The sequence below is a fragment of the Pollachius pollachius genome (assembly GCF_949987615.1).
Source record: "Pollachius pollachius genome assembly, chromosome: 3".
Taxonomy (NCBI): domain Eukaryota; kingdom Metazoa; phylum Chordata; class Actinopteri; order Gadiformes; family Gadidae; genus Pollachius; species Pollachius pollachius.
In genome coordinates, this window is record NC_136936.1 from 1,051,078 (window position 1) to 1,182,624 (window position 131,547).

At 46.8% G+C, this 131,547-nt stretch overlaps 12 protein-coding genes across 14 annotated transcripts; 4 read left to right on the forward strand and 8 right to left on the reverse strand.

Moving 5' to 3' along the window:
- Positions 1-2,139: 2,139 nt before the first annotated feature.
- LOC307073967 (olfactory receptor 4B13-like) lies at positions 2,140-3,081 on the reverse strand (the record flags this gene model as incomplete). The annotated part of the gene is made up of 1 exon (XM_079733936.1): positions 2,140-3,081. The coding sequence occupies exon 1, from the start codon at positions 3,067-3,069 to the stop codon at positions 2,140-2,142; it is 930 nt and encodes a 309-aa protein (XP_079590062.1). The 5' UTR covers positions 3,070-3,081.
- Positions 3,082-17,931: 14,850 nt separating this feature from the next.
- On the forward strand, positions 17,932-18,894 carry LOC307073127 (olfactory receptor 11A1-like; the record flags this gene model as incomplete). Its single annotated transcript, XM_079732830.1, has 1 exon — positions 17,932-18,894. Exon 1 carries the CDS (start codon positions 17,965-17,967, stop codon positions 18,892-18,894), a length of 930 nt encoding a protein of 309 aa, XP_079588956.1. The 5' UTR covers positions 17,932-17,964.
- A 3,006-nt stretch (positions 18,895-21,900) lies between these two features.
- LOC307073128 (olfactory receptor 11A1-like) lies at positions 21,901-22,827 on the reverse strand (the record flags this gene model as incomplete). The annotated part of the gene is made up of 1 exon (XM_079732831.1): positions 21,901-22,827. One exon carries the CDS (start codon positions 22,825-22,827, stop codon positions 21,901-21,903), a length of 927 nt encoding a protein of 308 aa, XP_079588957.1.
- Positions 22,828-24,426: 1,599 nt separating this feature from the next.
- Positions 24,427-25,389, reverse strand: LOC307072475 (olfactory receptor 11A1-like; the record flags this gene model as incomplete). Its single annotated transcript, XM_079731782.1, has 1 exon — positions 24,427-25,389. The coding sequence occupies exon 1, from the start codon at positions 25,354-25,356 to the stop codon at positions 24,427-24,429; it is 930 nt and encodes a 309-aa protein (XP_079587908.1). The 5' UTR covers positions 25,357-25,389.
- Positions 25,390-30,626: 5,237 nt separating this feature from the next.
- LOC307073129 (olfactory receptor 4E1-like) lies at positions 30,627-31,571 on the forward strand (the record flags this gene model as incomplete). Its single annotated transcript, XM_079732832.1, has 1 exon — positions 30,627-31,571. One exon carries the CDS (start codon positions 30,627-30,629, stop codon positions 31,569-31,571), a length of 945 nt encoding a protein of 314 aa, XP_079588958.1.
- A 745-nt stretch (positions 31,572-32,316) lies between these two features.
- Positions 32,317-46,989, reverse strand: pgm2l1 (phosphoglucomutase 2-like 1). Its single transcript, XM_079732668.1, has 14 exons — positions 46,742-46,989; positions 46,254-46,421; positions 43,234-43,340; positions 41,182-41,266; positions 40,597-40,680; positions 40,091-40,287; positions 39,088-39,277; positions 38,393-38,490; positions 37,117-37,297; positions 36,470-36,563; positions 35,532-35,661; positions 35,005-35,191; positions 33,626-33,759; positions 32,317-33,072 (listed from the first exon to the last, which is right to left on the reverse strand). The coding sequence occupies exons 1-14, from the start codon at positions 46,856-46,858 to the stop codon at positions 32,970-32,972; spliced, it is 1,875 nt and encodes a 624-aa protein (XP_079588794.1). The 5' UTR covers positions 46,859-46,989; the 3' UTR covers positions 32,317-32,969.
- Positions 46,990-48,800: 1,811 nt separating this feature from the next.
- LOC307073130 (olfactory receptor 52K2-like) lies at positions 48,801-52,695 on the forward strand (the record flags this gene model as incomplete). Its single annotated transcript, XM_079732833.1, has 6 exons — positions 48,801-48,899; positions 49,307-49,524; positions 51,335-51,358; positions 51,479-51,504; positions 51,617-51,624; positions 51,709-52,695. 6 exons carry the CDS (start codon positions 48,801-48,803, stop codon positions 52,693-52,695), a joined length of 1,362 nt encoding a protein of 453 aa, XP_079588959.1.
- Positions 52,696-54,191: 1,496 nt separating this feature from the next.
- On the reverse strand, positions 54,192-63,229 carry arrb1 (arrestin, beta 1; the record flags this gene model as incomplete). Its single annotated transcript, XM_079731416.1, has 16 exons — positions 63,067-63,229; positions 60,718-60,748; positions 60,524-60,584; positions 60,349-60,393; positions 59,392-59,588; positions 58,691-58,750; positions 58,291-58,358; positions 57,830-57,965; positions 57,642-57,726; positions 57,415-57,487; positions 56,823-56,960; positions 55,875-55,958; positions 55,762-55,785; positions 55,268-55,338; positions 54,876-54,924; positions 54,192-54,294 (listed from the first exon to the last, which is right to left on the reverse strand). The coding sequence occupies exons 1-16, from the start codon at positions 63,084-63,086 to the stop codon at positions 54,192-54,194; spliced, it is 1,245 nt and encodes a 414-aa protein (XP_079587542.1). The 5' UTR covers positions 63,087-63,229.
- Positions 63,230-64,289: 1,060 nt separating this feature from the next.
- On the reverse strand, positions 64,290-73,592 carry atg16l2 (ATG16 autophagy related 16-like 2). Of its 2 annotated transcripts, XM_079731355.1 has the most exons (18): positions 73,377-73,592; positions 72,674-72,728; positions 72,346-72,406; positions 71,709-71,782; positions 70,958-71,209; positions 70,443-70,508; positions 69,915-69,980; positions 69,416-69,469; positions 69,143-69,248; positions 68,391-68,496; positions 68,193-68,263; positions 67,996-68,067; positions 67,618-67,738; positions 66,973-67,078; positions 65,624-65,770; positions 65,301-65,348; positions 64,794-64,895; positions 64,290-64,684 (listed from the first exon to the last, which is right to left on the reverse strand). In XM_079731355.1, the coding sequence occupies exons 1-18, from the start codon at positions 73,492-73,494 to the stop codon at positions 64,591-64,593; spliced, it is 1,719 nt and encodes a 572-aa protein (XP_079587481.1). In that variant the 5' UTR covers positions 73,495-73,592; the 3' UTR covers positions 64,290-64,590. The 2 variants fall into 2 exon arrangements, with proteins under 2 accessions (XP_079587481.1, XP_079587482.1); XM_079731356.1 differs by lacking the exon at positions 69,416-69,469.
- Positions 73,593-73,991: 399 nt separating this feature from the next.
- wdr62 (WD repeat domain 62) lies at positions 73,992-91,485 on the reverse strand. Its single transcript, XM_079731763.1, is given in 32 exon segments — positions 73,992-74,560; positions 74,638-74,789; positions 74,910-75,223; positions 75,225-75,288; positions 77,436-77,490; positions 77,583-77,637; positions 77,757-77,865; positions 78,265-78,381; positions 78,455-78,558; positions 78,681-78,772; positions 78,944-79,201; positions 79,617-79,669; positions 79,748-79,857; positions 79,986-80,111; positions 80,190-80,253; positions 80,702-80,813; positions 81,171-81,246; positions 81,685-81,806; positions 81,957-82,042; positions 82,289-82,414; positions 82,531-82,622; positions 83,395-83,540; positions 85,041-85,193; positions 85,517-85,709; positions 87,917-88,068; positions 88,547-88,729; positions 88,822-88,959; positions 89,144-89,314; positions 89,400-89,457; positions 90,203-90,265; positions 90,869-90,960; positions 91,191-91,485. Coding segments are annotated over 32 exon segments (4,029 nt in total). The 5' UTR covers positions 91,320-91,485; the 3' UTR covers positions 73,992-74,296.
- Positions 91,486-92,013: 528 nt separating this feature from the next.
- Positions 92,014-95,326, forward strand: polr2d (RNA polymerase II subunit D). 2 transcript variants are annotated; one of them, XM_079732403.1, is made up of 4 exons: positions 92,014-92,272; positions 93,842-94,022; positions 94,776-94,871; positions 94,956-95,326. In XM_079732403.1, exons 1-4 carry the CDS (start codon positions 92,197-92,199, stop codon positions 95,032-95,034), a joined length of 432 nt encoding a protein of 143 aa, XP_079588529.1. In that variant the 5' UTR covers positions 92,014-92,196; the 3' UTR covers positions 95,035-95,326. The 2 variants fall into 2 exon arrangements, with proteins under 2 accessions (XP_079588529.1, XP_079588528.1); XM_079732402.1 differs by having other exon boundaries at positions 94,776-95,326.
- A 9,727-nt stretch (positions 95,327-105,053) lies between these two features.
- On the reverse strand, positions 105,054-119,346 carry LOC307072175 (uncharacterized protein). The gene is made up of 9 exons (XM_079731384.1): positions 119,206-119,346; positions 114,269-114,615; positions 112,867-112,958; positions 111,786-111,999; positions 110,712-110,842; positions 109,945-110,056; positions 108,388-108,589; positions 107,912-108,238; positions 105,054-106,942 (listed from the first exon to the last, which is right to left on the reverse strand). Exons 1-9 carry the CDS (start codon positions 119,286-119,288, stop codon positions 106,789-106,791), a joined length of 1,662 nt encoding a protein of 553 aa, XP_079587510.1. The 5' UTR covers positions 119,289-119,346; the 3' UTR covers positions 105,054-106,788.
- Between the last annotated feature and the right edge of the window lie 12,201 nt (positions 119,347-131,547).

Consider the following 131,547-nt stretch of genomic DNA (forward strand, 5'->3'; position numbering starts at 1 on the left):
AATGTATGCAGCGCTCAACTTTTGATCTTCTTAAGTTGTATTCTTTCTTTCTTTCTTATCTCTTCGAACTTCTGACCTTTCTCCTTCCACAAAGTTTCACAGAGAGACCCCATACCAATTTTAAAATGATCAGATAAGCTTGGAATTGCGCACTGGAAGTCAATAGGAGGACAGCAAAGTCCATTATCTGACACTTTAACTTCTTAGTCTACAAACGCTAAAATTGTTAGCCTTCGTTCAAACATTTAACAAATGAACAAACTTGTATCTTCAAGATTGCTATAGGTCCATGACCTGTTGTTGAACATGCTATAGGTCCGTGACCTGGTTTTGAACATGCTATAGGTCCCTGACTTGTTGTTGAACATGCTAAAGGACTATGGCCTGCTTTTGAACATGCTATAGGTCCATGGGAATCATCATGTGATTTAAATGGTAGTATGTCAGCTTGAACTCAACATTTTAGGCGTATAATTGTTGATTTAAGACCCAGTGTAAACATGTTCAGCCGATGGGACCCCCAATGAAGCACTAAACCATATCGAATTACACACCAAGCTCTTCAGAGATTAATTTGTTGACCAGAGGAACATGTAAAAATGTTTTGTGTTCAGTTCAACGTTTATCAATGAGAAATTGTAAATTAAACAAGTTTACGCAATAATGTCCCATTTCCAAATTGCAAATCAGGAATTTGAAGTTCTAAACATACCACTTTAAAACCAGGGAATATTTTGTCAATCAAGGTAACTGGATGAAATCAGGTAACATAAAAGATTTGTGTTTCTAAACCAATGACCACAGAAGGGTCTATACAATTTGGAGTAGATCCTAAGTTAGTTAGACTTGTGTCTACAGCTGTGGAAACTACTGGTTTGGTAGGAGAAAAAAGCTAACATAAGACGACATAAACAATATTGTATTTATTTTATTGTTGCATGGATAAATATGCTGTAGTTTAGATTCAAAAGCTACAATTTGAGCATGATTTGGTAATAAATGTCATAGCTGTCCGTTAGCTCTTAGTGGGCGGAAAGGGAGAATATCTGTTTCTTATTGACAACAAAGGCCTCTGTATGAGACCATTACTATTTTAGAATGATCCTGGCTAATTTCTGACCAATCAGGGCATCTCTTTCCTGACTGGCGAGAGGAATCCATCTTGCCTGTCCATCACATTCTCTTTACAAGTCTTAAATTGAACCTACTACCCCTTTCAAGTGGAAAACATAGACATAAAGTTACGTGCGACTAGTTGCAAATAATAAAAGAAAAAAATGACCTATCCTACAAAGATATGTAGGATTCACATTAAGTATAATTCATATCAATATATGTGAAGTAGGGCTGGGCGATATGGGCCAAAATGAATATCTCGATATTTTTTTACTATATCTCGATACACGATATATATCTCGATAGATTTTGAATCTCCTTTAGAGCACATCATAAATGCTCGATTCAACCATGTCTGGCATAATGTTACTACATGTTATAATAATTTGAGTATTCCTGAAACATAAGTCTGCATGTAGATTACATGAAACAACTTATTGTTTAAACTCATTAGTGCTTTCTATTGGAAGAATTTAGAACTTGCACATAAGAAAAGGAAAATCACAGCAAGTTAGATTTACCAACACAGCATTTATTCAAACCGTTAATTATTTTTGAGCAAAAACAGAGCTCAAAGCCGTTTTTTGTTCCACATCTTCCTTTCGGTAGCCAAACCACTGCCAGACGACGGATCCTGTACTATTCTTTTTTGAAACCAAATCCTCCGTTTCCACCATCTTTTCTCTCTCTCTCGCTGTTCTCACTCAACGGTAGGAGATGAGTGACCGGTCGCTGTTGTCACACACGCGACCGTCACAAACGCGCGTAGAATCCTAGAATCTCGCGGGGGGAGTGAGTGTGTTTAATGCATATGAGTCTGTGAGGCAGAGAGCCACAGGAAAGAGCGAGAGAAGGGAACACAACGAGTATGCCGGCGGCGGCAAAAAGAAACATTACGTGCCAATTTGTATTCGATGTTCGCGACAGGGGCATTTTATACATCGCCTGGAGAACATCTTGCGATACATCGCATATATTCGATATATCGCCCAGCCCTAATGTGAAGTTATTAAAGAGTTATAACTATAACTTCTTAGAGCAAAACTGATTTCTACACATCTGTCTTATTTTAGATAACCTCAGCCCATAAATGATAGGGTTAAAGAGTGGTTGGATGGTGAGAAAGTACAGCGATAAAACAATACGTATTATCCTGGGAACACCGGTCATATTGAATCTACTCTGAAATATTTCAAAACAACACCCAAAAGAGAAATTGATCAGGGAGGCGATGTGGGGGGTGCAGGTACTGACTGCTTTCTGTCTGGTCTCTTTAGAACCAACAACACAAACCCTGAGGATCTTGGTGTAGGAGAACAGGATGGGGAACAATGGAACAAAAACGGTCAGAAATGTTGCAAAAAGTCCGTAGATATTGTTAACTTTGGTAACAGAACATGCCAGTTTGACAACATGGTAATTATGACAGTACAGCCGGTCTGTGACGTTCCCACACAGTGTTAAACGAAGAGTCAGACAAAGGGGTATTATGAACTTGATAAGAGAGTACAGCCATATGAGGGCGATCAACAGAGCCACCTTGTAAGAGGTCAGTCGAGCCTTATAATGCAGAGGACAGCAGATAGCAAGGTACCTATCATAGGACATCACAGCCAGGTTACAAAACTCTACAGATGCATAAGTATACAAGCAGTAGATCTGTAGGAAACACATGGATCTCGATATGGTGTGAGTGTCAAAGGTGATCTGCAGCAGGAGGAATGGAAATAGACCAGCGCTACCATACAGTTGATTAACCAACAGGCTACACAGAAACACATACATAGGCTCATGTAGGCTCCTCGTCATACAAATAGTTACAATGAGAAAACCATTCGCAAACACAATCACAATGTACATCATCAAAACAATCACAAAATATAAGTACTTCAGATAGCCCATGTCAAGGTAGGCGGTCAGTATGAAATATGGAAACTGGCTTGAATTGACCATGATAACTTTCACTCTCAGAAGATATTTCACAGGAGATTAGTCTTTGTTCCTGTTTCAGGAATATTATTCGTCTTATTGTCCTTTAGAAGAATGTCCCTAAATAATTTACTTTAAACTAAAAATAAGTCTCATATCTGATAACATTTCTCATCTTGGACATCAGAAGACACTTTCCATCAGAACATTTAGTGTGATCCCGACACATTCACATTTACATTTAGGCCATTTAGCAGACGCTTTCATCCAATGCGACTTACAATAATTACATTTGTCATAAGAAGTGAAACAATATATCACTGTCGGTACAGTAAAGATGTTCATAGAACCAATTGCAAGTCATAACAGTTGCTAGGCTAACCCATTCCCCGTATACAGCAGTGATAGCAGCAACTGCAGATGCTACACAATTAAGTACTATGAATAAGTACAACGTACAATAAGTGCGTACATTAAGTAACCGCCACACACTCACCACTCCCTTTCTGAGCCTAGAACATGACCTCACATCTTTAAAACTGTTTCAACTGTTTCTGCTTTAACCAGGACCTCCAGTCATTAGACTGAGCTAAGCTCTCCTCTGCTCCTATAAAGCTTCTCTCAACACCAGAAACCATGGGAGCAGGACCTCTGACATCATCAACAAAGGACCCAATGGAACCTGCTACATTTTTTAGACGTACACATTGACACATATTTTCTTCATTAGAGGTCCGAGCACACCCTTACACCCAAACTTGTCGTACTGCACCCAAAGGTGGCGCTATTGTAAAAAATCTCAAGGACTCAAAATCCATTCAGAACATGAATCTCTAGAATCAGATGCATTTATAAAACCGGGGTCTTATGCCTTAACATTTTTTACTTTTTTTTTTTTTACATACATCTGTATGTCATTGCAGGCCGCCAGGGCCGCCATTGGCCCGCGGGCCGCACTTTGAGAAGCAATGCTTTAGACCAAGCCTCACAAAAATCATCAAACAGAATTTGTTTTATTTAGTTCCATTTGAGAAATAAATATAATATAATAACAATAAACATTTGCCTTTGTGTTTTTTTTAATCATCATTTACGTATGATTGTAATGACGTTTGATATTAGGACTAGCAGTAAGCCTAAATCATTTTTCAGTTCGGCTATCATTTTTTGCAACAGGCTAGCTAGCTAGTAGGCTAGTTAGTTAGCAGGCTAGTTAGCTGAGAGGCGATTATCATGTCAGTCTGTAGCCTATTTGATTTAAAATGGAATAGCAATTTAGGCAGAATATGTTATGGAGCTGAGAGGCGATTATCATGTCAGTCTGTAGCCTATTTGATTTAAAATGGAATAGCAATTTAGGCAGAATATGTTATGGTAGTTAAGTTATCCTTCATTGTCCCTTTTTGGGGGAAATTCTTTCGCTGCTTTTGACTCAGCCGGGAGCCGGTGAACACACACACACACACACACACTCAGATTAAAAAAACACACATTTTTATTTGGTCTGGCCTGGTCTGTTTTAATGTGTCACTGTTATGTAAGGAATAATGTATAAAACGCCGGTCATAATCGGGAAAATAAACCCGACAGGGCGAACCGGACACCAACGCGAAGCGGAGGTGTCTTGCTTCGCCCTGAAGGGGCTTATTTTCGATAATGACCGGCGACGTTCTATACATAATCCCGTTTATTACATGGCTACTTGCCAAAACGAAAAAAATAACTTCACACGGTGTGTCTTTTTACAATCTGTTACCAGCATTCGTAGTGTTGATCAGCAGAGAAATAGTCCGCCAAAGACGTTGGTCTTTGGTCGCCTAGCAACCGAGTACGCGGGGGTTGATAAGCTACCGGTACTTGCGGAGTGATACGAAAGACAGCAAAAGATCCCCTGTCCTTGACAGCGGTCAATTATACTAATGATGTAAGCGTTCGAAAAATGATCAACAAATAGTTTTTTTTTGAATAAAATAGCTTTTGAGTAGATTAGCTCTTTTATTGACCAAGTAATTCGGTATCTCCACATTTTCTCAAGCATTTCTGAAGTTCAAGCGCAGCAGAGTTTTTTGCTGCACAAATAAAACTGCTTAGGATCAAAGTGTCCGCCAGTGTTGCTAGATTGCGCCGGAATCTTGCAACACTGGCAACCCCCATGACGGCAGAGGGAGGGTTGTTATCATTTTGAAATAATCTTAATTATAATGTGTAATTAAAAAAGATATATTACTTATGGCAAATTCTAATCCTATAGACAATAATACAGTTTTAACATTTAACAAAATTCCACAAATTCACTCAACTCTTTTTCCTTTTGAAAAAGATTTGAAGAATTATCGCAAAAGGGCTCTTCAAGATGCAGAAGTGTTACAGTGTTTATTAACAAGGCGTTAATGCTCTGAGAAATGCATTTGTCTATTTAAGTGAAATCAAAATCATGTTATGGCCTTGATGCCCTGGCATGTGGCCTTTGTGCCCTCAAAAAAATTGCCCCGATACAGGCCAAGTGGCCTTGCCCCTCATATCACGAAATTCCAGGCATGTGTACCATACAAATAGATTGCAGCAAGTTAACATTTTGGCAAGTTTGGTCTCATGTGTAGTAGGGTGGAGCTTAAACTAATACATTTTTTTTCCTTTTTTTTTTTTTAAGTCTTACCCCCCCTAATCTGTGCGGCATAATAAAAAAACACTCTATGCAAAGTTTGAACAATAAATTATTATGTTTAGGGATAGCTCAAGTGCCTCAAAGATTACGAAATTTATAAAAATGCAACGAATTACACAACTTTTAGGAGTATTTCTACAAATTTATTTTAAACAACACTATTTATTTTGAACACAGTAATAGTGAATTCTTGTTCAGTTTCTGACAACTAATATCAGTGTCCAGCAAACTCTAGAATTATTGTTTTCATGGCAGCCCGGACAGAGTCTGTTTCCTGCTATCAGGATACAATCTGCGATGGTCCTCAACAACTTGCAGCAGGAATTGCAGCTGCGTTTCATCACAGGTTAGTAATCCACTGTACTCCTGAATGAGTGCCACTCCACGTTCAGCTTGGTCATTGACAACATTAAGAGACTTGACTGCTTCTGTAGCCTGCTTGTAATCATCTCTGTCCTGCCACAAGTCCGGATCAACCGCGAGAAATCGATCTGGAAGTTTCATGATTCTGATCAGTTTCATTGACTTTGCTGTGACAAAGTCTTCTAAGTTCTTGTCATTGAATGAATCCAGATGAAGAGTGATTGGCTTGGAATGATCGTGCTCTTGGTTTTCTTCATTCTGCATGGCACTAACCATCCGTCTCTTGGTTGACGAACTGACCCGACTGTCGAAGAAAGCCAAGCCAACAAGTTCCTGTGACAAGTACCATAAGTGTTTGGAAAACTTGCGTGATGTTGACTTTGAAATGGCTGAATGGATTGATGAGTATTCAAGCAGTGACTTAAGTAGCAGCAGGTCATTGGAAGGATCACCTGATGCCTGAGGAGCAGAGATCCAGGCTTTCAGGTAGACACGTACTGCGAACACACACACATCACGTAACCCTCTCTCTTCTGCGGGAGTCAGTTTGAACTGAGCCTTGAACATCCAGATCTTGAGACTGTATAGAACTTTGGACATCCAACGGGCGTGGTGCATTGCACCAGGTGACATGAATCGCACTCCTCGTGCAGGAGCAGCACCGAGAAACACAACCACGAGTTCCAAGAATTCTTTATAGTCATCTCTTTGTAGACTCTGTTCAAGATGCTTGTTGGCGTAATCAATGGTGCTTTGCTTAATGTCTTCCACAAGACCTGCCACATCATCGGCTGCAATCCCCGGTTAATACTTTGCTGTGTCAATAAATTCCCAGTATTCCTGGAACCGTTTGAAGAGTGGAAACCCGGGAGAAGATGTGGCTCCCATACATACTTGGAACACTGCACCAATTATCAGTTCCATAATGTGGTGCCAACAAGCCAGTGACAAGAGCTCTTTCTTAAGCTTCTGCTCTAGAAGGACACAGGTACCAGCAATCCGACCAGTGTTTGAGCTGGTGGTGTCAAAGCACATAGCTCGGATGCTGTCTGCTAAGCCCCAGTCTTGAATGGCTCCGAAGACAGCAGCAGCCTGAGCCTCGCCTGTTCCGGATGGAAGCTTGGCAACTGTAAGTAGCTGAGAAATTCCTTTCCCTGAAACCAATACTGGCAGACGATCAACCTTCTTTTTTCCAATTAGATCCGGAATCAGTTTGCCATCCCAATGAACAACAAGGGGAACGTTACCCTGAAACTTGGCCTTTACGTTTGCAGCTCTCTGGCCTCTGTGTTGTACTCTGTTTCGGCGAATTGAGTCTGTTTAGAGCAAGTTCATCAATGTTCTGCCCCAAGCTTTTGGCAGTTTGTGCTATGATAAAAGCAGCCTTGCGGTCTGACACTTTTGTGCAATCTAGAGCAGCTGCGAGTTCTGGAGTAATGACAGTTTTTCGCCCCCTCTTTTTTTTTGGTGTATGCATTGTGATGTCCATCTCTTCACCATATTCTGCTAAGCTGGTTTCAGAATCAGATGAATTCAGCTCAGCGGTAGATGCTGCTGACTGTTTTATTTGTTCCATTTGATGACGCCTGGCAAGCATTTGCTCTTCTCTTTCGAACCTTTTTTCCTCTTTAGCAGCAAGCTTTTTATCTAATCCAGCCATCGACCCCCTTCTTCCTTTCTCTCGCTGGGCTAACAAGAAATCCTTGTCTTCTTGCAATACTGACGTCTTGGTCAGAGCATCAGCATGAGCGACATCAAAAAGATCTTCGAGCCTGGAAACAAAAGCTGAATCTCTCGCGAGTTGAGTTGGTGATGTTCGCGCTTTGTTCTTTTTCAGAAGTCGCCACTCTTCAAAAGTCAACTCAAGCTTAGTTTGGCAGTTTTGATGATCTCTCATTGGGATTCTAGCTTTGCGCCACAACTTTGCTATTTCCATGATGGTAACAGCTGATGATTGTCTTATAGTCTCCTTTAGTTCGAGATGGTGATGTAGGAAGAATCCCAGAGCCATACGCAATGACGGCAACTTGCTGCCATTTAACTCGGTCAGAGTCACCAAGGAGATACAGTTCGGTCTGAGATCTTGTTGGTTTTGCCACAGTTGACATTTTCAATGATGAATGAATCTGAAAGAGATATTTATAAATGGCATTGGTTAGACCACTTGGAATAATAAATTTTAATACTGTTAAAATTTAGTTACTATTTTGTCCCATCTATACAGGTCCTTGCAGCGCTTAAAAAATTAATTGTATACTGTCCTGGCAGATACGTCACTTGTATTGTATTGTGAGACAGAAAGCTAACAGAAAGACTTAGTTGACTTGACTCAAGGTTGAGTATGTCTACTGAAATCTTGTTTTTTTGTAAAACTGCAACTAAACAATATGTTACAGTCAAATAAAATATACAACAACATGGTTTGTATTTCTCTTTCTAATATTTTCTTCTTTACAGGTTATCAACAAAAGGTACTAACTCTGTTTACAGGTTTGTAGTTAAGGTAGGTATCCAAGGTAACCATACAACATATTTCAGTAGTATTAAATTACAGATAAGTAGAGTAAATTAGGTATTTAAATGCAGCAATGGCAACAAACCCACCAAATAATTCACTATCTAACATAAGTTAGGCTTCACAATGTGCTAACTTAGCCTTTATAATCATAGCTAAACAGTTAGCTTCCCGATTAGCATTTAGCATAGTTAGTTCGTTTTTCACTACTGAACATAAATGCTTTGAACCCTATTTTAATGCACAAAACATTATAAACAACTTAGAACAAGTTATGAACAACCATACTCACTGATAGAGCTTCTCCAAGGATTGGACAAACATCTCTGTGGTGGAGTAAAGAAACGAGAAAAAAAAAAAGGCGGCTGCAGCTTTTGGGTATGAGAAACTTCACGGTCATTGAGCTACCTCTAAATATTGTTCAATTGTGCTCATATTTTGCCAGATTTATTTTTTTATATATAGGAACAAAATGAGAGGGTAAGAAGATCATATTTCAAGAGTTCATAAATAAGCTCCACCCTAATGTGTAGTGGTTATCTGCCATCCTCTTTATAATGAAAATTTGCCATTTTAATCACTGTTTAAGTCGGTTCACACAACTAATGGGTATTCGCGCCTGTTTCTGATTTCCTATGCTACTGTATGGAACTTGTTCCCCATCTTCTATTTTGTGTCTTATGCAGCATCTGGATTTGACTGTTGCCCATTGACTGTTCGCTTAATCAAGTAAGATACTTTCTGGTTTCGTAAAATGTAATGTCCCTTACACATTTTCTAGCGGTTGGAGCATTTCCTGCAGAAAATGCAGTTAAATGGCTTAAATCAAGTGAAGAGATTCGGTTCATAGAACTAATGGGTATTCGCGCCTGTTTCTGATTTCCTATGCTACTGTATGGAACTTGTTCCCCATCTTCTATTTTGTGTCTTATGCAGCATCTGTTAACATAATTTAAATTCTAGACAACTACAAAGATGCCTTGAGGATCTTAAAACAGTACCAGAATGGCTGCAACACCTCAGATCTGCAATCTGAGGCAGAGCGTGAGCATGAGGTTGAACTGCCAGATAAAAGGAACAGGAAGCCAGTGTAAGTGTGTTCTGTCTTGTTTTTGTCATGTTTCTACAGTAATAAATAGGTTATTTCCCGTAGCATTCAAAAATAGACCAGAGATGCTTGTACTATATGTATATTTGGCAATTTTGAGATTGCAATAACCATAATGATACGGTAACTTAACAGCCATCGTTTCAGAGACTCTGACCAGAGCGAAGAAGATGCAGAAAATGGTGACTTAGTGTCTCAGTTGGAAGCACTTCCAGTTGGAAGCCCAAGCCAATTGCCCTGGCAGAGTTAGGAATAATCTCTTAACATCTAAATAACAAAATCATAACATTAATATTAGAGATATGGTTAACATTCGTAGTACTAAAGATATTCCCCTCACCGTGTATCCATTCCTCCAGCTCCACCATCTCGCCGAGTGCCAGGCAGTAGATTCACTGCTCCTCAACCTGGAGAAAACTGTCTAGGTAAATACTGATAATAATTTTGAATACAGTGGCCCCATCTATCGTAACACAGCAATGGTCACTCATCTCAGATTTTCTGCATAGTCTACTGAAATTGTAACTTTAAAAATCTCAGCCAAATATTTTGTCAGCTAAAAACATCTGCATTCATGCAATATTGCCTGAAAAGTCTTAGCATCCAGCATGTAATATTAAATTAATCATTTATCATTATCAAATTGTATTGAAACACATTGTCAATCCATTTATGGGGTTGAAATAGGTAGTGCATACCAAAATGAAACATTCAAATTAATGTTCAGCATGACCAGAGATTTTTTGTTTGCCATTGTTTGGCCCTGTAGCTCGCAGCCTACCATGGTTAACAGATCACAAACATTTAATACCAATTTATCTCCCTTAGCACCTCACCTTGGGGCAGGACTGCATCACCCTTTATCCTTCCAACTCCCTGCACCCGCATTTAACATGCAGAGAGTTACTCAAGGTAGGGACTGATATATTGAAATCTGAAATATTAGTGAATAGAAAGGCCCCATGGGTATTATCAGTCTTGGTTAACAGATGACTCTCACACACCGCCCACCTCACTATGGGCCAGGAACGGCAGTCCCTCCTCAACTCCCTCCACCCCCGCACCAGCCCTCAACATGCAGCCTTCTTCAAGCCTGGCCTACAGACCAACATGGCGAGGGGGAAGAATGGCCGATACCATTCCCTGCTCTGGTAGAGCAATAACCGACAAATACTGGAGGGTCATTCTGTGCCACAGATTTTGGAAAAAATTCTGACAACTATCACATATTTTCCTCAAACTTGGTCAATAACTTTAGTCATTAACTAATGTCAATAGCTAATGTCAGTATTATGAGTAATGAGGATAAACACTGAAACGTGATATATTTGATACACTACATTTTAGCTATATTTCCTGTTTGTCAACAGCGGCAGAGTTTCAAATACTTAGCCTGCTGGAAACAATCAAACAGCAACACGACCAGCTTGTGGCTAAGGTGAACCTGCTCACCAGTAGGATGAACAGCACCCCGGGGCCAGATGTGGAGATGCCAGACAGCATTCAGTTTCCCCTGGAACAATTGGAGGCAGTGGAGGCATTTGAAATGTTTTTAAAGGAACCGTCAAATGGCCCAGCTCGACAGAGTGGTGAGTTTTCTTACTTAATTTGAATGGTGCCATTAGGTTTATTGATTGCCCATGATTATTGCAAATATTCTATTCAAGCAGCCCTGAACAGGCCTGTCCTGAACCGCCTCTTCCGAGTGGACAGTCAGACAATCTCCCTGGTTTGACATTGTGTGTAAAGGTGGCACAGGTCCATGAGGGTGTGAGCCAAGTACATGTTTAGATTTTTTTTTCTTTCAGTTTTTCTACATTTCTGGACGCTTTCAACAGGAACAAAAACATTTTAAATGCAACTAAGCTTAGGAATGTTTACCTACCTGTCTATTTAAAAAAGATGTCTTTGCCTTTTAGATTTCTTCTTTGGCCACCATTGGAGGCCAGGATGTGAAGAGGGTGACCTGGAACATCCTGGGCATGCTGTTCTCTGATGAGGTGTCCCATCAGATAAATTGGAAGGGTGTCCACAGCAAAAAGCCTTTCAGTAGGATGGCAACAAAGACCTTGCTTTTCAGTAAGTATATAATTCATTGTAATATTAAATACGTTCAAAGTCAATAGTTTGTTCAGAATCAGATGGGGCAGCCTTAAAAATCGTAGCAACCGTAATACCAATATGAATGTGTAGCCTTTTTTAGACTGTAGGCTACTATACCATAGACCTTTTTTTGACGTTTGATGTCTTTTTTTTTACTCAAAATCAAACATAGTATGACCATGACACCCTGAGCAGCTGTTGGCTACTTTGCCTACGCAAATTACGTCAGGTAGGCCTATGCCTGATGTTATGTTTAACACAATGCAATAGCTAGCGCGTCAGTGAAAACCTGACACGGTCACTTATTTAGTAGGGACAATATGCTAGTGAAAATGTTCCTGTTTACTATCAGACTGCAATAATGATAACAAAAATCCTACCTTTCTGACATGCATTCTGCTGTGAGACTTCCTCTTTTTGATTCCTTCAGTTTCCTTCGGCGTTGACCATGGGTGCGATTCTAGAAAGTGGATATGCCAATTTACGGCAGAATCCTGGGCAAAACAGTGGCGTACCTGCACTTGTGCACTGCGAAATAGAGCGCGTCAAAGTTTGGTGATTGGAATCACAGTGGATTATCTTGTCAAGAGAAACGCCCCCCAGGTGTGGGCAACAGGCCCATCATGTTATCGAAGTAAACGCACGCAAACGTATTGGCAGCCTGGTGGTTGCGATAGCTTTCAATAGTAATTCTCTGCCGTATCGATACACAAATACCAGCTGCGCTATCTCGCTCTCTTCTCTCCGACAGCGAGTGAACAGACACACATCAGCCGCCTCCCCTCACTCCCGGTGTCTGGCAGTAATTCGTCACTAGTCTCAATGCTGTGGTAGCTAAAGGTTAGCCAACAGAGCTAGCATGTCAGTGCAGTGCCTCCGCGACCAGTTTAGGTAGAGAAGGAAAACGGCAGGAGTGTTGTTTAGAAATACTTTGGATTTGAGGCAAATTACCAAAAGACGCATGGGGGTGGTGGCTAAGGATCACCCTCTACATTAGCGCTCGTCTTATACAGTTTTAATTTATCAAATAATACCGGCTGCGGTTGTTCAGCTGGTTCTATTTGCCGTTTATTGCTTCATTTTCGAAATGTTTCAAGGTGCTTGCTCCAGTAGTCTTCTCCTTGCTGCTACAGTAGGCCCAAAACAAAAGACTTGGTTTATCGAAGCACTTTGCATGTTTGCATGCCTAACAGTTGACATTATTGCACCCTGTTCACCAAATGTGTGCATTCTTCTTAAAGTTAGTAAAAACCTATTACATAAAATCTGTCTGTTTGATTACAGGTGCTGTGAGGAAAAACTTGGCGACACGGTCAGCCACGGACGCGGAGGTCACCAAAAACGCCATCAGGTGGTTCAACCTGGCGGCGGATCGGGCGGCGAGGAGACGTGTCCCTACTCCATCCACTCCTCCACCAATTAATAATTAAACAATCTTTTGATTGAACTTCTTGTCGTTCACCAGTTATTCATTTCCTGATATTTTAGCTGTATATAGCGCAGCATTTCATGTTGTAGCCTAATAGATAATATTTTATGTCTGCACCGACCTATGCCTATAAAGCACTAAATTAGGCTTTGACCACAAAATGAATGTAAAGTAGCCTAGCCAACGTAGACTACTTAACAACAGAATAGGCTATAACCTATAATTTTCCATGAATGTAAAGGTCAATTTTATATTTCTATTGAGTAGTGATTACTTTTGTACAGTAAATTGATGTCTTGACTTGAACCATTTCTGTTATTATGCCTATTGACAATATTGTTAGGTTAAAAATACAAGGCAATGCATATTTAAACTTATGCCTATATTGCTGTAGTAGCCTAGGCTAGGCCTAGTGATAGTTTTTAGTTTTATCCTATAGTTTAGTTTATCCTATTTTATCCTACAGCAAGAACAGAAGGGATTTTGAAAATAAGAAACGGGTCCAAAACGGACCCGGGCCAGATGAGCCAGGATATTTATGAGTCCGTTGCGGATCCGCGGCGGATGTCTGTATACATTTGCGGGGCCAAAACGGACCCGCAAATGTATACAGACATTCCGTTCCGGACGCCGCCAATACCTCCGCGGCGGAGTCCTTTTGCTGTGTGGGTCAGTTACTGGTACCAGTGCTGGCGCGCTTGTTGGAGCTCATACAGAAATCCTCTTCAAAAGAAAAGTCTATACTCACACCCGAATCAGGACAAAAAGACACGGTAAACTCGTTGAAAAACAACCTCTTCCAAGAAGCAGCAACACGATCAGGAACCCGTCTCGATGCTCGGTCGAACCCCAACTCCTCGGCAGCAGCACGTGGCAGAGTCCGTCCTTGTCCTGGCCTCTCCCGCACGCAGTTGGTTATGCTAACCGCTAGCAAAACAGTCCCGTCCTGCGTCAGCCCCTTAGCAAAAAGCCGCACTTCTAAAGCACGCTCGTTTATTTTAAAAAAAATGAACAAAAACTCGCGCAAACCCCCGGTTGCAAACGGTAAATAGTATAACTGCTCTTCAAGTTAACTTTAAGCTTTCTCCGACATAACGTAGTCTCTTCAACTTCTTCTCCCAGCTTCTTTTTCTCCCATTCCCGGACTTTTTGTTATACCCTGCCCCTCCGACAATCCGAAAGATTAATCCCCAATGACATAAAATGATTGACACCTGCCTAAACAAATCCAAACCCATAAAAATAAACTGAGGGGTCCAAGGGCTCTTTAAAACATAGGACGTTTTTTATATTTATCACAAACTTCCCCATATTAACCAGATACATGTCAACAGTATCAGTACAACTTCAGGCCCACATTAGTGACTATTTAGCATAAATTGTACATGTAGGAAAACCCCATTTAATCAAATTAGAAGGGCGCTACATATAAAAAAACATACGACTATTATAGGGTGGATACCAATATCCCCCACTACCATGAACCCAAATTGTGGTACTGCACCCAAAGGTCGTGCTATTTAAAAAAAATATGAACTAGCCTTATTACTCCTTACTAGATTGACCTGGACTCAAAACTCTTTCATCATATTAATCTCTAAAATCAGATGCATCTTTTTCACCCTGGTCTTCTGCTCTAAAAATGTTTACTTTTCCCACAATTTCATAGAAAAGCCAAACGTCCACAGTCCCAACCCATTTTGCCTATATGACCATTTTGTTATTGTATAACTACCATACGACTATCATTAGGTGGATACCATTAGCAGTGGAAATTTTCAGATCTGTACTATTTTAAAAAAGCCCTTACTTGTGAAATGTGTGCTTGGAGTTTTCTTGATGTTGTGTGCTTATCAATCGACATTTTCACCATGTGAATGAGGCTTTATGCAGTACAGGCAGGGTGCGATTTGTGAAAAAACCAGAGGGGGGGGATAATTTTGAGAAACATTTTAAAATGTTTCAAAATGAAGACGGACCCTGTGTATTTTGGTTGTTAATTATTACGATGTAATGGTGAAAATACTTTGGGTGGGGGGGATAATTTTTATCCCCACCGAGGATAAAAATAATTCAGCAGAGGGTAGGACGTGTAAACCAGAGGGGGGGATAATCCCCACCATCCCCACCGGCAAATCGCACCCTGACTATTGTTGTTCTTAGCCTTCCTTCTTTCATTCTTTCTTTAATATTCTTACACAATTCTTCACCTAGAGACTCCATTCCACTTTCAAAATGCTCATATTAGTTTGGAATCGCATGATACCATTCAAATTTCAATATTTTAAACTTTTTAGAATATTCTACCTTTAAAATATTATTTTTTATAATGGAAATCAATGGGAGGACAGTGGAGCCGCCCGCTAATTAATTTAATTAATTTAATTAATTTAAATTTTTCTAGTTAGGTGAGTGCTGAATGCAGCGCTCAATTATTGTTGTTCTTAAATTGTATTCTTTCTTTCTTTCTTTATTATTCTGTACAAATTTCGGGACCTTATTCCTTCCAAAGTTTTTCACCTAGAGACTCTATTACAATTTTCAAATGTTCAGACTAGCTTGGAATCACTGGCTTCTATTTACATTTTTTTTATATTTTAAACTTTTTAAGATATTCTACTTTCAAATATTATTTTTTACAAAGGAAGTCCTTGGGAGGATGGCAAAGCCCATTCTCTGAAACTTCAATTACTTCAGACTTCACTACTTGGTACATTTTTAACCGTTAACCTTCACTCAAACATTTAACAAATCAACACATTTTGATCTTCAAATATATATAAACTGATTTTCTATATATATATATATATATATATATATATATATATATATATATATATATATATATATATACTTTTTCCCAAATCAACAGTTTACTTTACCCGCCTCTTATATTTTCAGTTGGTCTCATTGACCTCGGTTGAGGCTAAAGCGTGATGAGATCACCAGCTCTAGCCCACGGCGGCTATCACAAAAGCTAACCATTTCGGACGTTGAGGAGCCTTACAACGTCAATAACTAACCTTCTTGCTACCCTGGCGCTAAAATGTTTACTTATTGGAAATATAATTGTTCTATATCGGGCATTTAAACCATATAAAGCCATATAAACCCCTGTTTTAAATGGCTAGATGCTAGGTGCTTTTACATATGTGGTTTACTTCCGGTAGAAGCTAAATGCTAACAACAATGTTTAAACTATATTTTCCCCATCATGCTATCTACACAAAGTGTCAGATGAAAGCTGAGACTAAAAGATTATTTAGATGAACTAGTTGTTTTTAGGAATAAGGGCAATAACAGCTACTTTACATTTGATCTCAAATTTATTCAAACTTTATCACATTAGCAATTTGTTTACCTCTTCACTTTATTTGTTTCCAACCATTTAAAAGTTTTGAAATGGTTTGCATACATTGTTTACTCCATTTATTTTACTTCCATTTGTTCAATTCTGTTTACTTTGGTATTAAACCTCACTTTGTGCTACAGCACACACACACACACACCACATTTTCTGCAGGAAATGCATTTTCTGGTTACTTATTAATATAATTAATATTAACTACTTCATGAAGTACTTATTAACTACTTAATAAAGTACATATTAACTACTTCACAAAGTAGATCAATTACATTATATAGTCCTAATAAATGCATCATATAGTATACATTAATTAAGTCATATAGCACATATTAACTACTTAATTAAGTACATATGGTCTATGTAATAGGCCTTAGTTATTATTTAATAAGACCTTATTATATGCTTATTAACATTAAATTGTGTTAATAAGACTATCAATAAGTGTTAGATATAACATAATAAACTTTTCTTGTTTATTGTGAGATTATAATACTTTTATAAGCACTTATCAGAAACTTGTTACCTATTTATTGATTGGTTAGTACCATTAATAATGGTCTTATGAGTTTCTTATAGTTGAAGAGGAGGGTTCCACAGAGGTTGGGACTGTAAACGAGGAAGAGGAGGGTTCCACAGACAGAGCCCTGGGGAACGCCTCCATTGTTTCCTCCAAGAGCACATCTAGAAGAACAACAAATGATGTATATCTTTATATGTTCAATATGAAGAAATATGAAGTCCATATGTACAATAAGAAATAGTTTTTAGTACTATCAAAAGTTATTATTATAGTCTTTGGTAAAGTAGTTAAGAATTTACAAAGACTAGGATCAAATAGTACAACAACAATATTTCATCTTTTGATTATTACCCAGGCGTCAGATGTAGGTCATACTGATTCATCACAACAAGCCACCAATGTGCACGTGAAAAAGATGTAGCAGTTTCCAGTTGGTCCTTGCTGATGATGTCAGAGGTCCTGCTCCCATGGCTTCTGGTGTTGAGAGAAGCTTTATAGCAGCAGAGGAGAGCCCTAGCTCACTCTAACGTACTGGAGGTCCTGGTTAAACCAGAGGCCACAATGTCTAGTACATCTTCCCTCTGTCATTTGAAACAGTTTTAAAGATGTGAGGTCATGTTCTAGGCTCAGAGAAGGAGTGGTAAGTGTGTGGCAGTCAGGTGTGGGGATCACACCAAATGTTCTGATGGAAAGTGTCTTCAGAAATAAGATATGGGTCTTGTTTGTAGTTTGAAGTGATCAATGTAGGGATATTCTTCTAAAAGGCAACAAGGCGAAGAATATTCCTATTAAAGGAACGGATGCTCAATAATCTCCTGTAATGAACTTCTTCTGAGAGTGAAAGTTATCATGGTCAATTCAAGCCAGTTTCCATATTTCATACTGACTGAATACCTGGACATGGGCTATCTAAAGTACTTATATTTTGTGATTGTTTTGTTTTTGTACATTGTGATTGTTGTTGCGAATGCTTTTCTAATTGTAACTATTTGTATGAAAAGGAGCCTACATGAGCCTATGTATGTGTTTCTGTGTAGCCTGTTGGTTAATGAACTGTATGGTAGTGCTGGTCTATTTCCATTCCTCCTTCTGCAGATCACCTCTGACACTCACACCATATCTAGATCCATATGTTTCCTTCAGATCTACTGCTTGTACACGTATGCCACTGTGGAGTTTAGTAACCTGGCTGTGATGTCCTATGATAGGTACCTTGCTATCTGCTGTCCTCTGCATTATAAGGCTCGGCTGACCTCTAACAAGGTGGCTCTTTTCATCGCTCTCACATGGCTGTACTCTCTTATCAAGTTCCTAGTTTCTACTTTTCTGACTTTCCGTTTAAAACTCTGTGGGAACATCATAGACCGGCTGTACTGTCAAATCTACTATGTGACCAAACTTGCGTGTTCTGATACCACAGTAAACAATGTCTGGGGCCTTTTTGCATCATTTCTGACCATTGGGGTTCCATTGTTCCCCATCCTGTTCTCCTACACCAAGATCCTCAGGGTTTGTGTCAATGGTTCTAAAGAGACCAGACAGAAAGCAGTCAGTACCTGCACCCCCCACATCGCCTCCCTACTGATCTTCACCTTTGGGTGTGGCTTTGAAATATTTCAGAGTAGATATAATATGACCAGTGTTCCCAGGATATTGCGTATTGTTTTTTCGCTGTACTTTGTAACCATCCAAGGACTCTTTAACCCTATAATTTATGGACTCAGGTTATCTAAAATAAGACAGATTTGTAGAAATCTGTTTTTCCGAAAGAAGATATAGATATCACTTTTCAATGTCTTCAAATATATTTGATGTATAATACCTAATGTGAATCCTACATAATTGTGTAGGATAGGTCACTTTTTTACATTTATTCTTTGCAACTATTCGCACATAACTTTTTGTCCATGATTTCCCGTTAAAAGGTGTAGTAGGTTCGATTTAAGAGTTGTAAAGAGAATGTGATAGACAGGCAAGATGAAGAGATGCCTTGATTGGTCAAAAATGAGCCAGGATCATTCTAAAACCGTAATGGTCTCATACAGAGGCCTTTGTGGTCAACTAGGAACAGATATTCACACGTTCACCCACTAAGAGCTAATGGATAGCTATGGCATTCCTTAAATAGTCATGCTCAAACTGTATCATTTGAATCTGAACTACAACAACTTTAACCATGCATTAATAAAATATATACAATATTGTTCATGTTGTCTTATATTTGCCCTTTTTTCCAGTAAACCAGTGGTTTCCACAGCTGTAGACACAAGTCAAACATACTAAAGATCCACTTCAACTAGTACTGACCCTTCTGTGGTCACTGGTTTAGAAACACAAACAGTGATGTAAACTGATTTCATCTAGTTGCCTGGATACATAAATATTCCCTGGTTTATTTTGAAGACGTTCAAAATCCTGATTTGCAATTTTAGAAATGGGACATTATTGCATAAACGAGTTTAATTCTTATTGATAAAGGTTGAACTGACCACAAAACATTTTTAAATATTCCTCTGATCAACAAATGAATCTCTTTCAAGCTTGGCTTGTCATTCAAAATGGCTTAGTGTTCACTGGCTTCATTAACAATATCTTATTGATAAAGGTTGAACTGAAAACAAAACATTTTGAAATCTATCTGTGGTTCATGCTGCCCTAAAACCATTTAAATCGCAAGGTTATTCCAATGGACCTATAGCATGTTCAACACCATGTCATGGACCTATAACATGTTCAACACCAGCTCATGGACCTATAGCATGATCAACAACAGGTCATGGACCTATAGCATGTTCAACACCAGGTCATGGACCTATAGCATGTTCAAAAACAGGTCATGGACCTATAGCATGTTCAACACCATGTCATGGACCTATAGCATGTTCAACACCAGGTCACGACCCTATAGCATGATCAACACCGGATCTGAAGTATTATTAGCCTTAGCATAGGCGTGGGGTAAGGGTTAATGTTAGGGTTAGTTGGTTAGGGTGAATAGAATGATGTAAAATAATGTATTAATGAATGCCTTAGTTAACATGAACACCAGTGCCTCAGTTGACATGTACACTAAGAGTAAACATGAACACCATTAGTAAATGATTACTGGACCATTTGTTAATTGTTAGTGATTGCTTCTTAACTGCATAATGTTATTTGATGGTTCAATGTACAATAAGTAACATATGTACTGTACTGAATCATAAAATTAGCATAATATGTCATCAAAGATTTAGAAAACATGCATGAATGGAAATACTGGCTTCTCTGACATAAACACTACAGCCTGTAACTCCTGCTTTGAGTTTCTGCTCTCGGTCAGAACGCTTTTTTTAGTTGTGGCCTGTGTGCTATGATCCACTATTCTCAGAGTCACCCTGTGGGTTATCATCCACTATTCTCAGAGTCACCCTGTGGGTTATCATCCACTATTCTCAGAGTCACCTTGTGGGTTATCATCCACTATTCTCAGAGTCACCTTGTGGGTTATCATCCACTATTCTCAGAGTCACCCTGTGGGTTATCATCCACTATTCTCAGAGTCACCTTGTCTGGTATGATCCACTATTCTCAGTCACCCGGGTTGCCAGATGTGAAACTATTTAGCAGACAAACACAGTGTGCTGCAGCCATGGAAGCAAGCAAACCAACCGGATCCACTGAGATCGGACCAGATTGGATCTTACCTAAAAAGCCTTGTCCTTTTTCTAAAGCTCTGTGATCAATCCGTGCTGAAACACAAATCTTGGAGTTCCATTAGAAAGATGGAGACAACTCAGCACCCAGAAGAGTTTCAACATTGATGCAACATGAGCTGGTTTATGATACACAAACAATAAATTAATGAGTAATGTATATATGAGCTGATTGACTTACAGTGTAGGACTCTCAAAGATGTGCTCTACTTGCCTTAGCACCCATGGAAAGCTTTTTTTTTCACATTGTGCACCAATATCTTGTAGCATTGAATGATTTGGTTTAAACAAAGCCTGTTGAAATTCATGTAATTACTCCAATCAAATTTTTTTTATAATCACTGTGTATCACTGATGATCTACTGATGATATGTCAACAATTTGCTGTAAATAGGTCAAACAACTACTCAAAAGTCAAATTCAAAATGGGTGAAAATCTGGTCCGGGCGTAAAGGGGGTTGAACACCTAACTGCTGAAGGCCCATTTCAACTCCTTTCCCTTGGGACTTCATGAGGAGCGTAAGGACAGAACAACTCCCTCATAGGGGAGCAGAAGTGTGGATCTATATTCGAGAGAGAGAGAGTTCACCGACCCAACAGCCAATACGACCAGAAGCTGGTCAGAGACCTCTTTGCATGCATTCAACTGGAAGAAACAAACATTTAATTCATATTCTTGCAATAAACTTTTTCTTATTTTATTTAACCTTTATACTACCATCCTTAAATCAGCAACATAGGGGGATTAAAAAGATAATCAGAATGATGAATGGCTTTGTAAAGGGGCAGGTTAGCTTATGTGCATCATAATAATCAACGTCTGATCTAGCACTGAACATAACCCTGCCACCATGACTCGACTCCTATTAACCCTGACTCTACCAAACTTATCCACGCTCAAAACCCCTACTGACCCTGAACCAGAACCCTGTCTTAACCAGAGGGCTAGGGAGTCGTATAATGTGGTCTGTGGAGCACTTGAAGACTGAAACTGGGATTAAGGACAATACTTAACCTTACAATAAGCATTTTAAAAGGTCACACTGACAATCGTTATTTTAGGGATCAGTAAACAATAATCTACTTTGCTTTACTTTTTGCAGACAAGAACATTTCTACACATCTGTCTTATTTTAGATAACCTGAGTCCATAAATGATAGGGTTAAAGAGTGGTTGGATGGTGAGAAAGTACAGTGATAAAACTATGCGCATTATCCTGGGAGCACCGGTCATATTGAATCTACTCTGAAATATTTCAAAACAACACCCAAAAGAGAAATTGATCAGGGAGGCGATGTGGGGGGTGCAGGTACTGACTGCTTTCTGTCTGGTCTCTTTAGAACCAACAACACAAACCCTGAGGATCTTGGTGTAGGAGAACAGGATGGGGATCAATGGAACAAAAACAGTCAGAAATGTTCCAAAAAGTCCGTAGATATTGTTAACTGTGGTATCAGAACACGCAAGTCTGGTCACATAGTAGTTATGACAGTACAGCCGGTCTATGATGTTCCCACACAGTGTTAATCGAAGATTCAGACAAAGAGTTATTAGGACCTTGATAAAAGAGTACAGCCATATGAGAGCGATGAACAGAGCCACCTTGTTAGAGGTCAGCCGAGCCTTATAATGCAGAGGACAGCAGATAGCAAGGTACCTATCATAGGACATCACAGCCAGGTTACAAAACTCCACAGTTGCATAAGTGTACAAGCAGTAGATCTGTAGGAAACACATGGATCTAGATATGGTATGACTGTCAGAGGTTATCTCCAGCAGGAGGAATGGAAATAGACCAGCGCTACCATACAGTTGATTAACCAACAGGCTACACAGAAACACATACATAGGCTCATGTAGGCTCCTCTTCAGACAAATAGTTACAATGAGCAAAGCATTCGCAACCACAATCAGAATGTACAGCAACAAAACAAACACAGAATATAAGTACTTCAGATGGCCCATGTCCAAGTAGGCAGTCAGTATGAAATATGGATTCTGGCTTGAATTGACCATGATAACTTTCATTCTCAGAAAAAGGTCATCACAGGAGATTGTTGAGCCTTCGTTCCTTTTTTAGGAATGTTATTTGTCTTCGTCTCTTGAATATCAGAAGACATTTAGTGTCCAGCACATATTGACATCCATGTACTTCTCCCTCTGAACCTAAAATGTGTCCATCACAGCTTTAAACTGTTTAAAAGAGAGAAGATGTAGCAGACATTGTGGCCTCTGGTTTAACCAGGACCTCCAGTCTGTTAGACTGAGCTAAGCTCTCCTCTGCTCCTATAAAGCTTCTCTCAACACCAGAAACCATGGGAGCAGGACCTCTGACATCATCAACAAAGGACCATCTCTTCATTATGACAACAGTATAAGGCCTCAAACGGAGCCCTGGGGGACACCAAGGGTGGTGTTCTGTCTGTGTGCTTGTGCCTGTCTTTGTGTCTGTCTGTGTATATGTGTGTGTGTGTGTGTTTGTGTGTGTGTGTGTGTGTGTGTGTGTGTGTGTATGTATGTGTTTGTGTTTGTGTGTTTGAATGTCTTTTTGTGTGTGTTTGTGCCTGTCTTTGTGTCCGTCTATGAGGGTGTGTGTGTGTGTGTGTGTGTGTGTGTGTGTGTGTGTATATGTGAACATTCTATAGATCCATGACCTCGTGTTGAACATGCTATAGGTTCATGACCTGGTGTTGAACATGCTATAGGTCCATGGGAATCATCATGTGATTTAAATGGTATTAGATCAGCCTCAAATCAACATATTGAGCGTATCATTTTGCATTATACAAACCAGTGAAAACATGTTTAGACAGAGGAGATCATTCAGAGATTCATTTGTTGACGAGTAAAACATGTAAAAATGTTTTGTGTTCAGTTCAACCTTTATCAATTAAAATATAGATATGAAACAAGTTTATGCAATTATGTCCCATTTCCAAATTGCAATTCAAGATTTTGAAGTTCTTCAAAATATACAGATTTGAAACCAGGGAATAGTTTTGGATCCATGCAACTAGATGAAATCAGCTAACATCAAGGTTTGTGTTTGTAAACCAGTGACCACGGAAGGGTCAGTACAATTTGAAGTGGATCTTTAGATAGTTTGAATAGTATCTACAGCTGTGAAAACCACTGGTTTAATAGGAAAAATGGGCAAATATAAGACAACATGGACAATATTGTATTTCTTTTATTAATGCATGGTTAAAGATGTTGTAGTTCAGATTCAAAAGCTACAATTTGTTTGTGATTTGTTAAGGAATTCCATAGCCGTCCATTAGCTATAAGTGGGTGAAAGTGTGAATATCTGTTCCTAGTTGACCACAATGGTCCCTGTATCAGGCCATTACGATTTAAAACTTATCCTGGCTAATTTCTGACCAATCAGGGCATCTCTTTCCTGATTGGCTAGAGGAATTCATCTTGCCAATGTATCACATTCTCTTTACAACTCTTAAATCTGACCTATTACAGCTTTTAAGGCAAAATCATGGACATACCGTGCAACTAATTGCAAATAATAAAAGTAAAAAATTACCTATCCTACACAAATATAGGGGAATCACATTAAGTATCATTCTTATCAATGTATGTTAAGTTATTACAAAGTAATAACTATAACTTCTTGCAGCAAAACAGATTTCTACACATCTGTCTTATTTTAGATAACCTGAGTCCATAAATGATAGGGTTAAAGATTGGTTGGATGGTGAGAAAGTACAGTGATAAAACTATGCGCAATAACCTGGGAACACCGTTCATATTGAATCTGCTCTGAAATATTTCAAAACAACACCCAAAAGAGAAATTGATCAGGGAGGCGATGTGGGGGGTGCAGGTACTGACTGCTTTCTGTCTGGTCTCTTTAGAACCAACAACACAAACCCTGAGGATCTTGGTGTAGGAGAACAGGATTAAGATCAATGGAACAAAAACGGACAGAAATGTTGCAACAATTCCCCAAATATTATTTACTGTGGTGTCAGAACATGCAAGTTTGGTCACATAGTAGTTCTGACAGTACAGCCGGTCCATGACATTCCCACAGAGTTTTAAACGGAAAGTCAGAAATAGAGAAATTAGGAATTTGGTAAGAGAGTACAGCCATATGAGAGCGATGAACAGAGCCACCTTGTTAGAGGTCAGCCGAGCCTTATAATGCAGAGGACAGCAGATAGCAAGGTACCTATCATAGGACATCACAGCCAGGTTACAAAACTCCACAGATGCATACGTGTACAAGCAGTAGATCTGTAGGAAACACATGGATCTAGATATGGTGTGAGTGTCAGAGGTGATCTGCAGCAGAAGGAATGGAAATAAACCAGCGGTACCATACAGTTGATTAACCAACAGGCTACACAGAAACACATACATAGGTTCGTGTAGGCTCCTCCTTAGACAAATAGTTACAATAAGAAAAGCATTCGCCAACACAATCACAATGTACAGCATCAAAACAATCACAAAATATAAGTACTTCAGATGGCCCATGTCCAAGTAGGCAGTCAGTATGAAATATGGAATCTGGCTTGAATTGACCATGATACCTTTCACTCTCAGAAGAAGTTCATCACAGGAGATTGCAGAGCCTTCGTTCCTTTTTTAGGAATGTTATATGTCTTCTTCTCTTGGATATCAGAAGAAATTTAGTGTCCAGCACATATTGACATCCATATGCTTCCCCCTCTGAACCTAAAGCGTGTCCATCACAGCTTTAAACTGTTTTAAAAGAGAGAAGATGTAGCAGACATTGTGGGCTCTGCTTTAACCAGGACCCCCAGTCCGTTAGGCTGAGCTAAGCTTTCCTCTGCTCCTATAACGCTTCTCTCAACATCAGAAACCATGGTAGCAGGACCTCCGACATCATCAACAAAAGACCACCTCTTCATTATGACAACAGTATTAGGCCTCAAATGGAGCCCTGGGGGACACCAAGGGAGGTGTTCTGCACTATGGATTCGTTCAGCTCCGCTCAACAACAGGAATCATGGGAGCTGATTCCTGACACCAACGGCTATAATGCAAGCATCTGCTTACTACACATTTACTTCATGTAGTTAGAACACACACGGTTCTGTTGTTAGAAAATATGGTTCTGTAGTTAGAACATATGGTTCTGTAGTGAGAGCGTATGGTTCTGTAGTAAGAGTAATTCAAGTTCTCAAACTGAATCCATTCCAAACCAGTGTGACTAACTAGGTCTAGGATCCTTCCAAATTAGGATTCTTCCTATGGCCTCGATACCTGTCTGGTTGCCGTGGTAATTGAGAGGGTAGTAGCTAGCGTTTAGAAATCTGAATTCTGGTTCACAATTCATCCGTATAAAGGTCATAGATCATAGAGATACAGTAGTGAGGTCGTAAAGATACAGTGGTGAGGTCGCATACAGTAGTGAGGTCATATTGATACAGTAATGAGCACTTAGAGATAAAGTAATGAGGTCATGGAGATACAGTATTGAGGTCATAGAGATACAGTAGTGAGGTAATATACAGTAGTGAGGTCATATTGATACAGTAATGAGCACTTAGAGATAAAGTAATGAGGTCATGGAGATACAGTATTGAGGTCATAGAGATACAGTAGTGAGGTAATATACAGTAGTGAGGTCATATTGATACAGTAGTGAGGTCATATTGATACAGTAATGAGCACTTAGAGATAAAGTAATGAGGTCATGGAGATACAGTATTGAGGTCATAGAGATACAGTAGTGAGGTAATATACAGTAGGGAGGTCATATAGATACAGTAGTGAGGTCATATTGATACAGTAATGAGCACTTAGAGATAAAGTAATGAGGTCATGGAGATACAGTATTGAGGTCATAGAGATACAGTAGTGAGGTAATATACAGTAGGGAGGTCATATAGATACAGTAGTGAGGTCATATTGATACAGTAATGAGCACTTAGAGATAAAGTAATGAGGTCATGGAGATACAGTATTGAGGTCATAGAGATACAGTAGTGAGGTAATATACAGTAGTGAGGTCATATAGATGCAGTAGTGAGGTCATAGAGATACAATGGTGAAGGCATATAGATGCAGTAGTGAGGTCATATACAGTAGTGAGGTCATAGAGATACAGTAGTTAGGTCATAGAGATACAGTAGTGAGGTAATATACAATAGTGAGGTCATAGAGATATAAAAGTGAGGTTATAGAGATAGAGTAGTGAGGTAATATACAGTAGTGAGGTCATAGAGATTTAGAAGTGAGGTCATAGTGAGACATTAGTGAGGTTGTATACAGTAGTGAGGTTATAGAGATACAGTAGAGGTCGTATACAGTAATGAGGTCATAGAGATACAGTAGTGAGGTCATAGAGATACAGTAGTGAGGTCATAGAGATACAGTAGTGAGGTAATATAGAGTAGTGAGGTCATAGAGATACAGTAGTGAGGTAATATAGAGTAGTGAGGTCATAGAGATACAGTAGTGAGGTCATAGAGATACAGTAGTGAGGTAATATTGAGTAGTGAGGTCATATAGATACAGTAGTGAGGTCATATAGATACAGTAGTGAGGTCATATAGATACAGTAGTGAGGTCATAGAGATACAGTAGTGGGGTAATATAGAGTAGTGAGGTCATAGAGATACAGCAGTGAGGTCATATAGATAAAGTAGTGAGGTCATAGAGATACAGTCTAGGCCTATCTGTGTCTGGGTGTGCGTCTGTGTTTCTATCAGTTTGTTTGTGTATCTGCCTCTCTTTGTTTGTCTATCTGTGTGTGTGTGTGTGTGTGTGTGTGTGTGTGTGTGTGTGTGTGTGTGTGTGTGTGTCTGTGTGTGTGTGTGTGTGTGTGTGTGTGTGTGTATGTTTGTATGTGTGTGACGGCTCTCTAGCCTTCGTTTGTCCTAATGCTGGATGTTTTTGCTACAATCAGGGGTGTGGGCGTGGCTGATTAGGCTGATTGGGGGCCGGTGCCTGGCGCCCTGCAGCCTTTAAAAGACCCTCCGGGGGGGGGCAGCAGGGCCACACCCACCTGACGGCTAGCTCGTTCCGTGCCTGTGTTGGAAGGCGGATGGCTACCGTAGCGCAATTGTGTTTGGTTGTGCTCGTTCGGTCTGTTTTTGATTTGGCGCAGACGTTTTGCGCATTTAAGGGTTTTGTTAATCAATTTTTCTGTGAATATGAATAAAGCATTATTTGTTCATGGTGAACCATACTCCGCCCCGCTCATTTGTGTCGCATCCTTTCGGGCTGTGACAGTGTGTGTATATGTGTGTGTGTGTGTGTGCTTGTGCTTGTCTTTGTGTCTGTCTATGAGGTTGTGTGTGTGTGTGTGTGTATGCGTGTGCATGTGTGTGTATGTATGTGTGTGTCTGTGTGTGCTTTTGCCTGTCTTTGTGTGTGTGTGTGTGTGTGTGTATATGTGTGTGTGTGTGTGTGTGTGTGTGTGTGTGTGTGTGTGTGTTTGTGTGTGCGCTTGTGCCTGTCTTTGTGTCTGTCTATGAGGGTGTGTGTATGTGTGTGTGTTTGTGTGTGTGCTTGTGCCTGTGTGTGTGTGTGTGTACAGTATATGTGTATGTGTGTGTGTACGTGTGTGTGTGTGTGTGTGTTTGTGTGTGTGCTTTTGCCTGTCTTTGTGTCTGTCTGTGTGTGCGTGCGTGCGTGCGTGCGTGTGTGTGTGTGTGTATGTGTGCATGTGTGTATGTGTGTGTATTTGAATAAAATACATATCCAAGGGATATAAGAAAAACATGACTAAGTGCAAGCACTTATTTCCATCATGGTCCCTGATGTTACAAGACAGGACATATATCCACATGAAACAAAACATTAAACATCATAAAAAATAGACTATGAGAGGCTAAACATATAAAAGAATCTTCCCTAAACCTTACTTTCTGTATTAAAGTGCAAATTGCATCCATAGACAAACACCAACAGACAACAGCTCACATGGAGGAAGACATGTTAGTGTCACAAGGGATTCAAATTCACCATGAGCCAGGATTTTACCTTTTTTCTGAAACAATGATAGTTGTCTAGGCTCTTCATTTCCAAAGGTAATTTATTCCAGTTCACCACACCACTATATTTGAGAGTACACTGTATATGTGTGTATGTGTATGTGCGTGCGTTTGTGTGTGTGCTTGTGCCTGTCTTTGTGCCTGTGTATGTGTGTGTGTGTGTGTGTGTGTGTGTGTGTGTGTGTGTGTGTGTGTGTGTGTGTGTGTGTGTGTGATTAGCTGGACCTTGCGTGCCCCTGGAGGTCTGGCCCCGGGGCCCCTGGAGGTCTGGCCCCGGGGCCCCTGGAGAGCCCCTCACTGTTCGGCCGAGGATCTGAGGCGGTCTCCAGTGACCTCTAATGACCTCCAGCGACCTCTAGTGACCTCCTCGCCCAGTAGGAACTACTACAACAGCACTGTTATTGTAAACATGTTATTCTTTCCCAGTTTGGACCATACCCAATTATGTTCCTGGTCGGCTGAACATGCATGTGACAGGGGCACGCACACACACACTCCCACACGCACATATACACATCCCCCCCCACACACACACAAAGAACAGAATAGGTTTTAGATATCGAACATAGCAGTCACTAACCCCGATCTCAAACATGAGAATATATTTAATTTTTTTTAACTGAAGCTGTCAAAGAAAAGTCTGTGAATAAGCAAAAACAACTACAAACATTAAAGAATGATGGTAAAGCAGGCTAGCCCATTCAATATCTAGACTAAATTAATGCCACCTCAATGTGCATACTGTGAATTAATGTTTATCCAGTACATGAATATGTATACTGAACATATTAATGTACAGTATACATATATTCATGTACCATGAATTCACTGTTTCCATATTAATGCACACATTGAATGTACAATTCATGTTTATCCATGAATCCATGAATGAATGTGCTTATTGGACGGTGGTGTGTTCACAATTAATGATGGGCTAAACAGTTCATTCATGTATACACAGTAGATTTATGTGTATACTGTACATGAATGTCCTAACAGTTCATTCATGTATACACAGTACATTAGTACTATACAGGAAACACACTTGCACCATTAATTCAATTGATTGTCTTATGGTATGAGCCAAAGGGAAGTTTGTAGGAAGGTCACCAAATATCATCTGGAGGTCCTGCTCTAAACATCTAAACATTTGATCGGCTGAGTTAGAGCACTGGACTACTGTAAAACATCCTCATACTCATCTTGTATCATCGAGATCGAGATCACGTAAGCTTAGTGTGAGTGGGCCAGTATACCAGTAGACTACTGGAATAGACCGGTTTAAGGCTTAATGTATCTTATTACATTTTGGAAGGATGACTAGAAGTGAGTCCTGGAGGACCTCTAAAGAAGTATACAGTGATGTCGGCCAGGAGGGCTGCTCGGAGGCGGTCTCCATGGCAACCCCATGGGGTAACTCTGTAGGGCGTTCTGTCACTCTGCTCTTCATTTCAGGGTATCTCTCTATAAAGTGCTGAGCGGACCAGACTCCTGTCATCCTGCCTGGGCTGCTCTGTGGGCCGAAGGCTCCAGTTGTTATAGTATTTATTCTGCATCAATGTACAGTTACATCAGCTATAATATATTTTGTGCGTAAATCTAGTGTTTCATAAACCATAAGCATGTCTTCTGTATCATAAATGTACAGTTACCTCAATTTTTATATATATCGTTGGACCCCCGGCAGTCTGCTCCTCTCGCAAAGTGTATCACTTTGTAAAATCTAGAATAACAGTCGTTTGTTGGAGCCGTGTGTCAGCGTGTGTGCCGCAGTGTCACAGCAGCTGATCTAACTCCTCCACCTGCTCCTCCACCTCCTCCCCAGCGGCGATGACGTTCGACCCGGGGAACAACTCGGCGCTGGTGTTCACGCTGCACGGCTTCAACGACACCATGGCCAACCGCCACATGTACTTTGCGGTGAGCCTGCTGCTGTACGGCGTCACCGTGCTGGCCAACCTGACGGTGGTGCTGATTGTCGTGGTGGAGAAGAGCCTCCACGAGCCCATGTACGTGTTCCTCTGCAACCTGTGCATGAACGGCCTCTACGGCGCGTCCGGCTTCTACCCCAAGCTGCTCCACGACCTGCTGGCCGACGCCCAGCTCATCTCCTACGGCGGCTGCCTGACGCAGATCTTCACTGTCTACTCCTACGTGTTCTGCGAGTACACCAACCTGGCGGTGATGGCGTACGACCGCTACGTGGCCATCTGCCGCCCGCTGCAGTACCACCTGATCATGACGTGGCGCCGCGTGGCCCAGCTGCTGCTGCTGACCTGGAGCTTCACGCTGCTGGAGAGCGCGGTGGGCCTGCTGCTGACCAGCCGGCTGCCCCTCTGCAGCCTGCACATCGACAAGATCCTCTGCACCAACTGGCTGGTGGTGAAGCTGTCGTGCGCCGACACCACCGCCAACAACATCTACGGCTTCCTGCTGATGACGGTGCACCTGCTGCAGGCGCTGCTGATCGCCGTCTCCTACGCCAACATCATCCAGGCCTCGCGGACCTCCAAGGCCAACCGCCGCAAGATCCTCCAGACGTGTCTGCCGCACTTCACCACGCTCACTGTGTTCACGCTGTCGCTGCTGTTCGACACGTTGTTCTCCCGCTACGGCAACCCGTCCAACCTGCCGGCGCTTAGCAACCTGATGGCGGCCGAGTTCCTGGTGGTCCCGCCCCTCATCAACCCTCTGGTCTACGGGATGAACCTCCAGCGCATCCACAGCCAGCTGCTCCGGGGTCTGGGGGGCAGAAAGGTGCGGCCCCCCACCTGAGACACAGCCTCTAGAGAGAACCGCTCTCCTGGACAGCCTCCATCTGAACCATGGGGACAGACTCAGGGAGAGCACCGCTGGTCAGACCCCCAGACCACCGCTGGTCAGACCCCCAGACCACCGCTGGTCAGACCCCCAGACCACCGCTGGTCAGACCCCCAGACCACCGCTGGTCAGACCACACACACCAACAGCTGGTGACAATATCGGGTGAAGAAATCGGATGTTTCATAAGTCGAAATAATGTCTTCTGCAGCATAAATGTAGTTCTCTTAGTAATACATATTTATTCTGCATCAATGTACAAATACATCAATTATAATATATGTTGTGCATGAATCTAGTGTTTCATAAATCATAAGCATGTCTTCTGTATCATAAATGTACAGTTACATAATTTTTTTTGCATGATTCTGTTTCATAAGTCCTAGGCATATCCTCTGCAGCTTGAGTCTGCAGTTCTCAGTGATCGGAGCATGGTGTCTGGTCTCTGAGGAGGGACAGTGTTTAGAGAATCAACACAACATGATACACTTGATGGGTGATGAAAGAGCCTTCTTGGACATTTTAAAGCTGTGTTCTGCATCGATGTGATGTGGGGAGTGGCCATCAGACACGATGTAAGCCTGCTTTATGTCCAGAAGGCCTGGAGGCAGCTGAAGATAACTGGGGGACATCTCTGTACTGTTTATTAAATGAGTTGAAATGAGAACAGTCGAGTTCATTGTGGCTTCATTTGGTTTTATTTGAGGAACACCAGCATTCGGCCATCGGTTCTTACATTCAGTCTAGTCAACAACACTTGTCTTATATTATATAATATCTAATCTGTAGCAAATCATAACTCTTCCCTAGTCCAGCCACTCTTTGGTACGTCCACTAAGACCCCACAATGACCAGCGATCAGCGATCTAAACAACAGCCCATCGCTCGCCTTGTGCTTAAGATATGTACATAGAAAAATAAATAAGCCTTTCAGACAGTCTGAGGCTGGAGTGGAACTAGAGGGTTCAGCTAGCGCAGAGCTACGTCAAACACAACAACACCATGAGGAGGTGGAGGAGGGGCTCTGACCACATCAGGACCCTGAAGGAGGTGGAGGGGGACTCTGTGACTACATCAGGACCCTGGAGGAGGTGGAGGAGGGGCTCTGACTACATCAGGACCCTGGAGGAGGTGGAGGAGGTGGAGGAGGTGGAGGGGGACTCTGTGACTACATCAGGACCCTGAAGGAGGTGGGGGGGGACTCTGTGATTACATCAGGACCCTAAAGGTTGACCTGCTCTATGAGCCCAGTGCTATTATAATCCTTCAGCCTCACAGGGAGGGGAGAGACACAGAGACACACAGACAGACACACAGACAGACATAGAGAGACAGAGACAGAGAGGGATACCATCAGGCTAATCGACCAATCAGGTAGTTCTTCTCAGGCTCCAGGAGTTCCGCCACCAGAACTCGGGTCACCTCCTCGAGCTCCGCCTCCAAACGAGACACCTCCCTGCAGTGGAGGGAGAGGGGGGGAGAGGAGGGAGAGAGGGGTGAGTCAGAGGGGTCAGGAAAATATTAACCCTCGGACCAGAAATAAACTGTTTATCGTGTCCTAGTGAACTGTTTATCGTGTACTAGTGAACTGTTTATCGTGTACTAGTGAACTGTATATTGTGTCCTACTAAACTGTTTATCGTGTACTAGTGAACTTTTTATTGTGTCCTAGTGAACTGTTTATCGTGTACTAGTGAACGGTTTATCGTGTACTAGTGAACTGTTTATCGTGTACTAGTGAACTGTTTATTGGTGTCCTAGTGAACTATAATGTTGAACGGTTTATCGTGTCTAAGTGAACTGTTTAACCTACTGAACGGTTTATCGTGTACTAGTGAACTGTTTATCGTGTCCTAGTGAACTGTTTGACCTAGTGAACGGTTTATCGTGTCGAAGTGAACTGTTAATCGTGTACTAGAGAACCGTTTATCGTGTCCTAGAGAACTGTAATGGGTGTAATAGAGAACAGTTTATAACTGTAATAACTGTACTAGTGACAGACGGCTCACCTTTCTCCGGGCTCAGCGCAGAACTCGGAGTAATATTTGATCTTGGGCTCGGTTCCACTGGTCCTCAGCGTTGCTAGGATACTGTTAGCTAAAGTGAAGCTTATCATCTGGCTGCTCTTAGTGACTGGAAGAATCTGGAATGAAAGACGACAGAGTCAGCTCTATCTGGTCTGAAGCTACGGTCGACCATAGCGCTCCCACAGTTTGACTTAAAGATTGCTGTCAAGATGTAAAGAAAATAAATTCCAGGAAAAAATTGGTTCAAAATGGATCAGCCATTTGGGAATATAAGAGATAATGTCTTTATACATGTCTTCAAAGAAAAAAGCAGTCTTCAACATCAAATCAACTACAGGAAAAAAAAAAAAAGACAGCGCAAAGAGGACCTGGTGTCGGGCATTACAGCTCCACCATCCTCTTACCGATCCCATTGAACCCGGGCAGCGTCTCCTACAAACAGACAGACAGACAGACAGACAGACAGACAGACAGACAGACAGACAGACAGACAGACGGACAGACGGACAGACAGACGGACAGATACCACCTATAATACACCTCCTTTAACTCTGTCTCCTACAGACAGACTGACAGACAGATAGACAGACACCACCTATAACACACTGCCTTAAGTTTGTCTCCTACAGACAGACAGACAGACAGACAGACGGACGGATACCACCTATAATACACCTCCTTAAACTCTGTCTCCGACAGAGAGACAGACGGACAGATAGACCCCACCTCCAATACTCCTCCTTAAACTCTCTCCTACTGATAGACAGACAGACAGACACCACCTATAACACACTGCCTTAAGTCAGGACAGGAATACAGAAAACATAACACTAGAATTAAACTAAAGAACGCCTAACACTAGAATTAAACTACAGAACGCATAACACTAGAATTAAACTACAGAAAGCATAACACTAGAATTAAACTACAGAAAGCATAACACTAGAATTAATCGACAGAAAGCATAACACTAGAATTAAACTACAGAAAGCATAACACTAGAATTAAACTACAGAAAGCTTAACACTAGAATTAAACTACAGAAAGCATAACACTAGAATTAAACTATAGAAAACAAAATACTAGAATTAAACTACAGAAAGCATAACAATAGAATTAATCTACAGAAAGCATAACACTAGAATTAAACTACAGTAAACACAACACTAGAATTAAACTACAGAACGCATAACACAAGAATTAAACCACATAAAGCATAACACTAGAATTAAACTACAGAAAGCATGACACTAGAATTAAACTACAGAAAACACAACACTATATAATCCAGCTGGAGGTGGATGGTTCTGGAACTACAGAACCATTTAAACTCCAAACTACAGCCATGAGGGGACGCTTACACATCTGTGGTCTGGTTGGCTGCTGTCGTAACCCACGGTAACGTCCCGGACGCAGACGACCCGGTGCCCGGCGCAGGAGCGCGGGTACGAGCCATCCTCGTAGCTCCGGATCCGACTGAAGATGCGGAGCACGGTGGGGGCGTGGTCACACAGCAGGTAGGACGTCCTGGACACGTGGAGCCCGTACCTGGAGCGAGAGGCACCAGGTAACGCACGCTACACACACTGCTACACACACTGTTACACAACACACACCAATAAACACACTGCCCACACTGTTATACAACACACACTGTTACACACACTGTTCCACAACACACACACTGTTACACACTATGAGACACTCTGCACACACTGTTACACAACACACACCATTACACACTCTGAACACACTGTTACACAACACACTGTTACAACCTCTGTGCACACTATTAGACACTCTGCACACACTGGTACACACAGTTACACAACACCCACCATCACGCACACTGTTAGGCAACACACCCCGCGTGCGTGTGTGTGCGCACCTCTGGTAGATGGAGGCCAGCTGCTGGGTGAGGCTGAGCTGCTGGGCCTGCAGGTAGGAGCTCATCTCTGCCATCACCACGGCCGCGCTCACCCCGTCCTTATCAGGGGCCATGGCGCCGCACAGGAACCCTACGGCACACTGCAGTGAGCCCCCCGGCCTGCTGCTACTGGGAGACTCCCAGTACCACCACCACACTGCAGTGAGCCCCCCGGCCTGCTGCTACTGGGAGACTCCCAGTACCACCACCACACTGCAGTGAGCCCCCCGGCCTGCTGCCACTGGGAGACTCCCAGTACCACCACCACACTGCAGTGAGCCCCCCGGCCTGCTGCTACTGGGAGACTCCCAGTACCACCACCACACTGCAGTGAGCCCCCCGGGTTGGGGTGATGAGTAGGGCTATGGTAATGGTTAGTGGGGTAGTTAGTAGGGCTATGGTAATGGTTAGTGGGGTAGAGTTAGTAGGGCTATGGTAATAGTTAGTGGGGTAGTTAGTAGGGCTATGGTAATGGTTAGTGGGGTAGAGTTAGTAGGGTTATGGTAATAGTTAGTGGGGTAGTTAGTAGGGTTATGGTAATGGTTAGTGGGGTAGTTAGTAGGGCTATGGTTACGGTTAGTGGGCTAGAGTTAGTAGGGCTAAGGTTATATTATGGGCTGCATGACATCAACGGTATTGATTCAACACCCATCTATTCCTTTGTTCTCCTATCTCTGCGTTAGTGATCAGCTGTTAGTGTGGCCGGGTCTAGTTAGTTAGCTCAGCTGTTAGTGTGGCCGGGTCTAGTTAGTTAGGTCAGCTGTTAGTGTGGCCGGGTCTAGTTAGTTAGCTCAGCTGTTAGTGTGGCCGGGTCTAGTTAGTTAGCTCAGCTGTTAGTGTGGCCGGGTCTAGTTAGTTAGGTCAGCTGGTATGCTGTGAGGGGTTGCTAGTTGACTAACCGATTGACTCCTCGAAGGCGAAGAGGACCTGGTGTCCGGCACTGCTCAGCTCCACCACCCTCTTACCGATCCACTTGAACCCGGGGAGCGTCTCCTACAGACAGACAGACAGACACCACCTATAACACACCGCCTTAAGTCTGTCTCCTACAGACAGACAGACAGACAGACAGACAGACAGACACAGACACCACCTACTGTATAACACACCGCCTTAAGTCTGTCTCCTACAGACTGACAGACAGACAGACAGACAGACAGACAGACAGACAGACAGACAGACAGACAGACAGACAGACAGACACCACCTACTGTATAACACACCGCCTTAAGTCTGTCTCCTACAGACTGACAGACAGACAGACAGACAGACAGACAGACACAGACACCACCTACTGTATAACACACCGCCTTAAGTCTGTCTCCTACAGACAGACAGACAGACATCACCTATAACACACTGCCTTAAGTCTGTCTCCTACAGACAGACAGACAGACAGACACCACCTATAACACACCTCCTTAAAGTCTCTTTGCGATCGTCTACTATCTCTGCTGGTGTCACAGTGTCAGTGTGAGCAGATATCGGCCACTAGGGGGAGCCAGGGGAGAGAGGTAGAGGGGGCCAGCGGCGGGGGACTTCCTACCTCGAAGCGGAAGCCCTCCTGCTGCGCCATTGTCCTCAGGATGCGCGAGGAGACGCAGGTGGCCAGCATGTAGAGGCTGCTGGGGTCCGCGGGGGGGGGGTTCCTCTCCCTCCAGTTGAAAAACATCCACCAACCCAGAAGGGCAGCCAGCTCGTTCCCAGTAAACACCTTCCAGTCCGACCTGCGAGCCCACACCATGACACGGACCACGTTTAGACGCCCTCTCAGTGGGGTAAGACTCTCTCTCAGCGGGGTTAGACTCTCTCTCAGCGGGGTAAGACTCACTCTCAGTGGGGTAAGACTCTCTCTCAGTGGGGTAAGACTCTCTCTCAGTGGGGTAAGACTCTCTCTCAGCGGGGTTAGACTCTCTCTCAGTGGGGTAAGACTCTCTCTCAGCGGGGTTAGACTCTCTCTCAGCGGGGTTAGACTCTCTCTCAGCGGGGTTAGACTCTCTCTCAGCGGGGTAAGACTCACTCTCAGCGGGGTAAGACTCTCTCTCAGAGGGGTTAGATTCTCTCAGCGGGGTTAGACTCTCTCAGCGGGGTTAGACTCTCTCTCAGTGGGGTTAGACTCTCTCAGCGGGGTTAGACTCTCTCTCAGCGGGGTTAGACTCTCTCTCAGCGGGGTAAGACTCTCTCAGCGGGGTTAGACTCTCTCAGCGGGGTTAGACTCTCTCAGCGGGGTTAGACTCTCTCAGTGGGGTTAGACTCTCTCTCAGCGGGGATAGACTCTCTCTCAGAGGGGTTAGACTCTCTCAGCGGGGTTAGACTCTCTCTCAGAGGGGTTAGACTCTCCCTTAGCGGGGTTAGACTCTCTCTCAGTGGGGTTAGACTCACGCTCACCGGGGTTAGACTCTCTCAGCGGGGTTAGACTCTCTCAGCGGGGTTAGACTCTCTCTCAGCGGGGTTAGACTCTCTCTCAGTGGGGTTAGACTCTCTCTCAGCGGGGTTAGACTCTCTCAGCGGGGTTAGACTCTCTCTCAGCGGGGTTAGACTCTCTCTCAGTGGGGTTAGACTCAGTCTAAGCATGGTTTACCTAGCTCTTGGCGTGGTTAACCTAGCTCTTAGCATGGTTAGCCTAGCTCTTAGCATGTTAGCCTAGCTCTTAGAATGATGAACCTAGCTCTTAGCACGGTTAGCCTAGCTCTTAGCATGGTTAACCTAGCTCTTAGCATGGTTAGCCTAGCTTTTAGCATAGTTAACTTAGGCCTTAGCATGGTTTGCCTAGCTCTTAGCATGGTTAACTTAGCCCTTAGCATGGTTAGCCTAGCTCTTACCCTGGTAGCAGCTCTGCGACGGCTAGGCGGTCAGCGTCAGGGTCCGTCGCTAGCACAACCCGCGCGCTAACGCTCTCTGCCAGACGAAGAGACAGCTCCTGGAAACCAGTCCAGACTAAATACAGTAACACACTGAATAGTCCAGACTAAAACAAGAACACACTGAATAGTCCAGACTAAATACAGTAACACACTGAATAGTCCAGATTAAAAAAAGAACACACTGAATAGTCCAGACTAAATACAGTAACACACTGAATAGTCCAGACTAAATACAGTAACACACTGAATAGTCCAGACTAAAACAAGAACACACTGAATAGTCCAGACTAAATAAAATAACACAGAGAGAATAGTCCAGACTAACTCCACCACCAGAGAACAGTCCAGACTAACTCCACCACCAGAGAACAGTCCAGACTAACTCCACCACCAGAGAATAGTCCAGACTAACTCCACCACCAGAGAACAGTCCAGACTAACTCCACCACCAGAGAACAGTCCAGACTAACTCCACCACCAGAGAATAGTCCAGACTAACTCCACCACCAGAGAACAGTCCAGACTAACTCCACCACCAGAGAACAGTCCAGACTATCTCCACCACCAGAGAACAGGTGGTATGTTTTCTTAGAGGCTCTACTGTAAACCCTGGGTCAGATCACGCGTTGGAGACCAGTTCCAGGGTCTCGTACCAGCACAGAGTGGCCCTCCTCAGGGTTGGGACAGCGCAGGGAGGAGAAGTTTGGGTCGGGGTCCCTCTGCTCCGGGACGGAGATGGGCGGGGGGAAGCCGAACACGCTGAAGGCCTGCTGGACGTAGCGATGCCCCACGCCGTGGAACGCAGAGTGGACGAATCTCAGCGGAGAGCAGAGGTTCAGCTCCCTGAGGAACACAGTAAACACCAGGAGATGAAACACAGGCCAGTCTACCACCAGGAGGTAAGACACAGACCAGTCTACCACCAGGATATGAAACACAGACCAGTCTACCACCAGGATATGAAACACAGACCAGTCTACCACCAGGAGATAAAACACAGACCAGTCTACCACCAGGAGGTAAGACACAGACCAGTCTACCACCAGGAGGTAAGACACAGACCAGTCTACCACCAGGAGGTAAGACACAGACCAGTCTACCACCAGGAGGTAAGACACAGACCAGTCTACCACCAGGAGGTAAGACACAGACCAGTCTACCACCAGGAGGTAAGACACAGACCAGTCTACCACCAGGAGGTAAGACACAGACCAGTCTACCACCAGGAGATAAACACAGACCAGTCTACCACCAGGAGGTAAGACACAGACCAGTCTACCACCAGTAGATAAACACAGACCAGTTTAACTCTAGAAGATAAAACATTGCCTAGTTTAACTCTAGAAGATAAAACATTGCCTGGTTTAACTCTAGAAGATAAAACATTGCCTGGTTTAACTCTAGAAGATAGAACATAGTTTAGTTTAACCCCAGGAGATAAAATACAGCCTAGTTTAACTCTAGAAGATAAAACAGTCTAGTTTAACTCTAGAAGATAAAACATTGCCTAGTTTAACTCTAGAAGACAGAACAGTCTAGTTTAACTCTAGAAGATAGAACATAGTCTAGTTTAAAACAGGGAGATAAAATACAGTCTAGTTTAACCCCAGGAGATAAAGTATGTGACAGTGATGATACACTTCAGTCTGTCTGTACCTGTGGAAGCAGAGGTCTTTGAGCTCCTCCATGTAGCTGCAGGTCACCTCCACCAGGGGGTCCGTCCTCAAAGGGGAGCGGTCTGCTAGTCCTGCGTCCCAGCATGCATCACTCCAGGGCTCCTCGCTCTCCTCGATGCACCGCAGAACCTCCTTGTCGTGAGGGGAGGAGATCTGCGCTCCTGTACACCAATACACCTGCACGAAAAACACACCCCCTCTAGAACACTCCTTCTTGATAGTACACACTCCTTCTAGAACACTCCTTCTGGATAGAACACAGTCCTTCTAGAACACTCCTTCTGGATAGAGCACATTCCTTCTAGATAGAACACGCACTCCATCTAGATAGTACACATTCCTTCTGGATAGAGCACACTCCTTCTAGATAGAACACACTCCTAGATAGAACACACTCCTAGATAGAACACACTCCTAGATAGAACACATCCTTTCTAGATAGAACACACTTCTTCTGGATAAGCAGGTGAACCAGGAACTTCTCACCTTGTAGCCGTTGTCTTCTTTGGGGTTGTGTGAGGCGGTGATCATGACCCCTGCAGCAGCTCCAAACTTCTTTACAGAGTAGGCCTACAAAATAGTCTTCACGTTAGAGTAGGCCTACACAACAGTCTGCACGTTAAGAGTAGGCCTACAAAACATTCTGCAGGTTAGAGTAGGCCTACTAAACAGTCTGCACGTTAGAGTAGGCCTACACAACAGTCTGCACGTTAGAGTAGGCCTACACAACAATCTGCACGTTAAGAGTAGGTCTACAAAACAGTCTGCACGTTAGAGTAGGCCTACACAACAGTCTGCAGGTTAGAGTAGGCCTACAAAACAGTCTGTACGTTAGAGTAGGCCTACAAAACAGTCTGCATGTTAGAGTAGGCCTACAAAACATTCTGCATGTTAGAATAGGCCTACAAAACAGTCTGCAGGTTAGAGTAGGCCTACACAACAGTCTGCACATTAGAGTAGGCCTACAAAACATTCTGCATGTTAGAATAGGCCTACAAAACATTGCATATTAGAGTAGGCATAGCACAACAAGACACTATGTTATCACATTAGAGCAGAAAGCTCACGGACCACGAATGGGGTGGGGACGTAGGTGGAGAAGAGCAGGACTGGAACGTCTTTACTGAGCAGCACGGCCGCCGTCAGCCTGGCCAGCCTGGGGACACACCAAGGTCACTGTGCTGCAGGCAGGATGCTCACTGGTTCAATGGTCAGGGTCGGGACCAGCTGGGGCTGACAGCAGAGCGCTAACAGACACTAGTTGCAGACTTAATAGAGGCCAATCCACTACAAGTTCATACAACACACTAGAGCCTTATCCCTATAAGTTAATACAACACAATAGAGCCTTATCCCTAAAAGTTCATACAACACAATAGAGCCTTATCCCTACAAGTTAATACAACACAATAGAGCCTTATCCCTACAAGTTCATACAACACAATGGAGACTTATCCCTACAAGTTCATACAACACAATAGAGGCCAATCCACTACAAGTTCATACAACACAATAGAGACTTATCCCTACAAGTTCATACAACACACTAGAGCCTTATCCCTACAAGTTCATACAACACAATTGAGACTTATCCCTACAAGTTCATACAACACAATAGAGACTTATCCCTACAAGTTCATACAACACAATAGAGGCCAATCCACTACAAGTTAGAGACTTATCCCTACAAGTTAATACAACACAATAGACTTATCCCTACAAGTTAATACAACACAATAGAGACTTATCCCTACAAGTTAATACAACACAATAGAGACTTATCCCTACAAGTTAATACAACACAATAGAGAGTTATCCCTACAAGTTCATACAATACAATAGACAGTGTTGGGAAAGTTCACTTTCTTCGTGAACTAGTTCAAAGTTCAGTTCACAAATTTTAAAATGAACTAGTTCAGTTAAACGTTCATAATTCAAAATTTTGAACTAAGTTCACAGTTCCAAAAAATGAACTATATCATAGTTCTTTTTTTCAAATGTTGCTGTGAGCTATTCGTTTATTCCGGTATTTTGAACATTGAGCACCCTTTGTGGTTTGTCTAGGATGATATAGAGTGGTTGAATCAAGTATCGTAGCGAAATACAGTTTCTATCGTGTTTTATTCCACATTTAGCGCATTTTGTAAATCCCATTGATTTCTGTTGGAAGACTCATTGCTCGTTGGCGGAAACGGAAAGGGGGGGTGTTCACGTTTGATTGCAGTCTTTTCGCTCGGTTCTAGCCCTACTGATGAGACGGAGAACCGAGCGAAAAGACTACAACCAAACGTGAACAGCCCCCCTTTCCGTTTCCGGCCAACAAGCAATGATTCTATGAGATATTCTACTCCGCTGAGCTATGAGCCAGAGAGCAAACGTTATGGATTGTACATATTTATAATTCGAAATTCGTCTCAGCCGTTATACCACAGATACTCTAGGGTCTATAGCATATAACCGCTTTGTCTGATTACAGTTTAATTCATTTTCCACAATTTAACAGCTCTCGTTTTGAAGAATAATCACCGCGCCATTCGTTTCAATGGGAATCGCGCTGGTCTATACTTTCAAAATAAAGTGTACATATTTATAATTTGAAATTCGTCCCAGCCTTTATATGACAGATACTATAGGGTCTATAGCATATAACCACCTTTTCTGATTAGTTTAATGTAACAGTAAGCTGGCAACACCGCAACTGCAAATGAACCGCACGGGATTACCATGGCAACCGGTCAAACAACACGGCGATCTGCGCGCGCATCCGCCGTGTTGATAGCGAAATAACCCCCCCATTGAACGAAGTTAAACCGAGTGAGCGTGCCGTTCACTGACACCAGAATGAACGAGTTCACAGTAACGTTCATCAGGCAGTAATACAGTACGTTCAGTTCACGTTCGCCCAAAATATGAACGAGTTCATGAACTTTCGTTCAGTGAACGCGTTCAGGCACAACACTGACAATAGAGTCCAACCCCCTATAAGTTCATACAATATGATAGTCTTATCCCAAAAGTTCATACAATAGAGTGCAGTCCACAGAGGGTCTACTTTGAGTTCATAAGATATAATAGAGACTGATCTACGGAGTCTGAAAAATAGAGTGTGATAGAGTGAGGCACCGTTCACTGGTACAGCCACTGGCCTCCTGACCCCTGGTGTCGAATCCCACCACCACTCCTCTGGTACCGAGGTTCGAGAAACACCTGGACAGGTAGACGTACAAACCCTGGAATCAGATTAGAGAGGGTTTGATTAGAATGAGAATTTTAGTGTCTCTCTGTGTTCACATTTCTAGTCTAGGAACAGGCCAGTGCCTCTCACACTGATACAAGGTGTTATTTCCAACATTCAGCCATTTGTTATGTCTCAACAAGGATAAACCAACCTGGTCATATTGGACATAGCCAGGGCCATATAACTTATCAAGGCTGAGAGTGCTTCTGTTCTCTTGCGAGAAGAGGGATCGACAGCCAAGGAACACGTCTCGAAACTGCTCCTCAACCGCGTACACTATAGATTATTCAACCTAAGTCTGTATCTCGCTGTATTACATCCTGGAATGAACCATCTATTCAACCCTCTTATCCAAACTGTCAAGTTGCTTTGATTTCGACTTCAAGAATTACTACCACGACGAAAAATACACAACGCAGAGTCCATATGAACAGTTTAGAAATAAGCTGAAATCTAACAATGGTTAGAATGTTATCTCACCTGTGTGGTCTATTAATCTACCTGTGTGGTAGTAGTGTTAATCTACCTGTGTGATAGTAGTATTAATCGACCTATATGGTAGTATTAATCTACCTGAGTGGTAGTATTAATCGACCTGTGTGGTAGTAGTTTTAATATAACAGAGTGGTAGCATTAATCTACCTGTGTGCTATTATTAATCTGCATGTGTGATAGTAATATTAATCTACCTGTGTGATAGTGGTATTAATAAACCTGTGTGGCAGTAGTATTAATCTACCTGTGTGATAGTATTAATCGACCTGTGTGGTAGTAGTATTAATCTACATGTGTGGCAGAGATGGAAATTAACTTTTTTGCCCACCAGCCACTCATCTTTTTTACCAGCCCCTTTTTATATACTATATATTTTTTAAACATATGCGGACATTTTAAACAATATAATAGTAACAATAGATAAGAAAAGTTTTTGTGTTCTTTATACTCATCATTTTTTCCATCAGAAGTGATTTTTACTGTAAGTAGGTGCTACCAAGGAACTGAGTTGAAAATGTTACACTCTTACCGCATATGATAAACAATACACAGGTATCTGCCATGTTAAGTCATGTTTATTTCAAAGGTGTTACGATGAAGTTTGGGGATAATTCATCTATGCAAAATATTTTCAATAAAAAACAATAAAACAACATGCATGGCTACACCATCATAAGTCAATAGGAACATTTTTTTTTTCCAGTGCACTGGCCTTTTAATTTCTTCAATTCAACCAGATGTATAATGAAATCTGCCCCTATAATGCGAAAGATGTATCCTTTCGGTATAGGAAGACTCATACTCTGCCTATGCATTCAAAATTAAACATTTGAAAACAGGCCATGAAGAAACAAGAACAAGAAACAATGACTTAATAAGTGCAAGACACATTGAAAAACGTCAGAATACATTATATATATATATATATATATATATATATATATAGGAACTCGTTAGCGTATCTGTTTGTGTACGTTCGCTATGCAGCCCTGCTATTGCGCATTCACAGACTGGCTTTTGTCAAAGGAATACCCGGTCAATGATGGATTTAATATTGACACAAACGACTAAACATTGGATCTTTGTATGGATTTATATGCACGTTATGGGATGAATTGATAAGCTCCTGTAAGGGCTACGATGGCACAGATGACAGCTGATTTGGAACGGAACAACAGCAAAGTAAGGAACTCCGACTTTTTTTCTGTTCAATTATTAATGATGTTTTTGAACGAGTATTGGAATACTCGCTCGGAATATCCAACGAGTATTCTAAGCCTGTAAAATGGTATTCGGGACAGCCCTACATCTTAGCACAAACACTTGACATCTGTTTTGACCAGACTGACAGAAAGCAGCTGTTTGCCAAACAAGTGAGCAGAGCTCTAAGGTTACCCAACATGCTAGTTTTTCGACACCAACAAACTATTGCATTAGGCCTAATAGAATATAAAAAAATAACTTACGTGCAGTGTCATTCAAAGTCTTGAAAAGGCCTTCTCTTTTTGGAAATTGCGTGTGCATTTCGAAATAGTAGAGAGAGAGTTCTATCAAGCTGGGCTGTTTTGAGGCTGACGAGCGGCCTCATCGCTGTGGTGGTGTCGGCCGCTGATTTTCCCTTGGCAATTTTCAAAACGTGAAGGTGACTTTTTGAGGACTCGTGGTCCTTCACGGCTTCCAATTTTAGGTTTTGTGTCCCACTCACAAAACTATTGGACCTGTGGCCATCCGAAGCATGTTTACACAGAGAGAACAACATTGTTTTCTCTAGTAGCTCTTTCTTTATATGTCAATAATCAGCCTAGCATACTATACCGAATGTTGATACCGGCATATTATCTCTATGGTTACCGGTTTATTATCCCGGATGTTGACAGTCGCAGTTCAGCAAAAGAGGCGTAGAAGAAGAAGGGGGCCGGATGTTGACAGTAATGGTTGTGGAACTGTGCAGCGCCGTATGACGAATGTATTAAATATGCAAATTTGAACGGACCTGACTGGAAATTATTACCCGACACAGTGGCGGGTGAAGTGACACAATTCACCCGCCACCATACAAATCCACCCACAAATCCACCCGCAAATGGCGTGTGGCGGGTGTTAATTTCCATCCCTAATGTGTGGTATTATTAATCTACCTCAGTGGTAGTAGTATTAATCAATCTGAGTGGTAGTACTAATTTACCCACGTGGTAGTATGAATATACATGTGTTTTAGCAGTATTAATCTACCTGAGTGGTAGCAGTATAAATCGACCTGTGCGGTAGCATTAATCTACTTGAGTGGTAGTATTAATCTACATGTGTGGTATAATCTACCTGTGTGGTAGTAGTATTAATCCACCTGTGTGGTGGTATTAATCTACCTGTGTGGTTGTATTAATCTACTTGAGTGGTAGTATTAATCTACCTGCGTGGTCTGGATGACCGTCAGGTCGTTGATGAACGAGAAGCCAGCACCCATGGGTGCCCTCAGACCGGCGGTTCCAAACGTCATCCGGGCGCTGAACCGCCTCCTCAGCTCCTCGCTCCTCCCCTCCTCCAGCAGCACCTCCGCCTGCCCGCGGGTCTTCGGGTTCTGGAGAACACCGCAAACATCAGGGAACCGCAGGCCATACTCAGAGCTAGGCAGAGTACCGCAGTACTTCTGACCCGACAGTACTGCCACAGTAGTAGTATCTAGGAGTCTGACACATGCAGTACAGGCTGGAGATGCTTTTCCTGATTATTTTTGGATTAAACAGCAAGTTGTCCTTGGTCCTACTAGACTTTATGGGGGGGGGGGGGGGGCTCTAGAAATACAAACTGGCTGACATTTCAGACAGGTCACACACACACATGCACAAACACACACGCACGTTAATGGTTTCCAGTTAAACCCTTGGCGAACAGCCCCACCTTGTCCCAGGACAGCCACTGATCAGTTCGCTGGTCCAGTACCGGGTCTCCGGTCGCAGAGCACCGGGTCTTAACGTTAGCGTTCAGGTCCCCGTTCATCGCCGGCTCGTCGCCCATGCTGACGGGCGAACCGCTCCACGGTAGTCCGCCTCCGCCGGGACACCAGGCCGTCCGGGGCCGGACAGGGACCGGGACTACAGGGACTGCAGGGACTCCTGTCACTGCTGGAGCGCTAGCCCTGCGCTTAGCCTAGCTATTGGTTAGCCGGAAGCTTCCAAGGGAACGTGCGTTTGTTTACAGGAAGTGAACCGAACTGAAATATGAAGCTGACATGATGGATGCCCGGTGGGACTGGGGACTAGACCTAGACCTGGACCGGGACTAGACATGGAACAGGCGCGACCAACTGCGGACTGCGGCTGCGTGTTCGCTGGAGCGTCTGGAGGGAAACCCCAGACTGTCATGTGATGGTCCACCTCCCATCCCCATCCTGGGGTCCAGCCCCCCGGTCTGGGGTCCACACCCTATCCAGTGTGATTCAGACTATATTAAACATTATGACTTTAATGTATTTATAACGTGTATGTAATGTATTTATATTTATAATGTATTTATACTTATAATGTTTTTATATTTATTATGTATTTATAATGTATTTATACTTATAATGTATTCATATTGTATTTATAGTTATATTGTGTTTATATTTATAGTCTGTTTATATTTATAATGTGTTTATATTTATTATTTATTTATTAAGCGTTTTAATTCATATTGTATTTATGGGCGCACGCATTCCGTTATGTGTCGCCACTGCCCCCTGGTGGACATCGGGTCCTAGTGCCCCCTTCTGGGTCTTAGTGCCCCCTAGTGGACAGGTTGGTCTTAGTGCCCCCTGGTGGGCAGGTTGGTCTTAGTGCCCCCTGGTGGGTCCTAGTGCCCCCTGGTGGGTCTAAGTGCCCCCTGGTGGACCTTAGTGCCCCCTGGTGGGCAGGTTGGTCTTAGTGCCCCCTGGTGGGTCCTAGTGCCCCCTGGTGGGTCTAAGTGCCCCCTGGTGGACCTTAGTGCCCCCTGGTGGACAGGTTGGTCTTAGTGCCCCCTGGTGGACCTTAGTGCCCCCTGGTGGGCAGGTTGGTCTTAGTGCCCCCTGGTGGACCTTAGTGCCCCCTGGTCGGTCTTAGTGCCCCCTGGTCGGTCTTAGTGCCCCCTGGTGGGTCTTAGTGCCCCCTGGTGGACCTTAGTGCCCCCTGGTGGGTAGGTGGGTCTGCCAGGTCTACCAAACTGACTGATGGGTCTGCTGGAGGACCTCAGGAGAGGGCCAGGGCACTGGAGAACCTCAGCAGAGGGCCAGGGCACTGGAGAACCTCAGGAGAGGGCCCCGGGCTGCAGAACCCCAGGAGAGGGCCCCGGGCTGCAGGACCTCAGCAGAGGGCCCTGGGCTGCAGGACCTCAGGAGAGGGCCCCGGGCTGCAGGACCTCAGGAGAGGGCCCCGGTCTGCAGAACCTCAGGAGAGGGCCCCGGGCTGCAGAACCCCAGGAGAGGGCCCCGGGCTGGATAACCTCAGCAGAGGGCCACGGGCTGGATAACCTCGGCAGAGGGCCCCGGGCTGGAGAACCCCAGGAGAGGGCCCCGGTCTGGATAACCTCAGCAGAGGGCCACGGGCTGGATAACCTCGGCAGAGGGCCCCGGGCTGGAGAACCCCAGGAGAGGGCCCCGGTCTGCAGAACCTCAGGAGAGGGCCCCGGGCTGCAGAACCTCAGGATAGGGCCCCGTGCTGCAGAACTTCAGGAGAGGGTCAGGGGGCTGAAGCACCTCAGAAGAGGGGCCCGGGCTGCAGAACTTCCAGGGCCCTTCTGGTGCTGCAGGGTGCTGGAGATCCTTCCGGACTGGAGAACCTTCCGGGGCTCTTGTGGTGCAGCAGACAGGTGTAGGAGAACCTTCAGGGCCCTCCTGGTGTGGGTAATGGGGCCCCCAGCCGGGCCCCCTCTGTGAGAGCACTAGAACATGGTCACGCCTGCAGGAGGTTGGGCGGGGCTGGTCTAGGCCTGAGGACCAGGGATGGTTTACGCTCCCAGTCCAGGGCTGGTCTACGCTCCCAGTCCAGGGCTGGTCTACGCTCCCAGTCCAGGGCTGGTCTACGCTCCCAGTCCAAACTGGGTCAGAACTCTTCCAAGATCAGCTCATGAACGGACTCTGTTTGTTGTTCTTCTTTGTTTCTTTGAGTTGAGTTGACCTCGCTTGTGGTGTAACTATTAGCTAAATAAACCCATCAAATGTCCTGTTGTACTTTCTGTTTGTCTTCATGTGTGCTCCCAGGCTGAGGAACTGTTTAGGGTGATCAACCCTCATCCTATAGTCATCATAATATAATAATTATCTTAAGGTTACACTCTTCTAAATGATTGTGGCCCCAGGGCGGGGGGGGGGGGGTAATCCGGGCTGATTGACGCTGTGGGGCTCAGGAGTCCCACAGGTGTGATTACTGAGGCAGCTTCTCCCTGTGACGGACTGTGGTCACAACAAGAGCTTCCTCCTCCTCTCCCTGGGACCTCCGCCTTCTCCAGCCAACCAGCTCCACACTGACGCACATAATGAATTCCTCCTCCAACCCCCGCTGGAGTCCCAGTAGGGGCCTGGATGGTCTCCGGTCTCCGGTCTGCGGTGGGTCGCGTCTGTTCCTGCGTGTGGGGGAGGGTCAGGGGTCGCTATGGAGATATAAGAGGAGAGGTGGAGGTCCTGACTCCACCTGGAGCCAGAACACCTGGATGCACACGGCAGGAAGGTAAGCTCCACTCAGCTCCGTTTAGTTTACGGTCGACAAAGAGAGGTGAAGATATCGACCAGCTCACCTTGAGAGCTTCTCTCAACGTCTGGGACACGGAGCTGTAGACCACATGGTCGGTCCATGGAGAAGCCCCAGGTAGCGGACTCAATACGTGTGAAGCTGCTGGTGGGTGATGTGCGTCCTGGTCCTCTTGTGCGTCCTGGTCCTCTTCTGGGTCCTGGTTCTCATGGTCTACTCGAGGGGGTCCTCTTGTGGGTCCTGGTCCTCGAGGGGGTCCTGGTTCTCATGGTCTCCTCGAGGGGGTCCTCTTGTGGGTCCTGGTCCTCGAGGGCGTCCTCTTTATCGAGGAGATGCCGTCTGAACAATGTCTTTGACTTTGTTCAGACGGCATCTTGTATCTCTGTCATATGTAAATTCTTACAATGCATTTTCTTTTCTTTATTTCTTATTCAATTATTGTATGTATTTTTCATATATTTGTATCACTTAGGCTCATCTTATTATAAAGTTGAATCTTTTTTAAACACGTAATACTGTCCCATACCAATGCTCTACAATCCAGATTCATCATCTGGGATTAATATTAATATTGTCTAAATATTAATATCTATCTTAATTGAGTACTTGAGTCTTTGTTTCGTAAAAATTGCCAAGTATCTTTACCTAATATTGATGCAGTATAATAGCGTACGGTGGGAGTGTGTGTGGATGATGGCTGGTTTCAGCAGCCTCTCCTGGCCGAGTCTGATTGGACTCTGGGGCTGGTGAGGCAGCACACCTGTTGCACGTTGAGTAATCAGTGTGCACAGGTACGACAAGCCACCTCCACACACACTTAAGTTCTCCTAGATGGCCACAAAGGCCATGTATCGTTATCAAATCGTTACACAAATTACCAACACCTCCACCCCGTGTCCTTTAGGCCCCGTTTACACGAGGACGCTTGCGGGTAAAAACGACAAAATATTTTATCGGAAGTGCCTTTCGTTTAGACGGTGACGGTGTTTTTGGGGCTAAAAAACGCAAAAATCTGAAACCACCCTCCAGAGTGTAAAACTTAAATACGCTCCGCCGTAGCGTTTCCGTCTACACTGCCAAGACGCAAAACTCTGCTCAGATCTGTTCACGTCGCGTACGCGTTTACGTCACATATATGCCCCAGTACAGGGAAATAAACAAACATGTTGGATTATTTCCATGCGTTGGACCGTCAAGCTGCTCTGGCAGCTCTAATAAACTTAGAGGAGTCTTTCCACGAAATGTACAGGATATGTACAGATAGTATTACTGAACAGAGAAGGATCTGTAATTATGTTTTGGTTTTCGCGGCGCTGATAAGAGAAGAAGGAATATTCTACGCATGCGCTCAGACATGGCGGTGTTGTGTGATAGTGTATCACAGCACCACCTAGCCACCTGACATGCATACCCAATCGAATTCCACACACTTTTGCGTCATCGTATGCATGAAGATTTCCTCCCGAAAACGCTCGTCTAAACGTGGAATAAAAAGTGAAGACGCGACGCCACTTTTGTGTCTTCTGTTCAGACCATCATATTGTAAACGTAGCCTTAGTCTGGTGGAGCCCGATAGAGGTCATCTGGGGGGGGGGGGGGGGGGGGTGTGTTTCTATACAGCACCTAGATGACTTCTATTGGGCTCCTCCAGACATTACAGTACATTTCAGCATACATATCTTGCTAACTGTGTTGTGGTTATTGCGACCAGGTGTGTGTTGTGGTTCCTGTATGCAGGAGAACAGGTGTGTGATGTGGTTCCTGTGTCTGATGTGGTTCCTGTGAACAGGTGTGTTGTGGTTCCTGTGTCCAGGTGAACCGGTGCGTGATGTGGTTCTTGTGAACAGGTGATCTGGTGTGCGTTGTGGTTCGTGTGTTCAGGTGAACAGGTGTTTGTTGTGGTTCTTGTGTCTGATGTGGTTCCTGTGAACAGGTGTGTGATGTGGTTCCTGTGTCCAGGTGAACAGGTGTGTGATGTGGTTCCTGTGTCTGTAGTTGTTCCTGCGAACAGGCGTGGTTTGTGGTTCCTGTGTCCAGGTGATCTGGTGTCTGATGTGGTTCCTGTGTTCAGGTGAACAGGTGTGTGTCGTGGTTCTTGTGTCTGATTTTTATCCTGTGATTAGGTGTATACCCTGAACCAGCCCAGCCATGGACCCCTTGCAGGACAGGAACCTCTCCCACAGTTCCTTTGTGTTCCTGGGCTTCCCGGAGCTCAGCAGACACCTGCGGCTGCTGGCGCTGCCCTTCTCACTGGCCTATGGCTGGGTGCTGCTGGGGAACCTCCTGCTGGTCCACGTGGTGAGGAGTCTGCCCAGCCTGCACAGCCCCATGCACCTCCTCATCTCCGCGCTCTGCCTGGTGGACGTCCTGGTGGTCAGCGCCATCATCCCCAGGATGCTGCTGGGCTTCTTCTCGGAGCAGGATGACATCAGTCTGGCCGGATGCCTGCTCCAGATGTTTGTGGCCCACTTCCTGTCGTCGCTGGAGTCCACGCTGCTGCTGGCCATGGCGCTGGACCGCTACGTGGCCATCTGCCGCCCGCTGCGCTACGCAGACATCATCAACCCCCCCGCGGCGCTGAAGCTGTGCGCGTTCGCCGTGCTCCGCAGCGGCTCCATCATGCTGGCCCTGGTGGCACTGGCCGGCTCGCTGACCTTCTGCGGCTCCAGCGTCATCCTGCACTGCTACTGCGACCACATGGCGCTGGTCAGCCTGGCGTGCGGCGACACGGGGCGGAGCAACGCCATGGGGCTGGCCGTCATCGGCTGCTTCGTGGGCGTGGACATCTCCCTCATCTTCTTCTCCTACGTGTGCATCCTGCGGGCAGTGCTGCGGACCCCCCATGGAGACCGCTGGAAGGCCTTCCACACCTGCGGGACGCACCTGATGGTGATGATGTGCTTCTACCTGGTGGGCAGCGTGACCTTCCTGTCCCACAACCTCCAAATCCCCATCTCCACCAGCGGCAACACCTTCATGGGCCTGGCCTACATCCTGCTGCCCGCCACCGTCAACCCCGTCATCTACGGGGTCCGGACTAAGGAGATCAGGAACGGCTTTTATAAAGTCTTTAACGTCAAAGCCAAGGACAACAAGGCAGTGAAGGTCCCCTCCATTAAGGTTTCTCCAATCGTCAAAGAACCGGGGTGAGATGGATGTATCTACGCAGCGAGACATTGGCTGGAATACTTAAACCATCCGAAATACAATCTGCCATCAGAATACAATGTACCATCAGAATACAATCTACCATCAGAAGACAATCTGCCATCAGAATACAATGTACCATCAGAATACAATCTACCATCAGAATAAATTTACCTTCAGAGCATAATCAGTCAGAGAAGAATCGACCATCAGAGTAGTATGTCTGAATTGAATGTACTGAGATGATGCAGTGTGCTCTACCCGTCCACCTCACAGGGCAGCAGCACTTCCGGGCCAGGGGTTCAGTTCCTTCTTGTGTGTGTGTGTGTGTGTGTGTGTGTGTGTGTGGTAAAACTCTAAACGGTAATATTGTGGACCCTTCTGGTGAAGGATTGATAGTGATGAGCAGATCTCTGTTTATTCTTGTTGAGAAGCGAAGAAATGAGAAGGAAAATAATCAAATAAAGGATTCCACAAATGTGATTTATTAAAGATGCAATATACTGTTTAATAATATCCTCAATAACACCACTTTTATTAAAATAATTAAGAAATATTTGATATATTAATAAACGTTCATCTAGTAATAATAATAATCAGAATAATAACAATACTGTGGACGCAAACCGGCAGCTCTACCTGAACAGGTGAACACATGACCAGGTGAACTGATGAACTGATGAACAGGTGAACTGGTGAACACATGACCAGGTGAACTGATGAACTGATGAACAGGTGAACTGGTGAACACATGACCAGGTGAACTGATGAACTCGTGAACACATGACCAGGTGAATAGATGAACAGGTGAACTGGTGAACACATGACCTGATGAACTGATGAACAGGTGAACACATGGCCAGGTGAACTGATGAACAGGTGATCAGGTTAATTAATGAGCAGGTGAATAGAACAAGCAACCAGGTGAAGGGTTGAACAGATGGATGAACACGTAATGTTTGAGCAGGTGAGGGGGTGAGGGGGTGAACGGGTGAGGGGATGAGGAGGAGGAGAACAGAAGTACAGCACTGGCTTGTGCTGGGGGGGGGGGGGGGGCGTTCTCAACCATGATTTTGGCGCGGCGTTGGCGTGTGACATGCATACAAGGTCATCCATGAAATCCTGCTACTGGAGCACTTTCTCATCTAGATGATCAGAACAGAGCTCCCAAACACTCCCACCTGATTGGTTAGAGAGCCTAGACCATACACTGTGCAGGACTAACTACCCATGATGCCCCGGCCTTGGTGACTCCTTGGCAGATATAGTGTTGTGTTACTGGTCGGGACCGGTGCCCTTAAAGAAAGTCTCTCTATGTGTGTGTTATGTCGTTGCCCGCCTGCTAGCGGTGGCTAAGCTAGCAGGCCACCACACCTCTCAAACACTATTCTAGACTGCAGTACTCCCGCCGCCCACCGGGTGGTGCTATGGAGAGAAGGCTAATTTTGGACATGAAGACGAACACTGGGTGCCCCTCCGTTGGAGGAGACCTCCGCTCTCTATCTGTCCTTCGTCTCTGGCCCCTCCCCCTCCTCCTCCTCCTCGTCCTTCGCTCCAATCAGACGCTGGCGGGCAAAGTCTTCAAAGATGATGTCATCGTCGCTATGCAACACAGGAGTTGATACGTCAATACATCGAAAACAACTGAATATCTACTACCAGTACTACAAGACTGTACTCCCACGTACTGACGAACAGTTGAATGTCTAGTAGAAGTACTACTGTAATCTCAGTACAACATGAACACTGTTGTTCAAGCCATCAGTCATTAGCCATTTATCCATAACTTTGTGTTCTATATTTCACAGTGTTTAATTACTCCTCTGCCTCAGCAGCGGTATTCTGCACAGTCCATCACGTCCATAAAGATCAGAATTGATTTGAGGTGAAGCATGTGAGAGCAGGTGATGATTGCTGCAGACCACATTATTAATCCCATGAATGATTCATCAAAGTCATGAATCATTCACTGGAGAGCAGAGATCTTTTAAGTAGTTCCTGTCTCCTCCAACATGCTCCAGAGATCATACATGCTGCAGATCATAGTTGTTCATCGATGATCACAAAGACGTCATCGCTCTGTTCATACCAAAACACATGCGACAGACCGGCAGCTGGATTGACAGACAGACAGACATTGCAGAAGGCAGAAAGACAGGTACAGCAAAATCAGACAGACTTACTTTGTATCAAACTGTATCAGGTTGGTGTCGATTGGCACTTCATCAGCGGCTTAACGAGACAAAAAGATCAAATCAAGCCAACGCAGCATTGTATCAGTGCTTCACCTTTAACCTAGGAGCCTAACCCTAACCCTGACCCTGACCCTAACCCTAACCCTGAACTTTAACCAAGAAGCCTAACCTTGACCCTAACCCTGACCCTAACCCTGACCCTAAAACTAATCCACTTCAGTCCAATTAACCCCCCTAGTCCCTCCCCCTCAGTAGTCCCTCCCCCTCAGTAGTCCCTCCCCCTCAATAGTCCCTCCCTCTCAATAGTCCCTCCCCCTCAATAGTCCCTCCCCCTCAGTAGTCCCTCCCCCTCAATAGTCCCTCCCTCTCAATAGTCTCACCATCCCTGAAGAGAGCATCTTCCAGGGGTTTCGCGTGCATCAACGTGAACGGCAGCTCAACCGCCACATCGCTGAAACACAGGAGAGCATCAATACACGCATAAATACATGTATAAATAAAGGTGTAGATACAGGTATAAATACATGTAGAAATACACGTATAAATACATACATATATATATATATATATATATATATATATATACACAGATAAATACAGGTATAAATACACTGTAGAAACATGGATAAAAACAGGTATAAATACACATACAAATACAAGTATTAATACATGTATAAATACAGGTATAAATACACATATAAATACATGTATAAAAGCATGAGAGCATTATTACATGTATAAATACACGTATTATACATGTATAAATACACATATATAATTACACATAAAAATACAGGTATATACAGATATAAATAAAGGATGGACAGGTATACAGGTATGAATATTGAGGGAGATATTCCTGAAGATGTGGTACCTTGCAGCCAGATCTCCGAGAATCCTGTAACAGAGAAAAGGATTATAAAGAAACACAAGGTCATCAAGGTGAGGTTATCCTGAGAGGTCAGAGGTCAGAGCTGAGGTACCTACCCGCCCCGGGACACCACCAGCTTCACCTTCACCTTGTAGGAGACGATGATCCCAAGCACCTCCCTGCTGGCACCCTCCCTGAGCCTGGAAACACCACAACTTTATTAGTCCAGGATCACAGACACACTCCCCAAACACTCTGGGGGACACTCCCCCAGAGTGATGGCAGATGATTAACTAACACCAAACTAGCATCACACAGGGGAAAGGTCTAGCTAGAGGCTGGTAGAGCACTAGCTAGAGGCTGGTGGAGGCTAACTAGAGGCTGGTATATGACTAACTAGAGGCTGTTAGAGGCTAACTAGAGGATGCTAGAGGACTAACTAGAGGCTGGTAGAGGACTAACTAGAAGCTGGTAGAGGCTAACTAGAGGCTGGTAAAGGACTAACTAGAGGCTGGTAGAGGACTAACTAGAGGCTGGTAGGGGACTAACTAGAGGCTGGTAGAGGACTAACTAGAGGCTGGTATATGACTAACTAGAGGCTGGTATATTACTAACTAGAGGCTGGTAGAGGACTAACTAGAGGCTGGTAGAGGACTAACTAGAGGCTGGTAGAGGCTAACAAGAGGCTGGTAGAGGACTAACTAGAGGCTGGTAGAGGACTAACTAGAAGCTGGTAGAGGACAAACTAGAGGCTGGTATATGACTAACTAGAAGCTGGTAGAGGACTAACTAGAGGCTGGTAGAGGCTAACTAGAGGCTGGTAGAGGACTAACTAGAGGCTGGTAGAAGACTAACTAGAGGCTGGTAGAGGACTAACTAGAGGCTGGTATATGGCTAACTAGAGGCTGGTAGAGGACTAACTAGAGGCTGGTAGAAGACTAACTAGAGGCTGGTAGAGGACTAACTAGAGGCTGGTAGAGGACTAACTAGAGGCTGGTAGAGGACTAACTAGAGGCTGGTAGAGGACTAACTAGAGGCTGGTAGAGGCTAACCAGAGGACTCACAGAGTGCTGGAGGCCAGGTTGGTGTCCTCGTGCTTCAGCTTCCCGTCCAGCGCCAGGCCTCTCTTCTCGCGGTTGTTGGCCAGGAACGGCGTCAGCGTGAACACTTTGCAGAAGGTCGCGCTGGGAGCCACCAGGTCGCTATGGAGATAAACCAGAGGGTGAGACAGATGACTGGAGAGACATATCTGAAGTCTACTCTGGGCTAATGTTGTGGACAGCTTCCCATAACCTCTTTGGTGCTAAGGCATGGGACTGAGTCCTCTGTAACCCAGGTTCTATTTGTGTAGTTAGTACTAGTAGCTGTAAAGGGATTTAGGAATAACACGTGGAATTCAGTACTAATAGTTCTACAGGTAGTTATTACTAGTAGTGTACTGGTATCAGGTGTTTGTGTAGTTAGTACTAGCGGTGTACTGGTAACAGGTGTTTGTGTAGTAAGTACTCGTAGTTTGTACTAGTAGTTCTACAGGTAGTCAGCATTGGTAGTTTACAGGTAACCCTGGTTCAGTATCTCCTACCACAGACCCAGAGAGGAGGAGGAGGAGGAGGAGGAGGAGGAGGAGGAGGAGGAGGAGGAGGAGGGAACACCTACTCAGACTCTTCCACGGCCACAGGACATTTATACTGGGCTGTGTTGAAGAGGCAGATGTCTGCATACTGGCGCACTGTAGGGAGGGAGAGAGAGGGAGAGAGAGAGAGCGAGAGAGAAAAAGAGAGGTGGATAGATAAGATAAAGAGGTATATATATCTAAATAGATGTATATATATCTAAATAGATGTATGCATGGCTATAGATGAAGGGCCAGTAGAGAGGCGTACCAGAGATCTTCATCTTCTTCACCGTCTTGGTGGTATTGTTGGTGACATGGACGTTGACACTGATGGGTTCTCCGTGGTAGTAGATCTGAGGAGAGCTTAATGTTGGTTAGTCTGGAAGAGGCCCCTGCGTGATGCTAGTGTTGGGGTTGGGGTGTGTGTGTGTTAGTGTGGGGGGGTGATCTGCGGACCTCCTTGTCCAGGGACGCCTCCAGGTGCAGGGGTTTGTCCGACATGAGGAACTGCCGGGTGGTCTCGGCGGTGGGCTGCGGTCCGGCCTTCTCCGGGGCGTACTGCACCTTCCTGATGACCAGACGCACCGAGTTCCTGCACGCACACACACACACACACACACATTAATACACACACACACGCACATTAATACACACACACAAGCTGACATTAATACACACACACAAAAACATACAAACACACACATTAATACACACACATATGTAAATACACAAACACACACATATTAGCACACATACACAAACACACACACACAAACATTAACACACACATACAAACACACACATTAATATACACACAAACACACACATATTAACACACACACACACACGCACTCACACCACTGGGTCCCGTGATATAAGCAGCGTGATCTTGTCTGAAGCTGAAGCTGATAGTTTACCTCTTATGGATCTTCTCCTCAACGTTTTCAGCACAGAACGCCTTCACCTCAAAGTCCACACCACACGCCTTCACACACACACACACACACACACACACACACACACACACACACACACACACATCCACACATTATTACATCTGATCCATCATAATAAAATCTAGGCTATCCTAATCTAATTGGTTATACTGGGCATCTCCCAGTATGGTTATACTGGGCATCTCCCAGTATAACCAGTAGCAGACTTTTGCTTTAGTGGGCAGCTCCCAGTAGAACCAGTAGCAGACTGGCTGTACTGGGCAGCTCCCAGTAGAACCAGTAGCAGACTGGCTGTACTGGGCACTATTATAACCTAGCATGGTTAGAGGCGGTGAAAGGTGAAAGGTGAAAGGTTCCAGACCTTCCCGGTGTCCTCCGGTCCAGGCTGCAGGGTGACGGAGCACGGCAGGTTCAGCGGAATCTGAGGAGAAACAACGCGACAACACAATCTGAACAAACACACCCAAGACCAACACACACCCAATTAAGAACATCAAAGGGAAGGGTGTGTCCCTGGAGGATGAGGGGGCGTGTCCCTAGAGGGGGCGTGTACCTGGAAGGTGAGGGGGCGTGTCCCTAGAGGGGGCATGTACCTGGAAGGTGAGGGGGCGTGTCCCTGGAGGGTATGGGGGCGTGTCCCTGGAGGAGGCGTGTACCTGGAAGGTGAGGGGGCGTGTCCCTAGAGGGGGCGTGTACCTGGAAGGTGAGGGGGCGTGTCCCTGGAGGGTGAGGGGGCGTGTCCCTGGAGGAGGCGTGTACCTGGAAGGTGAGGGGGCGTGTCCCTAGAGGGGGCGTGTACCTAGAGGGTATGGGGGCGTGTCCCTGGAGGAGGCGTGTACCTGGAAGGTGAGGGGGCGTGTCCCTAGAGGGGGCGTCTACCTGGAAGGTGAGGGGGCGTGTCCCTAGAGGGGGCGTGAACCTGGAAGGTGAGGGGGCGTGTCCCTAGAGGGGGTGTGTACCTGGAAGGTGAGGGGGCGTGTACCTGGAGGGTGAGGGGGCGTGTCCCTGGAGGGGGCGTGTACTTGGAAGGTGAAGGGGCGTGTCCCTAGAGGGGGCGTGTACCTGGAAGGTGAAGGGGTGGGCGTGTTCTCCCAGCTTCTTGATGAGGCGTTCCTGGAGTCTGGTGACAGTGTTCTTATCGCTGGGCGGAGGCGGGAAGGCCTGGATGTTGGCCAGGAACAGATCCTTCCGGAAGGTCAGCCCCAGCACGTCCAGGTCCTCACGACCGTAGCGGAACGCACACGTCAGCGTCACAAACACTGGTAACACACAGACACACACACACACGCACACGCACAAGCACGCACACACAAACACACACACACTCACACACACACATCCATGACTGATCAGAAGTTCTGCTATGACTGCTTTAAGAGACCCTATCTACACACACACTCCTTATGAAGGGAGTTTCCTGGTAGGAAAGGAAGCAGGGCGGGTCCATTGATCGACAGCAGCAGCACTTAGCGGCCGCCTCCACTCTCTGATCCATCTGCAGCTCCACAACACTCATGACATCATGAAGACAAGAGGAGCTGACACAGTATGATGTTTACTACCGTTACAGGAACACACACACGCACACAGGCACGCACACACACACACACACACACACACAAGCACACGCACACGCACACTATCTATAATGCAGCATCTTGTCAATACTGTTCTCAAAACTGTCTGTGATGTTTACATTCATCTTTCCATTACTAATACTCCTCTGTCTGAATGTCTATATACTGTATGTGTGTGTGGTGATGGCTGGTTTCAGCAGCCTCTCCTCCTCCGGTGGGGAGTGATCAGGGTGCACAGGTGAAGACTAGTTGTGAGTATGTTGTCATGGTGATATAGGGCCTATGTAGACGTTGATTCATGCCTTTCCATCAAACCAATATGGCCCTATGGAATCAATCGCAGTCACATGAGGAGATCAGCTTCATAAACCATATCAATAACGATGAGGATCAGTTATCAGTTATGTATCAGAGATCCTACAGGTTCAATATTCATCCTCACCTTTCCTCTCCTTCAGGTATTCCGGGTCTATCAGGACAACGCCATCTGTAGAGAACACACACGCACACACACACACACACACACGCACACACACGCAAACACGAGAATGAAGATCATGAATGGACTGCAGCGCTACACAGCTGGCAGACACAGCCAATCAGAATTCCCGTCTCACCTAGAGGCTCCACCCACTCAACATGGTCCACAAAGTCCCTCTTCCCCAGGTACACGATGAGCTGAGGAAGAGGAGGAGGAGGAGGAGAGGAGGAGGAAGAGGAGGAGGGGAGGAGAAGGAGGAAGAGCTTAGACTACATTCGGTCTTCGTCCTGTAACCATGGCAACCGTTAGGAGTTAGGATAAGAAACACACCTTTCCATTGGGGCTGGCTTTTTTAAAGACCCTGAAAAACAAACATATACACGTTATATACACACTATACACACTCACACACACACACACACACACACACACACACACACACACACAGTATATACATTCAGTTTGTTTAGTGTGGTTGGATAATATTACAGGAGTATACAGTATGTTGAGTATGGTTGTCTGGCAGTAGTATAGCTGTAAATAAGTAGTACACGAAAAGAACTACACATGTAATAAACACCAGTACTAGGAGATCAGCTGATCATTGGCTCAGCTCCTACTTCCTGCTTTCTGTGCTTCCACCACAACTTCCTGTCCTATCACACCCACCAATCAGATCAATAGAGAGAGAGAGAGAGAGAGAGAGAGGAGATATACGGTCTGTGTATGAAGGAGGAGAGGAGGAGAGAGGAGGTGCTAACAGGATATGAAGGTGTCCCTCCTCTAATGCTGCCTAATGCTCTCATCTCGTAATGGAGGCTAGGAGCTAGAAAGCTACAGCAAAGTGCTTCACAAACACACACACACACAAACACGCACACATATTCACACACTCCAACACACATATCCACACACTCACACACACACAAACAAACACACAATGCCTTAATGTGTGTATGTATGTGTGCATAGGTATTTATATGTGTGTGTGTATGTGTGTAAATGCATGCATTTGTATAAATGTGTGTGTGTGTGTGCAAATGTGTGCACATGTATTAATGTGTTTGTGTGTATATGTGGATGATCTTGGCAGCTAGTGATCACCGATAATGGGGATGATGATGATGATGATGATGATGATGATGATGATGATGAGGAGGATGAGGATGAGTCGACCATTAGCTCACAGACCAAGCACAGCCAGACAGGATTAGGGGTTAAAGGTCGCAGGTCAAGCTTTAGGTGATTATAGAGGGGGTCATCTCGTGTACCCGTTTAAAAGCTAAGGGCGGAGTCTCAGATGCAATAGTGGGTGGGGCCTCAGAAGGAGGAGGTGGAGCCTCATGAAGCTCACCTCACTGATCAATCGCTGATCAATAGCTGATCGATAGATGATGAGGAGATCTGTAATGGAGACAGTAAGGAGTAGAGACAGCTGATCGATGGACTCATCGATCAGCACACAGTCACAAACCTCTCTCTCTCCTGTTGTTATCGCTACCTAGCTTAGCATGTTAGCATCCTCGTTCTGCACTACACACCTCTACAACTACAAAACAGTACAACTACACACCTCTACAGCTACACACCAGTACAACTGCACACACCTTCACATGTGGAACTCTAAAGACCTGTATAAACACTCACACACCTGAAATACACAAACCTGCATGACCAATACACAAATCTGCAAACTACACACCCTGTTCAGCGACACAAAACTCTACAATTGACCACTGAGTGCCTCTGCCATTCAACCATTAATATGACACCATATAAGTTACATGCTATATTACCTAGTAAGATACATATTACACACACCATATTACATGTTATATTAGATACAATGACATTATACTATATGATACACTATACTACATAATGTGCATGATCTATACTATATTCTATTTGCAGATTATATTATATGCTTCTGGAAATATAATATGGATTATATAATGTTATATATTACACATTATATCACAACCCTTCCTTCTGCATGGTAGCTAAACACTGACGTGCGTGTGTGTGTGTGTGTGTGTGTGTGTGTGCAGGTGTGTGTGTACTAAAGAGGAGCTTGTGTTATTCATTCCGTTAACACAGACCGTGTGCACGCGCGTGCACGCGGAGCCGGAAGTTCATTAATATTCTCTGCCGGAGCGCACGGGAAGTAGGAGCTCATGCATATTAATGAGGCAGATCTTTACGTTCCTCAACCAGCTCACTAACCACTACTACTGGTTAACATCGACTAGCAACCTCTAACTAGTATTGTTAGGAACCAGTATTAACTACCAGCTCCCTCTTAACACATTCACACACTTGTAGAGCATCTGATACACTTCACACTCACTCACACGCACGCAAACACACACGTGCATGCACAAACAGACACGCAAACACACACACACACACACACACACGTGTATGCACAAACACACGCACACACACACGCATAAAAACACAGATAAAAGCTCGCGCGGACGCACACGTACACACGAGAGAGCGAGCACGAGAACACGCAAGCGCGCGCACACACGAACGGGGCATCAAAGTGTAAAAGAGGGGGTGTATGCTATGTAGCAGCATGGGAGCGGAGGAGTAAGAGAAGAGGAGGAGGAGGAGAAGATAAGTAGGAGAAGAGAAGATAAGGAAGAGAGAAGAAGAGGAGGAGGTCGGTACCTGGTGCCCTTGTCTCCCATCGCGGCTCTGCGGGAGGCTCGTGACGAGACAACACAACACTCAAAGCCTCGCGCTTCAACTCCAGCTGGCCCTAGCTCGATCCGCGCGCCCGTTAGCTCCGGCTGTAGCTCGCGCTACCGTTCCCCCGAGCCTCGGCGGTTCTCCTCTCCGGGGGACCTGTCTCTGCTGCACGGACACCTTGTCTGTCTCTCCCGCTCACTGTAGGGACACCTCGCTAGCGCGCTCTCTCTATTCCTCGCTCATTCTCTGTCGTGTTTCCCCTCTCTCTCCTCTCTCTCGCTCTCTCTCTCTCTGACGAGATGGATGAGAACCGTTGTCATGACGCCCAGCCCGAGCAAAGAGATGGGAGTCGCCGTCTCCTCCCGCTCTCCCCTTATATCTGAGGAGTGTCGGAGCCTGGGGAGGAACGCTTTTCCTGTTGACGTCTCTCTGTCAACACACACACACATACATGAATACAATCACACACACAGTCCAACAAATACTCACACACTACACAAATAGATAGTCATATACAGACACACACACACACACACGCATACAAGCACACACAAAGTCCAACAAATACACACACACTACACAAATAGTCACATACAGGCACACATACACACACGCATACAAGCACACACACAGGCCAACAAATACACACACACTACATAAATAGTCACTTACAGACACACACACACGCATACATGAATACAATCACACACACAGTCCAACAAATACACACACACTACACAAATAGATAGTCACATACAGACACACACACACACGCATACAAGCACACACACAGTCCAACAAATACACACACACTACAAAAAGTCACATACAGACACACACACACGCATACAAGCACACACACAGTCCAACAAATAAACACACACTACACAAATAGATAGTCACATAGACACACACACACGCACAAATAGTCACATACAGGCACACACACACACACAAATAGTCACATACAGACACGTACACACAAACACACACGTACACATTAATCACACACATACATACATTAATACATTGGACCCAAACATAGCTCCTCGGCCACATGGTGCTGGTGCCTTGCCCGGGGGCAGGGCAGAAGGGGACCCTGTCGGAGGCCGGTTCCCCAGCTGTGGCTCGTTAAGGAAGCTCGTTAGCACCCGTCTGCCGCAGGGCCGACCAATCACAGCGCAGACGCAAATAAACCCAAACAGACTCTTTATTAGTGACACACTTCACAGCATCTTCTATACACTGACCACCCCTTCTGATTGGTCCAGAGTGGTCTCATAAGACCCCTTCTGATTGGTCCAGAGTGGTCTCATAAGACCTCTTCTGATTGGTCCAGAGTGGTCTCATGACATCAGCATTCCTGAGGCTCTGTAGACCCCCTGTAGCTGAGACCCCTGTGGACCCGAGACCCCTCCCCCCCCAGTCCTCATCCCTGTCTGACGTTAGCAGGGGGGCGCCCATCACGGCCCCCCCTCTCCCCGTGAGTCCTGGTTGGCTGGGTCAGATGTCGCTCCACAGGACGGCCCGCCTACTCTTGTCCACGCTGACGACGTAATCCCCCGAGAGCGACCAGGAGACGGCACTGATGGAGGCGCTAGACACACACACACACACACACACACACACACACACACACAGATCAGTCAAATCCGGTCTCAGACGGATCAGCCTGCTTGGCTCCGGGTTCCAGGTGAGCTCCGTACCTGTGTTTCCCTGAGAGGCAGGTCTGCAGGTCGCCGTTGGTTACGCTCCAGATGTAGACGCCCCCGTCAGCGGCCCCGGCGGCGGCGTAGCGCCCGTCAGGGCTGGGGGAGGGGGGGTTACATCATTACTGACTAACTGCATCGGTTTACCTATTCACATTCTGTGGTTGCCAAGGAAACTGCGATCTCTCTCTCTCTCTCTCTCTCCCCCCCTCCTCTCTCCTTCTCCCTCCCTAATTTTATTTCTTCGTCTTGATTTACTCGGCAGTTAAGCAGGCGATAAAACAAGCAGTAAAACAAACAGTAAAACAAGCAGTTAAACAGGTGCTTTGACAGGCAGTAATGGGCAGAGAGGAGAGGAGATGAAGTCAGAGGAGAAGGAGAGGAGGAGAGGATGGAAAGTATGGAGAGGAGAGAGCAGGGGAAGAGAGGAGAGAGAGGAGAGAGGACGAGAGGAGAGGAGGTGAGAGAGGAGGAGCGAGGAGTCAGGTCAGAAGGTGAACTTACCTGAAGACTGCCTTGGTGCTGTCACTGCCACACTTAAACCCCTCAGCTCTGAGAGACAGACAGGCAGACAGAGAGACAGACAGACAAGCTACTATTAAACAATTAGTTAAGCATAAATACAGTTGCCAAAACCACACCCAATTGAACCCCGCCCCTAAACCCTCTAGCCCCGCCCTCATCCCTCTAGCCCCGCCCTCCACCAGGGCTCCATCGTGCTCAGGTGACTTCACATTTATATTCATGTTTTATTAAAATAAAATAGATCACATTAACGACCCCCAACCTCTAGGCCCGCCCCTAAAGACATAGCCCCGCCCCCTCACCTCAAGGTCATCCTGTTGTTGCCCCTCAGGTCGAGCAGCTGGAGACAGTCGTCACGGCAACAGCTGAGGAGCTGGCGGAGGTCGGAGCAAAGGTCCAGTGATGTCACTTTCCCCTGAGCAGGAAGTTCTAGAGTACAGCTGGCAGTCCTGTACACACACACACAAACATTATGGACACACACACACACACACACATTATGGACACACACACAAAGATTATGGACGGACACACACACACACACACAAACACACATTATGGACACACACACACACACATTATGGACACACACACACACACACATTATGGACACACACACACACATTATGGACACACACACACACAAACATTATGGACACACACACACACATTATGGACACACACACACACACACATTATGGACACACACACACACATTATGGACACACACACACACAAACATTATGGACACACACACACACACACACATTATGGACACACACACAAAGATTATGGACGGACACACACACACACACAAACACACAATATGGACACACACACACACACATTATGGACACACACAAACACACACATTATGGACACACACACACACATTATGGACACACACACACACACAAAGATTATGGACGGACACACACACACACACACAAACACACATTATGGACACACACACACACACACATTATGGACACACACACACACACAAAGATTATGGACGGACACACACACACAAACACACATTATGGACACACACACATTATGGACACACACACACACAAACATTATGGACACACACACACACACACACATTATGGACACACACACACAAACATTAAGGACACACACACACACACATTATGGACACACACACATTATATACACACACATATACATTGCACACACACATGTGCACATTACAGACAAACACATTACTGACACACACACACACACACACAGACCCAGGCTTTATAATGTGCGCTGACTTCTGTTGCCAGGCAACAGAAGTCGCCGTAGAGACGAACAGCATATGAGAGAAAATATCAAAGTGGTGATGATCTCTCTCTCTCTCTCTCTCTCTCTCTCTCTGCCACCAAAACCAGTCGGAGCAGCTCCCAGTGGAACCAGTAGAAGAGGAGAGGAGAGAAGAGGAGAGGAGAGGAGCAGAGAAGGAGAGGAGAGGAGAGGAGTAGAGAAGGAGAGAGGAGAGGAGAGGAGAAGAGAGAAGAGAAGAGGAGAGGAGAGAAAATAAGAGAGGAGAGGAGAGGAGGAGAGAGGAGAGAGGAGGAGAGAGGAGAGGAGGAGAGAGGAGAGAGGAGGAGAGGAGGAGAGGAGGAGATGCAGGAGGTGGTACCTGGTGTCCCAGAGTCTGATCTGTCCATCAAAGTGTCCACTGATGACAGCGTTCTCAGAACACACAAGGTCACTACAGTAGGAGAACACCTGCAGAGTAGACACACCTGGACACACACACACACACTGCCAGTGAGAGACAGACAGGTAGTTAGAGACAGGCAGACAGACATGTAGTTAGAGACAGACACGCAGACATTCAGGTAGTTAGGGACATACAGGTAGTTAGAGACAGACAGGCAGACAGACAGGTAGCTAGAGACAGACAGGCAGACATTCAGGTAGTTAGGGACATACAGGTAGTTAGAGACAGCAAGTATCTAGAGACGGACAGGCAGACAGACAGGTAGCTAGAGATATACAGGTAGTTAGAGACAGACAGGCAGACAGTCAGGTAGTTAGAGACATACAGGTAGTTAGAGACAGACAGGTAGTAAGAGACGAACAGGCAGACAGACAGGTAGTTAGAGACATACAGGCAGTTAGAGACAGGTAGTCAGTTTCAGAGAGGTAGTTAGAAACAGACAGGCAGACAGACAGGCAGTTAGAGACAGGTAGTCAGAGACAGAGCGGTAGTTAGAGACAGACAGGCAGTTAGAGACATACAGGTAGTTAGAGCCAGACAGGCAGACAGACAGGTATTTACAGGCTGCTTTCTGCAGGTCCCAGAGTTTGAGGGTCCGGTCTGCACTGCCCGTCACAACCTGCTGGGGGCAGCCTCTGAACCGGGCCGCCGTCACCTTCCTGCTGTGGCCAGTGAGGGTCACCTGGGCACAGACCGCCAGACAGACAGACAGACAGACCGCCAGACCGCCAGACAGACAGACAGACAGACCGCCAGACAGACAGACAGACAGACCGCCAGACAGACAGACAGACCGCCAGACAGACAGATAGACCGACAGAGGGACATTTGAGTTTACACCTCGTGGAAACTCTGATACTGATAATCCAGATCAGTAACTTCATAGTTACTTCATAGTTACTTAAAGATACTTCATAGTTACTTTGTAGTTAGCATTACCTTTGGAACTGAGTCGTCTATTCTCCACAGCAAGGCAGATTTGTCGTACGATGCAGCAAGTACCTTGAATCCCTAAAACACAGACACACACACACACACACATAGCTCCATTGTAGAGGGTGGGTGTGGCTTGAAGGCAGGGGCGTGGTTTAACATCAGCGGTGTGGCCTACAGTAAGGGGGCGTGGCCTATCTTACTGTGTGGTCGAACTCAATGCTGGTGATTCCCTCAGCACTGCCATCTAGTGTCCCTCTGTGGTTCAGCTGGCCTGGACACACGCACACACACACACACACACGCACACACGCACACGCACGCACACACACACACACAAACACAGTAAAGAAACAGACACATGACGGCCACTCCTCCCCTTGTCTCCATGGTAACGGTACCTGCTTGGACATCCCATAGTTTGATGACTCTGTCGGTCCCTCCTGTGGCTAGCATGTCCGAGCTGGAGCTGAAGCGCACGGCGTTGATGCCTTGCTCGTGGGCGTCCTGGCAGAGAGAGAGATCCCTTCATGTGACCTTTCACCCCTCAGTCCTCTGTGAGGTCGCTGTTGGTGTCGGGGTGGTGTCGGGGTGGTGTGGTGGTGGTGGTGGTGGTGGTGGTGTCAGTGTGGTGTCGGGGTGGTGGTGTGGTGGTGGTGGTGGTGGCGGTGGCGGTGGTGGTGGTGTCAGGGTGGTGTCGGGGTGGTGGTGGTGGTGTCAGGGTGGTGGTGGTGGTGGTGGTGTCGGGGTGGTGGTGGTGGTGGTGGTGGTGGTGGTGGTGGTGGTGGTGGTGTCAGGGTGGTGGTGGTGGTGGTGTCAGGGTGGTGTCGGGGTGGTGGTGGTGGTGGTGTCGGGGTGGTGGTGGTGGTGGTGGTGTCAGGGTGGTGTCGGGGTGGTGGTGGTGTCGGGGTGGTGGTGGTGGTGGTGGTGGTGGTGGTGGTGTCAGGGTGGTGGTGGTGGTGGTGGTGTCAGGGTGGTGTCGGGTGGTGGTGGTGTCGGGGTGGTGGTGGTGGTGTCAGGGTGGTGTCGGGGTGGTGGTGGTGTCGGGGTGGTGGTGGTGGTGGTGGTGTCGGGGCGGTGGTGGTGGTGGTGGTGTCAGGGTGTCAGGGTGGTGTACGATCAGAGGCGATGCGTGGGTGTGGTCCCTCCTCACCAGTGCGTGGCGCGCTCTGACAGGAACTCGCGCCGAGACGCAGACCCTGCCTGGACGGAGCAGCTCCTGGTCCGCACTGCACACAGAGTTCCCCCGCCTCTTCCTCCTACACACACACACAGAATGAACATACTGTGTGCGTGCGTGCATTATGGTGTGTGTGTGTGTGTGTGTGTGTGTGTGTGTGTGTGTGTGTGTGTGTGTGTGTGTGTGTGTGTGTGTGTGTGTGTGTGTGTGTGTGTGTGTGTGTGTGTGTGCGCGCGCGTGTCTCACTCAAAAAGCTCCTTGATGGACGTCAGGATGCGAGGTGATGAGGCCGAAGCGGACCTGGAGGCAAACATCACACCTGAGATGACCTCTGACCTGTCCTCTGTACTGTCTAACCCCTACCCGCTCCTTAATGACCTGTCTCTGTACTGTCTAACCCCTACCTGCTCCTTAATGACCTGTCTCTGTACTGTCTAACCCCTACCTGCTCCTTAATGACCTGTCTCTGTACTGTCTAACCCCTACCTGCTCCTTAATGACCTGTCTCTGTACTGTCTAACCCCTACCTGCTCCTTAATGACCTGTCTCTGTACTGTCTAACCCCTACCTGCTCCTTAATGACCTGTCTCTGTACTGTCTAACCCCTACCTGCTCCTTAATGACCTGTCTCTGTACTGTCTAACCCCTACCTGCTCCTTAACGACCTGTCTCTGTACTGTCTAACCCCTACCCCCCTATGGATAGTAGTTCTAGGCAACAGCTCCCAGTGTGAAGAGATGTTCACCTGAAGAGTCTTGTGGGGGCTCTCTCCGGGGGGTCCGTGGTCGGGGACGCTGGGCTGGACACAGGACTGTTAAGGAACCAGAGAACACCAGAACGCCAGAACATCAGAACACCAGAACACCAGAACACCAGAACACCAGAACATCAGAACATCAGAACACTAGAACATCACAGGAGAACACCCAGAGCAAGCAAAGGTCGATCATCAAAGTCACAACTCTTCTATTTTTTGGCTCTGCGGTGGTGGAACAAGCTCCCCCCCCCCCACCACTCACACCCCTGTTACGCACACACAATTGTATGTTGTACGTCCAGGCACTTAAAAATAGTACTTGTGTAGCATCACATCCTAGCTCTCTGTGTTGTGTACGGGGAACGGGTTCACCTAGTGATGGTTAGCGCTCGGCACTTGGTTCTAAGAACATCCTTACTGTGCCGTCAGATATCTTGTTGTTTCTCTTTCTTCTGACTAATGTACTTACTGTAAGTCGCTGTGGATGAAAGCATCTGCTAAATGTAAATGTCTTACGTATCCATGGTGATGGGGGTTTCCTGGGCGGCCTGCAGGTCCTTCTGTAGGGTGACCTGTCGAGCTCTGAGACAGACAGGAAGTAGACAGGAGACAGACAGGAAGTAGAACCTTATTGGACTAATAGACTAATGCTAGTGGTCCCAAAGTTTGGCGTGTTCTGGGAGTTAATGGGAGTTAATGAGGACGACTACAGGGTTCTACTACAGGGTTCTGCTATCAGGGTTCTCCTATCAGGGTTCTACAATCAGGGTTCTACTATCAGGGTTCTACTATCAGGGTTCTACTATCAGGGTTCTCCCATTAGAGTTCTTGAGAGCATGTCAGTACCGGGAGCGCCTCTCTGTGGGGGTTCATGTGTTCATACCGGGAGCCCCCCTCTGTGGGGGTTCATGTGTTCATATCGGGAGCGCCTCTCTGTGGGGGTTCATGTGTTCGTACCGGGAGCGCCTCTCTGTGGGGGTTCATGTGTTCGTACCGGGAGCGCCTCTCTGTGGGGGTTCATGTGTTCATACCGGGAGCGCCTCTCGTTGGCGGAGTTGAGGCGTGCGGCCGCCTGCTGCTTGTGTCGGATGACGTCCTCCAAGAGCTCTGCCCCCCGCTGGGTCTCTGCGCGGACGCGGGCGTCGGCCGCGGCGTGCAGCAGCAGCAGGGCGTCGTACTCGCGCTTCAGCCCCGCGTTGGCCACCTGGACCCCCGCGGCCCGGGCCTGCAGGACCTGCTCCTCAGCCTGGGCCCCTGAGGCCCCCCGCTGGGCCCCCGCTAACCTGGGGCCACAACCACGCCCGTTACACCACCACACAACCACGCCCGTTACACCGTCACACAACCACGCCCGTTACACCACCACACAACCACGCCCATTACACCGTCACACAACCACGCCCGTTACAGTGTCACACAACCACGCCCGTTACACGTCACACAACCACGCCCGTTACACCGTCACACAACCACGCCCGTTACAGTGTCACACAACCACGCCCGTTACACGTCACACAACCACGCCCGTTACACCGTCACACAACCACACCCGTTACACGTCACACAACCACGCCCGTTACAGTGTCACACAACCACGTCCGTTACACCACCACACCCGTTACACCACCACACCGTTACACCGTCACACAACCACGCCTGTTACACCACCACACAACCACCTGGAGAAACACTGACATCCAGCAAGCCGAGGGGAGGGTAGTAAAAACACTCTGAGGTGGAGCAGAAGGTGGAGGAGGAGGAGGACAGGAGGAGAGACAGTACCTGCTTTGCTGCTCCTCCAGAACCTTCTGCTTGATGTTCAACTCCTGCTGAAGAGCCACCACCTGGCACGCCAACTAGAGGAGAGGAGAGGAGAGGAGAGGAGAGGAGGAGAGAGGAGAGGAGAGGAGAGGAGAGGAGGAGAGAGGAGGAGAGGAGAGGAGGAGAGAGGAGAGGAGGAGAGAGGAGAGGAGAGGAGGGGAGGAGAGAGGAGAGGAGGATAAAGGAGGAGAGGAGAGGAGGAGAGAGGAGAGGAGAGAGAATAGATAACGGGAACACAAACTACGTCTAACCAACATAATGGACGGTCAGCCGATCTAACAGCTGTAACCTGATTGGTTGAAAGGTTAGGTCCGCCCACTGGATGACACACTCAGTTATTTATTTTATTTGCTGAAGTTCTGCTCGGTGGAAGGGGTCACACTCCACGAGGAGGAACCGACTCTTTGACACAGAACGGCTCCAGAAACATTGCCGAGTCACCCCGGCTGAGGTGACTCGGGGTAACCCTTGGGGTGACTTGATGCTGATTTTGGAGACGGACAACTTAACTATTTTTCCATATGAGTAAACATCCCAGAGCTTCCCTTTAAAGACCAGAGTGCATGCTGGGAGTTTGTGGACGAAACAGGGGTCTCACCTCTCCGGTCATCGTCTTCAGGCGATCGTTCTGACACAGGGACTCTGGGCCTGAGGGAACCCTACACACACACACACACACACACACACACACACACACACAATAATTAAATAACTTGTGTGTGCATAAACTTGCCTACTTTATGTGCACATCATCAGTAATAATGTCGCCAATAGGAATTATTGCAAATCTTCAATCTGTAATATATTATACAATACATAATGTGTTCCATTTATACAAAATACTAGAAACAAACCACAAATAGGATTGTCAATAAAGAGATGAAGACTCAGAGAAGAGGGGAGGGGGTGGAGGTTGTCATGGTTACCTGGCAGTCCTCAGAAACCCTGCAGAGATGCTGGACTTCTCCAGCATGCGGCTGTCTGTTGAAGATCACACGGCACGCACACGCACACACACACACACACACACACACACACACACACACACACACCTCAAACCTTAGACTAGGTGACCTCAAACAAAGTGACCTTAGACTAAGTGCCCTTAGGGCTGATTATTATCACATTATTACCTGTTCAGACCACCTGGCACAACACTATCACATGAAGGCACTGTCCCCCCTATTCATCTTTGCCTCCGTTCAATAACCTCTACAGGCCCATCCTTTAATGAACAATGTTAGACTTGATCATTAAAGATGGATAGACGTTGATTAGTTGATCAATATATGCATGCACACACAATTAATTAACTCCACTTTTTCAGTTGCCAACGGAAACATCAATCAACAAAGAAAAAGATGCGGGCATAATGAAAGGAATTCCTCTTGCTTTACTGACACTTTAAACGACACGAAACAACATGGAAGCTGAAATACCAACATTCTCTATTGACAAACACCGATGACTCCATGTATAAAGTATGCATAGTAGTTACACTCAGAGGCCAGCCTAGTACAGTAGGACTTCATACATATATCATGTGCATGCATCTTTACTTATTGTGTACGTTCATATCGCTACATCCTGTGAGTGTACTCTTAGATATATCATAACATCTGTACTTACAGTGCCGGATCAGGTCGCTGAACGCTTCGTGCTGCCTCTGGTCCCGTCGCTTCAGCTGGCGGATCACGTCCACCTTCCACCTTCCACCCGGAGGAGGCTTCACGGCCACGCAGCTCATAATCACCGGATCTGAACGTCCAAACAGCTCATAATAATCCAGAATAATTTATATTGTTCACTTTGTCTCCTGTCAATTTCTTTTCCTCGCAACTTGTTTTTCTCTCAGCCAATCACCACCAACTTTGATTCGTCTTCCTGATTTGACCACACCCACATATTTGCGTGTGCGGTGGGAGTGCGTCTGTTGTGTGTGGTGGTACTGCACCCTCAAAATGATCAAATACAATTCCTTTAACTGTTAGACCTGTTTTAAACAAGTCCTACTGCCGTACAACTAGTTTAAACTAGGGAACAAGTCCTACTGCAGTACAACTAGTTTAAAGTAATTAACAAGTCTTACTTCAAATCAACTAGATTAAAGTAGTTAACAAGACCTTCTACAAATCAAATCCTTTCATTAATGGTGAGGAAATGAGATTGGTGACATCATAACCCGGTTAGCCAATGATCACAGGAGACATAGTCATTCGAACGATGCTTTTATTCACGGCTCTGAGAGCAAAGCTGAAACTTTAAAACTTTAATACTGACTGAATGCGGAGGCGTGTCCTGAGCTGACCGCACAGCACATCCCATAATAGGACGTGCTGCTATGGGGACCACTGAAAACCTGTTTTCCATTCCTCCCAAAAGTATAAAAATGATACATATCATTAAAAAGTTCAGATATTTAAACAAAACTCTAATTAAATACTTAAATATAAAACCTTTATACAAAACATTTACATGAAGATGAGGAACATTGACATCTTGCTTTGCTGCGAGCAAGGGAAGTCAATATCTCCCATGATGCTTTGCTGCTAGTGCGACCCAGGGTTGTCCACGACTCCCATGATGCTTTGCTGCTCCACTTTGCCACGGGTCATGTTCAGCAGAAGGTCAGAGTATCTCTCCAGCAGCTCCATCGTCCTATCGTCAGCCTCCGGTGGCGGGGGGGCGGAGTCAGGGCCGCACTTCCTGTAAGACGGGCAGACGGCGCCGAGGTCGTTGTGGGCGGAGGCCAGCGCCTCCTCGAGGACAGTCGCCATGGCGACACGCCGCTCGGACGCACACACGCCGGCCACCTGCAGAGAGAGGACATGAAGTCACACACCTGGCCCCTCCCCCGCCCTGTGGCTCCGCCCCCTGACCCCGTACCGACCTTCCGCTGCAGGTTCAGCGCTCGCTGCACCGACCGCCGCAGCTCCTGAGCAGCCTGCTGACAGAGCTCCAGGCTGGGGGGCTCAAGGGTCGGGGGCTCCAGGCTGGGGGAAGGCTCCAGGCTGACGGGCTCCAGGCTGGGGGGCTCCAGGCCTGCAGAGAGGGGGACAGTTCTCACAACGCAGCAGCCAGGAGCATCAGGCACTCCAGTCTCTAGAGGAGGAGGAGGAGGAGGAGGAGGAGGAGGAGGAGGAGGAGGAGGAGGAGTCATACCTTCAGCTGGAGCGGAGAGGACCTCCTGTAGGCTGGCACCCCCCCTGGGGGAGGAGGAGTGGGAGGGGGAGGAGGGGTCAGCTGATGCCGCCGCCCCCTGACCTCCTGAGACGCTGCTCCGAGCCTCGCTGTCGGTCAGGACAGCCCGTTGGCACGGCAACGCCGCGGCTACAAGACACGGGGTCCTCTGGGGGGAGGGGCCGGGAGCGGTGGGGTCGCCCGGGGCAACCGCTGGAGACGGAGAGGGGCCGCGTACAGAGGAGGGGAGGGTCTGCACCTCCTCCTCCTCCATGGGGGAGGAGGAGGCAGGGGGGGGGGGGCCCCTCACTGGGCCCCTCACTGGGCAGACTGGGGGACAGGGTCCTGTCTGGGAGCTCTTCTGGGAACCAAGACATGAGGAGCTCGTTACACTCTGACCCCAAACACCACGCTCACCCCAGACCAACCCCCCAGGGGGGACCATCCAACCCCCCAGGTGGGACCATCCAACCCCAGACCAACCCCCCAGGTGGGACCATCCAACCCCCCAGGTGGGACCATCCAACCCCCCAGGTGGGACCATCCAACCCCAGACCAACCCCCCAGGTGACGGGAGACCCCAGCGGACCTCAAACCAACCCTGTGTTCAGACACCGACACGCTGCGCTCTAGTTACCGCTGCACCACCTTCAGACATCACACCACCAGGCACCAGCCTGTGCCCGCAAGCCACGCCCGTTTAGGGTCCACTAGCCACACCCCCAGTGCCCTCTAGCCCCGCCCCTGGGGTGCGGTCGACCACACACCTCCCAGCCCTCCTCGGCAGTAGATGACCGCCAGGGTTTTGCGTCGCCGTAGCGACCGGTTGGGGAGCAGGGGCTGATGGGGAAGCAGGCCGGTCCGTCTTCTCCTGGAGTCCGGGGGGAGGGCCCTCAACAGCCTCACTAGAGTGGAGGGCTGTCGGGCCAATCCAGGAGCTGCTTGAGTGAGCGCCAGATTAGGGGGTGTGGTCGTAGTCCCCGCCCACACGTGGAGGTCGACCTATGACATCATTGGCCGGGATCGGAGTTCTCCAAATCGGACGATGATGTCATGATCCCTCCCCCCCCCCCCCCCCCCCCTCCGAAACGAAGCTATTGTTGCGGACAGTGACAGGTCCGTATGAAGCTGGACTGTCATGGTAGAATCGAGTTAAATGCCCTTTCAGAGTAAACCACTACGTGTTACCAAAGGTAGGGGTAGCAAGGGGCGGGACATGAGACAGGATGTGACCCACTCAACAGGATGTAGTACCTCTCATACCAGGGGCTTTGGCCCAACGCTTTGTAAAGTTAGCGTTTGTGTCGGCTGCTGAACAGAAGAGGTTGAAGTATGGATTAAAAACAATGGGGCCGCATTACATATTAAACTAATAGTAGTGCCAGTACGATTACAGTACAACGGGCAGTATTACAGTACTACTGTTCTACTCTCTGAAGTACTACTGTAGACCTGGTAATACTCTCTTAAGTACTGGGAGCACTACTCTCTAAACGCCTGGCGAGCCAGACCAATCAAGATGTTGTGTCTGGGAACACTCCATTGGCACGGCTCAATCCAAGGGGTTGGATAAGCGGCTGTCTTTCAAAGTCCCTCTGCACGCAATTGGATAGTGCTACAATCAATCATGTAGCAGGGACCGCACAGACTTCACAAGGGACCGTGGTAACTCAGTCGGCGTTATGTGAAGCCCGCCCACTGACTCTATCCATGATGTGATTGGCCGGACCCTAGTTTGGTTCTTCCAGCTCGCGGGCTAACGGAGAGTTGCTAGACTCCCCTGGCTGCACACTTTCTGCCGCTAGGGGCGTCTAGATGTCCAGGCTAAATCTTTAAAGTACTACAGTAGACCCAGTACTACAGTGCTACTCTCTAAAGTACTACAGTAGAACTCTCTAAACTACTGCAGTAGACCTGGTAGTACAGTACTACTCTCTAAAGTAGTACTCTCTAAAGTATCACTGTAGACCTGGTACTACAATACTACTCTTTTAAGTACCCCAGTCCTACTCTCTGAAGTACTAGTCTCTAAAGAACTACAGTAGACCTGGTACCCCAGTAGTACTCCTCTCTACAGTACCCGAGTAGTACTCCTCTCTACAGTACCCCAGTAGTACTCCTCTCTACAGTACCCCAGTAGTACTCCTCTCTACAGTACCCCAGTAGTACTCCTCTCTACAGTACCCCAGTGCTCCTCTCTACAGTACCCCAGTGCTCCTCTCTACAGTACCCCAGTGCTCCTCTCTAAAGTACCCCAGTAGTACTCTCTACAGTACCCCAGTGCTCCTCTCTAAAGTACCCCAGTAGTACTCTCTACAGTACCCCAGTGCTCCTCTCTAAAGTACCCCAGTAGTACTCTCTACAGTACCCCAGTGCTCCTCTCTACAGTACCCCAGTAGTACTCTCTACAGTACCCCAGTAGTACTCTCTAAAGTACCCCAGTAGTACTCTCTACAGTACCCCAGTAGTACTCTCTACAGTACCCCAGTGCTCCTCTCTGAAGCTCACCTCCTCTCCTGGGGTTTGACGGGGTCTCCTGGGCGGGCCGCAGGGGCCGGGTCACCTGAAGGGGGAACACCGGTCAGACACACGGGACAGACACCGGCTGGTCATGTGACAGGAGGAGGTCATGTGAGTGCAGGTCATGTGACCTACCTGTTGACAGGGTTCCTCAGAGATGGGGGGAGGGAGGGAGTGCGGGGGGGCGAGTCTGAAAGCACAACACAAGAATCAACACATCTAAGGGGGTCAGGGGCGGGGGCCAATGGGTGGGACCCAGGGGGTCAGGGGCCAATGGGTGGGACCAAGGGGGTCCGGGGCGGTACTCACCGGAGGCGGTCCTGGAAGCGCGACAGGAAGCGCGTGGAGATACTGAGGCGGGGGTTGAGGAACGGCCGCTCCTGCACCTGCAGCGCACGCAGGTCGGTGTCGAAACGCTCTGCGGAGGTCAAAGGTCAGGTTCAACACGCTCTGCGGAGGTCAAAGGTAAGGTTCAACACGCTCTGCGGAGGTCAAAGGTCAGGTTCAACACGCTCTGCGGAGGTCAAAGGTCAGGTATAAACGCTCTATAGAGGTCAAAGGTCAAGTTCAAAAAGGTACCTGGGCTTAGTGACCACGATGTTAGGATCACAGCCTTTAGAAGGCTGAGAAACACCGGTCTAATGAGTGAGTGATGGGGTTGAGTGAGTGATGGTAGTGAGTGAGTGAGTGAGTGATGGTGTTGAGTGAGTGAGTGAGTGAGTGAGTGATGGTGTTGAGTGAGTGAGTGAGTGTGCGAGCGAGCGAGCGAGCGAGTGATGGTGTTGAGTGAGTGATTGAGTGAGTGAGTGAGTGAGACCTGTGGGCGTGGCCAGGGTGTCAAAGTGGGTCTTCATCAGGCCGGGGTTCTCCTCCACCTCCTCCTCCTCCACCCCTGAGCTCCCCAGGGAGCTGGCCTGGCTCAGGGAGTCCGTGTCTGGGGGAGGGACCGCTTTACATCACTTCCTGTCCACATACATCACTTCCTGTCCACACACACGCGTGCGTACCGTCCTGCTGGTATCCGGCCGATCCGTCGCAGTAGGCGGAGTCCTGGCTCAGCTCTGCCCCCTGACGAACACCACGCTGCTCTGCTGCCTGCACCTCGAAGTCCCTGCGCACACACACACACACACACACACACACACACACACACACACACACACTTTAACTGGTAATCCTGCAGTATTTAACCTGTATTCCTGCAGTATTTAACCTGGTTACCATGTTACTCACCCTTCTGTCGTAAAGGTGGAAGATGAAACAAAGGTTTGGCTCATGATGTCAGTGGCTGCACAGTCAATCGGCTCAGAGGGCTCCTCAGCAGCCTAGAGGACAGACCAATCACAACAGAGCTGGCTACAGTCTGACCAATCACAACAGAGCTGGCTACAGCCTAACCAATCACAGCAGAGCTGGCTACAGCCTGACCAATCACAGCAGAGCTGGCTACAGCAGGCTCTCGGCTCCCCTGATGTGAATGTGTGGGGTCAGCCCACCTCCTGCTCCTCCTGCACCTCCTGCTCCTCCTGCTCCTCCTCCAAGCTGCCCAGCAGGCTGTCCAAACTCTGGGGGTGGAAGAGGCCCTCCTCGTCCTGCTCCTCGTCCTGCTCCTCGTCCGGCTCCTCCCCCGGCTCCTCCCCCAGGTCGGGGGAGGCGTGGCCTGCGGCGGGGGGGCTGTAGATAGTGAGGGGGCAGGCCTGCTGAGCCCAGCGCCCGCGTGGGACCGCAGGTACCTGGAGGCCCGCGTCGCCCTCCTGCACACACACACACACACACACACACACACACACACACACACACACACACACACAATTTTTTTTCAGCACGTCTTTTCCGTCTGTCCTTTCTATCAACACCGCTCGTCATATCACTATGGACCGCGCCATATACAGTACTCTTTAGCCTGGCATTAGCCTAGCATGTTGCTCTTTAGCCTAGCATGGTGCTCTTTAGCCTGGCATTAGCCTAGCATGTTGCTCTTTAGCCTAGCATGGTGCTCTTTAGCCTGGCATTAGCCTAGCATGTTGCTCTTTAGCCTAGCATGGTGCTCTTTAGCCTGGCATTAGCCTAGCATGTTGCTCTTTAGCCTAGTATGGTGCTCTTCAGCCTAGCATGGTGCTCTTCAGCCTAGCATGGTGCTCTTTAGCCTAGCACTAGCGTCTGACTCACCAGCTTGCGGAACCACATGGGCAGCTTGCCGTTGGTCTCGAGGAGCAGCGACTCTGTGGACAGAAACACCGTCAGCACAGGGCTACACCCTCAACAACACACTGACGGGTGGGTGGAGGAGCGTCCCTCACCCTCTGGGGGCAGCAGGCGGGCGGGGGTCTCAGGAGGAGCCTCTGTGTCCTCCTCCAGGGTGGGAGGAAGAGGAAGCTTGCCTGCAGGTAGAGCGATGAAGGTCTCCCTCCTGGAACAGACCAGAGTGAATTTAGACTCCCGAAGCACCACCACTCTAAGTCACCCGCTAACCAGGCTTCCTCCGAGCCTCATGCATTTCACACAGGATCTAGGAGCATTCAGTCGGGGGGGTCCGACCTGATGGGGAGCTGCTTGCTGGTTGGTCTGCTGTCGACAATAAGCCCCGCCTCCAGCCTCCTCCGGGCCAGTGTCTTCTTCATGGTGTTGGTCATCTGGGAGTCCAGTCGCCACAGGAACACACAGCTGGAAGAACAGCCAGCGTGAGGAACGCACAGAGAGCCGGAGGACGCTCACAGCTGGAGAGCACAGAGGACAGCTCACCTGTCTCCAGACACGGTGACCAGGTACCGGCAGTCCAGGGTGAACTTCATGCTGGTGACGATCTCTGCGGAAACCAAGACAGGACATGAGCAAGAGACTGGGCTGGCCTGGTCCTACTGGGAGCTGGGGCTGGGCGATTAATTGAATTTTGATTGCGAATTCGATTTTAGGATGAAACGATCACCAAACTAATATAATCGAGTTGAAGCGATTTTTTTAATATAGATATATATTTCAGGTGAATATAAGCAGCTGGATACATATCTGGACATAATTTTCTATTTGACCATTTTTTGTATTCTTTTAAGGATAAATTTCAAAGTTCTCCTTTACAAAGTGTTTTTTTTGGAGAGAAATTATAAAAAAATGCATCATGCTTTCAAACTCATAAATAATCAAGACTTCAATGTTGAACAAAATAATCGTGATTATGATTTTTTCCCATAAGCGAGCAGCCCCACACGAGACTGGGTGGGGCCGGTCCCACTGGGAGTCAGAGGTCAGTGGTTTACCCGAGTGTCCGAACAGGGTCACCACCGTCTCCTCCGTCTCGTAGTCCAGGATGGAGATGCTGCGGTCGGAGCCGCTGGTGGCCAGGAAGCAGCCGGACGGATCCACCTGCACCTGAACAGAACATCTGCTTACAGGCGCTGACCTCACCAGCTCTCCACCAGAGAACGCTCTCATCCAGAGCCAGGAGTCAGTCTGCCTTCTAGCTCCTCACCGGAGAACGCTCTCATCCAGAGCCAGGAGTCAGTCTGCCTTCTAGCTCCTCACCGGAGAACGTTCTCATCCAGAGCCAGGAGTCAGTCTGCCTTCTAGCTCCTCACCGGAGAACGTTCTCATCCAGAGCCAGGAGTCAGTCTGCCTTCTAGCTCTCCACCGGAGAACGTTCTCATCCAGAGCCAGGAGTCAGTCTGCCTTCTAGCTCCTGACCGGAGAACGTTCTCATCCAGAGCCAGGAGTCAGTCCGCTTCCTACCTTCAGCACGGCTCCATCGTCACTGGAGAACCCCTTCAGACATCTCTGGAGCTTCCCCGTCTCCACCTCGTAGACCCTGAGGAGAACAACCAGGTCCTTCAGAACCAAAGCGAGAACCTCGAACACAGTACACTAGAGGCACACAGAACCACTAGAACCGCCAACACACTCGACTAGAACCACACAGAACCTCCAACACACTCCACTAGAACCACACAGAACCTCCAACACACTCCACTAGAACCTCACAGAACCTCCAACACACTCCACTAGAACCACACAGAACCTCCAACACACTCCACTAGAACCTCACAGAACCACCAACACACTCCACTAGAACAACACAGAACCACCAACACACTCCACTAGAACCACACAGAACCTCCAACACACTCGACTAGAACCACACAGAACCACCAACACACTCCAACCATACAGAACCAGTAGAACCACACAGAACGAAGCATCAGAACCAGGAGTCTCCCCTAGAACCTGGCCCGTGCAGCAGCCCCACCGGATGTTGCGGTCCTGGCAGGCGACGGCGGCGTGGCGGCGGGATGGGTCCAGGTCCATGTCGTACAGAGTGGTCTTCTCCACCACGTGGTGGCTCCTGGAGAACACCACGCCCTCCGCCGTCTGGAGGGGGAAGTGGGAGAGAGAGACCATCAGGACCGGGGGGGGAACGACACCCTCTCCTAACCCTCACCCCGCAGGCCACAGAACCACAGCAACTAACCCCAGAGGGCGCAGACCCACAGGTACTAACCCCACAGGAAGTAGACCCACCTGCTCCGCCCGGCGGAAGTAGATGCTCTTATCGGCTCCACAGCTCACCAGGCTGACCGCTGCACTCGGAGCACAGGAAGTAGGACCTACAACACAGGAAACAGCTACTACAACACAGGAAGTAGGACCTACAACACAAGAAACAGCTACTACAACACAGGAAGTAGGACCTACAACACAGGAAGTATGGCTAGTATATAGTATAAAGTAGTAGTAGCAGTACCAGTGAACTTGATGGCGGTGATGTAGGTGAGAGGTGGTAGAGGTGCAGTAGTATCTAGTATCCAGTATATAGTATACAGTACACAGTATCTAGTATGTGGTAGTATTACCAGTGAACTTGATGGCGGTGATGGACCCAGAGTGGTCGTAGAGGCTCTGCTGCAGGCTGAATTTGTTCTCCAGGTTGAAGACGTGGATCAGACGGTCTCTGCTGGCCGAGGCCAGGAGCTTCACACCTGGAGACACCAAGTCTTCATCATCATCATCATCATCATCACCGCCATCATATGGTCTTCATCATCACCACCACACCATCTTCATCACCACACCATCATCTAGGCAGGAAGCTCACCTGTATCAGCAGGTGAGAACTCCAAACACAACACCTCCGAGTCGTGAGCCTCGATCTGCGCCAGCTCCTCCAGGCTCCGCCCACCAAACACACTGCACACACACACAGTATACGTTACACACACACACACACACACACACACACACACACGATTTTTATTTGTTTTTTTTCCATGATTTACAGTTCAATAAATGTTCATTTTTTTAAATTGAGACATTTTAACATTATCATCATTGTGTCATTTTTATTATGTAAATTGAGGAAGGCTTAGCCTGGAAATCCAGACCCACATCTAGAAAGCTGCAGGGTCTGGCAACGAGTAATGAAAATGGCCCAACTTGAGGGGTCGCACCAAGCATGCATATGAAAATATCAGAAGAATACAAGGGGTGACGTATCCAGGCCAGCGGAGCTAACCAATAGATAAGACTCTTGCTGTATCCGGTCGGCAAAACAACAACGCTTTTGGCCCGCCTATATTGATACATCGATGTGATTGATTAATGTTCTGGGCCAGGGGACGCCCAGAATATACACAAGTATATTGCTCGTTCCCAGAGTGACTCGCTGAGCAAATTCAAATTGTGCTCTCGCGAGAACTCTGGATTTCCAGGGTAATCGGCTCAAGAAAAATCGGTGTTGGCATATCGTTTATCGGCTAAGGCTGATGAAAATGAAATTGGTATCGCCCCTAAAAAATCCATATCGGTCGATCCCTACAGTATACGTAACACAAACACACACAGTATATGTAACACACACACACACACACACACACACACACACACACACACACACACACACACACACACACACACACACACACACACACACACACACACACACACACACACACACACACACCGCAGGTTTCCGTTGCGGTCGCCGGCGGCGATGTGGCGTCCATCAGGGCTGACTCCGAGGACCCGGACGCCTGATTTCCCATCAGCCCCGGCGGCGTCCTGCAGGTGCTGAGTGTCGCCTCCCACGTACACCACCCTCACCAGGTCCTGAAACACACCACCCTCGCCTTAGTGCTGGTACACCACCCTCACCTTAGTGTTACTACACCAACCTCACTTTAGTGCTGCTACACCACCCTCACCTTAGTGTTGCTACACCACCCTCACCTTAGTGTTACTACACCACCCTCAGCTTAGTGTTACTACACCACCCTCACCTTAGTGTTGCTACACCACCCTCACCTTAGTGTTACTACACCACCCTCACCTTAGTGTTGCTACACCACCCTCACCTTAGTGTTGTTACACCACCCTCACCTTAGTGTTGCTACACCACCTTCACCTTAGTGTTGCTACACCACCTTCACCTTAGTGTTGCTACACCACCTTCACCTTAGAGTTACTACACCACCCTCACCTTAGTGCTGCTACACCACCCTCACCTTAGTGTTACTACACCTCCCTCACCTTAGTGCTGCTACACCACCCTCGCCTTAGTGCTGCTACACCACCCTCGCCTTAGTGCTGCTACACCTCCCTCGCCTTAGTGCTGCTACACCTCCCTCGCCTTAGTGCTACTACACCACCCTCACCTTAGTGCTGCTACACCACCTTCACCTTAGTGTTACTACACCTCCCTCACCTTAGTGCTGCTACACCACCCTCACCCTTGTTCCCCAGGTTCCACACCAGTGGTTCCCCCCAGTTTGGGAACCACTGGTGTTAACAGTACTAGTACGGTACATGGCGTAAACAGTACTAGTACTTTACATGGTGTAAACAGTACTAGTACTTTACATGGTGTAAACAGTACTAGTACTTTACATGGTGTAAACAGTACTAGTACGGTACATGGTGTAAACAGTAATAGTCCGGTACAAGGTGTAAACAGTACTAGTCCGGTACAAGGTGTAAACAGTACTAGTGCTTTACATGGTGTAAACAGTACTAGTACGGTACATGGTGTAAACAGTACTAGTACTTTACATGGTGTAAACAGTACTAGTACTTTACATGGTGTAAACAGTACTAGTACTTTACATGGTGTAAACAGTACTAGTACGGTAGATGGTGTAAACAGTACTAGTACTTTACATGGTGTAAACAGTACTAGTACTTTACATGGTGTAAACAGTACTAGTACGGTACATGGTGTAAACAGTACTAGTACGGTACATGGTGTAAACAGTACTAGTACGGTACATGGTGTAAACAGTACTAGTCTGGTACATGGTGTAAACAGTACTAGTCTGGTACATGGTGTAAACAGTACTAGTACTTTACAGGGTGTAAACAGTACTAGTACTTTACATGGTGTAAACAGTACTAGTACGGTACATGGCGTAAACAGTACTAGTACGGTACATGGTGTAAACAGTACTAGTACTTTACATGGTGTAAACAGTACTAATACGGTACATGGCGTAAACAGTACTAGTACGGTACATGGTGTAAACAGTACTAGTACGGTACATGGTGTAAACAGTACTAGTACGGTACATGGTGTAGCACAGGTTAGTAGTGCTGGTTGTAAGGACAGGAGGTTACCTTGCTGTAGCGGTTAGCGGGGGCCCCCCCAGTTTGAGGGCCGGGGGCCGGCCCTGGGGGCCCGTCCGGGAGCCAAACCCTGATGGTGTTGTCCGAGGAACAGGTGAGGAAGGACGAGGCGGGAAGCAGGCCTCCCTCCACCTCAGGATACACCTGGAGAACCGGCCAATCAGAGAGCTTACATCCCCTAGAGCAGTACCATTCAAGTACTCATACGAGTTTTACAATTTCACATAACAGAAGTAATACCTGAGCACTCCACAGTACAGAGCATATCTACTAGACTCGCTTATTATAGTACTCAAGTAACACTACTACTACAGTACTTGTATAACAGTAATTATAGTACTGTAGTAGTAGTGTTATATCTACCAGAATATAGTACTTGTACACCAATACTGCAGTACCTCTTCGCTCCAGAGTACAGTACAGAGTATATCTACCAGAGTATAGTACTCGTATAACTACTGCAGTACCTCTGCGCTCCAGACACAGCCGCTGTGGTACAGTGCCGAGTACACCTTGGTAGGGTTGAGGATGTTTTGCACGTCCCACACGTACACACTGTGGTCATTATACACACAGGTCAGCTGCCCCGCCCGGGGGTCAAAGGTCACCCCCGCGGTGTCCGGGTACACCGGCTGGCTGGGCCAATCAGGGGACTCCGTCCTGCAGGGAACCCAAACAGAAGAACCTTAAAATAGGGTGTAGGGTACTAATCCCTGGTACAACTAGTCCTGTAGGGTAGAGATGGGCGATATGGCCTAAAATCCATATTGCGATATACATTGCAGCCTCTTGCGATAACGATATATATCACAATATAAAATCTGAACAAATTCAGAACAGGTTACATAGAACCTAAGGAAAGCCAAACTGCTAAATGTTTTTAAAAAAAAGAGAAATATAGTATGTCATTTCGAGGACATTTATTGTGAAACACTGTAATCATACAACATAATGTTGCAGATAAATAAAATTAGTATTGGGTTTCTTTCCTTTAGTGCAAACCATTCTAAAAGGCACTACACTTAGGTTAAGTCCTTGGTTCTTAAATGCCACCCAAGATGCAGAGAACAGGAAAAACGGGTGTCTTTCTAGATAAGGAACAGACACTGTACTGACAATTAGGGATGGGCATGATTAATTGATGATCGATCATTGATTGTTACGATTTTTGTCGATTACGTGATATTTTTTATCGATCAAAAGGAGGTTGACCCAGCCGGAGAGGTGGTCTCGGGGACGTTGCTCAACATGTAGCAAAGAGGAGACGGAACGTCTATTGGATATTTGGGTCCGATATCCAAAAGACATTCCGTCTCCTCTTTGCTCCATGTTGAGCCACCACCCGACGGTCCGACAAAAGCAAGTAAAAAGTATGCTGGAAAACATAACTTAAAAATGCAGATGCATTTAAAACATTCCGAGTCAGGATGAGGGAGAAGGAGTTGGACAAGTCCGCAGATCAATGTATATCACGCTGGATATCCATGATTGTTTACTTTCACCGGTGCTTCCCTCCCCCCCCCCCCATTTTTCTTTAACGCTTTACCCCGCCCCAGACCTTTTTATCCAATGATTTAACGTTCTTTGCACACATGTAGTTTTGTTGACGAATTCTGGCACTGTTGCGAAAATTGCAATGTGAAAAGGAACCGCACCAAACCAAAAATTAAACATTGTATTTTGCGTCATCAACATGCATTATCGCGATAGAGCGATATAATTAAAATCTCTATCGTAGGCCATTTTTTATTGTTTATATCGTATATCGTTTATATCGCGCATTACTACTGTAGGGTACTAACCCCTGGCGGTACTAGTGCTGTAGGTACTAACCCCTGGTGGTACTAGTGCTGTAGGTACTAACCCCTGGTGGTACTAGTGCTGTAGGTACTAACCCCTGGTGGTACTAGTGCTGTAGGTACTAACCCCTGGTGGTACTAGTGCTGTAGGTACTAACCCCTGGTGGTACTAGTGCTGTAGGTACTAACCCCTGGTGGTGGTGCTGTAGGTACTAACCCCTGGTGGTACTAGTGCTGTAGGTACTAACCCCTGGTGGTACTAGTGCTGTAGGTACTAACCCCTGGTGGTACTGGTGCTGTAGGTACTAACCCCTGGTGGTACTGGTGCTGTAGGTACTAACCCCTGGTGGTACTAGTGCTGTAGGTACTAACCCCTGGTGGAACTAGTGCTGTAGGTACTAACCCCTGGTGGTACTAGTGCTGTAGGTACTAACCCCTGGTGGTACTAGTGCTGTAGGTACTAACCCCTGGTGGTACTAGTGCTGTAGGTACTAACCCCTGGTGGTGGTGCTGTGGGTACTAACCCCTGGCGGTACTAGTGCTGTAGGTACTAACCCCTGGCGGTGGTGCTGTAGGTACTAACCCCTGGCGGTGGTGCTGTGGGTACTAACCCCTGGTGGTGGTGCTGTAGGTACTAACCCCTGGCGGTGGTGCTGTGGGTACTAACCCCTGGCGGTGGTGCTGTGGGTACTAACCCCTGGCGGTGGTGCTGTGGGTACTAACCCCTGGCGGTGGTGCTGTGGGTACTAACCCCTGGTGGTACTAGTGCTGTAGGTACTAACCCCTGGTGGTACTAGTGCTGTAGGTACTAACCCCTGGTGGTACTAGTGCTGTAGGTACTAACCCCTGGTGGTGGTGCTGTGGGTACTAACCCCTGGCGGTGGTGCTGTAGGTACTAACCCCTGGCGGTGGTGCTGTGGGTACTAACCCCTGGTGGTGGTGCTGTGGGTACTAACCCCTGGCGGTGGTGCTGTGGGTACTAACCCCTGGCGGTGGTGCTGTGGGTACTAACCCCTGGCGGTGGTGCTGTGGGTACTAACCCCTGGTGGTGGTGCTGTGGGTACTAACCCCTGGTGCTGGAGCTGGACCCCCAGGCGGTGCGGTCTGGGCAGGCTGGAGATGAACTGCAGGTTGAGGGGGCTGAAGACACGCACCGTCCCATCAGAGCAGCCGCAGAACACCAAGGACTCAGACACCGCCAGGCAGCGGGCCGACGCCGTCTGGAGACCAGGGGGGAGACCGGGGGGGAGGGGGGAGACCGGGGGACCAGGGGGGAGACCGGGGGGGAGGGGGGAGACCGGGGGACCAGGGGGGAGACCAGGGGGGAGGGGGGAGGCCGGGGGACCAGGGGGGAGGGGGGGAGACCGGGGGGGAGACCAGGGGGGAGGGGGGAGACCGGGGGACCAGGGGGGAGACCGGGGGGGAGGGGGGAGACCGGGGGACCAGGGGGGAGACCAGGGGGGAGGGGGGAGACCGGGGGACCAGGGGGGAGGGGGGGAGACCAGGGGGAGGGGGGAGACCGGGGGACCAGGGGGGAGACCGGGGGAGGACAGAGAGGGGCATCGTTACAGGAGCGAACATAAAGAGCTAATACCCCCCCACACACACACACACACACACACACACACACACACACACACACACACACACACACACACACACACACACACACACACACACACACACACACACACACACCTTGAGGTGCACCCAGGCCTCCAGGTCACGGCTCTTGTTGAACAGACAGAGCAGCCCCCCGCTGGTGACGGCGTACGTGTTGGCGGCCGCCGCGCCGCGTCCGCACGCCACACCGCAGAACACGCTGCCCTTGAAGTCCCCCAGGAGCCCGGACCGCCCAATCAGGGGCACCGTGCTGTTCACCTGCACGGGGGACGAGCCAATCACAGGTCAGACGGTGGATGAACGGAGACGCTCTGCTAAGGGCGCGACGGGTGTCTGTCTGCCTGTCTCACCCTGCGTTCTCTGGAGGCGTCCAGGTTCCAGAACTTGACGTGTCGTTTCCCTGCGGTGACGAAGGAGCTGCTGTCCTCGGAGAAGGAGACGGCCGTCACACCGCTGGACACCTTGTTAGAGGCTATCACCGTGCCCTTCTACACACACACACACACACACGGCATCATGTTCTAGATCTTTCCACCATGTCTCTCATCATGATGCAACGAGCCTCGGTGCACTTTACAACGTGCTCTATGTTTAGTGTGTGTGTGTGTGTGTGTGTGTGTGTGTGTGTGTGTGTGTGTGTGTGTGTGTGTGTGTGTGTGTGTGTGTGTGTACCTTCCACTCCCACACGCTGACGGTCATGTCGTGCTGGTAACCGACGGAGACGATGTAGGCGGAGCTTGGGGAGAAGGCCACGCAGGCCACGCCGTACTTGTGGCTCTGGACCTCAGCAAGCTGGGAGCGCTCACACACATCCCACACGCGCACACACGGCATGTGGCCACTCTGCCCACACACACAAACACGAGGTCCTGATGATGCTGCTGACCAGGTGACCAAAACCAGCCAATGAGAGGGTAGGGTTTCTTACCTCCCCGGACACCAGGTACTTCCCATCCGGAGAGAAGGCCAACGATGACACCGTCTTCCTACACACACACACACACACACACACACACACACACACACACACACACACACACACACACACACACACACACACACACACACACACACACACACACACACACACACACACTTTAATACTGGTTTTCCTTAAACTTTATCCTTGCACTGCTATACGTTTTAATTATTAATATGCTTGCCCTAGTCCTTTTTAGTGTTCATATTTAATGCAGGCTTCTGTACGTACTTATTTGAACTACTATCATGTCACACATTCTCCAAAGCATATCTTTCATGTTTCATATCTTTTATCGTCCATATCAGCCATGTGGATATTGTATTTTATTTTATCATCTTGTTTATTTTGTATGTGTGTTCAAGCAACTGTGACTAAGAATTTCCCCCTGGGGATCAATAAAGTATTTTTCTATCTATCTACACACAATCCCCAATTGAGCCAACAATAACCTCCATCTGAAGACCTACCGGTTCATCTATAGAGACAGCTTCTAAAACCCTTGGTGAAGAAGCCTCTCTTAAAGGAGGACAGTGCATTAGATGGTGAGGTATAGAAGCCTCCTCTAAAGGAGGACAGTGCATTAGATGGTGAGGTATAAAAGCCTCCTCTAAAGGAGGACAGTGCATTAGATGGTGAGGTATAGAAGCCTCTCTTAAAGGAGGAGAGTGCATTAGATGGTGAGGTATAGAAGCCTCCTCTAAAGGAGCAGAGTGTATTGGATAAGGAGTATAGGGAGGAGACACACTGACCTGCATGAGTTGATGATGTGACTCTGTTTGTTCTTCGCAGGATGAAGGAGCACGATGACGCATCTGAACACACAGAGACCCCCCCCAGAGACACAGAGAGACCCCCCCAGAGACACAGAGAGACCCCCCCAGAGACACAGAGAGACCCATTACTGGCCCCGCTGCCATCAGCCATGCAATAGAAACACGACTAATGATCCCATATGTTGGGGGCCCCAAAGGCCATTTGTTATATTTAAAAACAAACACGGTGCAACCCCTCCATTGGTACATTCTCAGCGTTTGCTCTAGGTTGAACCCTAGGGTGAAGGACCTATAACTCACCCCGCAGAGGAGAACCTAGGCTGCAGAACCTATAACTCACCCCGCAGAGGAGAACCTAGGCTGCAGAACCTATAACTCACCCCGCAGAGGAGAACCTAGGCTGCAGAACCTATAACTCACCCCGCAGAGGAGAACCTAGGCTGCAGAACCTATAACTCACCCCGCAGAGAAGAACCTAGGCTGCAGAACCTATAACTCACCCCGCAGAGGAGAACCTAGGCTGCAGAACCTATAACTCACCCCGCAGAGGAGAACCTAGGCTGCAGAACCCTAGACTGAGGAGGGTGTAGAACTCCTGAGGCCCCAGGATGGAGGAGCCCAGGGTGGAGGAACATAACTCACCCAGCGGGGTAGGCCACCAGACCGGAGGAGGGGTCACACGCCAGACTGCTGCCATTGGCCAAGGTGATGCCCAACACCTTCTCTAAGAGCACCTACACACACACACACACACACACACACACACACACACACACACACACACACACACACACACACACACACACACACACACACACCATGTTATTATATGGCTGGCTGGCTCATGTGTCGGATGTGGGTTTAATTTGATGGGTGGGTCTCTTTAGAGGCCGAAGAACACTGACAAAATCAACAGTGGATGTAATGACACTGTGTTGAATCAGCACGACAACTACAACTTTACCCGATTAGACGCCCGCTTCGGTTGACTTTGTCGACTTCTCCGTCGTAGGTTGGGGTTGGTGTTGTGAGCGGGTCTCCTGGGCCGGGCGGCGGCCGGGGGAGCCGCTCCGTGCTCGGCTTGGTCTGCCATGGCGCACCGGTAGTAGTCTGTAATACTTTTAATAGAACACTTATGAAGTGTTTTTCAACCTCCAGACAAACTATTTAAAAGAACCGATAGAATAAAACCAAACACAGTCCAACACAGTGCTGCTGATAATGATAATGATAATGGAGGACTTTGTGATGAAGTTCAGCTGCGGAGAAAACCGTGAAATCTGACACTCGCCTGGGGAGGCGGGCCTTAATTTAAACTATACAATAGCGACCAATCCAAGATGGAGCTCTCCACTCACGACCAATCAGAGCCTTCCTTAACGATAAGGGGCGGAGAATTTCGGAATCTGGATAATATAAATATAAACACAACAAAACTCATTTTCTTTTAAAAAATTGTTTCCGATTTTTTTCGGTGGGAGTATCAGTTATGTATACATTCCTATTACACTAACGCAAAATTAGATATACCATCTAACATATTTTCATGAATCATTATAGATTTATTTTATTTTTTTTTTTTATTTTTTTTTTTTTTACAAATATCTAGCTCTATGCATGTCTTTTACTGGTCGCGACATTCGTTAACTCTGACCCTTATCTTTAATTAAATAATCAGTCGGTATTATTATGGCGTGTGCGTGTGTTTCCCTCTTCCGCCGCACGGGGTAGCAGAGCGCCTCCCACCGTCGGAAACACGTGAGCGGGAACAGAAGAAGAGAGTTTGGCTCTGTTGTTCGGACCCTCCGCCTCACGAGCTCACCTGTCTGTCTCCTCACGGGCACTCGGACGGTAACCATAGCGGCCCCCTCCGTCTAAGAGTGTGGAAGAGCGTGTTGTGTTTGTAAGAGTGTGTGTGTGTTGTGTGTGGAAGAGTGTGTTGTGTGTGTTGTGGCTCAGTGTGTGTTTGGATGGCGGCGGGAGGCGCGTCCCAGACCGGCGTCGGGGATGTAGAGGAGGACGCATCTCAGCTGGTCTTCCCCAAAGGTACCTCCTCTCTCCTCTAGAGAACCTATCCTCTCTCCTCTAGAGAACCTATCCTCTCTGCTCTAGAGAACCTATCCTCTCTCCTCTACTAGAGAACCTATCCTCTCTCCTCTACTAGAGAACCTATCCTCTCTCCTCTAGAGAACCTATCCTCTCTGCTCTAGAGAACCTATCCTCTCTCCTCTACTAGAGAACCTATCCTCTCTCCTCTACTAGAGAACCTATCCTCTCTCCTCTACTAGAGAACCTATCCTCTCTCCTCTAGAGAACCTATCCTCTCTCCTCTAGAGAACCTATCCTCTCTCCTCTACTAGAGAACCTATCCTCTCTCCTCTACTAGAGAACCTATCCTCTCTGCTCTAGAGAACCTATTCTCTCTCCTCTAGAGAACCTATCCTCTCTCCTCTACTAGAGAACCTATCCTCTCTCCTCTCGTCTGTAACTAACTAGTGGTTCTCCTCGTTTGTTACTGTAACTAGTGGACCTCCTCTCGTCTGTAACTCTAACTAGAGGACCTCCTGTCGTCTGTAACTAACTAGTGTTTCTCCTCTCGTCTGTAACTAACTAGTGGTTCTCCTCTCGTCTGTAGCTAACTAGTGGTTCTCCTCTCGTCTGTAACTAACTAGTGGTTCTCCTCTCGTCTGTAACTAACTAGAGGACCTCCTCTCGTCTGTAACTCTAACTAGAGCACCTCCTGTCGTCTGTAACTAACTAGTGGTTCTCCTCTCGTCTGTAACTAACTAGTGGTTCTCCTCTCGTCCGTTACTCTAACTAGTGGTTCTCCTCTCGTCTGTAACTAACTAGTGGTTCTCCTCTCGTCCGTTACTCTAACTAGTGGCTCTCCTGTCGTCTGTACATCCCTACACATCTCTCGCAGGAGGACCTCTGCCTTTACTTTCTGTTGTTGTAACAACCCAACATGTGATTCTGATGTTTGGTTGGATACTCCCTGGGTTCCTGTGTTTCATTTGTCACGTGTTGGATTAAACCCACCAGTTGTGTTCAATAGTTGTGGTGGTTTCTTTTAAGTAATCAGTTTACTATTGAGTCAGTGAGCTCTGAACAGACGCTTTTAAAGGTGGCATACTGAACCACCAGGTGTGAGTGTGATTAGCCGTAACAAGCAGTTTTGAAAATCTTCGTCATCTGGCATCACTAGTGGGCGTGTCCACCTAGATGTGTGCTGGATAGACCAGTCTACCAGCCTACCCAGTGGACTGTAGCAAAGGGTGCCTATATATCCGGCATACATCAGGTGGACACGCCCACTTGTGATTTCAGAAGAGGCCGATTTCCAAAACGGCTTGTAGTGGCTAATCAAACTCACACCTGGTGGTACAGTATGTCACCTTTAACCAAAGCGGCTTAAATTCAGACTTGTGTTCCTGTGGAGGAGCAGGTAGGGGTCAGGGGTCATCCTGCTACCAGTAGAATAAAGCCAGTATCTTTCCGCTGGGCATGCAGTCCCCTCATCACTAGTCGACCCTGGGCCCACAGCCTGAAGCCCCACCAATAGGGGTAACAGGAACGTGTTGAGTGCCCCATGACGCCGCCCCCTCCCTGCTCTAGAGTTCGAGACGGCGGAGACGCTGCTGAACTCGGAGGTTCACATGCTGCTGGAGCACCGCAAGCAGCAGAACGAGAGTGCAGAGGACGAGCAGGAGCTGTCGGAGGTCTTCATGAAGACCCTGAACTACACGGCGCGGTTCAGCCGCTTCAAGAACCGCGAGACCATCGCCAGCGTACGCAGGTGTGAGAGACCTCTCCCCTATACCCTTTAACCGGATACCAATACTACCTTCCTCTGTTCATATAATATAGAACCTCATAAAGTTTACCCGTTAACCGGATACCAATACTACCTTCCTCTGTTCATATAATATAGAACCTCATAAAGTTTACCCGTTAACCGGATACCAATACTACCTTCCTCTGTTCATATAATATAGAACTTAATATACCACCATACTGTGTTAATATTATATAATGCATTATAACTTAATATACTACCTTACTCTGTGTATATGATATATATCATAACTTAATATACTACCATACTCTGGTAATTTCATATATCTAACATAACTTGATATACTATGCTACTGTTTAACATAATATATTAAATAACCTTGAATATATATCTCTTGATGACAGCTCGTATCCGAACCATAGAAGTCTTTGTAAGAATATGTTTGTGGGAGTAAAGTAGTATTTTATAATAGTATATATTATGATTAAGATTAATTTTGGTCCCAGATCCATTTGCTCTGTGATAAGCATATAAAGCCATATGCTTATCACTAAGTGTGTGTGTGTGTTCCATCCGGCTGATCTCAACGTGTGTGTGTGTGTGTGTGTGTGTGTGTGTGTGTGTGTGTGTGTGTGTGTGTGTGTGTGTGTGTGTGTGTGTGTGTGTGTGTGTGTGTGTGTGTGTGTGTTCCATCTGGCTGTCCTCTACGTGTGTGTGTGTGTGTGTGTGTGTGTGTGTGTGTGTGTGTTCCAGCCTCCTGCTGCAGAAGAAGCTCCATAAGTTTGAGCTGGCCAGCCTGGCCAACCTGTGTCCAGAGGCAGCGGAGGAGGCCAAGGCCCTCATACCCAGGTCAGCTGTGTGTGTGTGTTGTGAGGTGTGTGTGTGTTGTGAGGAGGTGTGTGTTGTTGACTTGTGTGTCTCCTTCCTGCTCAGTCTGGAGGGGCGGTTTGAAGACGAGGAGCTGCAGCAGATCCTGGACGACATCCAGACCAAGAGGAGCTTCCAGTACTGAGGAGTTCTTGCTCCCCCTCCCCCCCCCCCCCCCCCCTCCTCCATTTTCCTCCCCCCTCCATATCCCCACCTCCTCCACGATAGGACAGAGGTTGTCGCGTGTCAAGCAGGATTTTTTTTTTAAGAAACAATACAACCAGCAACCCTTGCAGACTGACGATGTCACCGCTATGACGTCATCGCTGTGATGTCACCGCTATGATGTCATCACTATGACATCATCACGGCTCAAACAATGCCCAACATTTCTTACATTCCCCTGTTAGGTTTTCAATAAATGAGTTTTATGTTTTTTTATATCCACTGTGTCCTTCAGTAGAGCATGACGACCCCCGCCGTCCTGTGCTCCTTCAGGTCCGTCCGCCACGGGCCGCGGGGCGGACTATCAAACCAGTAGGCCTGGGTATCGTGGCCAATTTCCTAAATCGATTCGATTTCGATTCATAAGGTTCTGAATCGATTAATCACAATTCGATTCGATTCAATCTGCTCTTAAATAATGAAAATGGCTCAACTGTGTTTCAGAATACAAATGTACTTTATTTTTTCTCTTCACCTTAAACAACAGGTTTTAAGTGCAAACTTGTAAATTGGACAGTTTAAACTTGAGCTGTAAACAAAACTGTCTCAAGTCTCAAAAGTGCAATTTTGAAATTAGAAAGTAACTGCAAGTGAAAGCGTACTTGAACTACAACATTCCACCACTGCAAATTGCATTCAGCCATTGTTTATTAAAGTGCAAAATAATAATAATGGTAAGAAAAAATAAAAAAATATATTTTTTTAAATCGATCCAAAATCGATTATTTTACCGAGCCCTCCTCAGCAGTGCTCTGCTCCTTCAGGTCCGTCAGCCGCGGGGAGCACGGGGGGGGTCCCTCAAGGTTAAATAACTTTCATAAGCTCTGGTTTTCTGAACCGGTTTTAACAGTGGGGATCTCCCTGTTATCAACTCCAACTTTTTGTCGGAAGTTAACCTCGAAAACCGGCGTAGATAATTAACCGGAAACTATGTCCTCCCCATGGCGTTTGCGTTACTCGCGGTTGCTGCCATCGTGAAGTGAACCAAATCTACTGTCCTTTGAATGGAGTCTGGGGGTCAGCAGCATTCTGACAAAGCATTCTGACAAAGGGGCTTCTTTCATTGAACCCTTCACGTTCCTACACAATGTGGAGCAGAGATGCGCCGATATCGTTGCATACCAAACCATCAGAAATCACCTGATATTACGTTTCTGTAAAATATGGCAATGATAACACAAACCTTAGCTTACCAATAGGTAGTGCGAGAGGGACTAGCAGAGCAGGGAACGAGTTCGAGAATTTAAGGAGCGCAGAGAGGTCATCATTATTCCAATGAAACACACAATTTATGATTGCAGAATTTATTCAGTTGGTAAATTCATTTGAATCATAAATAATTCCAAAATATACATTTATTGGAGTATATGTTGATAATGTTCCTAAATATGCATATATCATATAATGATGCTGATCATTTGAGTGAAATGGATAATTTCAATATTAGTTTAGATTTTCAAATTGCAACCAACCGATTTAGGGTTCATTTCCCTAACCGTCATATTATTATATCATATATCAATATGTATCACATACATACCATTGCATAACGCTACTACTGCAACTACTCTACTGCCATCTAGTGGGGAAATGGCATGAATGGCAACGATCGATTCGGCACTTTGCTCACTTCGAAGATGTATTAATTAAGCTAGCCTCGTTTTTATTTCAGCATCTATTTAGCTTATTAAACTCCAAACTAGCGAATAATAACGGACTGCCTATTGCTATGAAGTCAGAATTGGTCCAAAATGTTCTCTGGTCAGCATTAGAGAAGTCGCCAGGTTCTCTGTTTCCACATCGGAACCACGAGGGGGCAGCACACCCCCTAGTGGCTATTTGTGTTTCCCACAAACTGCTTACTACAGTGAGGGTTTCAGTTTCATTTTGCTTGTTTCGTATATTTTAATTAATTAATTAATTAATTAAGGGCGCCACCAGAGGGCGCCCCCGACGCATTTGCCGCCCTAGGCGATAGCCTAGGTCGCCTATGCCGAGCTGGACAGCTCCTCTTTTTTTCTTCCTCCATGGGCCCCTGACGGCGTCGATATTTACGCCACTGGCTCGACTACGGACTGCCTTTACAATCACACCAGCATGTTGCAAACTTAAACACACGCAGCCTTTCAGCAACACTAACACTTCCAGTAATGGTGCAATGAACACAACATGAAGACAAGGGTCACGAATACACCCCAACATCGATAAACCCCAACCCATGAACCCTGATTAGTTTCCCAGCCATAAATGACCCAGGAGGGCCCCGAAACGGTCCAAACCTTTAGAACGGTAGAACCCCCAGAATCCCCAGAACCGGCGTCCACGCCCGTGGTCGCTACAATAGTGACTTCATTAAGAACCAAAGAGAACAAGAATGATAAAATATGTATTGAATGAAAAAATATACGTTTAAATTAATAGGAGTAGCGGTAACAAGTTAGGATTGTCCAATTTCCAGAACATGAAACAACCATTATTTCAAGCCAAGACCAATGGAGCCAGTCGTTCAACGAAGCATTGTCTTTAGTTTCATCCTTTATGTACAAGTTCTAACTCATAGAACTAACAGCTAGCTCTAGAGGACTGACAGCTAGCTCTCGAGCAGTGGTTCTTAAACTTTTTGTCTGGCGACCCCACAAAAAAGTATGGCGAGGTCTGACGACCCCACTTTCCCCAAACCCATTCTAAGTCCTTACTCAAAATACCCCCTCAAACGTTAACAACTAAATCAAGCAAAAAATAGTAAGCAAAGTAATTAGTTTTATATATTCCATATGACATGAACCGAGAAAACCAAACAATCACGATTAAACAAGTGTAGGCTGCCGCTATCAGATCAGAACGCCAGCACACACACACGCACACGCACACACACACACACACACACACACACACACACACACACACACACACACACACACACACACACACACACACACACACACAGCATTAGGCCTACAACGTTACATGAATTATATTTATGGCGATAACAATAGCGGTATTTTTTTATTTCGCTTTTCTGGTTTACTATCTTTAACAATTTCAGTGGGAAGTGGTCTGCTTCTGTGAACATAGCAAGTTAATTCTAGGAGGAATGCTGCATACGGCGACACAGAGATTTTCCTCCACGGTGCTGAGCCGACATCTGTATTTTTTTTATATATATGCGAGGGACGAAAATGTCTTCTCGCACAGATAGGTCGACCCGAAAGGTGTTAGAATGTCCATGGCAGCCTTGGACAATCCGGGGTATTCCTGGGCAACAGACAGCCAGAATTCATCCAATGATTTTGAGGCAAACTCTCTGTATGGTTCGGTCACTGGATAGCTCAAGCAGCGCATCTTCAACTCAGATTACAGATCGTTTGAAGATCAGCTGGTTGTCGTATCCAATCATAATTCTCCACATTTTCTGTCGAAAAATATTGATGGAATTCTTCGAGGAGGCTTTGGAGATGAACGTTGATTGAGGCCTTTAATGAATTGACATTCACGTCATCCTCCTCCAAAAAGTCGTGCAGCTCCGAAAACATCTCAAAATCCCCACTTTCCGCACGGACTGCCCAACGCTGCAGCTTTTTTGTGAAAGCATTCACATTGTCCGAGAGGGTCAGGATGTTAGTGTTGAGGCCTTGTAGTGACAGGTTGAGCATATTTAATTTGTCGAATATGCATGACAAATAAGCAAGACGCGCTATCAATTCCGAGTCAGTGAGATGGTGCACAAAAGCGGAGTTTGCGTCTGAGAGGAAGGTGCGCACCTCGCTTCGCAACTCAAACAGGCGTGTAAGGACCTTGCCCCGTGAAAGCCACCTAACTTCAGAATGGAAAAGAAGGGATTCGTGTGTAGACCCCATTTCCTGGCAGAGAAGGGTGAAGAGTCTAGTATTGAGTGGGCGAGATTTGATGAAATTCACCATTTTAATTGCTGTCTGGAGAACATTGTTAAGCTGGGGCTCAACTGTCTTGGATGCCAGGGCCTCTCTGTGGATAATGCAATGGGTGAACTTGGCATGTGGTGCAACGCTAAGGTCCTTTGCTTTCAGCCCTTTATTTTTCCTGCTGCACCATCTGTGTGTATGCTTAGGCAGTTGGCCCATTGCAGCCCTGCGTCTTCCATCCAACCATTGAGACAATTAAAAATGTCACTTATTTACACAATTAAAAATACACCTTTCTTCCATCGGAGAGCAGAACAGCATGTCCTCGTGAAGTTTTTCTTCATAACTGTAGCGAACAAACACCAATAATTGCGCACCACTTGTCACGTCAGTAGACTCATCTAACTGTAAAGAAAACCTGCAGTTTTTTACTCTCGATTATCTGACATTTCATGTCATTAGCGATCTCGATAATGCGCTTGGAAACTGTATGATTGGAGAGGGGGATTTGCTTGAGCGCACTTGCAATCTTTTCACGATGCATTACGGTGGTCATCGCAATTGCTGCAGGGAGGATGAGGCTTTCGGCAATTGTGTGTGGCTTCTGTGCTTTTGCCACAAGGTGGGCCACTTCGTAGGAAGCTGCCAAGGCTTTGGTGGGCAAGGTAGCTTGCCCATGCACTACGGTCTTCTGCCCTTGCAGGGCAGCTTCTTTTTGCAGAAAGAAAGTAATTGGTATCGTAGCGTCCTCGGGATGGCGGGTTTCGAGATGTCGTTTCATTTTGACAGGTTTTAAGCTCTTATTCGCCAGAACATCGCCGCAAATCACACATTGTGGGTGGTCGAGGTTATCTTTTACTTGGCAAGTGAATCCATATTTCAAAAAATTCTTTCTGATAATGCCGACGCCTCGTTTGTTCCTTTTAATTCTCACCGGCCTGTAGACTTGTCCCATCTGAGGATCGCGGAGGAGTAGACGCACTGGTAGCTGGCACTTCCGAGCTGTTGTTCGATTTTTTAAGCAGCCACCTCTCCATTTTGGCTAGTAGGCTGCCTATGTCTTTTTATTTTGTTTTACTTAAAATAGCGGGAACAAGTTGAGTTTGCATATCGCCAGTAGTTAGGAAAAACTCACAACCGAGAGTATAGTAGTCGAACATAACTTTACTGAGGATCCACACAGGGGAGCGGGGAGCGCGCACGGACACAGGCAGGAAAACAACAAAAAAAAGGAAAGACAAGCGACGGCGCATGCGCCGATGAGGGTTAAACAATAAAAAGCCAGTGGACTGGCGTGACCACCTTTCTTCCCCACCCCCTCCTAACCAGTGGGAGGCATCAGTGCAATACAACATAGCAGCAGAAACCACATGCTGAACCCATGGAGAACAAACATACAAATAGAGGACCCATCTAGGAGAACCACACATTACACAGCTTCACAACCCAACACATGAGAACAAAACAACATCACATAAACACAGTATAACGACATAAGATATGTGAAAAAGGATACGCCACAGGTCCATCACAAGTCCACGACATAGTCACTGAGATGAGACGGCAGGCGGCGCGGCCTGGTGCATCGCCTGGGGGGAGAGGGCGCACTACCAAGGTCAGCGCATGCCGTCCACGGAGCCTCCAGCAGATCGAACGATGGGGCAGTAAAGTCAGTGGGTTGACACACCGGCACAAGGCGGGGCCCAACGGGGCTCACAGGGGTGGGCACTGATGCTATTTCAGGGGGAATAGCAGGCGGCACGGGGGGTTCCACCTGGGGCGCAGCCGGGGACCTAGGACTGTCGTCGTCAGATGCGTCATCGTAGCTGGTGGACCGAATGGCATCATGGCAGGTGACAGGGACTTTGTAACAGTCCGTTGACTTGACTTGATAGGTGAAGTTCCTAAGTTGTGATCCGGCAAACTTGCGCAGACTACACCAGAGACCCTCGATGGAAACAACGGGATATCGGTCGCGGCTGCATGCTTTGTTGCCGTCAGTGCGAATGTAAACTAGATCGCCAACCTCGATTGGAGAGGGGACCAAGGTCCTCCCATGAGGGGCCTTAGATTTCTCACTGTGAGCGTGATTCTTGCTCCGCACATCGTGTTGTCTGCGTATAAGCTCCTCATCAGCTAGGGGCAACTGGGTGCAGGTGAACTGGTCTCTCTGTGTCCACATTTCCCGGGCAGACAGGCCACGTGAACGGAGTCTGGAGTTCAAGCAAGTGGTCGCTATGGCCAAGAGTCTCGCTGATATAGGACCACCCCGTGGCTGCTGCCGGAGCAGTTCCTCCTCTAACTCCTGCACTGCCTTCTCTGCGACAGGGTTTTTATTAAGGTTCTTCGCTCGCCCCAGCTCCAGTGAAATTCTGTGCTGGGCAAGGAGCGAGTCGGTGACCGAGGGCTCTAAAGTCAGGGGCTGGGTCTGTCCGGATCACGGCAAATGGACCATCTAGGGGGCGCAATTCCACACATAGCCTGATGAGTCCATCCCGCAGTGTCTGGCTACCCTCATCCTCCACGAGCATGGCCACTGTAAAGGATGTCACACACTCACATACCACTAGCACTAACTGACGTGCACGCTTCATGACGTCAGCGGCGAAGGTGATGCCGACAGCAGCTGGGGGATCAGACGATGACTGTTCCACAATGACCTGGGGGGTGTGACGAAGGGCAGCACAGGAATGACAGCCATCAGTATCCCGGCTGACGGACTTGTCGAGGTCAAGGGCAAAGAAGTATCTCCCTACTGTCTTCCTGAGCTGATTCGCCGTTGGGTGACTAAGCTGCAAGTGTAAAGCGGTCACCAGGCCATCCAGAACCTGTCTGGGGACAATGATGCACTCCCTCGATGGGGAGAGAGGCTCATCACGTTTCACGATGAGCACGCCATCACTGGCTATGGACGCTATGCTAAGGTATCTTTTGATGTCCTTGATTTTGGTCATCTTCTTAGACGGCCGTGTCCCTTGAGTGAGATGAGCATGGGTGCGACGCAGATCAGAGCATTCAGACTGTAGGGACCGCCATGCTGTCCTGCTCGTGAACGGAAGTCTTGCGCGACCAGCCAGGATATCTTCACTGGACAGCAAGCGCACGACTGAGTCCTGAGTCCGTTGCACAAAGCTGCACACTTGGCACGCCATGTCAGTGCAGTCAGGAGGGTTACGGCTGGCAAAGTCAGATGGGAGAATGGCAGCGCCAGCCACATGTCGGACCGATACTTGGAACCTGCTTGCCGTGGAGAGGAATGTAGACACATGGGGACTAGCAGAGAACTCACCCCTGCAAAGCCTCTCATAGGCTTGCACACATGGTTTGCTGTCGGTCAGGACACAGGCCCTGTGCGATGACTGAATGATGTAGGGACCAAAGTGTTTGACAGCCGCAGCAATGGCAAGAGCCTCCACCTCACAGGGCAGCCATGTTAATTGATGGTTACGTAACTTAGAGCTGAAAAAGCCAGCAAGGGCAAGCTTTTTGTTGCGCATTATGTACAGGGTAGCGGCTATGCCAGGTCTCCTAACGGCGCTATCAGACACAATCCATAGCTGATCATCTGGACGTGGCAGCGTGACTGAGCGGCTGGAGGAGAGGCACTCCTTAACTTTCCTGAAGGCACAGTGTATTTCTTCAGTCCAAGTAATGTTCTCCTGTGACATCTTCCCTGCGATGGCATCGTCCAGAGGAGCAAGGAGGGCAGAGCAGTGTCGGATCACACGGGCCATTACCTTAACCGCTCCAATGAAAGACTTCATGCCTCCTACTGTCTTCGGAGGCTCACAAGCAGCTAGTGTGGACACTCGATGGGGGCTTGGCTGAAGCTTACCCTGGGACCACACCCACCCCAGCACGTTTGTAGAGTGAGGGTTAATGACAGTCTTCGACGCCGAAAGGCGCAGGTTGCAGCGTCTCAGAGCATGTAGGACCGAGGACCAGTTATTAACCAGCTCCTCTGGGGAGTTGCCGCCACAATACAAATCATCAGCGAGCTTTGCCACCACACCGGCTTGAAGCAGATCACCCAGCACACGGCACATGAGTTCTTCGAGAGCCGTCTCTGATCCAGGCATGCCCATAGCCGAGCGTGCATAGACACGGACTCCTCGGAAGGGAGTGACAACGCCACAGTATTTCATGGATTTGTGCGACAGTGGTATTTGGTAGAAGGCATTTGTCAAATCAGTCGCTATCAGGTGTCTCCACCGAGCAATTTGACGTATGGTGCTGTCCACATCAGGCATTAGAGATGGCTGGGGTTTTGAATATCGGCCAACATCAGCAAAAGCAGTCACCAGAAGATAACCGCCACTCTGTTTCCTGACTAGGAAGGAAGGGTTGAGATATTCCACTGACACACCTACATCCTCTGGGTGTCGGAAGACCCCCAGACTCTCCAGTTCATCGAACTTCTGTTGCAACTCGGTAAGTTTGTCTCTGCCATATAAGGGTAAGTGGCCTTTGCGTCGAGGAGGCTCAACCGGACCCATGTTCACTTTGGAACCCATGTTCCTTACCGGACCCATGTTCACTTTTCGAATGGGCCTACAGCGCCATTGTAACCCGAGATAGCAGGGTTGAAAACCTCATCATATTCGTCCAGCAAGGTATGAAACCTATCTTTAAAGCCGGGAGGGAGTAGGTTGTCTGGATCCACTTGGATGCCCCGGGAGTGTTTAACACCCGTAGTCAGCACAGGGAGGTCTGACTATGGGCGTGATAGTGTAAGAGTCCGGTGCTGGGTGTGGTGTGGACGGTGGTGAGAGGGGATCCACTTGGCAGAAGTGCTGGTGGCGCTTCAAGACATGAGGCTCACTCGAGAGGTTCTGGATGCGGACCCTGCCTGCAACGCTTGATATCACTCCAGGGTGAGGCCAGGCATGTGACATTTCACACTTGCGCGCACTGTGCGCATCCAGGCGGGGTTCCAAGACATATGCCGAATCGGACGGAGCATCAGGTGGGAGGCATATCTCCACAAACTCAACCGGCCAAACGGTGGTTGAAGTGGGAGGGGCACGCAACAGTATGGTGCGGCGGACAGCGTTCCTGGTGAGTTGGGTGTCAGCGGAGCCGTAGGGGAATGCTGTACCATCGGCTACGGTGACCAGTCTTTTAGCAGGACGCACAGAAATGTCATTTGAGGACATGAAGGGGGTGCCTGCCAGTATGTCCACATCCAAGTGTTCAACTACGAGGCCGTCAAAGTGGAATTCATTTGAGTCACGACAGAACGCGAGGCGGGTCTCTCCTACCACCTTCATGGGAGAGGAACCGTCGGCCTGATGAGCCGACTGGGAGCTCGGGGTCACATGAGCACCAAGGCGGCGTGCCGCTGACAGTCTTATCACGTTGCACATAGCACCAGTGTCAAGAATAATGCGTGCATGGTGGTGTTTGCAAAAGGCGTCGATGTATGGAGATTGCCGAACTTGTACAGCGCGAGCAGTGTGGGGCTGTGTCGGCTCAGGGCACTCGTGAGGAAGTGGCTCATCAGGATACTCATGGTACACGGCTGTGTCGTCAGGATCCTCGTCAAGCACAGAGACAATCTGTCTTGCCTTCAGCATGAATCTACGGTCCTGTTCGGGCAAGTACTTGCATGCGCTGAGGAAGTGTGTGTTGCCCTGGCGGCCTGCTTGTTTGCAGAGAGGGCATGATTTCTCATGGTGGCTCATTCTCATCGGCATTCTAGGGGAAGCACCGAATAGGGGCTTGCGTGGCAATGAGCTACTGTATGTGCGGCTAGTGGCAGCCGCACGCATGATTTTGGCATCGTCAGCTCTGCAGATTTCATTCAGGAGGGAGTCAAGAGCTTGGGAAATCTCTGGTTTGATAGAAGCCAATGTACGTGTGCGTAATTCAGTGCCGTAGCGTTGTTTGATAAATTTGGGTAAGCCAGTATGAATTAAGCGTAGCCATGTCACAACTACAAAGTTGGAGATGTTTCAATTGTGAGGCTGGGTTCGGTGAATTTGCGCTGCCACCACGCCAGTAGTTAGGAAAAACTCACAACCGAGAGTATAGTAGTCGAACATAACTTTACTGAGGATCCACACAGGGGAGCGGGGAGCGCGCACGGACACAGGCAGGAAAACAACAAAAAAAAGGAAAGGCAGGCGACGGCGCATGCGCCGATGAGGGTTAAACAATAACAAGCCAGCGGACTGGCGTATAGTGGGAGCAGATAGTTACATTGTTTCTATCAGCGGAGTAGCCCATAGGCTGAACCAGATCTCATTGAAAGACGAAAACATATTTTCTCTCTTCTCTTAATTGCGTGTAAATAAGCAAAAGGCCGATTTTTTTCCCCAATATTATTTTCTTTTGTTTCACCTGGCATAATAATAATTTCAGACTGAATACAGAAAATAATTGGCGACCCCACGGAAGCTTTTGGGGACCCCATTTGGGGTCGCGACCCCTAGTTTAAGAATCACTGCTCTAGAGGACTGACAGCTAGCTCTAGAGCAGGGGTTTCAAAGTATGAGAGTGAGCCCCCCTCAGAGAACAGATTGCAGCTGAGCCCCCCCACCCCCAATTTTTTTTCTCCAAATCCCTGTGTTTTGAAAGATCTTTTAATTATTTTACACATTTTAAACATCTCTAATCATATTTTAAACATCTCTGATCATATTTTACACATTTTAAACATCTCTGATCATATTTTTTTGAAACATTTTAAACATTTTTGAAACATTTTAAACATATTTGTGAAACATTCTAAACATCTTTGTGTGTTTTTTCTAACACATTTCTAACACACATTTTAATTTCTTTATCTAAGCATGTTTTTGCTTAACGTTTATGAAATACATTTGAACATCTTAATCTGTAAACTGCCAGTTAAGCCTCCTTTTTAGCTAACCTCAACTTTAGTGGGAGCAATGAGTTTGCGTAGCTGTGTTCGAAATCGTTCCCCATCACGGATATAGTGCTATATAGGGTGCTCGCCATTTTGTAGTGGTGTTCGAATTCTCAGTGGTAAATTTCACGCACTGTAAAGTGGACTTAAAATACCCAAAATTTGAGTGAACATACAATGTTCCCGACATGTTACTTCTGTATACCACAATGTAATGCAGTCTTGTTTTTCCGGAGGAGAAGAAGAAGCTGAATAATAAAGAAAACGAATACATTAAATGATGGAGTCTCCGGCTTTCGTTTAGAAATGTCAAATATTTATTTGGGATTTAACGTAGGAAATGTAACATTCAAAATTAATAAAAAAAAACCTTGATCAACGTCAATTTAACATCAACACAACCTCCAGCTTTCCTCGTGGGTGCCCGGTTTGTTTACATGATGAGGGCGCAGCTGTCTGCGTCACACAAATACCCAGCGCATTTACTGACGCAAAAGACTTCTAGAAATGTTCACCGTAGGGTCCGAATTCTCGTTTGTTCGTTCCCTATATAGTGCACTATATCATAAACACTATATGGGGAATAGTGAGTGAGTGAATAGGGAACGATTTCGAACACAGCACGTCTTCGTCTTTGTGTTTTTTCTGTTTTATTTTTTTCTCACGTCGCGCCCCCCCGAAGAACTTTGGCGCCCCCCAGGGGAGGTGCGCCTCACAGTTTGAAAACCACTGCTCTAGAGAACTGACAGCTAGCTCTAGAGAACTGACAGCTAGCTCTAGAGAACTGACAGCTAGCTCTAGAGAACTGACAGCTAGCTCTAGAGAACTGACAGCTAGCTCTAGAGAACTAACAGCTAGCTCTAGAGGACTGACAGCTAGGTACGGGTGGAGGAACTGGTCTTCTCCACCATACCCCACCCCCTCAGTCCCCTAGTGGGGGGCCCTCCCGGGATGGGTGGATAAGCCCGGTCTGCTCCAGGACCTCGTCCACGACCCGGACTAGGCGGTCTCTGTAGTCCAGCAGACGCCCGTCGAATTTCAGGTTGTTCCGCGTCAGCCCCGCCTTCACCGCCGCTCTGGATCGCACACAGACAGACAGACAGACAGACAGACAGACAGGCAGACAGTAAGACAGTAAGACAGACAGACAGGCAGACAGCAAGACAGACAGACATAATTGAAGGCTGTGAGAGACTTCCTACACCGTTCCTCTCTGAGCCCTGTGGGATACCCATTGTGGATTGTAGTGTCGTTGAGAGTTCTACCTGCTGTGGTTCTAGGTGTGGTTCTTACTGGTGTGGTTCTACCTGGTATGGTTCTAAGTGTTGTTCTACCTGGTGTGGTTCTAGGTATGGTTCTACCTGCTGTGGTTCTATCTGATGTGGTTCTACCTGCTGTGGTTCTATATGGACTGATTCTAGGTGTGGTTCTACCTGCTGTGGTTCTATCTGATGTGGTTCTACCTGCTGTGGTTCTATGTGGACTGATTCTAGGTGTGGTTCTACCTGGTGTGGTTCTAGCTGTTGTTCTAACTGCTGTGGTTCTAGGTGTGGTTCTACCTGGTGTTGATCTAGGTTTGGTTCTACCTGGTGTGGTTCTACTCGCTGTGATTCTAGCTATGGTTATACCTGGTGTGGTTCAAGCTGTGGTTCTACCTTCTGTGGTTCTAGATGTGGTTCTACCTGGTATGGTTCTAGGTGTGGTTCTAGGTGTAGTTCTACCTGTTGTAGTTCTAGGTGTGGTTCTATCTTGTGTAGTTCTAGGTGTGGTTCTACCTGCTGTGGTTAAAGGTTTGGTTCTAGCTGCTGTGGTTCTATCTTCTGTGGTTCTAGGTTCTACCTGGGGTGGTTCTAGGTACTAGCTTTTGTGGTTCTACCTGCTGTTGTTCTAGTTTCTACCTGATGTGGTTCTAGGTTCTACCTGCTGTGGTCCTAGGATCTACCTGCTGTTGTTCTAGGTTCTACCTTCTGTGGTTCTACCTGGTGTGGTTCTAGGTTCTACCTGGTGTGGTTCTAGGTTCTACCTGGTGTGGTTCTAGGTTCTACCTGGTGTGGTACATGTGCGCCACGCTGGGGGGCACGGCGACGGTGATGTGCCTGGGCTCCAGCAGCCCATGGACGCTGGTCCGCACCACGGCCCGGGGGTCCACTATGATCTTGTGGTTGCTCCATGTAACGGTGTCAGGGGGCTCGTGGTACAGGTGGTCCAGGATGTTGACCCCCTCCACGTCCTGCCAGCCCGCGGTGGGGCTGGCCTCGGAGGGGGGGGCGGGCGGGGTCCCGGAGATGGAGTTGGGGAAGACGTAGTTCATGAATATGTAGCTGTGGCCCGGCCCGTGCTTCAGCTCCAGCTGCGGCAGCAGCTCCGTCCAGCTGGGAGACACAAGGAGCCGAGACGTTAGAACCCTCCTGAGAGAACCCTGAACCCGCCAGGGAGGATGGTGCACGTGGAGGCTGTTAAGTATGTGTGTGTGCGGTCATGTGAGTGTGTGTGCGTGAGCATGCGTGTGTGTCTGCCCCACCTGTCCACGGCCTGGGGCAGGATGAGCTCGTCCATGTCGTGCAGGCCCAGGTAGCGGCTGCGGTACATGTTGCGGTACACGCAGTCGTTGAGTGCGGCCAGCTGGCCGTAGTAGTGCAGCTGCCCCGCGCCGAGATCTGGCCGCCAGCTCCGGGACACGTTCAGCCGGCCGGCCATGGACCACGCGATCACCTCCAGGAACCCTGGGGAACACACCGTCGTCAGAGGCTGCCTGGAGCCACCAGGGGCCACCTGGAGCCGCCAGGGGCCTGGAGCCACCAGGGGCCTGGAGCCACCAGGGGCCACCTGGAGCCACCAGGGGCCTGGAGCCACCAGGGGCCTGGAGCCACCTGGGGCCTGGAGCCACCAGGGGCCACATGGAGCCACCAGGGGCCTGGAGCCACCAGGGGCCTGGAGCCACCAGGGGCCTGAAGCCACCAGGGGCCTGGTGAGTCTGTAGAGTATGCTTAAAGTCTGCTTAAACCATAAGCAGCAGCACAACACATTTATTCCAACATCTTAAACTGAGGCACGCAGCAGAGTGGGAGATGTGTGTTATATATTTTGCTTTTGTTAATCATTGTTATTCTCAAATAAAAGATGACCGGGTTTGGTTATTATTTAGGCCAAATCGCCCAGCCCTACTTGATGAAACCTGGCTCGGTGAAACCATTCCCGACTCCGTTCTACAGTTGCCTGGGTTTGAGCTGTACAGAGCGGAACGTGAGCCAGAGCTCTCTGGGCAAAACAAAGGTGGCTGGAGTAACGATGTCTACTAACCCCAAACCTTTTATTCCCCCCGGGAATTCTCATCATTCACACCGTGCAGTGTCTATATCCCGCCGCATGCCCATGTGTAAGAGGCGCAGTCCTTGCATGCGGATCAGATTCAGACTGCGGATCGAAAATTACTCGGACGCTTTTGTTATTGTCCTGGGCGACTTAATCAAAGCAGATTAAATGCCCGACCAGAGAGGAGAACACTTTAGATCACTGCTTCGCTACAGTCAACAGCGCCTACCCTCCCACCGCGGCACTCAGGGCACGTCTCAGCACACCTGACCCCTGCATACAGGCAGGATCTAAAACTCTCGAAAACTGTTGTGAGAATATCTATTGCCGCTTTCTGGTCGACCCCTCCCACCCTGGACATAAACTCTTTGAATCGCTCCCCTCCGGCAGAAGGCTGCGGTCCATCAGGACCAAAACCTCAAGGCACAAACTCAGTTTCTTCCCGACTGCAGTTGCCCTCCTAAACAGGGCCCGGGCCCCCCCTGACACTGTCTCATACCTCTTGACCCCCTCTGTCCGATACAGTCAAATGATTACATATCTCTTTCACTCTGTTGTTACTCATGGTTTTGTGTCATTATCATGCTGTCTGTTTATTATTGAATGTTTGTTGTTCATTGTAGGGCACGCACCTTAGCTACAAAAGCTAATTCCTTGTATGTGAAAACCTACTTTGCAATAAACTCCTTTCTGATTCTGACAAGGGGCCTGGAGCCACCAGGGAGTGTGTGCGTGTGTGTGTGTGTGTGTGTGTGTGTGTGTGTACCTGTACGTTCATAGTGGTCCAGGAGCCTCTGTGTGTCTGCGCTACAGCTGGTCTTGTAGAGAACCACCTGGGTCACGCCCAGAAACCGCAGCATCTCCATACTCTGGACCAGCTGACACACACACACACGCACACACACACGCACACACACGCACACACACACAGCTCAATGCAATGAAAAATTTAACGGTTTATCTAGTTATAGATTCAAGGATATGACATGGTACTTTAAACCACTTTTGTTCGACTTGTGTGAGCAAAAGCGCCTTGTGGTTTGTGGCTTCGTAGGGGGTGAAGAGTTCCTGTGGCAGGAAGGATGACAGGAAACCATGTGACTCCAAAATAAGACAAAAGCAAGAGGGAAACGTTGAAGCGCCTCTGAAACTTGGTGGGAGAGATATCTCACTGTACAGGCGGCGCTTGGCTTGCTGCTCACAGTGTGTGTGTGTGGAAATATGGGTGTGTTTGCGTTTGTGCTTGTGTGTTTGTGTGTGTGCATGCGTGTGTGTGTGCGTGTGTTTGTATGCGCACACACGCACGCACGCACGCACGCACACACGCACACACACACACGCACACACACAAACACACAAGCACAAACGCAAACACACCCATATTTCCACATGTCCCCTGAGATAAGGGGGCCCTCAGCCAACCTGGTCTCACAGGAATCGCTTAACTCAAATTCCGTGAAATCCTCACAGAAACACACCAATTTCCACCAGCACTTATAGCAGTATGGCAAAGCACAGGAAGTGAGTCCGGACCTGCAGCACGTTGGTGAAGTCGAACATGGTAGAGAGGCATATGGTGAACTGGTGAGGGAAGTCCTTGGTGATTGGCTGCCTGTTCTGGACCAGCAGGAACCTTGGCTCCTCCTCCTCCTGGCTCAGGGTCTCTGTCACACGCAGGGATCGACCAATCAGGGGAGACCCCAACGATAACTGTTCTCCTCGGGGTATTACCTCCAGGGTCTGAATCCATGGCGCCTGGTGGAACGGGTGTGGACCGGAACCCGACCTCAGGAACCCGATCGAGAGGACAGAACCACACCCCCACCCCCCCACACTCCCACACCCCTCTTATGCACTTATTGTAAGTTTTACATAATGGTACATCTTTTTTTTACCTAGCATGGTGCAGCATCTTACCCCCAGCTACCTCTGTTGTGTACTGGGAATGTGTTTACCTAGTGATGGTTAGTGCTTGGCACTTGGTTCTATGAACATCCTCACTGCACCGATATGTACTGTATTGTTGTTTCTCTTCCTTCTGACAAATGGACTTATTGTAAGTCTCTTTGGATAAAAGCGTCTGCTAAATGCCCTAAACCTAAACGTAAATGTAAACGGCTACGACCTCTCACAAAAGCTAAAGAACCAGAAGACGTCTAGGAGATGCGGCGGCGGCGGCTCTAGGAGCCCTGAGGCGTGAGGGCCGAGGCTGGGCAGGACCGCTGGCCTCCTCTCCTGCCTCACCGAGGGCTGCTGCAGCCCATCAGTCGGAGGTCAGAAGGAAGACACTAACCAGAGAAAGTCTCCATCCAACCTGTTCAGCAGATTCTAATCTAGTCCTGAAGACTATCGCCCTGACAGAACACGTCCACACATGGTGGGCGTGTTCTGTTCAGGCACTGTGGAGCCTCCCCCCCACTTTAGCCTATAGTCTAAAGTGGGGTGATAGACCAATCTGCGCTGGGGGGGGTCTGTGGTGGGGGGGTCTGCGTGTATCATGATTTGGCATAATGTTAGGTCATGAGATGGTGGGACTTCATGTACCGACATCCCGGTGAAGGCATCGTAGAAGGAGGTGAATGTAATGGTGCAGTGACCTTGTCTTACCTGTGGGGGCCGCCACCCCGCTCACGGCCACGTGGGAGGGGTCCGGACACCCGGCGGGGAGGGGGCAGAAGACGTCCGCCGTCCCGTAGTCAAACTCAAAGTGGTCACTGTGGACATCGACAGCGCCGGCGGCCATGTAGGGTTGCCCCTGGCAACAGAGGAGGCATCGGTAGGCGGCATGCTCCTTCCTCAGCGCCACAGCGATGATGCGGACCTGCGGGCAGCAGACAGAGGAACGTAGAACCTCAGGATCCCACGGAGAGCTGGAGGAACACGGAGACGCACGCGCTCCCAACTGATCATCTGAAATGACCTGATCATCATTTCTGGAAGATCCCAAGGGATACTGCAGTATCAGAGTGTAGTACTGCAGTATCAGATAGTAGTACTGCACCATCATAGTGTAGTACTGCAGTATCAGAGTGTAGTGCTGCAGTATCAGAGTGTAGTTCTGCAGTATCAAAGTGTAGTACTCAATATCAGAGGGTAGTACTGCAGTATCAGAGGGTAGTACTGCAGTATCAGAGTGTAGTTCTGCAGTATCAAAGTGTAGTACTGCAGTATCAGAGTGTAGTACTGCAGTATCAGAGGGTAGTACTGCAGTATCAGAGTGTAGTACTGCAGTATCAGATAGTAGTACTGCAGTATCAGATAGTTGTACTGCAGTATCAGAGTGTAGTACTGCAGTATCAGAGGGTAGTACTGCAGTATCAGAGGGTAGTTCTGCAGTATCAAAGTGTAGTACTGCAGTATCAGAGTGTAGTTCTGCAGTATCAAAGTGTAGTACTGCAGTATCAGAGTGTAGTACTGCAGTATCAGAGGGTAGTACTGCAGTATCAGAGTGTAGTACTGCAGTATCAGAGGGTAGTACTGCAGTATCAGAGTGTAGTACTGCAGTATCAGAGGATAGTACTGCAGTATCAGAGGGTAGCACTGCAGTATCAGAGTGTAGTACTGCAGTATCAGATAGTAGTACTGCAGTATCATAGTGTAGTACTGCAGTATCAGAGTGTAGTACTGCAGTATTTGAGTGGTGTATTTTGTAGTACTATTAGCGCTTTAGTATTTGAGGTTAACTGGCCTCTGGCCGGGCCCGGAGGTCCAGGTAGGCTGAGATCAGAAGGGTGTTTGTTCCGCTGACGGCCACTAGGGGCGCCTTCTCTCTCTCTGTGTCTGGGGGGAGCGGGGCAGAGGAAGAGATGAGCGAGAGATGAGTTGTAACTTAAAAATGTAACAATAAAAGGCACATTTCTCACTGGATATTTATTATATAGATTAATAAATACATCTTCAGAATGTGAATTTTAAGACACAGTTTGAGATTAAAAGATGAAAAAAGATGATGGGCCAGCGATCTTATTAATAATAATTGTCTTATTGAAAAAATGTATGAAAACAAAATCCATAATTTCCCTAAAACCACGATTTGAATGCAGTCTCCAATAATAATCCACCGTCAGTCGATAGCCTACTTCTTTCCTTTCCTTTGACCAGCTGAGTCCGTTTAGATCTGCGAGTGACCGGGCCAGAAAAAGGTAGCAGTAAACAAGGTCATATTAAAAGAGGAATACAGTGGTCAGAACACTCAGTGTTTCCACTTCCTGTAATCGAGTGGCGAAGTCACGCCCTTCCGGTAGAGCCCATGGGACCTATGAGATCGTAAAATATGAATGGGTTTCAATGAAGAGAAAGTAATTATTTTCTACACATATGTTGTTTGTGGATTTAAATGACAATTTTTCATGTCATGGGTTTGACCGTTTATTGGGCAACTGTTCAGTAAAAGGCTGTAGAGAAAACACAATGAGAAAGACTAAACGTCTCATATGTGACGTCATGCTCCCTGCGACTGGCATGGCCAAGACCGACAGTCTCCCCATCGGCATAACTGAAACTCTCCACATGCCCCGACTTATAATGGTTTTCACCTCTTTCGATGCTTTCATCCTCCACTTGGAAAAAAGCGGTGAAGTGGAGCAGAGAGATCGCCATGTCTGTACCGGAGTTCCAAGTGCGTGTGGTGACATACATCATTCGCGTCGAGAGAAGCGATGAGCTGTAGTTCACAAAGTGGCCTCACACAAAACCTAACATTATCAAACTTCTTCGCGACAATGTTTAGTTTTCTTTGCATGAACAATTATCATTTAAATCCACAAACAACATATGTGTAATCCAGGGTATATAAAGACTGGGACCAGAAAATAATTACTTTCTCTCCATTGAAACCCATTCATATTTTTCGATCTCATAGGTCCCATGGGCTCTACCGGAAGGGGCGTGGCTTCGCCACTCTCTACAGGAGTGAGTCCTGCATGAAGCTCCTCCCTCATTGCTGGTGAAGATACACTTACATCCTCAGACCAGGCTGAGATCAGGCAGGAGGGCAAGAGACACAGAGCTGATCTACATTCTCATTGGGCAGCGGTCAGGATATATCCACGTGGACATAATTCAATTTACACTTCAGAGATCTACTTTACCTGGCTGGAGACATCGGTTGGCTTGAGTTGGACCAGGTGAGCTCTGACCAGGTGGGCTCTGATGAGGTGGACCAGGTGGGGTCTGACCAGGTGGACCAGGTGGGCTCTGACCAGGTGGACCAGGTGGGGTCTGACCAGGTGGGCTCTGATCAGGTGGACCAGGTGGGGTCTGACCAGGTGGGCTCTGATCAGGTGGACCAGGTGGGGTCTGACCAGGTGGGCTCTGATCAGGTGTACCAGGTGGGCTCTGACCAGGTGGACCAGGTGGGGTCTGACCAGGTGGGCTCTGACCAGGACCAGGTGGGCTCTGACCAGGTGGGGGCCAGAGGTACCTAGGTAGAATAGGGCTGGAGGTCCACAACAGGTCAGTAACAGCATCTGGAGCAAAGACGTCATTACTTCCAAATTCACTTTCCCTCTTTCCCCTTCATCATCAATAAACACCATCTTTAATATCACATACCTTTGTGTTGAACTGTTTGAACTAAACAGTTTCTTACGAACGGTTTAAACTGAATCAGAACTAAAACAAAAGGTCTCTGACCTTTAAATGAGGTCAGAGAGATACAATGAAGCACAAGGTAAAAGAGTACAAGAAGATACAATAAAACACATTAGTAATTACATAGCTACAGACAACTCGACATGAGTACAAGTTTGTTGCTGAATTAACCAGGATTTGGTTACTCTCAGATTTGCAGCAAATTTCAAGTGAGACCGGACTAGACCGCCTCAGTACCTGGTACCTGAGACCGGACTAGAACGCCTCAGTACCTGGTACCTGAGATCGGACTAGACCGCCTCAGTACCTGGTACCTGAGACCGACTAGACCGCCTCAGTACCTGGTACCTGAGACCGGACTAGACCGCCTCAGAAACTGGTACCTGGCTAGGCCTGAGGACCTCCGTCCACCTCTCTGAACCCTCTCTGAAGCGACCATGTGGTGAGCCCTCCCCCCTCTCGTCAGGCCCCGAGGCCCGGTGTTACACAGAAGTCGGCGACCCACCGAACAGTGTGACCCCAGGGGGCGCAGATTGGGTGGAAAATCTGGCCCAATCTGGCAACACTGGCGGAGGCGTCACTAAACGATACAAAGCAGTTTTATTTCAGTGCAGCAAAAAGCTCCGCTGCGCTGCTACTTCGGAAATGTTTGAGAAAATGTAACTTGTGTGGACGCTACCGCGTTACTTGGTCAATAAAAGAGCTACTTAAAAGTTATTTGATTCAGAAAAAAACGATTTGTTGATCGTTTTGCGGGTAGCTAGATAGTACTCACCAGGGGCGATTCTAGGTTCTGACTTTTCGGGGGGCTCAGCCCCAGGAAGCTACAGGGGTATATGAAGTATAAATATAGTACAACATGTACTAGATTAATACTATGAGAAACAGACCACTATTTCGGGAGCACTAAACTGCGTCGCCTCACTTTCAGGGACCCATACATTGTTATAGAACGTGTGATGCAAAAATATCAACTAGTACAGCATGTACTAGACTAATGGTGCGTGGCATGATAAGGAACAAGGAGCAGAAAAAGTTGACAAGGGTGCTAATTTTCAGTTTAAAAAAAACGCTGGCATTATTTTATCTGAGGGCGTTTTCAGGGCGAGTCTCATAGTATTAGTCTAGAAAATGTTGTAGGCCTACGTGTTGATTAGCTCACTTTGTTATGGCAATGAATATGCCCTCAGCTGATTAAATAATGCCAGTGTTTTTTTAAACTGAAAATTAGCACCCATGTCAACTTTTTCTGCTCCTTACGCCTTATCATACTTATCATGGTACGCACCACGATAAGCCTCTGCCGACTGAAACATGAAGCAATTCAAGAAGAGGCAGATAGAATCACCTTGTGGTCAACTGTCATTTAATAGACATCTGACAGATTATGTCAAGGTTTTAAAATGAATTATTACCAGGTCATGTTATAACACAGCTGGAAATCGTAGATTTTCTGATAAAGACTAGCTATCCTCTTCGACAGACGAAACAGCAGAAACTATGTTAGGTGCGCTGGTGCTGCATTTTTGGTTTTGTCAAACAGGAGACGTCAAATAGAGATTCCTGCAGGAAGGTTGCGCTCGATTTCACAAGCCCATTTGAGCCTATTCATTAGTGTACAGCAACCATCCTCCCACTGCTTGTGTAAAAAAAAAAGGAAGAATATTCGATTTGAGGACGAAACGATAGGGTGGTCTAAGGCAAGTTTTGGATGGGCTTGAGTCCACCAAAAAAAGGTCTAGCTTAGCCACTGGTACTCACTCACCTTTGCTTTGATTATGAAGATATTCCTGTTTTTCACCTCCCATACGACAACTTTGTTAACCCACCCACTCTTGAAAAAAAGTTTGCTATCCGTACTTTTGTAGGCTTTCATTTTTTGTGCGGTATAAGGTGACAGATTCTCTATAAGATACATGTAAATACACATCAGCGGGTGCTGTGTATGGATCACAAGTTCTGAGTATGTTTATCTTATTTAATTTGAACATTTATGATCTAAATAGTTTATTGATTGTAGTAGGCCTATTGGAAATCTGCAAGGCTGCAATTCCCCTGGCCTGCTTGTGGCCCTCCAGGTAGCCATGGTAGTCACGTGACTGCAAAGTATGACTAGCTTTCATAACCATAAATATCATAATCTTCCAACCGCCAGCATAATGCATAGGGTTAGGCACTCGGGATCCATTGTTGACACTGTTGCTGCGGGTACTTTGTACTGCTCATGTCACACGCAACGTAACTACTGTGAGGAGTTGCTGCATTGAGCAGGTATAAAAACTACTGGAACCTTTATGACAAAAATGTAAAAAACATTTATGTCAACCTTAGATTTTCTAAATATCTTGCAAACGTGAATGATACAAAGCAGAGAGCATCGCACCTTTGAATCGTGTAGTGTGGCCAGTCTTCCGACGAGACAAGGCCCAATTTCCTGGCTCTGTGGTCGTATAGTGTGACATGTTAAATCGTGGAGGAATATCTGAGAATCGTTTAGTCTGAACCAGCCATAAATAAAGGCCTGGACATTAAAATCTCTTTGTGTCACAAACGACGGTATCAGCAAAGATGAAAGTTTTGACGTAGTGTAGCTGAATCATCATTGTTCGTCGACAGGGTTCCAACATTTCAATTCCTAGGCACACACACATCTCTGAAGAAGTCTCATGGACCACAAACACAAAAGCAATAACAAAGAAGGCCCAGCAGCGACTACACTTCTTTCACCTCTTGAGAATCCTCAGGAAAAGCCACCTCTTACAGAAGCTGGTGACCTTCTATCGGTCAGTAATCAAGAGCACACGGGAGCAGGGAGGCATGCAGGAATGCAGGGAGTTGGGCGGCAGACAGGAGGGCTCTGCAGAGGGTCATAGGCACAGCCCAGAAGCTCGTAGGCTGCCCTCTGCCCTCCCTGAAAGAGCTTGCCAACTCCCGCTGCCTAAATAGGACCAGATCCATCCTCAAAGACGCCGCCCACCTGCTCTCTACCTGTTTAACCTGCTTCCCTCCAGAGGCACTATAGGTCAATGAAAGATCAACAACAAACAGTAGTCTGCGCCCGCGTCCCACATCCCCCTTCCCCCTGTGATGAAGAATCACACATATTTTACACATTCGTGCATTTTTGTGTGGGAGGGTGTATTTGGTCAGAAACTGGGTAGAAGTTTGACGGTCTCTGCCTGTGTCCCGGTATGAGTTTGTGTGTGTTAGAGAGAGAGAGATAGAGAGAGAGAGAGAGAGAGAGAGAGAGAGAGAGAGAGAGAGAGAGAGAGAGAGAGAGAGAGAGAGAGAGAAGTGTATGGAGGGGAAGAGGGGGTGTCTTATTTGTTACATAATTATTATACTATTTTTTATTCTATTCAAAGAACTGATCAGGAGTGGCACCTTCCATTTCGTTGTGTAAATACACTGCATTCAATGCAATGACATTAAGTCTTCTATGTTCATATTACAACATCGAATTACTGTTTTCAGTGGGGATTTTTATTGTTTTGGTTAACTTTAATATCAATCTGCCACAATGAATAACATAGAAAGCAATTAACGTTTTTTACAGCCTTGGATCTGCAATTTGTCAGATTTTATGAGATATCAATTTAAGTTGGTTGATCAAATCATTTAATTTATTTGTGCTATAATCCTTATTCATGTTATTTGGGCCATGATTTGTAAATCCACAGTTCTAATTTTCTAAACGGTTGGCTGCCATTATGCGGGCACTATCGAAGGTTTCCGAGCCGTTATTTGTCCGAATTAAAACAAAATGACACCCTCAAAACAGTCGTCTTGTAACATCAAGACTGACACTATTCAGCTACACTACGGAAACGCTACGGCTGTTGTAGCTGCTGTGGCAGCTCCCTTCCTCTTAAAAACAATCAAGGGGAACCACGCGTCAAAAGGAAACGAGCTGTGGAGACTCACTCTGGTGGCGACACGTCTCCGACACCCAGGACGCACACCAAGCTGTGGAGACTCACTCTGGTGGCGACGCGTCCAAGCTGTGGAGACTCACTCTGGTGGCGACGCGTCTGGTGGCGACGCGTCTCCAACACCCAGGACGCACACCAGGACGCACACCAGGACGCACACCAGGACGCACACCAGGACGCACACAAGGTTTCACACCAGGACGCACACCAGGACGCACACCAGGTTTGACACCAGGACGCACCAGTTATTGTAATCCTATACGTCTGTATGCCTTTATTTGGACCCGCGTGGGCAGATCGACCCAGCGAGAGAGGCCGACCTCCTGGAAAGGCAGATCAGCGCGGCTCGGTTTGACTCGGCACGGCCAGAAGGGCCATGAAATGGTCTAGACCCTCCACCGAGTCCGTCCTGGCCAAATGATCTATACCCGCCACCGAGTCAGAGAGAGAGAAGCGCAAGGAAAACAGGACTGAATAAACGGGTTTCTATAGAGCCTACATACCTGCACACCCACACCAGCACCGCGACCCCAATTGCGACGAAAAGCCCCTGAAACAAGAATCTTCGCTGCGAGGCCGCTCTCATCTCGCTACGGGGAGCAGCGTCACGGAGGAAGCCCGCGGAGAGACGCACCTGCTGAGAGTCTGACCGCGCGACGGGCTGAGAGGCGTGGCCAGAGATGATAGGAGGTTACCCCCAGCAGGTAGGTGGTTAGTAACGGTTAGTTTAAGTTTAGTAAGAGATGGTTAGCTTAGGTGTGAGGTTAGAGATGGTTAGTTTAGGTGATAGAGGTGGTTAGTTTAGGGGTTAGGTTAGAGGTGGTTAGTTTAGGTGTCAGGTCAGAGGTGGTTAGTTTAGGTGTCAGGTTAGAGGTGGTTAGTTTAGGTGTTAGGTTAGAGGTGGTTAGTTTAGGTGTCAGGTTAGAGGTGGTTAGTTTAGGTGTCAGGTTAGAGGTGGTTAGTTAAGGTGTCAGGTTAGAGGTGGTTAGTTTAGGTGTCAGGTTAGAGGTGGTTAGTTTAGGTGTTAGGTTAGAGGTGGTTAGTTTAGGTGTTAGGTTAGAGGTGGTTAGTTTACGTGTTAGGTTAGAGGTGGTTAGTTTAGGTGTTAGGTTAGAGGTGGTTAGTTAAGGTGTTAGAGGTGGTTAGTTATGGTGTTAGGTTAGAGGTGGTTAGTTTAGGTGTCAGGTTAGAGGTGGTTAGTTTAGGTGTTAGGTTAGAGGTGGTAAGTATAGGTGTCAGGTTAGAGGTGGTTAGTTTAGGTGTCAGGTTAGAGGTGGTTAGTTTAGGTGTCAAGTTAGAGGTGGTTAGTTAAGGGGTTAGGTTAGAGATGGTTAGTTAAGGGTATAGGTTAGAGGTGGTTAGTTTAGGTGTTAGGTTAGAGGTGGTTAGTTTAGGTGTTAGGTTAGAGGTGGTTAGTTTAGGTGTCAGGTTAGAGGTGGTTAGTTTAGGTGTCAGGTTAGAGCTGGTAAGTTTAGGTGTTAGGTTAGAGGTGGTTAGTTTAGGTGTTAGGTTAGAGGTGGTTAGTTAAGGAGTTAGGTTAGAGGTGGTTAGTTAAGGTGTCAGGTTAGAGGTGGTTAGTTAAGGTGTCAGGTTAGAGGTGGTTAGTTTAGGTGTTAGGTTAGAGGTGGTTAGTTTAGGTGTTAGGTTAGAGGCAGTTAGTTTACGTGTTAGGTTAGAGGTGGTAAGTTTAGGTGTTAGGTTAGAGGTGGTTAGTTAAGGTGTTAGGTTAGAGGTGGTTAGTTTAGGTGTCAGGTTAGAGGTGGTTAGTTTAGGTGTTAGGTTAGAGGTGGTTAGTTTAGGTGTCAGGTTAGAGGTGGTTAGTTTAGGTGTTAGGTTAGAGGTGGTAAGTTTAGGTGACAGGTTAGAGGTGGTTAGTTTAGGTGTCAGGTTAGAGGTGGTTAGTTTAGGTGTTAGGTTAGAGGTGGTTAGTTAAGGGTTTAGGTTAGAGGTGGTTAGTTTAGGTGTTAGGTTAGAGGTGGTTAGTTTAGGTGTTAGGTTAGAGGTGGTTAGTTTAGGTGTTAGGTTAGAGGTGGTTAGTTAAGGTGTCAGGTTAGAGGTGGTTAGTTAAGGTGTCAGGTTAGAGGTGGTTACTTTAGGTGTTAGGTTAGAGGTGGTTAGTTTAGGTGTCAGGTTAGAGGTGGTTAGTTTAGGTGTCAGGTTAGAGGTGGTTAGTTAAGGTGTCAGGTTAGAGGTGGTTAGTTAAGGTGTCAGGTTAGAGGTGGTTACTTTAGGTGTTAGGTTAGAGGTGGTTAGTTTAGGTGTTAGGTTAGAGGTGGTTAGTTTACGTGTTAGGTTAGAGGTGGTTAGTTTAGGTGTTAGGTTAGAGGTGGTTAGTTAAGGTGTTAGAGGTGGTTAGTTAAGGTGTTAGGTTAGAGGTGGTTAGTTTAGGTGTCAGGTTAGAGGTGGTTAGTTTAGGTGTCAGGTTAGAGGTGGTTAGTTTAGGTGCTAGGTTAGAGGTGGTAAGTATAGGTGTCAGGTTAGAGGTGGTTAGTTTAGGTGTCAGGTTAGAGGTGGTTAGTTTAGGTGTCAGGTTAGAGGTGGTTAGTTAAGGGGTTAGGTTAGAGATGGTTAGTTAAGGGTTAAGGTTAGAGGTGGTTAGTTTAGGTGTTAGGTTAGAGGTGGTTAGTTTAGGTGTTAGGTTAGAGGTGGTTAGTTTAGGTGTTAGGTTAGAGGTTGTTAGTTTAGGTGTCAGGTTAGAGGTGGTTAGTTTAGGTGTTAGGTTAGAGGTGGTTAGTTAAGGTGTTAGGTTAGAGGTGGTTAGTTAAGGTGTTAGGTTAGAGGTGGTTAGTTAAGGTGTCAGGTTAGAGGTGGTTAGTTAAGGTGTCAGGTTAGAGGTGGTTAGTTTAGGTGTCAGGTTAGAGGTGGTTAGTTTAGGTGTTAGGTTAGAGGTGGTTAGTTTACGTGTTAGGTTAGAGGTGGTTAGTTTAGGTGTTAGGTTAGAGGTGGTTAGTTAAGGTGTTAGAGGTGGTTAGTTAAGGTGTTAGGTTAGAGGTGGTTAGTTTAGGTGTCAGGTTAGAGGTGGTTAGTTTAGGTGTTAGGTTAGAGGTGGTTAGTTTAGGTGTCAGGTTAGAGGTGGTTAGTTTAGGTGTTAGGTTAGAGGTGGTAAGTTTAGGTGTCAGGTTAGAGGTGGTTAGTTTAGGTGTCAGGTTAGAGGTGGTTAGTTTAGGTGTCAGGTTAGAGGTGGTTAGTTATGGGGTTAGGTTAGAGATGGTTAGTTAAGGGTTTAGGTTAGAGGTGGTTAGTTTAGGTGTTAGGTTAGAGGTGGTTAGTTTAGGTGTTAGGTTTGAGGTGGTTAGTTTAGGTGTCAGGTTAGAGGTGGTTAGTTTAGGTGTTAGGTTAGAGGTGGTTAGTTTAGGTGTTAGGTTAGAGGTGGTTAGTTAAGGTGTTAGGTTAGAGGTGGTTAGTTAAGGTGTCAGGTTAGAGGTGGTTAGTTAAGGTGTCAGGTTAGAGGTGGTTAGTTTAGGTGTTAGGTTAGAGGTGGTTAGTTTAGGTGTTAGGTTAGAGGTGGTTAGTTTACGTGTTAGGTTAGAGGTGGTTAGTTTCGGTGTTAGGTTAGAGGTGGTTAGTTAAGGTGTTAGAGGTGGTTAGTTAAGGTGTTAGGTTAGAGGTGGTTAGTTAAGGTGTTAGAGGTGGTTAGTTAAGGTGTTAGGTTAGAGGTGGTTAGTTTAGGTGTCAGGTTAGAGGTGGATAGTTTAGGTGTCAGGTTAGAGGTGGTTAGTTTAGGTGTTAGGTTAGAGGTGGTAAGTTTACGTGTCAGGTTAGAGGTGGTTAGTTTAGGTGTCAGGTTAGAGGTGGTTAGTTTAGGTGTCAGGTTAGAGGTGGTTAGTTATGGGGTTAGGTTAGAGATGGTTAGTTAAGGGTTTAGGTTAGAGGTGGTTAGTTTAGGTGTTAGGTTAGAGGTGGTTAGTTTAGGTGTCAGGTTAGAGGTGGTTAGTTTAGGTGTTAGGTTAGAGGTGGTTAGTTTAGGTTTTAGGTTAGAGGTGGTTAGTTTAGGTGTCAGGTTAGAGGTGGTTAGTTTAGGTGTTAGGTTAGAGGTGGTTAGTTTAGGTGTCAGGTTAGAGGTGGTTAGTTTAGGTGTCAGGTTAGAGGTGGTTAGTTAAGGTGTTAGGTTAGAGGTGGTTAGTTTAGGTGTCAGGTTAGAGGTGGTTAGTTTAGGTGTCAGGTTAGAGGTGGTTAGTTAAGGTGTCAGGTTAGAGGTGGTTAGTTTAGGTGTCAGGTTAGAGGTGGTTAGTTTAGGTGTCAGGTTAGAGGTGGTTAGTTAAGGGGTTAGGTTAGAGGTGGTTAGTTTAGGTGTCAGGTTAGAGGTGGTTAGTTAAGGGGTTAGGTTAGAGATGGTTAGTTAAGGGGTTAGGTTAGAGGTGGTTAGTTTAGGTGTTAGGTTAGAGGTGGTTAGTTTAGGTGTTAGGTTAGAGGTGGCTAGTTTAGGTGTTAGGTTAGAGGTTGTTAGTTTAGGTGTCAGGTTAGAGGTGGTTAGTTTAGGTGTTAGGTTAGAGGTGGTTAGTTTAGGTGTTAGGTTAGAGGTGGTTAGTTTAGGTGTTAGGTTAGAGGTGGTTAGTTAAGGTGTTAGAGGTGGTTAGTTAAGGTGTTAGAGGTGGTTAGTTAAGGTGTTAGAGGTGGTTAGTTAAGGTGTTAGGTTAGAGGTGGTTAGTTTAGGTGTCAGGTTAGAGGTGGTTAGTTTAGGTGACAGGTTAGAGGTGGTTAGTTTAGTTGTCAGGTTAGAGGTGGTTAGTTTAGGTGTTAGGTTAGAGGTGGTTAGTTTAGGTGTTAGGTTAGAGGTGGTTAGTTTAGGTTTTAGGTTAGAGGTGGTTAGTTTAGGTGTTAGGTTAGAGGTGGTTAGTTAAGGTGTTAGAGGTGGTTAGTTAAGGTGTTAGAGGTGGTTAGTTAAGGTGTTAGAGGTGGTTAGTTAAGGTGTTAGGTTAGAGGTGGTTAGTTTAGGTGTCAGGTTAGAGGTGGTTAGTTTAGGTGACAGGTTAGAGGTGGTTAGTTTAGGTGTCAGGTTAGAGGTGGTTAGTTTAGGTGTTAGGTTAGAGGTGGTTAGTTTAGGTGTTAGGTTAGAGGTGGTTAGTTTAGGTTTTAGGTTAGAGGTGGTTAGTTTAGGTGTCAGGTTAGAGGTGGTTAGTTTAGGTGTTAGGTTAGAGGTGGTCAGTTTAGGTGTCAGGTTAGAGGTGGTTAGTTTAGGTGTCAGGTTAGAGGTGGTTAGTTAAGGTGTTAGGTTAGAGGTGGTTAGTTTAGGTGTCAGGTTAGAGGTGGTTAGTTTAGGTGTCAGGTTAGAGGTGGTTAGTTTAGGTGTCAGGTTAGAGGTGGTTAGTTTAGGTGTTAGGTTAGAGGTGGTTAGTTTAGGTGTCAGGTTAGAGGTGGTTAGTTTAGGTTTTAGGTTAGAGGTGGTTAGTTTAGGTGTCAGGTTAGAGGTGGTTAGTTTAGGTGTCAGGTTAGAGGTGGTCAGTTTAGGTGTCAGGTTAGAGGTGGTTAGTTTAGGTGTCAGGTTAGAGGTGGTTAGTTAAGGTGTTAGGTTAGAGGTGGTTAGTTTAGGTGTCAGGTTAGAGGTGGATAGTTTAGGTGTTAGGTTAGAGGTGGTTAGTTTAGGTTTTAGGTTAGAGGTGGTTAGTTTAGGTGTCAGGTTAGAGGTGGTTAGTTAAGGTGTCAGGTTAGAGGTGGTTAGTTTAGGTGTCAGGTTAGAGGTGGTTAGTTTAGGTGTCAGGTTAGAGGTGGTTAGTTAAGGGGTTAGGTTAGAGGTGGTTAGTTTAGGTGTCAGGTTAGAGGTGGTTAGTTAAGGGGTTAGGTTAGAGATGGTTAGTTAAGGGGTTAGGTTAGAGGTGGTTAGTTTAGGTGTTAGGTTAGAGGTGGTTAGTTTAGGTGTTAGGTTAGAGGTGGCTAGTTTAGGTGTTAGGTTAGAGGTGGTTAGTTTAGGTGTTAGGTTAGAGGTGGTTAGTTTAGGTGTTAGGTTAGAGGTGGTTAGTTAAGGTGTTAGAGGTGGTTAGTTAAGGTGTTAGAGGTGGTTAGTTAAGGTGTTAGAGGTGGTTAGTTAAGGTGTTAGGTTAGAGGTGGTTAGTTTAGGTGTCAGGTTAGAGGTGGTTAGTTTAGGTGTCAGGTTAGAGGTGGTTAGTTTAGGTGTCAGGTTAGAGGTGGTTAGTTTAGGTGTTAGGTTAGAGGTGGTTAGTTTAGGTGTTAGGTTAGAGGTGGTTAGTTTAGGTGTTAGGTTAGAGGTGGTTAGTTTAGGTGTTAGGTTAGAGGTGGTTAGTTAAGGTGTTAGAGGTGGTTAGTTAAGGTGTTAGAGGTGGTTAGTTAAGGTGTTAGAGGTGGTTAGTTAAGGTGTTAGGTTAGAGGTGGTTAGTTTAGGTGTCAGGTTAGAGGTGGTTAGTTTAGGTGACAGGTTAGAGGTGGTTAGTTTAGGTGTCAGGTTAGAGGTGGTTAGTTTAGGTGTTAGGTTAGAGGTGGTTAGTTTAGGTGTTAGGTTAGAGGTGGTTAGTTTAGGTTTTAGGTTAGAGGTGGTTAGTTTAGGTGTCAGGTTAGAGGTGGTTAGTTTAGGTGTCAGGTTAGAGGTGGTCAGTTTAGGTGTCAGGTTAGAGGTGGTTAGTTTAGGTGTCAGGTTAGAGGTGGTTAGTTAAGGTGTTAGGTTAGAGGTGGTTAGTTTAGGTGTCAGGTTAGAGGTGGTTAGTTTAGGTGTCAGGTTAGAGGTGGTTAGTTTAGGTGTCAGGTTAGAGGTGGTTAGTTTAGGTGTTAGGTTAGAGGTGGTTAGTTTAGGTGTCAGGTTAGAGGTGGTTAGTTTAGGTTTTAGGTTAGAGGTGGTTAGTTTAGGTGTCAGGTTAGAGGTGGTTAGTTTAGGTGTCAGGTTAGAGGTGGTCAGTTTAGGTGTCAGGTTAGAGGTGGTTAGTTTAGATGTCAGGTTAGAGGTGGTTAGTTAAGGTGTTAGGTTAGAGGTGGTTAGTTTAGGTGTCAGGTTAGAGGTGGATAGTTTAGGTGTTAGGTTAGAGGTGGTTAGTTTAGGTTTTAGGTTAGAGGTGGTTAGTTTAGGTGTCAGGTTAGAGGTGGTTAGTTTAGGTGTTAGGTTAGAGGTGGTTAGTTTAGGTGTCAGGTTAGAGGTGGTTAGTTTAGGTGTCAGGTTAGAGGTGGTTAGTTAAGGTGTTAGGTTAGAGGTGGTTAGTTTAGGTGTCAGGTTAGAGGTGGTTAGTTTAGGTGTCAGGTTAGAGGTGGTTAGTTAAGGTGTCAGGTTAGAGGTGGTTAGTTTAGGTGTCAGGTTAGAGGTGGTTAGTTTAGGTGTCAGGTTAGAGGTGGTTAGTTAAGGGGTTAGGTTAGAGGTGGTTAGTTTAGGTGTCAGGTTAGAGGTGGTTAGTTTAATGTCTGGGAGCGGACCCCCCCCCCCCCCCCCCCCCCACACCTACAGTGAGGACTAGTGTCTCTGTCCCTCCGTCAAAACATCCTGTTTAGGGGATTCAACTAGAGTTTCACACCTTTCCCATACCATCCGTAAAGAGACACACAGTGACAGACTGGGTGGTCTGGCAAATGCCAGGGGTGCCACAACCTCTCGTGCCGTTTGAGCCAGCTGGCCAATCAGAGAGCAGCATGATTGTCACAGCCGCGCGGCCCCATGGCATCTCAGCCCACTTTCAAGCGTCAATCATTTTCTATGGCCATCCAAATTTCTCTAGTCCCTCAGTTTCCATGAAAAAATATCAGCATTTTTATACCAGATATATTTGTCTCTAGATATCACAGAGATGGTTACCCTCAACTTTTACATCGGTCTACATTGTTTACACACACACACACACACACACACACACACACACACACACACACACACACACACACACACACACACACACACACACACACACACACACACACACATCAAATCCCACATGCACATGTGAGAGCTTGTTTGAAGCCCAGCCCAGTTTCTTAAATCAGGCTGTTGATTGGGCCCTGGTGGTTTGGAGTAAGGAAGTAGAGTATTCTGATTGGAGAAGCAGGATGTGTGCGTCCAGGAACAGGAAGGTGCAGCGGATGGCTGGCGTGCGTCAGAGCCAGCAGTTAGCGCTCCCCCGACGCTGAGTGACGCGCTGCCTCGGCCAATCACACGTCTCGGTAGAGCACTCAGCAGGCAATGTTTCCTCCACTCTGGGGCACTGCATTGAAAACAACTTCCAACAATAAAAAAAGTGAGCTCCGATATGAACCCTATAGAGGCTGAAGACCACCATGTCTTCTGATCTGTCTGAGAAGGAGAGCTTCAAGCAGCAGACATGTTGGTCTTCAGGGTCTGGGGGGTATGGTCTGGGTTCAGGGGGGTAGGGTCTGGGGGGTAGACCCACGGTTCCTATGGTTCAGGGTCGGGGTTTGGCCATATGGGGAGTGGCGGCCCTGCCATAGGGTCTTATAGAGCCAAACCCTTACCAGCTAATACATAGTGAACGGATCTTATCTGAAGGCAGGGTTCGGAGTTGCTCTGAGGCATTCAATCATTCACAGGCTGAAGCCTGTGAATGATTGAACTCTGGTACTTAGACTACATGCTTGTTATACAGTTGGTTAATATTCACCAACTTGATTGTGTCTAGCCTACCTATCCTTTGTATCAGCATTAGAAACAATTTCGGAAATAATTGTTTCTTTGGAAAAAACGTCACAAATTTTTAATGACACTGGCGAGTTCATCTACGGAACCCATAAAGGGACATTATAACCTACTTTATGGAGAAACCAACAAGTCGATGATTCAACTATTCACGCAAGTAACGTGCATTGGCCTCATGTTTATGTCAGTTGTGTGAATAATAGCATTTAGTGTATTTAGGAATTTTCAAGTAGATTAGCCAAGTTGCCGCAATGTGTCAACAAATATTATTATATATTTATATTATATATATTTTATATTTAATATCCAGGTATATAAACACAGTAACCAATGAGCTGTATTTGTGTGTGTTTCTACCCTAGAGTATGTCAGTGAGGAATAAAGAAGGTAATCAAAAAATCACTTGAATTAGAGTATGATAAGGCATAATAACAGGATTTGAATATCAACATTTAATGCATGGCCTTACTCTTTGCGTAGTGCATTCAATTTAGTTATTGGAATTCTGCGTTGTCAATGATCAAAATAAATGTAATGAAATACATTCCTTCATTCATCCTCTCTCTATTTGTGACCCTACAGATACTTTGATTGACCTTGTGTTGCCTTTGTGCGTGTGTGTGTGCTCTATGCTGGACTGGAGGCCTCTCATGCTCTCCCTGGTCGAGGCCAGGCGGATTTACTTCCTCTTCCTGAGGCCATCCCTAATGAGGGAATTGTGGTAAAAAAAGAAGAATATAAACCTGTACAATTTCAGACGGTAAAAGTTATATTTTAGCTGGGGTTTAAGTGATGCTGTGCCTTTTATGTCTTTCATTCTTTTCCCCTCTGATATATAGACACATAACTATATTATTGGATGGTAATACATCAAACATTAAAGGGGAACTATGCAGCTTTTGTGGCTTAATTTACCTTAATAAAAGAGGTTAAGAGTCATTGTGATGGTTCTATAACCCTTTATGGGTCGATTGGTCGCTGTTTCGACTCCCCCTAGCGCATCTTGGTGGAAAAAGGGAACATGCAAGTTCCTGCCGGCGACCCGCCGCCCACTCTCGCGGGAGTCTCGGGTCTCGCGAAGCACAGAATTGCTTTACGGCACTACAAAACCACAAACACGGAACCGGCTCGATATAAACACAAGTAGCGAAGGGATTGTTACATTCATCATGGATCAGCCGACTAAAAAGAGACAGAGAAACCCAAAAAAAAAAAAAACTTGAGTTTAATTATTATGGATTATTACACGGCTCTTCTCAATGCTGTAGACTGCTCCATTCACTTGCATGGGCCTTCCCAACGTTCAGCTGTCAATTATTTTTGTTTATTACACGGCTCTTCTCAATTCCTAAAAGTATGAATAGACCTCTGAAGAATAAGTCCCGCCTCCGAGGCTCCGGTTCCATCGGTCATATGCAGGGGCGCTGCCTGGCAGGGAAAAGTGGTACTGATTCTAAGGGCCCAGCCCAACGCAGCACGGCCCACGGCCCGCGGATGGCAATAAATAATATAATATATTATTGCCTTTTTTTCCTTTTTTTTTGAAATGTCTTGAAATGTTTTTTGTTTTGAAAAAACAGTCGATAGATGTTGGGGGGGGGGGGGGGGGGGGGCGGGGGGGGCCCAAAATTAGAATCTTTCATAGGGCCCTAAATTCCTGGCAGCGCCCCTGGTCATATGTCTATGGGAAATAACAACAGTTTTTGAATGATCGTACATAACAAACTCTCTAGGTGGCGAAGAAGTAAAAGCTGCTCACGTTTTGAACTACACACTTTTTCCATCTAGATTCCACTTGGGTTTTGGATTGTCGGTGCCGTAAGTAGTAATCGTTTGTAAATGCTACTTTAACGGCACCGACAATCCAAAACACATCGCATCACACACATCCAAGGTTACCACCTCGACCTCGTCTCGGGCGGTAAGCCATCCACAAGCCAGGCATATCAAACAGTTTATTGCCCTGCCTCCCTGTGATTATCCCTTACCTATTACACGTCTCTTCTCAATGCCGTGGAATGCTCACGTCCAGCATATTTGACCGCTGTCGAGGAAAGTGGATTTTTTGCCTCTGATTCACGTCATCTGTATCACTCCGTAGTCCGGTAACTTATCAACCCCAGCGTATTCGGTTGCTAAGCGACGTCAACGACTTTGGCGAACTATTACTCTGCTGATCAACGCCAGGGGCGATTCTAGGGTCGGAGCTTTAGGGGTGCTGAGCACCCAATGAGCCCCACTGCCACCACCAATCATTTTAACATTGGTTCAACTAACTCCAAAATCCCGATTTGTTTTTATTTTTTTATTTTTTTGGAGTCCTTTCCAGAACTACAGCTTTATTGTGACAGTTCACACAGACAGCCCCCTGTAACAAACACAAAACCTTCTTCACTCAGCTCGTTTTCCTGACCTTTAACTCCATGTGCGTCATTAGATTAGAATAGATACAACTTTATTGTCATTGAACAAAGTACAATGTACTTGGACAACACAATGCAAGTCATCTTCTGTAAAGTATTTACAAATGGCCATCTCTAATCTACTTGGTTGCACACCTATCTGAACTTTCATAAACCAATATAAGTCATCAATAATTAATAATAAAAAGAGCAAAAAGAAAAAAAAGAAGGTAAACCCAAAAAGTCCAAAAAATCTAGATTATTTACCCAGGTCTTGAAAATACTTAAAAATTAAAGATATAAAAAAAGAAAGAGAGGGAAATCTTTGATAGTACTTCCCCTGAATCCCCATTTGGCTCTTCCATGTATGCAGGTAATACACTCCACTTTGGGAGAGTTATTCTATGTCGCCGCACTTTGAGGGTGGCAAACCTGTCAATGACCCTTTGGTGTTCAATTCTTTCAAGCAACTCCTTCTCAATGGACATCACAGCTAGGTGCTGGAGTCTGCTTTGGCCTGTGGTCCTCCTGAGCCATGTATGGAGCCGACGCAAGACACTAAAAGGCCGCTCACATGCACTGCTGCTAACTGGTATTGTCAAGGCAACCTGCATAACAGCTTTCAGTGAAGGGAACGTTTCAGAATCTAGGAGTTTGTACACTGCTAGCAGGTCCTGAACTGTACCAGCCTCACTCTTGCGCTTCAGAGAGTTTTTTGCAACTTTCACTTCCTCTTAAGTTCAATATGGTAATGAAGAGCAGGTGCTGTCAGATAAGGCTCAGACAAGAGGTGACCTGAGGTTGACCTGCATGGCTGAGTTCCATTGAGCAACAAGTTTCCTCTTGAGATCTTCAGACTCTGAAGAGCCACAGGTTTCACTTCCTGCCCCCAATGACTCAACAACATTGTAGGAACTGTAAGTAGGTTGATGTAAATGGTGAAAATTATGATTCGGGTGGAGTGAGGTTTGGCGAGCAGGCAGTGTCTCGGTCAGAAGACAGTGGTAGGGGTGATGAATGAGAGCAGGGAGAAGGTAAGGTTTGATGCAGCACAATTTGGTTTATTTCTTATTCTTTTCGTTTACTTGATGCTTTGTCTTGCATCAATCTCACTCATCATTGTGTGCTGCATAAAAGGGATAACACATTCATTGCGTTCAAAGAATAAAAATGGAAGGTGAAGGAAATTAAATGGAATGAGTCTTTTCAACATATTCATCCATTTTCTTTTTCTTCCGCCTCTGTCCTGAGGATGATTCTAAGACTGCTATCTGGTTTGCCTCACATATAGCTTTTGTTCTGGAGTACAGATCTGCTGCAGTGGCATCACTGCGTTTTTGCTTCACGGTGTCCGTCACTGCATTTTTGTATGTCACTGCTTGGGCAATGTCAATGGTCTCCTCCTGTAGGCATCTGTGTAAACCTGCTGTTACAGACTCCTGTCTGTAACAGCCCTCAATCCACTTTTGCCCTCAATCCAACTGCTGTAGGTGTCTTGATTGCGGAGAGGCACCCAAATTATCAATCACTGCAGTCACTGAATGAAGCTGGCATGCCCAGCGTGTAGTTGACAACGGCAAGAGCTCTCTTGGCTGCAACCCTAACTTCTTTTGAGTCTCTACAAACTTATGGTGGTTTACAAGGGAGACACTAAAGAAAGAATAGAGACTTTCCAGCATGTTGAAGAACTCTGTGGCTTCAGTGACAGCTTTGCATGTGTGGCATAAAACAAGATTTAACTCATGTGCATAGCAATGCACATAAATTGCCTCATAAATTGCCTCACCCCCAACATCCCCACTCACAACATCTGCCCCATCCAACCAGGTATCACGCGTTTTCGTGCTCATGCGTACAAACGTTAA

Coding starts and splice junctions, on each gene's coding strand:
- pgm2l1 (XM_079732668.1), bottom strand. CDS start 46,858: ATGGGCGACGAGCCGGCGATGAACGGGGACCTGAACGCTAACGTTAAG. Junction 37,298..38,392: donor GTCGCAGAGCTGCTACCAGG/GTAAGAGCTAGG, acceptor GTGGGCTCGCAG/GTCGGACTGGAAGGTGTTTA. Junction 36,564..37,116: donor AGGAGGGCTTCCGCTTCGAG/GTAGGAAGTCCC, acceptor GTCTGTCTGTAG/GAGACGCTCCCCGGGTTCAA.
- atg16l2 (XM_079731355.1), bottom strand. CDS start 73,494: ATGAGCTGCGTGGCCGTGAAGCCTCCTCCGGGTGGAAGGTGGAAGGTG. Junction 71,210..71,708: donor CTGGAGGAGCAGCAAAGCAG/GTACTGTCTCTC, acceptor TTGTGGCCCCAG/GTTAGCGGGGGCCCAGCGGG. Junction 65,349..65,623: donor AACAACAGGATGACCTTGAG/GTGAGGGGGCGG, acceptor TCTGTCTCTCAG/AGCTGAGGGGTTTAAGTGTG.
- polr2d (XM_079732402.1), top strand. CDS start 92,197: ATGGCGGCGGGAGGCGCGTCCCAGACCGGCGTCGGGGATGTAGAGGAG. Junction 92,273..93,841: donor TCAGCTGGTCTTCCCCAAAG/GTACCTCCTCTC, acceptor TCCCTGCTCTAG/AGTTCGAGACGGCGGAGACG. Junction 94,023..94,775: donor ACCATCGCCAGCGTACGCAG/GTGTGAGAGACC, acceptor TGTGTGTTCCAG/CCTCCTGCTGCAGAAGAAGC.
- LOC307072175 (XM_079731384.1), bottom strand. CDS start 119,288: ATGAGAGCGGCCTCGCAGCGAAGATTCTTGTTTCAGGGGCTTTTCGTC. Junction 112,000..112,866: donor ACCTCCGGGCCCGGCCAGAG/GCCAGTTAACCT, acceptor TGCTGCCCGCAG/GTCCGCATCATCGCTGTGGC. Junction 108,239..108,387: donor CTGCCCCAGGCCGTGGACAG/GTGGGGCAGACA, acceptor TGTGTCTCCCAG/CTGGACGGAGCTGCTGCCGC.